Here is a 144,179-nt window from a genome sequence, read left to right as displayed (position 1 = left end):
AAGGGCTTCTTGGTGAAAGCTAGACAGAGAATGGAATACAAAGACAAACACACAAGTGATACAAGGTAGTTATCTGAAGAACGAAAGTATATATATATATATATATATATATATATATATGTATATACTTATATATATGTATGTATAATTATTTATATTTACATATCACATATATAAAATCATATACATGATACTATTTCAGTATCTTCTTCTAGGCCCTCATTCTTGCCTTTTGTACAAGGAAAGAGATCCCTGATTCAGCCCAGGAAATAGTTGGTACACAACTAGAAGGTATCACAAGGCGATGTCTGCTTAAAAAATGCTCCCATTTCAAATCTTATATACGAGACAATACTGGAGTTTTTAGCGTAAAAGTAAGAAGAACATATTTTAAATATAAATGAGTTACATGAATCATAGCAACTTCCGTTGTTGTTTCTGCCTCTGTGTCTTAAGATAAGTTTTCAATGTCTTTTACTCAATGAACTTCATCCCCATGGTGGTAAGTGGGGGTAGTATTTTCCTTCTCAGTTTGTCATGATCAGACCTTTTGAGAAAGGAGTCTCAGATACAATCCTAGCCCCAACCATAGAGGAACTAATTCCATTTCTCTATGACAATTAAAATATAGTTTTCAAGACAGTAGAATTATGACATCCTCTCTCTGCTGGTTTGCAATAGGAAAAGTTCAATATGTACATGGGTAGTGAGTAGTTATAGTTTTCAATTCATGTGAACTACATCATTGTTTCTTTTTGTGCACAGTTGTGAATGTATGTGAGTGCACCTATGTCTCTGTGTTTGTGTTGTCTATTTCTCTTCATTCTTCTTTGTTTTAGAGATTGAATCTTGATTTACTTTTTTTATGCTACAAGATATTTAATGATTATTGCATTGTATTGTGTGTGTGAGGGAGGGGTGGTAAGAGAGGAAGAACTGAAGTTCATCAAGGTGACTTAATGTTATTAGATTTACCTAAAGATTTCTAATGTTGTAATTATCTCACTAATTGTTGTGTCCAAATCATTGCATAGCCAACAACAGCTTTTATAAATTCTATTATATGAAAGAAATGGATAAATTGAGCAAAGAAAATGAAAATGCAGTAGAGAATGCATGCTCTATTAACTGATTACAAGTTTATTAAAATTTTAAGTGCAGCAAAAATTTCAAGTCATTAAGGCAACAAACCTATCTACAATAGCAGCTTTTGACATATATGCTGCAAAATCCTAATACTGACATACATGTTCTTTCAGAATTGCATATCACCATTTGATTACTTCTAAGAGCAAGTAATAATAAAAAAAATTGAACATATTCTTCACTCTCCTAGTGAGGACTGTTAAAGTTGTTCTTATCAGGCCTTAGACTTCTAGTCTAATTTGTGCATTAGCTCAGTATGTCTTTAATACAATAAGTAATCTGTTGTTTTAAAGGTAATAGGAAGAAATATGGTCAATGTTGTGCTCTAAGAGCAGCATCTCTTCAAGTAAAGCAATAGATAGAAATATATTTGGTTTTACATTGTGCTATTATTTCTATGTAACCAATGAAATGCCATACATAGGATAGAAATATTTAAAAGGGTTCGTTTCAACAGATATTAACATATATTTTAAACAACTGCCATGCTGTATACAATACGGTAGATATCATGTTCACTACAGAAAGTGGTGACAATCATGAGAAGTGATAAATAAGATAAAATATAGCTCTATTCCTTAAGAGGTACAATTACTAAGAATTAAACTCATATATGATGCACCAGGATATGAGCCATTGCTCATATCAAAGGAATAGCAGGAAAATTCAAGGTCCCAGTGACCCTAGTGTGTGGAATTGAAAGATATACATTTGTGGAGAGGTTTACCTCTTAAAAACTAAGAGCAGCCAATCATCTATGGATGGGGAGAGTGATAGGGCAGAAATATGGATTTCAAAGCCATTACAAGTTCAAACAAAAGTAGATAGAAACAACCATAGAATGCATGTAGAGATGAGGGAGAATTAAATGGCCACATGCCTTAATTTAGAAAGTGTGTATTTGATGGTGGTTGAATAGAGAATATCACTTAGGAGTAAATGATGTCATGAAGCACACCAAGAGAGAAAGGCTTAAAGATAATTAGAAGAATAACAACCAGACTATGTACAGTTAACAGACAGGAGCAGCCCTGCTCTTTTTTTTTTTTTTTTTCCCATTGCTCTGGCCTTATGGCTCCATTTCAAAGCATTAGTGGGTTGGAGTCTTCCCCCCCCCATGCGTTCATTTGTTGCATTATTACCCATTTCCATTTATTTTATTTATTTTTTATCTTTATTAACTTGAGTATTTCTTATTTACATTTTGATTGTTAATCTGCTTCCCGGTTTCCTGGCCAACATCCCCCTAACCCCTACCCCTCCCCTTGTATATAGGCTTCCCCTCCCCATCTTCCCCCGATTACCACCCTCCCCCCAACAATCACGTTCACTGTGGGTTCAGTCTTAGCAGGACCAAGGGCTTCCCATTCCACTGGTGCTCTTACTAGGCTATTCATTGCTACCTATGAGGTTGGAGCCCAGGGTCAGTCCATGTATAGTCTTTGGGTAGTGGCTTAGTCCCTGGAAGCTCTGGTTGGTTGGCATTGTTGTTCGTATGGGGTCTCAAGCCTCTTCAAGCTCTTCTAGTCCTTTCTCTGATTCCTTCAACGGGGGTCCCGTTCTCAGTTCAGTGGTTTGAGCAGCCCTGCTCTTAATGCTTCTGAACAACACAGCTTACTCAAGAAAAATGCCTGTGTCCTCCAAGCACCTTCCTCCTTGAAGTTCAAGTTTCTACCACCTTTTCCCTTTGGATCTCTATTCGCACCTTAAACCTGATATGCTACTCAGCACAGTGAAGATTTTAGCATCTATGAAGTACTTAGTAGCAACTGGTGGAGGGGTTTTTGATTATGTTTAAATCCTTTTAATAACAACAATGCAATATTGTGAACTAATTACCACCACTGCTCCCTGGGATGATGTAACGTTTACTTTCTGCAAATTTTTCAGGGCAGCTACATAGCTATATGACAGGTCAGATTTATATCTAGGGAGTGCCCATGCATTTTGTTACTCTTTATTTTTGCTAGGTATAACAGTTCAAAATTATGCACGTTGTAATCTGTGGTAGCAATAACCTAAACACGGACCTCAACGCTAGGGAGATACTACTGCACAACATTATCTTACGATCACCATCACGGAGCTTGATGGTTAAGAACACTTGTGGATCTTGCAGATGATTTGAGTTCCGCTGCCAGCACTTGCATCAGATGACTCATAGCCAACTCTAACTCCAGCCTCCAGGGGATCCGATGCCCTCTCCTGGCCTCCTCTGATAGGTGAATCCACAGGTGAACTCTGGAGTGACCTGCAGACTAGGCAGATGAGGGGCTGTTTGTAAAGGCTCACGGTGTAGCAGATGGACTAGTGTAGGGAGCATGTTTATAGATGGAGTGGTGGATGCGTTTGTAGGGTAAGGGACATATATGAGAACATGTATGTTCCACTAAGTTTTGTGAGGAACATAAAACTGCTGGTTTTAATGAAAAGAAAATGTTTAGAACAAACAAAAACACGTGTGCACTTATTTCCTCCTAAAAGTGGATTTTTTTTTCACTCATAATAGTAGCAAAATAAACTTTGTGAAAGTCAACATTTCCTTGATGGCAGAAAGTTCAGAATCAGTGTTTTCATTGGCAATGGTTTTCTATAAGTAACATGTCCTATGGTAGAATGTCCATGCTGCCTGCTTTTCTCTCAGAAATCATATCCATACCTTTGCTCACAGAGGGATCTGTTTTGTCCGTTGATCTAAGAACAAGCCTGTTGTAGAAAATATTTACTCTCAATCCAGGGTTTCTACCCTACTTTTGACCATTTAGTTCCCGGATAAAAGATACACATAACCTTTATATTTATAATAAACCTTAATCGGAACAAGAATTGGGCAGATATTGATTTCTACGCTTATGTCTATTTCACAGCCAATAATCCCATTATGTAATTTGCCATGTTTAGTCTGGGCTGTTTTTAACTCCAATTAGCCAACTGTTATGGGCATTATTTTAAAGGCTTACCTCATGAAGGCTTCTCCACTCTCTACCTTTCCTCCTCCTTGTGCTTTTCCTCAGATCCAAGTCCAGTAACCCTAAATCCTACCTATGTCATTTCTCCTCAGCTATTAGCTGTCAGCATCTTTATTCACCAATCAGAAATAACTTGGGGGCAAGATCACATAGTGTCATTTAGGTCTAAGTGGGGTTTCTGGGAGCAACCAGTATTTAGCATAGAATAACAACAAACAAACAAACAAACAAACAAAAAACAAAAAACAAAAAAAACCCAAAAACAAAAACCAAAAAAGCAAACCTCAACATAAGCCTGTAACTTACAATCAGGCTAAATAAATAAATAAGCAAATAAAAACCCCATTAAGTCCATAGTGTTTTGTGGAAAATGGAACAGGGGGGCATCAATCTGGATCAAAGCTGATCAGACTATTTAGGCTGGGGGTCTCACCTCTGTGGGCATCTGCTAACAAGAACCTAACAATCCTACCTCTTCCGTGCTGATTACTTTCATATCACATAGCATCCAACATTAAATAGGGAAGTGTTGCAGTATAATTAAAACTGCACGACCGGTTGCCACTAGTTCCCACTGCGCGTGGATCCATGCACTTTAGCTGTTTCCCTGTCAGCCATTTTCACACACTGTCCCCTTGGCAGGTTGTTACCATGCCTGACATGCACATCATGTCCCACAGGCCATGCTAGCATGGCCCCACACCAAGCTAGCCCCAAGAACTCTATAGCTAGCACGGCTTCCTGTCATGGACGCTACTCACACTCCCAACAACCCCGTTAAGTCACGACTCAACAAACCGTAGCCCAACAACCAGATTTATATGTTAAATACTCAATGTACAATACAACCACGCAATTAACTTACCACCAATTGATAAGTATATAAACTGCCCACCTACATAAGGTAAATTTGCCTATAGAAATCCATCCCTTAAGAAATATTCATAACAAGCTGTATCTATTTAGAAATGCATGGCGAGGATTGTTTATATCTGCCTCCATGTTGCTCCTCCCTTTCCGTTCTTCCCTCTCCTTCTAAAAACCCCTGTTCCTGCTTCCCTTCCTTTTGTCCAATGACTGGCCTCATTTTATCTTGTGTCTGCCTTCACCTTCATAATGACATCAACCTACAGGGAAGTTTTGGTTGGGTGCAAGTATCTGCAGCTGTCTCAGCTGATTATTGGGACTCTTAGAGGAAAGCTATGCTAGGCTCCTGTCTGTGAAAATGCCATAGCATCAGCAATAGTGTCAGGCCTTTGAGCCTCCCCTTGAGATGGATCCCAAGTTGGGCCAGTCACTGGACCACCGTTCCCTCAGTCTCTTCTCCATTTTTGTCCCTGCAGTTCTTCTAGACAGGATGAATTCTGAGTAAGAGTTTTTGACTGTGGGAATGGCAATGCCATCCCTCTATTTGATGTCCTGTCTTCACCTGGGAGGTAGTTTCTACAAGTTCCCTCTCCCTACTGTTGGGCATTTCTTCTAAGGTCCCTCTCTTTGAGTCCTGAGGGTCTCTCACTTCCCAGGTCTCTGGTATATTCTAGAGGGTCCCCGTATGGTTGCACATTTCCATTTATTCTACTGGCCCTCAGGGCTTCTCTCCTGTTTCCACCTCCCAATACCTGATAATGTTCCCCCTTTCCTCTCCTCCTCTCCTTTCCTACCCCAGATCCTCCCTCCCTCTGCCTCTTGTGATGGCTTTCTTTCCTTTTCTAAGTCAGATTGAAGCATCCTTACTTGGGCCCTCAGCTTGTTAACCTTCTTGAGTTCTGTGGATTATATTGAGTATTCTGTACTGTGTGTGTGTGTGTGTGTGTGTGTGTGTGTGTGTGTGTGTGTGTGTGTGTGCGTGCGTGTGTGTGTGTGGCTACTATTCATTTATTAGTGAGTACATACCATATATGTCCTTTTGAGTCCGAGTTACCTCACTCAGCATGATATTTTCTACTTCCATCCATTTGCCTGCAAACTCATGATGTCCTCATTCTTAATAGCTGACTAGTATTCTATTGTGTAAATAAACCACATTTTTCTGTATCCACATTCTTCCATTGTGGGTCATCTGGATTGGTTCCAGCTTCTGGCTATCACAGATAAGGCCTCTATGAACATAGTGAAGCACGTTTCCTGTCATATGGTGGGGAATCTTTTGGGTATATGTCCAGGAGTGGTATAGCTGTGTCTTCAGGTAGATCTATCTCCAATTTTCTGAGGAACCTCCAGATTGATTTCCAGAATGGTTGGATCAGTTTGCAATACCACCGGCAATGGAAGAGTGTTTCTTTTTCTCCACATATTCACCAACATCATGCACTGTCACATGAGTTTTTGATCTTAGCCATTCTGATTAGGTATAAGGTGAAATCTCAGGGTCATTTTGATTTGCATTTCCCTGATCACTAAGGACTTTGAACATTTTTTTTAAATGCTTCTTGGTCATTCGAGATTCCTCGGTTGTGACTTCTCTGTTTAACACTGTTAGCATTCAGTCTAAGCTCTACTCCACAGTTACTAGGTATTCCAGACACAATAAAAGGGGCTGCTTACCCCCTTCTCGCTTTCTTGCTCTTTTGTTCTCTTTTGCTCTCTTGCTCTTGCCCTCTTCATTCTTTGTCCCTTCTTTCCTCACTCCTGTACCCCCCTCTCTCTCCACATACTCATGACCAGCCTCTATTCTTCTACTCTCTTCTACTTCCCTCCTCTCTCCCTCCCCCCCCTGCCTTTTTCTGCCCATACTACCCTCTTTAACCCCTTCTCCATGTTGTGAATAAACTCTATTGTATACTATACTATCATGTGGCTGGTGAAGTGATGCCTCAACATGGGCCCGTGGAAGCACCCCTTTCCTCCATACCTCACCATACCTCCATAGAAAATATTCTCCCTCTCTTTATATTTTTAAAAGCACATCAGGTACCGTACCCCATTTTTTGATTGGGTTGTTTGGTTTTTTGGAGGTTAGCTTCTTGAGTTCTTTATATATTTTGTATATTCATCTTCTATTGAATGTGGGGCTAGTGAGGAACTTTTCTCAATATACAGGTTACCGATTCATCCCATTGACTATATCTTTTGCCTTACAGAAGCTGTTCAGTCTCATGAGGTCCCATTTATCAATTCTTGATCTTAAAGCCAGAGCCATTGGAATTCTGTTTAGCCCGCCCTGCTTTCTGTGCCAATGAGTTCAAGACTCTTCCCCACTTTCTCTTCTATTAGATTCACTGTATATGGTTTTATGTTGAGATCCTTGATCTACTTGCACTTGAGCTTTGTACAAGGAGATAAGAATGGATCTATTAGTGGGGCATCCTCTTGGAGATTGAGGAGGAGGAATGGGATGAGGAGCTGTTGGAGGGTGGACCAGGAGAGGGACAATGATTGGAAAATGAAAAGATTAAAGATAATTAAAAAAAACAAATGAAGAAGACAGCAGATCAGTTTCAGGGCAACAGCAACCATCAGCACATGTCAAGTTGGTGGGGATCAATTGCCTGGTGGTGCTCCAGGGGCATAAACTAGGTCACCCCTCCCTCTATGCAGCTATGCTAGACCTGGCATATAAATATGGTGAAACCTAGGCAGAGACTGGGAGAAAGATGCATGTGTGGTTCTGAGCTCTAATTTGTGCTGATATTGTACTCACTTTGAGCACAAATTCAGTATTTGTTGTTTTCATAGGATAGACAGGATGACCGATGGAGACAGGGTAGACTCCAGAATATTTCCTAGGAGACAGGATGGATGGCTTCCTGAGTGTGTTCTCAGCTTGAGAGCATTGTTCTAACATAGCCCATGATCTCCACCTCTCAGTACCACTCTGTGAAGAGCTCACCTCCCTTTGTTTGCCTCAGGAGATGCATATTAATTCTGTTTTCTCCTGGTTGAGAAAAGGAGAAGAGGAAGTCAGGACTGTGTTCTCCTGTCAGAACCACTGGAGGAGACATCAGCATGAGGTGGAAACATTAGAACAAAGGAGTTGTTAAATAAGTTCTCTAAAAGCTGAAGGTCAGAGGAGTAAAAGCTTCAAGAAAACAGTTTATTCACAAAATTAATGAATTGAAGGTGTGCATGCATGTGTGTAAATTTCCAGTAAAATAACCTCAAATAGAAGAAAGACTAGCCAAAGTACATATTTTATTTTTATGACAAGAACACAGAAGCAGTAATTGGTTTTAAAGGAGGAGCAGAAACTTTTAATTTAGAATTTCAGGTAATATTAAGGCCTGTTTCCTGTTGTTAAAACGTATCACTGACAAGGCTGCTTACAACAGATCAAACCTATCATCTCACAGAATTTGGGGTTCAAATTTAGGAATAGATCTCAGAAAGTTAAAAAAATAAAGATTTGGGCAAGGTTACATACATTATGAAAGATCTCAAAAAAAAAAATCCAATTGGCATCCTCACCTTTTCTAGCTGGTAGAAACTATAAGCATACTGGGATTCCTGGCTTCATCTTTAAAATTAGCACAGGCTGCCCTAGTTTTTCCCAAGATGCACCATGCTAACACTAGCTTCCTGCCTCTCATTTGAACATTTAAAAGACCCTTGTGATTATAAGTCTCCCAAAAGGACTCCCTGGGATAGTCCAGGTTTATCTCTTAATAATAAGATCTGCCTTGAAAAAGGATACTCATTCCAGGGTATCCTCTATTCTTTTGGCCTTGTAAAATAGCATAATATTTTGGGGGGATTCAGATACTGACATCTTGTATGAGGTCATTATTTTTTATCACAAGTTCAAAAACAAAGGAAGGAAAGAACAAAACAGTAGAAATATGAACCATGTGCATTGGGTCTTAAGGTTGTATGTAAATCTTTCTTGTTCTGTCCATTGATGTTAATAGTGCATAACAATGTAAAACCCTAAGATCACTACTGAATTTCCAAGTCAAAAATCTTTGTGGTTATTGTAATGTTATCTTAATTTGGGATAGTGACTTTCATAGAAAAAGTTTGAATGCTTTTATTAACACATTACACTTTAGTGCAAGTTGATTTTATGAGCACATTTTAGTCTCATCTTGTTTTTTTTTTTTTTTTTTTTTTTTTTTTTGAGGCTAACAGAGATCCTTTATAGGAGACAAAGCTTTATCTGCTGCTGGGTAGGGAGAAGACAGAAGGGCAGCCAGGGACTTTCCATGTCTGGGACATTCAGGGACCTCTCTGGTTCCCATGGTCAGACGATGGGTTCAAAATTTGACTGATTTCTTCTGGTCCTCACAGTTTTCTATTTCTTATAGCTCAGCACTAAATAAAATGATATTTTGATGTTGAAAATGCTGGGTTACATTATTTATTTATGTCTGCTTGTTACATCCGAAGGGCCTGTAGCAACTTACAATGAAAAGCTGAATATAATAAGATCAAGAATAATTCTATAATAAAAGTCAAATGACTCAAACTCTGTGTATCAGCTTTATTGGTCGAAAGGGAGTCTGAGTAAGTTCGTATATTACGCAGCTGTCAGGCAGATTGTATGGCAGAACGTGTGTAGAATCCCTGCAAAATCCACAGTCCTTGTTTCTATATTTTCAGGTAAAAGATGAAGAGTCAACAAATTCTGTAACAAAACTCTGAGCAGAGCTTACCGCACAGAAAACTCTCCCAAGAGTCCTAAGGTTGAAAGGAAGCAAGACATTGATGGCAGATGAAGCTGATACTGTAAGGTAGTGAATCTGAAGAAGAGATAGGCATTTTTTCTGACTGGATCCTATTCCAAGGATTTTTTTTAAAAAAAAAATTGTTACCTACCATAAATTTTAAATAATTTTATAAAATATTGCCTTCTATTTAAAAGAACAAAACTTGTTAATTTTAAAACTCAAAACCTAATGCAATCTAATCTAGAATAGTTAGCTAATATTTTACAGCTAGCCACATCAATGACTAAAAATGTTCTATAAAATTGACTTTAGTATGTGTAGTAGAAAAAATTACGAGTAAACAAAATAGAGCCTGTTAATAAGTTTTCCTCCCCTAAACATTGACCACAGTTTAACTCCTCAAAACTGAGGGTATAGTTTAACTGTCTATCTGTTTACATGTATAACTCAGGTATAGTGTCCAGAGAAGCCAGAAGAGTACACCAGGTCCCCTGGAACTGAAGTTATAACCAATTGGGAGTCATTATGTGGTTGCTAGGAACCAAACCCAGTTTCTATGAAAGAGCGGCAAGAGTTCTTAAGCACTGGAGCATCTCTCCAACTTAGTGTTCATTTCAATAAGTAGACAGAAGTAGCTTCGGTGAACTAAAGTTCAACAATTGGTATTGAGTAAGTGCTTGATATCTAGGTCAAGGTTTATATCTATATTTGACATAATAACAAAATCATGTCAAAACATGTTGAATGAATTATTAATAAATCCCAGGGGTATGGTTTGCTACTTGTCCTAATGGTTATATTCCCGAATGAAACACACACAGCCTTTATATTGTAATATGCCTTATGTTGTACAATAGCTGAGTCCCGGCCTAACTTCCATGCTGTTAATCTACTTTCCATTGATAATCCCCAGTTATTACTTACTAAATTCTATATTCTATCTTGGCTGCTAAAAACACAGTTGAGCAGCCCTCTAAGCTGTGTTCTCCTGACTCCTTCACATGGCAGCTATGCCTCTCTGTCCTCCACTCTTCTCAGACATGGCATTTATTCTTTTCTCCACTGTCTTCCTCCATGGTGGATCCCTCCTTCTCCAGGCTCCCAGTCCTAAGCATGGAAAATCCTAAAATCCTGCCTTTCTCTGTACTCCCAAGGTATTGACTTTTGTCATCTTTATTTACTCATCAGAATGAACTGGGGGCAGGCTCCTAGAAACTACCTGCAGAATGTCTCTTGAAAGCAGTGTTTTAGGGAACATAATTAGCATTTGTAATACAAGCGGCTACAAAAACTTACAGACATAAAATTTGCTCTCTATCATATGTTCATGTAGTTGCTTAACCAATCCTCGGCCTCTTTCTTAAATACCTGACATTGTATTGTAGATCTCTTCTCTCTCTCTCTCTCTCTCTCTCTCTCTCTCTCTCTCTCTCTCTCTCTCTCTCTTCTTTTTCTTGCAGGGATGAGGGAAGGGATAGCAGATTTCTGGATGGGAAACCAGGAAAGGGGTAACATTTGAAATGCAAATTTATAAATCCAATAAAAGAAAACAATAGAAAAAAAGAATTATTTTTGCTATTGTGGATTTTCTCTATTTTGCTTTTCCAGATGAATTTGAGAATGACTTCCTTGCTTTGGTTGCCACCATCTTATTATTTGTCTACATCTGGGTGCCCTGGACAACATACAGCCGTAGAAGCATGTGCTACAGTGGTTGCTTTTTATTCCTAACCCCTTAATATTCATCCATGTGAGAGTATGTGCCAACATCACTGTGCTTTTAAGGTGACACAATGTGTATGTCCATCCATCAAATATACATGGGCCACATTCACTTTTAGATTGTGAACACAAGAGCACAGATCTAAGAGCTTGTGTTCAGTTCTTTTAGGCATGTATCTGGAAGAGGGATTATTAGATTTGATGGTACGTCTACTGCATTTTGACTCCATGTTCCCATAAATGATTTCAGGTTCTTTGTGGTGGTCATCCTAAGCGACCATTATAAAGAGTGACTTCAGTTCAACAACATAAAAACAAATCACTGACTTGCCTGTTCATTGTACTAAAGACAAATTTCACAACAGAATTAGACAAGAAAATAAAACAAGGACAAACAAATAAACAACAACAAAATAGAAGGGGAAAAAACCCAAGAGAAGGCACAGGAACCAGATGCATATTTGTTCCCACACTCAGGAATTTCATAAAAGCACAAAAGTGGAAGCTGTAATATATACTTAAAAGATCTGATGCAGACCTATGCAGGTTATGTACATGTATTTATCATCTCTGCATATGTTGGTTGGCCATTTAGGTATGTTCTTTGAAAAATAGCTATTTAAGTATTTCATCCAATTTTTAAAAATATTTTCCTTTTATTGAAAATAAATTGTGTTCTCACTTGATATACCCTGATGAGGATTTCTCTTCCCTTTAGTCCTTCCAATTCCTCCTCACATCCCCTTCCATCCAGATACAAACACTTTCTTACATTAGAATACAAACAGGCTGCTAAGAGACAATAATATAATATAAGTTAAAAGAAAAACTTTCACAACAGAATTAGACAAGAAAATAAAACAAGAACAAACAAATAAACAACAACAAAATAGAAGGGGAAAAAACCCAAGAGAAGGCACAGGAACCAGATGCATATTTATTCCCATACTCAGGAATTTCATAAAACCACAAAAGTGGAAGCTATAATATATATTTAAAATATCTGGTGCAGACCTATGCAGATTATGTACATGTTACTTCAGTCTCTGTGAGTTCATATGAGCTTTACTCAAGTTTATTTGAATGCCTTGTTTTCTTTGTGTCTTCCATCCCATTTAACTTATATACACTCTGCCTTGTCTTTGATACAATTCCTGAGACCTGAATCAAGGGATTTGATAGAGACATCCATGTACAATTGAGTATTAAAAGGTCTTTCACTTTCTGCATAATGTCAGGCTGTGGGTCTTTGTATTTCCTATCTGCTGTGGGAGGATAGTTCTCTTGTCTTTGTCTAATTTTTAAAGAACTTGCTTTTTTGTGTTGTGTGACAATCGTAGTCACTCTTTGTTGTTTAGTTATTTACAAATATATGACATGCAAATGTTTTCTCCTGTTCTGTATGTTGCCTGCTTTTGATTTTATGTAATTAAATTAGCTTTTTTTTTTTTTATTTTGTTGCTACCAAATGTAGTTTATGTATACTGTGGAGTGGTAGAAATATGACCTAACTAGATCAAGATAACTGAAAAAAGCAGGAAAAAACTGAACACAAGAAATTTCTGATGCAAAATGTCAGAAACTCTTGTGAAGTTTTAAATCATTATAAAGTATAGATTATAAACTATTTCTAGTAAAATAAGGTACATTCTATATTTCACTAAACAAAATACATACCATTACATGATTCACGTAACTGTACACAATAGATTTATTGTTTTTAAAGTAAATCAAACATTTTTGCCTTTACAAGTGTGTTACAAGTATATACTACCAAGCATTTAAATTATAAGATACATTTGGATAGTAAAATCCAATATTTTGTATGTTTCTATATTGCTTTTATGAGGCTCTTTAAAAAACTAAAACTTTCTCTTAAAGGGAACTATTTCCTATTCATTATCACAGAAGTGGGTTTCTTCCTACATTACTGTTTATATTTTTCTTATTTGCTTTATGTTTATATTTTATAATAACATAAACATTCTTTACACTTGAGATACTGAACTCATTGAAATTTTTCTTTTTGCATTCCTTTTTTCATCTGCTCAGTCATTGTCTTTGAAGTACTTATTGTGGATACCATGAAATAACAGATATCTTTCCTGACCTTCTACTTTTGTGCCCTGCCCCCCAAGCCAAAAAGTGTTCAGAGAAATACATAAATAAGGGAGAAAACATCAGAGAAGGGAGGTTTCTATGAAGAAAATTATATCAGAATATCATCCAGGCCCAGGGAAGTTGTCTGTTGTTGGTGATTGCACCTATGTGATACCTAAAGCTGGGTGTAGGCCTGTGGGTTTAAGAAAAAACAAACAGACTCAGGTTATTCGTGTTAAGAAAAGAGAATGCCAGGGGTGGGGAATATGTTCAGGGCGAGAGCGCGTGCCAAGGGAGGGCAAAGGCCGGGGGTCGGGCCCAAGAAATGAAAAAAAAAAAAAAAAAAGAAAAGAGAATGCCAAATCTTTTACTTGATTCACTGAATATATACCCCAAGTTCACCAGGTGGAAAATTCCAGGAAGCACAGTGAAAAAACCGGCTTATGCCCTTAGGAACAAAGAAAGAGGAACAAAAGACAGGAATCAATTATCTCCTGGGTGGTACACTTCAGGGCCAGGGTGTTTCTTTGTTAGGAACAAAAGGCTTCCACATGCATTAGCAAGGTTTCAGCAGGAGTCAAACACTGGTCCCAGGAGAGTCCCGACAAGTCCACTTTTTTAATTTTTTTATTAAGCAGCGCCTGTCTTAGGACACTTTGGGTGCCAACCTCTTGCCCATCTCTAGGAATCTCTGCCAGTCTTAGAGCCTCTGTCTTAGGTAAGGGTTGGATCCCAAAGAGTTGCATGTCTTTGGCTAACTACTCGTAGACTGAACTAGAGTCGGGTAGAGGGATTGTCTCCTGCCAAGGAAAGCAACACCTGCTTAGTTGCTGCCCTGGACTGGGTGTGCTGTTTGTGCATGTGATAAGAAGCACAAGGCCACCCGAGGGCCATACCACTGAGGGCCATAACACCGAGGGCCATCATCAAGCTGTCCTGAAAGAGCATTGAATGTTGATTTAAATTTAGAATTCCCAGTGTCAGCAACTTCTCCTGAAATTTTATCCACTGTGCTTACCTTAACATCAGGTTGGGGGAGGGCAATCCCAGACACTGCAGACACAGTGGCTACAGCAGCAATGGCTGGTACATTAGCAGTCAAGATGCCAAAGTCTTTCCCATGACGGTTCAGGATCAGTCAACCTTCTCCAGAATGACTGGCAGGCAATGGGACCATGCCTGAGATCCACACAACCAGGGCAGAGTTCCCTGGTCCTCAGTAGATTCATGCAGATAGCATTCTTGAGAAGCTACACACTGCAAAATGGCAACACCAGGTAGGGTGGTGACGGGGATGGGCAGGGGTAAGGGCTGGAGTCTGGCCTTCTCTTCCAGCATGCAGTGATGCAAGGAGGGTTGGAATGCAGGCTGTGGTGGGATGGGACATGCAGCAGTGGTGATAATGACCACAGCAATGCCAAAATCATCTACATGACGACACAAGGTGATGGGGAATCCTCCATCTTCATCCAAGGGCACAGGAATGACTCCAGGGACCTGAACCACAAGAGCTGAATCTTTAAGTTCCAAACAAGGTCAGCAAACAGGACAACTGCTTTTCCTGTGGTCTTATTGGTGGTGATCACCACTGGCCAAATTGTGCTTCTTATTCCCACTGGCATCAGGAAGCATTCACGAAGCTTCAATAGGTCTCAATCCATACCAGATTCTGTGGTGACAGGACATGTACAACACTCAGGAACCCAAATGGATGCTTCAGCATCTCTAGAAAGAACACAAGCAGAAACCCTAACCCTAACACAGGGTCAGGTCCTTTCCATAATCCTAAGGTCAAATCTTTCCAAGGGACCAGCACTTCCTTACATCTTATTCCTTTCCAATGTCTATCTGCTGCTGAACAATTATTCTTATCAACTAACAAAAAATTTAAAATATAGATAATAAAGGAAAGTTTAGCAGGTGGGGAATTCTGGTCCCCTGTTTTTGTTTTTTCAAGATAATTCTTAAGTGTTAGATGAGCTCTTCCTACCATGGCTTATCCTTGAGGATTATAAGGAATGCCAGTAGTATGTACAATGTCATAATCCTCACAAAATTTCTAAAAGGTCCACTAGTATACGCAGGACCATTATCAGTTTTTAATTGTTGTAGGACTCCCATAAAGGCAAAGGCCTGTAAACAGTGACTTTTAACATCTTTAATTTTCTCTCCATTATGAACAGAGGCAAAGAGTAAGCCAGAATATGTATCCATAAATACATGGACAGACCGTAATTTCCCAAAGGAAGGAATATGGTAACATCCATTTGCCAAATATCATTAGGCTGTAACCCTCTTGGATTAACTCCTAAATTGAGAGAGACAATAAACGGGGCACACTGGGGACATTGAGTGACTATTTGGGCTGCTTATTCTTTAGTTACTCCATTGTGAAACCTCAAATAATTAGCATTAAGATGAAATTTTCTATGCATCTGTAAAGCTTAATCATAGGCAGTACTACTGATTAACGTATAATAACATGGAGACTGAGTATTAAGAATCAGCCAACTCATTGCCTTGTGCTAAGGGGCCAGGAAACATGGAACATCCTCTTATATGACCCACAAAAATAGGTTCCCAATGCTACCATAGCAAAGCCTGTACTTGTAATAAGCAGGCACAAATGAATGAAACAGGAGCAACAAAGGCAGTGGTCTCAAGGAGTGAAATAATCTGAGATACATACACACTATCAGTGTATATGTTACAAGGTTCAACAGGAAACATAACCAAAGCTAATTGTAACGCTTTCAATTCTGTTAGCTGTGCAGAACAATTAGGAATTTTTATTACCCCTACCCTCCCTCCAGACCCTACTGCAGCAGATCCATTGAAGGAACCATCAGTAAATACTAAATGAGCTTTTTGTAAAGGGGAGCTAACAATAATTGGTGGAAAAATTACTGCATGCATTTTTAAAAATTGACAAATCTTATAATCAGGCTAATAGTTATCAAATTGACTAACAACTGTGCACATTAAAATAGCCCACTCTGTAAGCCCCTGGGCTAAATGTTGTAGTTGCTCCTTGGTATAGGAAGTAATAATAAGATCTGATTCTTTGCCAAAGGTCTGTAAACTGATTCTTTGAAAATTTAACAGTAATTGAGCAACGGTCTGAGGATAAGCCATCACTATTTTTGCAGGTGAAGCTTGTAAATAAACCCAAATTAAAGGTCCATCTTGCCAAAAAAGCCCAGTAGGAGAATGGGCAGACACAAAAATTGAAAAATGAAAGAGCCTTAGAATAATCAATATAATTAAGGTGAGACTCTTCCAAAGCCTGCTGTACTAAATTTAAGCACACATCAGCTTCTGGAGTTAATTGTCTAGATGAATTTGGAGAGGAATCACCTTTTAAAACATTAAATAATGGCTTCAACTGTCCCACTGTTAATTTTAACGTTGGTCAAAGTCAATTTATATCCCCTAATAATTTTTGAAAGTCACTTAAGGTCTTTAGTGTATCTAATCTAATTTTAAGTTTTTGTGGGCAAATTCCTTTTTGTAATAATTCATGTCTTAAATATTGGCATGGGAAGTTCTTTTGGACTTTCTCAGGGGCAATCACTAACCCTGAAGCACCCAATTCTTCTCGAAAGTCAGCATATGCTGTCACCAATTCCTTTTCATCTGGAGCCACCATCAAAATGTCATCCATGAAACGGATAATGTATATCTGTGGATATTTCTGCATCAAAGACTTTAGTGCAGAGGCTATATACACCTGACACATAGTAAGACTATTGGCCATCACCTGAGGCAACACCACCTACTGATAGCGAAGAGAAGTCTCTTGAAAATTTATGGAAGGAATGCTAAAGGCAAATCTCTCAGTCTTTAGGATCTAGTGGGATAGTAAAGAAACAATCCTTTAAGTCAATAACTATCATATGCCAATTTTTTGGTATAGCTACAGGAGAAGGGATAGATATTTTCCCTTAAATTTTGTAATAATCTCCACTTTCCAGATTTTTTCTTAATCACAAAAATGGGTGTATTCCAAGGGGGAAGTGGACGGAACAAAATGACCAGCTTGTAATTGTTCCTTTGCTAATTGATGAGCTGCCTCCAACTTTTCCTTGGACTGGGGCCACTGTGGAATCCATACCAGATCATTTGACTTCCAGGTGATGGGCAAAGGTTTAGGGTAAGGAGGCTTACTAACAGTGATCCTTAGGATAAATTTCCCAAGCCTGCTTTATCATGAAAATGTTTAATTATTTTTTAGCTCTTCACTTATACTGCAAGGTTTGTCTTGTAAATTTTTGCCCAATCTTCTCCCTGGGAAGAAGCCTTGTTTCCTCATCACATTTTGTACAGGCTGAGTTGTCAGCACGACCCACCCCCCTCCGGTATCATTGAGCACATCTCGTCCCCACAAGTTGATAATTATTTGCTCTAAAACAAAAGGCTGAAACCATCCCTCATGTCCTTTCGCATCTCTCCATTTAAGAATCTTGCTGCTTTTTTGAGGAGCTGTAGCTGTCTCCACTTCTTGTAGGGTGGAGTAAGATACCTCTAAGGGTCGGGCCTTTGGCCAGAAGGCTTTAGCTATTACAGTTGTATCAGATCCATTATCTAGGAGCCCGTGTAGGGGTTTTCTTTCAACTCATAGAGTGAATGTGGGATGTTTCTCTAAAGAGGACGCTCAAAATGCTCTAGACCTAGTGGACTCGAAACCCTGATTTCCACAGGCAGATTTAAACACAGGATTGTTAGTATAAAACTGGGCAAAAGAACCAATTGAGCTATCCTATCCCCTTGAGGAATAACTACAAATCCTTTTTCTACAGAAACCATAATTTTAATTTCTCGAGTAAATTCAGAGTCTATAACTCCTGGGAAAATTCCATCAAGGCATGGCTGAGGCCTAGTAAAAGGTCTATACTCTCAGAGAGCAGGGGCCCATATATCCCAGCACCAAGTGCCTGGGGGGCCCGTTTGAGGTGTTAACTCTCTGATGGAGGAGCAGATGTCCCATCCTGTGCTTCCTGGGGTACCTCTGACAAGGTCTTTGACATGAATGGATTGGTTTGAGGGACAAACTGTATTGGGGTAGGTTCTACCATAGAAGTTTTCATAGCTCCATACACTCTGGTTTGGGGTCCCCAGAGCAGGCACTGTCTCCCATTTCCCAGAAGGTGTAAAGGACATCCCTTGTCATCTTGCTTAGATCTGCACTCATTTCCCCAAAGATAGCCTTTACAACACTGAGGGCACAATCCAGGGTCTCCTGTCTTTTTTTTCTGAGGGCACTCTCTTTTAAAATGTCCAAGTTGTCCACAACCAAAACATGTCTTGGTCCCTCCATTTCCCTTCTGCATGGCCCCAACTAAAACTTGTCCTATCACATAATTTCCCATCTATTTCTTTGCACAATTAAACTGTTATTCTTATGAGGTATAATAGCTTCCTTGTACCATTTATTAGAATTTTCATATGTCAGTTGTTTCACTATGGGCACAATGGTATCAACATCTCCAAACAGCTTCCTAGTCAATTGTAATAATCTATCCATAAATTCCTGTAAAGGTTCCAAGGGTCCTTGTATCACCTTGGATAATTGTTCTCCAGCTGCCTTATTAGGCAGGGCCTTCCAAGCTCTAACTGGCGCTGAGTAGATTTGAGCATAAATAGCAGATCATATTGAATTTGGGCTACAAGGGCCACATATTGTCCAGCTCTGAAAGATCCTAGCTTGAGTCTCAGGATGGCGCGCCCCAGGAAACACCGATCCCGGACGGGCCCCCAAATGAAAGATCCCACGCAGAGAGAGACCCTTACTCAAGTCTCGGGAAATCTCGGACCCCAGACACAGAGAGACCATTTTGGATGTAATAAGCAAAGGCAAGGTTTATTACGGAGATCTATTATGGGGATCTCTGGGCCGACACGTACCCCACGCAGGAGACAGAGTTGTCGACCCCGAAACTCAAAAGTCAGGGGTTTATATAGGGAAGGCTAGGGGGTTTGGAGCGGTTACACACAATTGGCTAATTTCTGGCGTGGCTATAAGTGTTTGGCTCATTCAAACATGGCAGTGAGATTAAAGCACAGCAGAAGAGTATTTGCTGACTGGGGTGTTCAGGATTTTAGAAGCTAGGGGTGTATCAGGATTTGAAGGACATCTGGTTAAGGTGTGACTCTGAGTAAGCTGGGGGAGGTGCCCTTCTGCATCTTTATGGCCTGTCAGTCCTGGCTGCAGGGCGGGCCCCGCCCTGCCTGGACAGTGTTTAGTCCTGAGTCTGGATTTTGAAACGTATTCTTTTAATTTTATATTTTTAAACCTTAAATCTGTATAATTTTTCTTCCAGCTCTTGTCAGCATTTCTTGATTTCTTTCAGGGAATCAATCCTGCTTGTGCATTAAGTCTAGCTAGTTGTGCACATTTTTCTTGATATTCTCTCCTCCATAATAGATAATCTCCCCCACTCAATACTGCCCTATATAATTGTTGCCAATCTCCAGGAGTCAGATTGGACACAACAAAGGGCTCAAAAATGGCAGAAGTAAAGGGAGCAAGGGAACATAAGCAGAGACTGCTTCTTTCAGGATTTTCAACTCCTTAAAACTCAGAGGAACATGCTGTCTGATAGATTGACCTGCATTGCTGGGGTCCAGGACCTCAACAGCAACAGGATATGCCACACCCTATCCAGCAGGAGGCTCAAGAAAAATTACCCCTGTCCTTGGAGCCTTGTCTTCGTAACACCATGCCAAAGAAGGATAGGGTTCATAGGCGGGAGGAGCAGTAGCTCCCTCTCCTTAAAAGAAGGGATTTTCACTAGGAGGACGAGATTCTGACTTTTTAGTAATCCTGCACTTATTAATCTTCCTCTTAGGCACCTCTATTTCTTCTTCTGATGTCTCTCCTTCATTCTCCCCTGAGCTTGAATCTCCATCTGAATCAGAGGTTTGTAAAGACCTACATGAGGCATCATCCTGTGCCATTCCAAATGGTCTTTCTATCTCTGACATTTGTCCGTTTATATTAGCAATAGAGAGCATCCTTGACCAATCTCCACAAAGAGAGCGTGGCAACAGGAATGCTCCCAAGGCCATCTTCTGCAGTGTTCTTTGCAAATCTCTCTTAGCCTGTTCCCAATCAGGAATATTAAGTCCTCCTGAATGAACAAGCCAGGGTCTAGTCTTTTCTAAGGTTTTAATAACCTTTTCTAGCTGTTTTTACCTTTACCCCCATTTCCTGCTGTTTGAGTAAAGCATCTATCTGATCTGTTAGCTGTAAAGTAGAACTCACAATTCCCATGGATTGAAAATTTCACTTTTCTCTCTTTACTTACTCCCTTCTTCAATGGCTGACTTCCAGGGACGACCCCATCAGAAAATTACTCACTGTCATGATCTCAGTGGAACCTCCACTTGTTAGTGCCTGCACCAACTTGGTACCTAAAGCCAGGCTGTGGCCTGAGGGGTTTAAGAAAAAACGCACAGACTGGGGTCGTTCATGTTTAGAAAAGAGAATGCCAAATCTTTTACTTGATTCACTGAATATATATCCCAAGTTCACTGGGTGGAAATTTTCAGGAAGCACAGTGGAAAAACCAGCTTAACCCCTCAGGAACAAAGAAAGAGTAACAAAAGACAGGAACTGATTATTGCCCCAGACTTGTCACTTCAGGGAGGGTGCTCCTTTGTTAGGAACAAAAGGCTTCCATATGCATTAGCAAGACTTCAGCAGAGGTCAAACACTGCCGGGCCCCAGGAGGGTCAAACAGTTTGACTCCTCCAAAACCACCATTCCTGTTACTAATATTAGCAACCAGAAAATTATTGGGGTGCTTTATTTCAGAGAAAGTGTTCCTTTTCATCAGTGGCTCTTTTTATATCCTCAATAATTCTTTGCTTCTTTATTTCATTAGCAGTTTCCAGTGCTAACTCTTTTGGATTCAGTAATTTCAAACTATGTGAAAATCCTTAGCACCCGAATTAATAATGGTAATGCTTGCTTTTGTATGTGGTGCAACTGTTTAAGATCCTGACCAAACTTCATAATTTTTCTTCAAATTTCTTTATGACTCCACTGTGGCAAAATGAAGTCAAGCTGTCTGGTTCTGCTACAAGTTCTGGGCTGTTACTATCACTAGACATCAGACTTTTTAAAAATGTTTTCAAGGACACAGGTGTGTGGATGACACCTCTGCACTCCAGAAACATGAAATGACACTTGCCAGATATACGGACAGTGCCTCAGCTGATTGCACTGGTCTAACATTCTTTGTTTGTTTCAAACATTGTGTATTTTTGCCTTGGAGGAAAGTATCACCATGGGATGGGACAATTTATTTCCTACAGAGTAGATTCCTTATTTTTGATTCTTTATTCTTGCTGATTGATGTCACGAGACATCTAGTTTCCAAATAAATTTCATTGTCTTTTTGTTTTTAATGAGATTTCATGAACCATTTACTTTCTTTTCTTTTTTCTTTATTTCTGTCTCTTTGTTTCCTTCTTCTTCTTCTTCTTCTTTTTTTTTTTCAAATTTTAAGTACAGTTATGAACAGGAGAATTTAAAAGCTACAAAATAGAAAGCATTTATGAAATATATATTTTCATTGTGTAAATGAAAAAGAAATTTCCTGATTAAAAGTAAAAATCTCCAGGAAGTGAAAGATCCCCCCAGAGCGGGAAGACCCTCACTCAAGTCTCGGGATGACTTGACCCCCCAAAAACTCACATAAGACTGTCCTTGCTGTAATTTACACGAGGTTTATTGATAAGAACCAGTGCACTGGGGTCGAGACTCGTATCCCATGCAGGGGCAGAGGAGTTTGACCACGAGTAGCTAGGAGAAGAGGTATTTAAAGCTACAGATTTGGCATTCTTATGATATGAATGACCTGAATATGTGTGTTTTTTAATCCCGCAGGCTTATGCCCCAATCTCTGGTGCCAACAAAATTCAATACAACTGAAACCAATCAAATACAAACAAAAACAAATCCAAACTAGAAAAAAATCAAACCAAACCACGCCAGAAAACAAGCCAAATCAAGTCAGACTATAGTAGCTCCCAGTCTCCTAGGGATAGGCTTATTCTTTACAACTTACAGGCTATATTCTGGCCTAGCTCAGAGCCAGTAGACTGGAGTCCTAAGCCCCAGACTCCTTTCTTCCACAGAAATTAAAAGAGAGAGGTGGTTCCAACCCCTCCCCCCCTTTTTTGGTTGTTGTTGTTTTGTTTTGTTTTGTTTTTTGTTTTTGTTTTTGTTTTCCTTTTTTGAGCCTCTTAGATTGATTTTCAGGAAAACTTACCCATCTGAGTTTGCTGCTCTGAGGTGTCAGATATAGAACATAGTTGATGGGAAAGTCAATGGCTTATTAGTGTACTCTCCCACCTATTCCTGCCTCAGCGCTAGCATTTCCCTAGGTTGGTCACTTAGCCTCCACAGGACCAAGGAACTCCCCTCCCAGTGATGTCCGATAAAGCACTCCTCTGCTACATATCCAGCTGAAGCCATGGATCCCCTGATATGTACTCTTCAGTTAGTGGTTTAGTCTCTGGGAGCTTTGGGGGGGGGTGTGTTCTGCTTGGTTGATATTGTTGATATGAGGTTGCAAAACTCTTCAGTTCCTAGAGTCCTTGCCTTAACTTTTCCATTGGGGTCCCAGTGCTTGCTTAGTCCTGTTTGGCTGTATACATCTGCATCTGTATTCGTCAGGCTCTGGCAGAGCCTTTCAGGGGATAGGCTCTTGTCAGTAAGCACTTCTTGGCATCAGCAATAGTGTTGGGTTTGGTGTCTGCAGATGGGATGGATCCTGAGGTGGAACAGTCTCTGGATGTCCTTAACTTCAGTCTCTGCTCCACTCTTTGTCCCTGCATTTCCTTTTGACAGGAGGAATTCTGATTTAATATTTTTGAGAAGGGAGGGTGGCCTCATCCCTCAATAGGAGGTTATGCCTATCTACTGGATGTGGACTTCACAGGTTCTATATCCCCTTTGTAGTGTATTTCAGCTAATGTCCTTCCTGTTGGGTCCTGGGAACCTCTTGGGTCCCTGGCATCTGGGAATTTCTAGTGGCTATTCCTAGTTCCCCCTCCCCAACTGCTCCATACATCTTTTCAAAATCCTGACCCTCTGTACTTCTCCCCTATCTCCTCCCATATCTGAATTCCCCCTTCCTCTCTTCTTCTCTCCCACCCACTGCCTCTCTTCTTCTACCTCCTGGAGATTATTTTCTTCCCACTTCTTAGTAGGACTGTAGCGTCCACACTTTGGTGTGATCGTCTTTCTTCTTGGGTTTCATGTGGTCTGTGAACTGTATCATGGGTATTTAGAGCTACATTTTTGGCTAATATCCACTTATCAGTAAGTATATATCATGTATGTTCTTTTGTGACTTGGTTACCTCACTCAAGATGATATTTTCATGTTCCATCTATTTGCCCGTGAATTTCATAAAGTCATTGCTTTTAATATCCGGGTAGTGCTCCATTGTGTAAAGGTACCATATTTTCTTTATTCATTCTTCTGTTGAGGGACATCTGAGCTATTTCCAGCTTCTGGCTATTGTAAATAAAGCTGCTATGAACATAGTGGAGCATGTGTCCTTATTATATGTTAGAGCATCTTTTGGTTATATTCCCAGGAGTGATATAGCTGGGTCAATGACAATGACAATAGGATAAAACAGCAATCCATAGATTAGAAAAAGTTCTTTAGCAACTACTACATCTAGTAGAGGGCTAACTTCCAAAGTATGCAAAGAACTCAAAAAGTTAGCTTCCAGAGAATCAAATAACCCTAAATAAAAATGAGGTACAAAGATAAACAGAGAATTCTCAACTGAGGAATCCAAAATGGCTGAGAAGCAGTTAAAAAAATGTTCAACATCTTTAGTCATCAGGGAAATGTAAATCATAACAAGCCCTTTAAAATCCCTTTTGTTATTAGCAAGAGTTTCTTTTGGTCCTAATCACCCAGGCCACTCTTAGCTGCTTTTCTTGTGTTCCTGGTCACCAACACTCTAATTTTGAATGCTCCCTCCAAGACTCACTTTGAAATTGCATTAGAGTGAGGACTGAACCTTTGAATGGATATCAAGTCATTTGTACTTGAGGTTCATAAATAGATTGACTTTGATATTCATGTATATTTTTGAGTGTGAAATACAGATGAGCATGTCAGGATTGAAACTCAGGAGCAGAAAACAATTGTCTTTCCCTTTTTCCTGACCTGTAGTTGGTTGGTGAAGGCTAGACTGAAGTGTTGTATAGATTTCTTCCTGAGGCTCTGGTATAAGAGCACACAGCCAGCATCAAAAATTACCACTACCCTGTCATCCATGTTAGTTCTGTAATTAGAGACCTAACTTATACAGGAATGATCCAAGGAGTTGAATAGATAGAAACAGCTGAACATCCATGGAACACTTATGAAACATGTGCTTGGCTATACGATGACCTCTAACTGACTAGTTCTCTCTAAACTTGAGGGTCACATACTTTATTCTGTAACAAGCAGCATACTTTCTGGGCTCGGTATATCACTTTGACTGAATGTGCCAGTCATGTTTCCAGTGCTCATGAGGTTAAAAGAACTTGTGAAAAGAATAAAGTTATTGCTTCTCTGTTTGAGAACAGTCCAGAAGAAATAACCAAGGAAGAAACATTTATGCAGAGATTGTAGGACCCAGAGAGATTCAGATAAGTATGAAGAGAAAGACTTACCAGGCTGATGGGAAAGTAAGGAGTGGTAACAGGAACAGGAGTAAACTTGAAATGTTAGAGTTGTAAGATGTGTAGTTGCAGGGAAGATAGTGGGAGAAAATGAGTATGCATGGGTACAGAGGGCTTGGGTAAACTGGGCTCATGAAGGATCTCTGCTGGCATAAAGCTGGAAGAAGTTAAGCTGGGAGGTGACTAAGTAATTTGTTCTAAAACCATGGGCATGATCTGAATGTAATTGGAGTCTATATGTATAATGTGGATAAAGAAAAGAAGATCAAACTATCAGATTCCTTGTGGATATAATTAATTGTCTAACAAAGCTATCGTCAGAAGAGAGAGTAATAAGTAGAGATAGGAAGAAGTTTCCTTTGAGTTGAAACATTCCCTCTGGGAGGGAGGAAGGATGCTTATGAGGCCCAGGATGTGAACAAAATTCACATATCCTGGAAAGCTAAAACTTTCAAGAATTACTACATCCCATTCTTGTGCTAAGAAATTTGATTTCTTAAAAAAAATCTAGTTGTGCTATGTGAAAGTGTTTTTGTTGTAATCCCAGTTATAGGATATGGGGCTGCTTCAGATTGTTCACAGTTGCTAACTATGATTTGTCTCATGATCTAGGATAGGTGTGATTTGTAGTAGTTGCAGATAGTTTACATTTGGAATTCTGGGAACTCTTGAGTGGGTATAAATGCAAGAGACCTGAGAGGGCTATGGTAACTGCTGCTCCCTCTGCTGCTACCCTTACTACTGCTGCTGGTCCTTTATACTGCCTTTCTCTGATGCTGCTGTTTCCTGCTTTCAATTTACTGCCTTGGCTATTGCTGGATTGCTGGATTGCTGGATTGTTGGATTGCTGGATTGCTGGATTGCTGGTTTCTGGCTTGCTGGCTTGTTGGCTTGCTGGTTTGCTGGCTTGCTGGTTGCTGGTTGCTGATTGTTGCTAGATTGCTGTTGGCTGTTTGCTGGATGGCTGGATGGCTGGTTACTGGTTGGAGATATTCTAATGACAATTATTGGACTTGTTCCTAGGAAATCGACACCACTAATCAGCAGGAATTATTCTAAAGAGATCTATGCCCCCTTTCCTCTCTAATCTTCTTTCTCCCCTGCCTAGTATTGGGGGGCAGTTGGACGAGATTATGGTAGAATAAGGGCAGAGAAGGATGTCAATATAAAAACCCAATAAAGTAGCCAAAAACTGTGTCTACATATCCCCATTGCTACATAAGTAGGCAGCATCTAGAAAAGGAAAAGATGACCAGCTGGGATGCAGAGAACAGATTCTTGGACTGGAGGGGGCTGCCTTCAAGTTGGGCAGAGAGCTGTAGTCTGGAAGCTTTTGTGAGTCTTCAGTTCATGTAAGGTGGGCTTTGCAATGAGACAATTGCATACAATTCCTCTCTCCTCCTGTTAGTAAGCCAAATAACATTCATTGGCTTATTAAGTTGGAATGTGGCACAATTGTTACTTTATCCTGGGTTCCCTTTCTGGGATGAATTGAGACTCCCCACAAAAAGTCTGTCTCTTAGCTTCTGGAAATGGTTGGCAGAGGCAGGTACCCAGAGAATCTCTTCGGGGGTGAACGGTAGTCAGGAATGTGAGCTTTTATGATTTTGGTGTACATGATGCTAAGCATGGACTGTGTACTCTTTAAAAAGAGTAGCTTTAAAAAGCTTACCCCACTCCCAAGTTCATAGATTTACTCTTTCAATTTTCTCTTAGAAGGTAAGATATTTTACCAGGATATTAGCACTTTTCATGAGGAAATTAATAATCTTTCTTATTAGATCTTTATGTTCTATAGACACAAATTAAACTTTTTCAAATTCTAGGCAGAAGTTCCTGGTTTTCATAGGCTAATTTGCTATGAATTGCATGTTAAACGTTTTGTAAAATGAATAAATAATGACAAAAACAACCTGCGCAGAGAGGGTATTCTGGCAAAACTTTGATTTTTTTTGTGGCCTTTTTTGTTTCTGTAATCTGTCAGCCACCAGACGCAGCCTACATGGGGACTCTTATTTGTTCATTTTCTCTTTTACTGCTTTACAGGACTTTGATCAAGGTATTTAAACTATGGTCTTTTCCCTTGGCTTTTTGTAGACTATTTTGTATTTCTAAGAGTGCTTATCCTTTTGACTAGCTTGTTATGGCCTGGCCTGGCCTAATAATGGTGAAATTTAAATATTTATAGAGACATTTTCCAAACAATCCTAATGCCTTTACCTTCAATAGCTTCTCCACAGATCTCATTTCTATAGTCTGGTATCCAACCAATTGTTTACTAAAACTCTGATTTGTTTTAATAACTTTCTGTATTCTGCTTTGTCTACAAGGGAAAAAAATCTGATCCTACCAATGCATCAGTTAGCTCACTACCACATCAGACTATCCCCCTACTCTGGTCTACCTGACACAGTACACAGAGCTTGTTCTTACTCACCTGTGTTTTTTGCTAACCACACCATGCAGCCCACATCACTGCACTTACACCTGTTTCATTTCTCTGCTTCTCCTCATTGACACCCAACCTGGTTTGCTTAAAGATTGCTGTGTAAGTGTACCCCTGGAACTACCTCACAATTGCCACTTACAGCTCCCTGCATCATTAATCTTGTTTCTACATTCCTTCAACAACAAATCCAAAAAAACAAAAAAAATCTCTAACCAAACAATCAGTTCCTATTAAAGAATTACCAGCTACTGTCCACAGAGGAGCCTAATGTGAAAGTTTACCAAGTAGACTCCAATGGTTAAAATCAGCTACACCCCAAAATTTATGACAGCAGAGATCTGATTCCCATATTCCCCTTTCACCATCGGCTTCCCCATCTCCTCATTTCTTCTTCTCTTTATGATAAGAAAAAGGGATATATGTTGGCATCAGAGACCGGCTTTATGGTCGCTGGTCACCTCCAAATCCAGCAATGATGTCACCCCTAAATGACAACTGCCATACATTCCCAGCATTCACTTCACATGCCCATTGCCTTACCTGTGCATAGTAGTGCATCCGAATAAATCACTACCCAAATAAAAGGCAGAGACTCCAACCTCTTGCCCTTTCTTCTTCATCACCCCTCTTCCTCTTCTTTTCTCTGCTTCCCCCCAAATAAACACTCTTTTTGTGGACCTGTGCTGGTCTAGTGTGATCTGTCCAGATATGAGCTGCTTTCTAACACAAAAATGATATAATATATATTATATATATATATGAACAAAAGAAAATTTCATTGTATGTGTATGTATATATGTCATATATATATATATAATGAAAATTTTTGTTCCTGATTTATTTTATTGTGTTCATTTTCCCACATAATTTATCTAAATTTTTCCTTTTCAGAGTTATTGTATTTCAGTGTGTAAATGAAACATTTATCCTTATTGATTTTTAATATTGTATTTTTAATATTAATATTCATTTTTAATATTTTATTATATTTACTGATTTAGTATGTGGGTGTATGAATGCCTTAGTAGACATGTTGAAATCAGAGGAAATCTTACAGAATTTGTTTCTCACTTTTAATCATGTGAGTCCCAGGGATCCAACTCAGGTGGCCATGTAAGGCAGCGCTTGCTTTAAGTTCTGAGCCATCTTACCAGTGTCATGAACACCACACAATCATTTTTGATTGACAAAGATATAATTCCAGAGCAAACGTAAAACACGCACATACACACACACACACACACACACACACACACACACACACACAACTCTGTTGCTCCTGAATTCCTAGATCATAGGATATTTTAATATTCAATGTTCATATAAACCAACAGTTTCTTTTTTAAAATTTAAAATTTACATTTGTTTGTAATATTTGTTTATTTATTTAGTTGTATGTATATGCATTGATGGCTCCCATGGCTCATGTGGAAGTCTGAGGAAATTTGGCATAGTAGGGTCTCTCCTTCCTACTGATAATTGAACTCAGGTAATCAGTCTTTAAGGTAATCATGTATGTCTGTTGAATCAGTTTGCTGACCTATTTGTAGCAGTCTACATATTCACACAAGAAATAACTTTTTGAGTTTTCTCATTTTAATCATTTAGAAATGCTTAGATATGTATTCATTTGGGCTTTGACTTATAAAGTCTTAATTAAAATGACTTCAGCACCTTTTATATGTACATATACACTGGGTTGAAAATGTTAAGGACTTGTAACACTTTATCTCATATTTTTGTAAATTAGTTTATGTTTTTATTCATGTCAGGAAACCCTTATCTGCCAATATGTTGACCCTAATTACCTTCATTTACATTGCCAGGTTCTCTTTTATTTTTTTTGTATTAATTCTGCTTTTTGCAATGTCAGTGATTCTTAACTTTCATAAAATTCAAACTAAGTTATTGATTTCCTTTAATGATGTTCATTATTTTCATCACATTTAAAATATAATTAGCCTTTTTATCTTCTGACTACATTTGATATTATATTATTTTATCTGCCATTATATCTAGAAGTACTTGAAGTACTTTGTGTGTGTACCTGTGTGTGTGTGTGTGTGTGTGTGTGTGTGTGTGTATGTGTGTACATGTATGTTTATTCATGGGGTTCTGTGAAGGGGTGTCCTACAGCAACTTGATTCAAGCTAAAGTCATATGAAAGGAGGAAACCTAAAGAAAATGCTTCCATAAGATCCAGCTGAAGGCCATGTTCCTCAAAAATCAACTAAGCTGGTCTCATTGGGGATCACAGAGACTAAAGTAATAGTCACAGAATGTGTATGTGTCTGAGCTAAGTTCTTTGTATATATTATGATTGTATAGTTTGTGATTCTTATGGAATTCCTAACAGTGGGAGCAGTTGCTCGCTGATGTTTTTGCCTGCTGTTGGGATCCTTTTCCTCCTACTAGTTTACCTCCTCCAGCCTTGATATTGCTGTGCACTTTTCTGAAGATAAATGGAGAATGAATGGGTCTGGGAGAGAGGGCTGGTGGTGTATTGAGAGGAGTAGATAAGGAGAAACTGTGGCTGTATGTGTAACACACCACCACCACCACCACCACCACGACCACCATCACTACCACTACCACCACCACCACCACCAACAAAAACAACCAGCAAAGACCCAGGTGTAGGTCACTTTCTTCATTAGTGATCGTCCCTGGGCAGGTGGTCTGAGGTGCTATATGAAAGCACACCGAGCAAGCCCCAAGGAGTAAGCTAGTAAGAATCCTCTGTGTCAGCCTCTGCTTCCTGTTAGGTTTCTGTCCTGAATTCCCATGGAAATAAACACTGATTTGGAAGTGTAAGTTAATTAAATGCTTTCCTCTCCAACTTGATTTTTGTCATCACAGCAATATAAACTGTATGCACCGCTGTGTGTGTGTTCATTATTTTGAAGGCAAGAGAGTAGTCAAATTTGGATGTCTTTTCTCAGCTTCCAACAACTTTCTTTTCTGAACCAGCATTTCTCGTTTTGCCCAGAGCTAACCAAATAGGCTAATATGGTGAGTTTAGATCAATTAGTTTGTGCGATGGTTTATATATGCTTGGCCCAGTGAGTTACACTATTAGTAGGTGTGACCTTGTTGGAGTAGGTGTGCACGTGGACCCTAAGACACTTGTCCTAGCTGTCTGCAGGCCAGTCTTCTCCTAGCAGCCTGAAGATGAAGATGTAGAACTCTCAGCTACTCCTGCACCACGCCTGCCTTCACTTCATCAAGCTCTCTGCCCACCTCCTCCATTTACTTAGGTTTTTATAAAGATTTACTTATATGTTTATGTGTATGTAGGTGTTTCTGTATTTGTATTGTCTCTGGAGGTAAGAAGAGGGCTGTTAATTCCCTAGAACTGGAGTTATAGGTGATCGTGTGATAACCAGTGTAATTGTTGGGGACTATAAAAAATAGTCATAATGTCATATTCAGAGAAATCATCAGACTGTATATGTCACTTTTCCTCGGACCACAAGGTCAGCACATTTGTTACTTCTTTGTCACTATAATTAACTAAGGGAAGCAACTTAGAGGAGGAAGTGTTTATTGTGGTTTTAGGAAACAGTGTATCATGGCACCAGAGGTTCTGTCTGCTGTAGATAAGGAAGCAAGGTTTCAGGACAGCACCAGCAAGGACAGTCTTCAAGGACTGCCTCTGTGGTCTAACTCCCCATATTAGAATTTACCCACATCTTTTTCCAAGCTTCCATACACAGTGCCACTGTCTGAGGACCAAGTGAGCCATAAGGGATAGTTTATATCCAAACATCAGCGCTGAAGGACCTTGACTGAGATGTGTGTCCCTGCTTCTTTTCCTGCTATAGAAACAAAGAAAACTAAACAGGGTTCAGTGAGCTTTATATTCCTACTTTATGTCTCTTCCTGGACTAATAAGCTATTATAATACTTGTCAAACATATTCTATTCTTTTGAGTACTTTAATATAAAATCAAGAGTTATATAGAAGAGGAACATCTTAAGGTATTTTGCCTATGAGTATAGCTACAAAGAACTTAAATGTACCATAGATGAAAAAACGTAACATTTAATACTCATTATCTGGTAGAATTGTTCTAATCATGAGAATTATCCATAGGAGTAATACATATATTCCACTAACTTATATATGATAATTGAAATACAGTGACATAGGAAGGAATCAATTAAATAGATATAGAAAGCTTTAGATGGGATAGAATGATGGGCTTAAGTCACTTTCCAAGCAGTTATTGGTGTTATTTAATAACTACTATAGTAATAGTGTTGGATCTATGATCTCAGCTACCAACATCATAGAAGTTCTAGATGTTGGTCTAGAAGTTCAAATCAGAATCTGAAACAATACAAGCTGAGCATTCCTAGCCTGTGCAGTGTTGAAATTCAGACTACAGGCACAGTGTGCCTATTGAAAATAGAAGAAAGAGAAAGAAAATAGGAATAGTAGAGAGACTCCCAACAAGTAAGTAATATAATGAAGAATCACTTTATAAAATAACTATAATTTTTACATGTTCACATAGATCAGAAATGGCAGAAGGCAAAAAGGTCAGAAAAAAATTGTCTAAGTAACAGCAACCAATTGATAATACACAAAGAGACTTATTTAAAATTAGATTTAAAAGAACTTGATGAAGAAAGTTGTAAGGCTTTTTAAAAGGTTATTCAGGAAGACATAAATATTTATCAATACTATCATACTTATAGTGAGTGACTGCATGAAATAGTTTAATTCACATTATACTATTAACATGTTACAATTCCAGTAGATATTTTCTTTTTTCCTTTTTCTTTTCTTTTTTCTTTTCTTTTTGTTAGAATGTCTGACAAACTAAATCTAGAATATATTAAGTGTGGTAGAAATTCCACAGAAATAGACATGATAAGTTTTACTTAAAAATGATTATTCATCACGTCCATGTGTGTGTGTGTGTGTGTGTGTGTGTGTGTGTGTTGTGTGTATCTTTATGAAGGTGCTTTCAAGGCTAGAAGAGATTGGCTAGAGTAGGAGTTACAGGGAACTCCTAAAATAACCTATGTTGGTGCCAGGAATATAACTTTGGTACTTCAATAAATAAAATACTCTTAACCAATGAGTAATCTTTCTAGCCCCAAATAAATCTTCATTAAAAAAAAAAAAAAACAGCTAGAACCACATGCTACTCATCCCAGAAAATCAGAGATAAAAAAGAAATATATCAAGGGAAAAACATCCCCCCCAAATCATCTAGAAAAGATAACTGAGAAATTGGCATTTAAAGCTGTAATAACTCCAAACCTCGAGGGCTAGTGGCAGTGTGAGAACACAATCAACAGGCAATAAGACTAGAAGAATCCCAGCTCAAAGACCCAGAAAATATTTTCAATAAATTGTAAAAGAAACATTTCTAAGCTAAAAGAGTTCCCTTATAAAGGTACAAAACACTTGCAGACCACCAAATAGACTGAACCAGAAAAGAGAGTTTCCCTCCCATGGTAAACAAAACAATAAATATACAATACATTAGCATATAGAAGAATGCAATACATTCATTTCTATCACCCTGCACAAAACTCAAGTCAAAGACCTCAACATAAAGCCAGACACAATGAAACAGATACAGTGGGGAATAACCTTGAATGAATTGGCATGGGAGACAGTTCCTGAATGGATCTCTATAATGCAGGAACTAAGATAAATGATAAATAAATGGAGCCTCGTGAAATTGAAAAGATTCTGTAAGACAAAGGACATCATCAATAGGACAATCTGGTAACCTACAGAATGGAAAAAGATCTTCACTAACTGCACATCCAACAGAGGATTAACTTCCAAAATATAAAGAACTCAAGAAACTAGACATGAAAAAAACCAATATTCCAATTTAAAAATTGGGTACAGATTTAAACAGAAAATCCTCATTAAAGGAAACTTAAGTGGCCAAGAGGCAGTTAAAGAAATATTCAGCATCCTTAACTATCAGAAAAACACCACTCCTGAAGATTCTGAGATTCCATATTGCACCTGTCACAATGTATAAGTTCAAAAATCCAGGTGACAGGTTATGCTGGAGAGAATGTGGAACAAGCAGAACAGCTCTTGATTGCTGGTGGGTGTGCAAACTTTTACAGCCTATTTGTAAATCAATATTGTGGCTTCTCAGAAAATTGGAAACTGTTCTACCTCAAGACCCAGCTATACCATTCCTGGGCATACATTCAAAGGATACTCAAATTTATCCCAAGGATGCTTGTCAACTATGTTCATTACAGCTTTATTCATAATAGCCAGAAACTGAAGCAACCTAGAAGTCTCTCAACTGAAAAATGAATAAATAGTATGTCCTGCTTTGAAACAATTGGAGTACTACTCAGCTGGTAAAAAAGTTGATATCATAGAATTTGCAGGCAAATAATTGGATGAACTTAGAAAAAAAAATCCCAAATGGTGTAACCAGACCCAGAATAATCAACATGGTATACATTCACTTATAAGTTGATATTAGCTATAAAGAATAAGATAACTATGTTGTAATCCACAAACCCAGAGAAGCTACGTAACAAGGAGGACTCAAGGCAGGGAGTCATGAATCTTCCTAGAAAGAGGAAATAGAATAGACATTGAGGGTAAACAGTGTAGAGGGTAGGGGGGGTTGGAGGTAAAGAGTACTAGAAGAGATAACTGGAATTGGGAGAATCTTGAGGGTGAGGTAGAAATCCAGAACTCCCTGGACTCTACAGGGGTGACCCTAGCTAAGAATCCTAGCAATGAAGGATATGGATCATGAACTCTTTGCTGTAATCCAGCAAGACTTTAAAAGAAGGTGTTAGAACGCTAACACAGATACAAAACTTTCAACCTACAAATTGTCCTGTCTACAAGATGTGTTGGAGTAAAGATAGTACAGAAATTGTTGGAGTAGCCACCCAATGACTGATCCACTTTGAGCATGCTATGAGAGGGAGTATACCCCGGACAATGCTTTGGGGGCCAGGGCTCCTGGGCTTCAGAGCCAAAATGACTAGCAAAAGAAAGTGGTTCCTAATATTATTCTATACTCATAGACTGGTGCCTTGCCCGATTGTCCTCAGAGAGGCTTTATCCAGCAATTAATGGAAACAGGTGCAGACCTAGAGCCAACCCTTAGGTGTAGCTCAGGAAAACATGCCAAAGAGGTTGAGGAAGAATTATTGAAGCCAGAAGGGTCAAGGGGGACACAAGATAACCCTAAGTATAACCTAGGTTCACAAAGGCCCATAGGAACTGAAACAAGAAACATGAGCCTTCATGGGACTGACATAGGCCCTCGGCAAAAATGTTACAGTTGTCTTTCCGTGGGTCCCATAGTAGTGGGGGTACCTTTTATCACTTTGGGAACCTTTTTCCTCATACTGGATTGCCTTTTCCAGCCTTCATACAAGGGGAGGTGCCTAGACCTACTGAAACAATATACCATGTTTGGTTGATATCCAAGTGTGACTTGTCCATTTTTTAAGAAAAATGGAGAGAGAATTCGATGTGGAAGGCAAAGGGGATGAAGGGGTGTCTTGGAAGAGAGGAGGGAGGAAAAACTCAGTTGGAATGTAAAACATATGCTTTTTGTTTTGTTTTGTTTTGTTTTGGGGGGAGGGCTTTTGTTAGATCAAAGTCATAAAAACATGTCCCAAAATGTTGTGGATGCAAACAGCCCAGAGACATCTATCTTCTTCATAAGCATCAGTTTTTAAAATTTTGATGTGAAGCTGGTATTTGAAAATCACTCTGCCATTCTTCCTCGGCTGTGGTGCCCTGTGCTTCTGGAGGTTAAAGCATAGTGAAGAGAAAGTTCTGATGTCTAGCTTACTGGTAGGGTTTGGCCAGTTTTGTTTTTGTTTTGTTTGTAGGGCATGGTCTTGTCTTGCTTTTGTTTTGTTTTCTTTATACCTGTGAGGTAGTTGAAAATGCCAAGCGGCTTTAAAATGGATGGTTTCAACACCCAGGATATACCCCTTCCCCACAAGAGCTTCAGGAGCCATGTTCTCTCAGCACGACTTATTTACTTTTAGTGTGCCTTTGCCTTTGGGTAGGTGGCTATCTGTAATTGTGGGTGACAGTGCATTTAGCTTCAAAATTAGGCATCCTTATATTATCTCATGCTTTGATTATAAAGGGGGAACAAAGAAAATGTCTAGAAGATGAAACTCCATGGGTGCTCATTGACGAGAAGGGTATTCAATATTAAGGTGAGCAAAGCCATAAATTGTAGGCATGGCAAATAATCTGATGATTCCACTTCTGAGTGTTTACCTAAAGAACTCTAAGCCAGAGCACCACAGACAAACATGCATATCCTTGTTTGGTGTAGCACTATGCAAAAGAGCTAAGACATTTGGTCTAGACAACCATAATCTGATAAATAGACAGAGAAAATGCAGTGCATATATATATAATGGAGATTTATCTACTCATGAGGATGAAAAAGAAAATCGAATCATTTGCTGGAAAATGAATGTTTTGCGGTAATCTTTCTGGAATAAACATTAGGATATCAATGAAAGTTGAAGAAAGATGCAACTGGAGAAACAAATCCAGGGTAGCTCGAGAAAGGTCTTGATGTTGGTTCCAGTTTGTATTCTCATTATATATTTAAAAACAACCACACAGGGAGAGGGGGCAGCTAGCAAGAAAAATTTTACAGAAGCATATGTGGCAATCAGCAGGTTTTTAAGTACAACAAGTCATTATTTCAACTTTTTCTCCATGTTGTTCTGTTCCAGGTAGCAAGTGAAGCCATGCTTGGCAACCAGACAGTATAAGAAGTACATATATATATATATATATATATATATATATATATATATGTTATTTTATAATGTTAAATATAAAAGACAAACATTGTTAAAGATGGAGTTCATGTGGAAAAAGTATCAGACACAACTTTTATCTTTATTTATTGTGTTAAACATACCAGTCTGCTTCAGAATTTCCTAAGAATAGACTTTTGTTAGGACGTCGGAAGACTGCATGCTCCTGGGTCACCTTGGGTCTAGCTGTAAATAATGTCCACATGAAACATAGAATAGGAAATACAATTGAAACCCCAGATGGAAGATCGTGTTGTGGGATGGGCTTGCAATTTATTCTGATTGCCTGCCTTGTCTCTAAGGGTCTGTGGTCAGTAGTTTTGGATAGTTTTTCTTCATGTGCTTACTATCTAGAAGCTGAAATACCCAGGGAAAGAGAACACTTTGGTGCAATCTCTGAGAGCTCAGTATACCTCAACCACCTGCCAGGGAATTTTGAAGCCTCTGAATTTTGTGCTCCAAAATATATATGTAGTTTCCCCGATGTCCTTCATCTTCACCATTTCAACTGTTAAGTAGATTAGACATGCACGCCTTTAACAGACAGAGTTATCACTCAAGGCCACACATCCAAAGCAGAGTGAATCTGGGCTGCACTGGAATAGCGTGGATTTGATGCTTTTGTTTTTTCCTGGCTTGTTTGTTTGTTTGTTTTAAGGAGATAAATCTAGTGGTTAGTGACATGTTACTTTCAAGAGGTGACTGGAATTTTCTTCTTAAATATATTTGTATTTCTTAGTTTTAGGCAATTCTTTAGAAATGCGTGGCTCCATTGTTTGTGGTCTGGGTGCTCTTGTACTTCCCTTGAATTGTTCTGCGAAAACCCCACACCTCAGTGTAATATTATCAGGAAGTGAGAGTTTGGGGGCACCAGCTACACAGTGTAAGCACAGTCCTCCTGATTAGTGAGTTGTAAAAAAGGTCTTGGAGATACTTGCTGCCCATTCTGCACTTAGAGTGAGGAAAAAACATCTGTATGTAGTGAGGTGGGTCCTCACCAGATGCTAAGTAAACACATTACATCATGATCTTAGACTTCCCAGCCTCCAGATCTATTGAAAACAAACATGTGTGGTTTAGTTGACTCTCAAGTGTGGTCCTTAATTATATCTCACCCAATATGGTCAAGAGAGACTGACAGCCATAGTCTTAGTTCATGGAAAATATTCTGTGGTATTATAATTCCTATTTGTTTACATGGAACATTCACATATCTTTGTGCCTTTTGTTATTACTGTGCTTTTCTGACTCTCAATATGACAAGAACTCAGTTTTAGGAACTATTGGGTTTGTCAAATATTGGCTAATGAGTAAGAAATTAAAATCTCTATGTTAAGGTATTAAGCAGTGTTCATTTTCAACACATGGATTTAAACAGAAGTAGCATGTGGAAATTACCTGAGTGCTCAGTGGGGTTTGTTCTCATATTTTTCTCCGTTTATAATTACATTGGGACACAGTATATTTTAATAATAATTTTTAAAGTCATTTCAAAGATATAAAAGAATACAATAGCAGAGACAGGTCATGGAATGGCATTAATTTCAGCTTTCTTTTCGATAGAATGTAATTGTTTCCAGGTTTAATCACAGTTGTTCTTCTGTAAAAGGAAACATTTCCAAACATAAAAGTTCCTTGATCCCAGTGTTTGGCAGCCTGGTGTGGGGAAAACAAAGGTGATAATTGGAAACGAGAGTTGTCATATTTTTAAAGTTAAAAAAAGAAGCCTCTAAGAACCACCCATGGCACATTCATGAATACTGTAAGGTTATCCTTTCCTCCCTGTTGAGTCTGTTGCTCTTTTTCCCACCGAACAGGTGTGAGGCCATGTTTTACCAGTGGAAGCCTGGGTGATTCATTAATTTCTTCTCACCTCATGTGAGAGCTTCCTCTCACGCCTGAGGTGCTTACAACCTGACACTGAGAACTCACCTACGGCCAGTAAAATCGTCTCAGAATTACAGGACGGGGTATGTAAAGACATTTTTCCTAGTGGGATAAGTGGCCTTCAACATATCTGCCATTAAATGGAGCAGGAAGAATTTCAAAATTACAGGATTTATATCAAAACCATATTCAATCTGAGTCCCGGGTCCATCTCTTCTTGGATGTGTTATATTGGAAACATTACTTAAGTGCTATACCAGCTTTTTGATACAGGAAATATAATTAATGTTACCTGTTTTTCAGAATGGTTGTGAGAATAAAGAATTCGGATGTATACAATATGCTGTGCATATGAAGATCCAGATTTAAAACATTAAGCCATTTAGATTATTCATAGTCCCTTCTGCCTCTCCATTAAGTGCCAGGAATTCTGAGCTCTGGATGGTCCATTACTGTGAGATGCTAACATCATTTAGTTCCCATGAGGAGATAGCTTCAAGACAAAAGGAAGTATATCCAGGATAAAAGCCAGGTTTTGGAACAATATATTTGGTCTTTTATTCTTTTTCTTTTCTTGTCTTTTGAAGGAACTAATTTTATGTAGATATAATTTACATAGAAGTTGTGCAAGTTGTGTAGAGCTCAGTGGATTTTTATATTTGTTTGTATCTGTGCAGTCACACCTGGGCAAGAGGTAAAATGACATCAGCACCCTGGAGATATCCTTTGTCCCAGTTTACCAGCAGCATCATTTACTCCACTTAGGGATAATAATTTAATAATTACCTTACTTTCTATAAACACAAATAATTTTGTCTGTTATTGAAAATCATGCAAATATCTTCTACCACAAAGCATGTAATATTTTATCTCTAATTCCTTTTGCTCAACTTAATGTAACTTACAAAGTGACTTAATAGAAGACTTTAGGTCTTGAATAAATATGGTTATTATTCTAATGGGTAAATATGATTAAATTAAATGTAGAGAGCTGGGCCATACCCTATGCCTCATTATGAAGATAATGTAAGGCTAATGACTTTTTATGAGTCAAGTTAAACTAGGATTTTCATTATGCCCTACATATCAAAGTGTGTGAATTTTCCTTCATTCTTCTTTACCCAGAAGGTAAAGTTTCTCAAAGAAAGCATAGGTTAAAAGGATGTAATAAATTTATGCTGGAAAATCTCAAGGGTAGGGTACAGAATCTGTCTCACATTTCTGTGCAAGTAAAAAAACCTGGATGCAAATTTTTGTCTCAATAAGAGGCCGATTGCTGAAAATCAAGAAAATTTTAACAAACCTGGGCCTTTATGATATCCTATAATAAGAAAGCTGGACACATGGAGTTTCCAAGTTTGGATAATTTAGTGCATCACTGACATTAAAAATCACTTGGACAGTTTGATCACTTTACATGAAAATTTCAGCAAACTGCATTTTTAGTCTCTGGTGGCCTAACATATGCCACCCATATTCCCCTCCAAGAAAGGTCCTGATGCCCAGTTCAAAGATGGGTGTTGGCAGAAGTTTCTTGTTTACCTTGGGTACAGATAACTACCTTAATCTGTGACCTTCTGTCAAAGCTGGTAAATCTGTGGCATTTCAACTATGAATCACTTTCTATTGATGGCTCTGCACCAGGGTAACCTTATGGGTGGGCTGGCTTTGAGGAACCCCATTCTCCTTCATTTATTCCTCTGATTACTGCTTCTTATCATATTGTTTCATGGATAATGGTCTCGATTCACATTGCTCCTCACTCCATTCTTCATTTCTGACTCTAGTCTTACCTTGCCATACCATCTCAAGTTGGGATGCTTCAAATAACTGAATTTTCTGTTCTGATTCTGCATCACATAAACATATGGAATATATCTTTGCTGTGTCCTATCATACGAAGAATTGAAAGCATAACAAAAATCTATTCTGAAAAGCATGGAACAGACATACTATTTTTATTGGTTTCATGTAATAGAAATATGAGTGACTTTTTCTTTTCTTTTTTCATTGGGTATTTTTATTTACATTTCAAATGTTATTCCTTTTCCCAGTTTCCTGTCCATAAGCCCCAAATCACATCCCACCCCCTTCCTCTAGGAGGGTATTCCCCCTCCCCAACCACTCCCCCCTTCCAGCCCTGACATTCCCCTACACTAGGAGGTCCGGCCTTGGCAGCAGCAAGGGCTTTTCTTCCCTTTGGTGCCCAAAAAGGCCCTCCTCTGCTACATATGCAGCTGGAGCTATGGGTCAGTCCATTTATAATCTTTGGATAGTGGTTTAGTCCCTGGGAGCTCTGGTTGGTTGGTTGGTATTGTTGTTCTCATGGAGTTGCAAGCCCCTTCAGTTCCTTCAATACTTTTTCTAATTCTTCTAATGAGGACCCCGTTCTCAGTTCAATGGTTTGCTGCTAGCATTCACCTTGGTATTAGTCAGGCTCTGACTGAGTCTCTCAGGAGACAGCTGTATCAGGCTCCTGTCAGCATGTACTTCTTGGCTTCATCAATATTGTCTACATTTGGTGGTTGTATATATATATATGGGATGGATTCCCAGGTGGAGTAGGCTCTGAATTACAATTCCTTTGGTCTCTGCTCCAAACTTTGTCTCCATATCTCCTCCTATGAATATTTTTCCCCCTTTTAAGAAGGACTGAAACATTTGCACTTTGGTTGTCCTTCTTAAGTGTGGGACCATCTTGGGTCCCCTACAGTGTTTGACCCCTGCTTAATCCTTGCTGATGCTTGTAGAAGCCTTTTGTTCCTAACCAATGAATGCCCTGGCCCTGAAGTGATACATCTGGGTGGTACACCTGGTCAATAATTGGTTCCTATCTTTTGTTCCTCTTTTCTTTGTTCCTGAGGGCTTAAGCTGCTTTTCCAACTGTGCTTCTGGAATTTTCCACCTGGTGAACGTTGGGTATATATTCGGTGAATAAAGCAAAAGATTTGGCATTCTCGTGACAGGAATGACCTAGTATGTGTTTTTTCTTAACCCTTGCAGGCCTATGCCCAGCTGTCGGTACTGTGTTGGTGCAGGCACCGACACTTAAGCTTCATGAGGTCTGTGTATTGTACCTTGGGTAATTCCAGTTTTGGGCTAATATACACTTATCAGTGAGTGCATGCCAAGTGTGTTTTTGTGTGATTGGGTTACCTCATTCAGGATGACATTTTCTAGTTCCATCCATTTGCCTACGAGTTTCATGAAGTCATTGTTTTTGATAGCCGAGTAGTACTCCATTGTGTAGGACTTTAGAATAATAATTATTCTAATGGGTAAATACAATTAAATTCAATGTAGAGAGCTGGGCCATACCCTATGCCTCATTATGAAGATAATGTACCACATTTTCTTTATCCATTCCTTTATTGAAGGGCATCTGGGTTCTTCCCTCCTTCTGGCTATTATAAATAAGGCTGTTACGTTCATAGTGCAGCATGTGTCCTTGTTATATGTTGAAGCACCATTTGGGTATTTGCCCAGGAGTGCTATAGCTGAGTCCTCTGTTAGTGCTATTTCCAACTTTCTGAGGAATCTCCAGACTGATTTCTAGAGTGGTTGTACCACCCTGCAATCCCACCAAAAATAGAGTTTTTCTCTTTCTCCCCATCCTTATCTGCATCTGTTGTCACCTGAGTTTTTAATCTTAGCCATTCTGACTGGTGTGAGGTGGAATCTCAGGGTTGTTTTGATTTGTATTTCCCTGATAACTAAGGATGTTGAACATTTTGTTAGGTACTTCTCAGCCATTCCATATTCCTCATCTGAAAAATCTTTGTTTAGCTCTGTAGCCCATTTTTAATAAGGTTATTTGACTCTCTGGAGCCTAACTTCTTGAGTTCTTTGTATATATTAGCTATTAGTCCTCTATCAGATGTAGGATTGGTAAAGGTCTTTTTCCAATCTGTTGGCTGCTGTTTTGTCCTAATGACAGTATCCTTTGCCTTACATAAGCATTGCAATTTTATGAGGTCCCATTTTTTGATTCTTGATCTTAGAGCAAAACCCATTGGTGTTCTGTACTACAAATTTTACCCAGTGCCTATTTCTTCAAGGCTCGTTCCCAGTTTTTCTTCTATTAATTTGAATATATCTGATTTTATGTGGTGGACCTTAACCTTTGTACAAGTTGATAAGAATGGATCGATTTGCATTCTTCTACATCCTGACCTCCAGTTGAACTGAAAGATCCCCGTTTGACATCAGTACAGACATCTCTTAAGAGTGAAAAATTTTAAGTTGGCCTCTGCTTAGCCACTAGACGTTAGACAATAGACCAGAATGTGCAGAAAGTATATTTCCTCTCCAGGAAGTCGGCCGACCACAAGAATAGATGGTATAGATTGTGCAGTTCTCGGAGCTGCAGGGTGGGAAACATCTGCCAAGTCAGATACTTTTAGTGATAAAATATCTGTGATCTTGTTTTACCTCTTGCTTGTATTGCCTATATAAACTGTGTGTTTCTGCTGTTTGGGGCTCTTCACATCCCTCCTGTGCGAGGACCATGTTGAGCCCCAGTGCACTGGTATCTCGAATAAACCTCTTACTTTTGCATCGAGATGTGAGTCCCGTATGTTCATGGGGTGGCGTGTATCCTCAGGATTGGAGCGAGGGTCTCCTCTATCTGAGGGTCTTTCAGAACCAGCACCATCTGTTGAAAATATTATCTTTTTTTCCACTGGATGGTTTTAGCTCCTTTGTCAAAGACCAAGTGATCATGGATGTGTGGGTAAATTTCAGACTCTTCAATTCTGTTCCATTGATCAACCTGTCTGTCTGTGTGCCAATACCATACAGTTTTTAATACTTCTGTTATATAATATAGCTTGAGGTCAGGGATGGTGATTACCCCAGATGATCTTTTGTTGTTCAGGATAGTTTTCTTTTCTCTATCCTGTTTTTTGTTTTTTTTTTTTTTTTTACGCGCTTGTGTGTGTGTGTGTGTGTGTGTGTGTGTGTGTGTGTGTGTGTGTGTGTGTTTCCTGATGAATTTGCAGATGCTCTTTCTAACTCTCTGAAGAATTGAGTTGGAATTTTGATGGTGATTGCATTGAATCTGTAGATTGCTTTTGGCAAAATGGCAATTTTTACTACATTAATCCCGCCAATCCATGAGCATGGGAGTCCTTTCCATCTTCTGAGATCTTCTTCAATTTCTTTTTTCTTGTTGTACAGATCTTTTACTTGCTTGGTTAGAGTCACACTGAGGTATTGTATGTTATTTGTGACTATTGTGAAGGGTGTCGTTTCTCTTATTTCTTTCTCAGTCTGTTTATCTTTTGAGTAGAGGAAGGCTACTGATTCTTTTGAGTTAATTTTTCAGTCACTTTCCTGAAGTTGTTTTTCAGGCTTAGTAGTTCTCTGGTCGAAGTTTTGGGGTCACTTCAGTATACTATCATGTCATCTGCAAATAGTGATATTTTGAATTCTGCCTTTCCAAATTATATCCTTTTGACCTCCTTTTGCTGTCTGATTGCACTGGCTAGGAATTCAAGTACTGTATTGAATAAGTAGGGAGAGAGTGGGGAGCCTTGGCTAGTCTCTGGTTTTAGTGGGATTGCTTTTCTTTCCATTTAGTTTGGTGTTGGCTACTGGTTTGCTGTATATGGCTTTTACTATGTTTAGGTATGGCCCTTGAATTCCTGTTCTTTCCAGAACTTTTAACAGGAAGGGGTGTTGAATTTTGTCAAATAGTTTCTCAGCATCTAACTTTATGATCATGTTTTTTTTTTCCTTTGAGTTTGTTTACATAGTGGATTACATTGACAGATTTCCGTATATTGTATATTGAATAATCCCTGCATCCCTGGGATAAAGCTTACTTGATCATGATAGATGATTATTTGATTGAGTTCTTGGACTCGGTTTCCAAGAATTTTATTTAGTATTTTTGCATTGATATACTTAAGGGAAATTGGTCTGAAGTCCTCTTTCTTTCTTGGGTCTTTATGCGGTTTATGCATAAGTGTAATTGTGGCTTCATAGAAGAATGGGGTAGTTTTCCTTCTGTTCTATGTTTGGAATAGTTTGTACAGTATTGGTATTAGGTCTTCTAGGAAGGTCTGATAGAATTCTTCACTAAACCCATCTGGTCCTGGGCTTTTTTATTTGTTGGGAGACTTTTAATAACTGCTTCTATTTCCTTAGGAGTTATGGGACTGCTAAGATGGTTTATCTGATCCTGATTTAACTTTGGTATCTGGTATCTGTGTACAAAATTGTTAATTTCATCCAGATTTTTCAGTTTTGTTGAGTATAGGTTTTTGTAGTAGGATCTGATGATTTTTTGAATTTCCTCAGGTTCTGTTGTTAAATCTCCCATTTCATTTCTGATTTTCTTAATTTGGGTAGATTCTCTGTGCCCTCTGTTAGTCAGCTAAGGATTTATCTATATTTTTGATTTTCTCAAAGAACCAGCTCCTGGTTTTGTTGACTCTTTGTACAGTTCTTTTTGTTTCTACTTGGTCGATTTCATCCCTGAGTTTGACTACTTCCTGCCCTCTACTCCTCTAGGGTATATTTTCTTCTTTTTGTTCTAGCACTTTTAGCTGTGCTGTAAAACTGCTAATGTATGCTCTCTCCTGTTTCTTTGTGGAGGTACTCAGAGTTATGATTTTTCCCTCTTAGTGGTGCTTTCATTGTGTCCCATAAATTTGGGTATGTTGTATTTTCATTGTCATTAAATTCTACAAAGTCTTTAATTTCTCTCTTTATCTCTTCCTTGACTAAGTTATCATTGAGTAGAGCATTGTTCAACTTCCATGTGTATGTGGGCTTTCTGTTATTATTGTTATTATTATTACCTTAGTCTGTGGTAATCTGATAGGATGAATGGGATTATTTCAATCTTCTTGTATCAGTTATGGCCTATTTTGTGATCAATCATATGTTCAATTTTGGAGAAGGAATCAAAAGTAGCTGAGAATAAGGTATACTCTTTTATTTTAGGATGAAATGTTTTATAAATATCTGTTAAATCCACTTGGTTCATAACTTGTTAGTTTCTCTCTGTCTCTGTTTAGTTTCTGTTTCCATGATCTTTCCATTGATAAGAGTGTGGTGTTGAAATATTCCACTATTATTGTGTGAGGTGCAATGTGTGAGTTGAGCTTTACTAAGGTTTCTTTTATGAATGTAGATGCCCTTGCATTTGGAGCATAGATATTCAGTATTCATAGTTCATCTTGGTGGATTGTTCCTTTGTTGAATATGAAATGTCCTTCCTTATCTTTTTTGATGACCTTTTGTTGAAAGTCGATTTAATTTGATATTAAAATGACTATTCCAGCTGGTTTCTTGAGATCATTTGCTTAGAAAATTGTTTTGCAGCCTTTTACTCTGAGGTAGTGTCTGTCTTTGTCACTAAGATATGTTTCCTGTATGCATCAAAATGCTGGGTCCTCTTTAAGTGTCCAGTCTTTTAGTCTATCTCTTTTTATTGTGGAATTGAGTCCATTGATGTTAAGAGATATTAGGGAATAATGATTGATGTTTCCTGTTATTTTTGTTGTTAGAGGTGGAATTATGTTTGTCTGTCTCTCTTCTTTTGGGTTTGCTCCCAGGAGATTGCTTTCTTGGTTTTCCTAGGGTGTAGTTTCCTTCCTTGTGTTGGAGTTTTCCATCTATTATCCTTTATGGGGTTGGGTTTGTGGAAAAATACTGTGTGTATTTGGTTTTGTCATGGAGTATCTTGGTTTCTCCATCTATGTTATTTGAGAATTTTGCTGGATATAGCAGGCTGGGCTGGCATTTGTGTTCTCTTAGGGTCTGTCCTCTAAGAGAACATCTAAGGAAGATGTTCTCTTAGAGGAAGACATCTAAGGAAGTCCTCTAAGGAAGACATCTGCCCATGATCTTCCTTGTTTCGTAGTCTCTGGTGAGAAGTCTGGTGTCATTCTAATAGATCTACCTTTATATGCTTCTTGACCCTTTTCCCTTACTGTCTTTAGCATTCTTTCTTTCTTTTGTTCATTTGGTTTTTCTATGATGGTTGTGTCAATAGTTTCTATGGTATCTTCTGCCCCTGAGATTCTCTCTTCTATCTCTTGTATTCTGTTGGTGATGCTTGCATCTATGATTCTTGGTCCCTTTTCTAGGTTTTCTATCTCCAGGGTTGTCTCCCTTTGTGATTTCTTTATTTTCTTTATTTATTTTTGTATTTACTTTTTTTTAAATCCTGGATGGTTTTGTTCAATTCCTTCTTCTGTTTGGTTGTGTTTTTCTGTAATTCTTGTTTGTTTTTGTTTTTTTGTTTTGTTTTGTTTTGTTTTGTTTTCTGGAGCTGAGGACTGAACCCAAGGCCTTTCACTTGCTAGGCAAGCACTCTACCAGTGAGCTAAATCCCCAACCTCTGTAATTCTTTAAGGCATTTTTGTGTTTCCCTTTTAAGGTCTTCTTCTTATTTACCTGTGTTGGCCTGTATTTCTTTAAGGGAGTTATATATGTCCATCTTAAAGTCCTCTATCATCAGAATGAGAAGTGATTTTAAATCCAAGTCTTGTTTTTCCGGTGTGTTTGGATATCTAGTATTTTGTTTGGCGAGAGAACTGGGCTCCGATGATGCCAAGTAGTTTTGACTTCTGTTGCTTTTGTTCTTGAGATTGCCTCTCGCCATAAGATTGTCTCTGGTGAAGAAACAGGAAAGAGCATATGTCAGCAGCTTGACAGCACACCTAAAAGCTCTAGAACAAAAAGAAGCAAATACACCCAGGAGGAGTAGAAGGCAGGAAATAATCAAACTCAGAGCCGAAATCAACCAAGTAGAAACAAAAAAAGGACCATAGAAAGAATCAACAGAACCAAAAGTTGGTTCTTTGAGAAAATCAACAAGATAGATAAACCCTTAGCCAGACTAACGAGAGGACACAGAGAGTGTGTCCAAATTAACAAAATCAGAAATGAAAAGGGAGACATAACTACAGATTCAGAGGAAATTCAAAAATCATCAGATCTTACTATAAAAGCCTATATTCAACAAAACTTGAAAATCTGCAGGAAATGGACAATTTCTAGACAGATACCAGGTACCAAAAGTTAAATCAGGAACAGATAAACCAGTTAAACAACCCCATAACTCCTAAGGAAATAGAAGCAGTCATTAAAGGTCTCCCCAACCAAAAAGAGCCCAGGTCCAGACGGGTTTAGTGCAGAATTCTATCAGACCTTCATAGAAGACCTCGTACCAATATTATCCAAACTATTCCACAAAATTGAAACAGATGGAGCACTACCAATTCCTTCTATGAAGCCACAATTACTCTTATACCTAAACCACACAAAGACCCAACAAAGAAAGAGAACTTCAGACCAATTTCCCTTATGAATATCGATGCAAAAATACTCAATAAAATTCTGGCAAACCGAATCCAAGAGCACATCAAAACAATCATCCACCATGATCAAGTAGGCTTCATCCCAGGCATGCAGGGATGGTTTAATATCTGGAAAACCATCAACGTGATCCATTATATAAACAAACTGAAAGAACAAAACCACATGATCATTTCATTAGATGCTGAGAAAGCATTTGACAAAATTCAACACCCCTTCATGATAAAAGTCCTGGAAAGAATAGGAATTCAAGGCCCATACCTAAACATAGTAAAAGCCATATACAGCAAACCAGTTGCTAACATTAAACTAAATGGAGAGAAACTTGAAGCAATCCCACTAAAATCAGGGACTGACAAGGCTGCCCACTCTCTCCTACTTATTCAATATAGTTCTTGAAGTTCTAGCCAGAGCAATCAGACAACAAAAGGAGGTCAAGGGATACAGATCGGAAAAGAAGAAGTCAAAAATATCACTATTTGCAGATGATATGATAGTATATTTAAGTGATCCCAAAAGTTCCACCAGAGAACTACTAAAGCTGATAAACAACTTCAGCAAAGTGGCTGGGTATAAAATTAACTCAAATAAATCAGTAGCCTTCCTCTACAAAAAGAGAAAAACAAGCGAGAAAGGAATTAGGAAACGACACCTTCATAATAGATCCAAATAATATAAAGTACCTCGGTGTGACTTTAACCAAGCAAGGGAAAGATCTGTACAATAAGAACTTCAAGACTCTGAAGAAAGAAATTGAAGAAGATCTCAGAAGATGGAAAGATCTCCCATGCTCATGGATTGGCAGGATTAATATAGTAAAAATGGCCATTCTGCCAAAAGCGATCTACAGATTCAATGCAATCCCCATCAAAATACCAATCCAATTCTTCAAAGAGTTAGACAGAACAATTTGCAAATTCATCTGGAATAATAAAAAACCCAGGATAGCTAAAACTATCCTCAACAATAAAAGGACTTCAGGGGGAATCACTATCCCAGAACTCAAGCAGTATTACAGAGCAATAGTGATAAAAACTGCATGGTATTGGTACAGAGACAGACAGATAGACCAATGGAACAGAATTGAAGACCCAGAAATGAACCCACACACCTATGGGCACTTGATTTTTGACAAAGGAGCCAAAACCATCCAATGGAAAAAAGATAGCATTTTCAGCAAATGGTGCTGGTTCAACTGGAGGTCAACATGTAGAAGAATGCAGATCGATCCATGCTTATCACCCTGTACAAAGCTTAAGTCCAAGTGGATCAAGGACCTCCACATCAAACCAGATACACTCAAACTAATAGAAGAAAACTAGGGAAGCATTTGGAACACATGGGCACTGGAAAAATTTCCTGAACAAAACACCAATGGCTTATGCTCTAAGATCAAGAATCGACAAATGGGATCTCATAAAACTGCAAAGCTTCTGTAAGGCAAAGGACACTGTGGTTAGGACAAAACGGCAACCAACAGATTGGGAAAAGATCTTTACCAATCCAACAACAGATAGAGGCCTTATATCCAAAATATACAAAGAACTCAAAAAGTTAGACCGCAGGGAAACAAATAACCCTATTAAAAAATGGGGTTCAGAGCTAAACAAAGAATTCACAGCTGAGGAATGTCGAATGGCTGAGAAACACCTAAAGAAATGTTCAACATCTTTAGTCATAAGGGAAATGCAAATCAAAACAACACTGAGATTTCACCTCACACCAGTGAGAATGGCTAAGATCAAAAACTCAGGTGACAGCAAATGCTGGCGAGGATGTGGAGAAAGAGGAACACTCCTCCATTGTTGGTGGGATTGCAGACTGGTACAACCATTCTGGAAATCAGTCTGGAGGTTCCTCAGAAAATTGGACATTGAACTGCCTGAGGATCCAGCTATACCTCTCCTGGGCATATACCCAAAAGATGCCCCAACATATAAAAAAGACACGTGCTCCACTATGTTCATCGAAGCCTTATTTATAATAGCCAGAAGCTGGAAAGAACCCAGATGCCCTTCAACAGAGGAATGGATACAGAAAATGTGGTACATCTACACAATGGAATATTATTCAGCTATCAAAAACAATGACTTTGTGAAATTCGTAGGCAAATGGTTAGAACTGGAAAATATCATCCTGAGTGAGCTAACCCAATCACAGAAAGACATACATGGTATGTACTCATTGATAAGTGGCTATTAGCCCAAATGCTTGAATTACCCTAGATGCCTAGAACAAATGAAACTCAAGATGGATGATCAAAATGTGAATGCAGATCGCTCCTGAGAGACACAGCCAGAATACAGCAAATACAGAGGCATATGCCAGCAGGAAACCACTGAACTGAGAACAGGACCCCTGTTGAAGGAATCAGAGAAAGAACTGGAAGAGCTTGAAGGAGCTTGAGACCCCATATGTACAGCAATGCCAACCAAACAGAGCTTCCAGGGACTAAGCCACTACCTAAAGACTATACATGGACTGACCCTGGACTCTGACCTCATAGGTAGCAATGAATATCCTAGTAAGAGCACCAGTGGAAGGGGAAGCCCTGAGTCCTGCTAAGACTGAACCCTGAGTGAACTAGACTGTTGGGGGGAGGGCAGCAATGGGGGGGGGTTGGGAGGGGAACACCCATAAGGAAGGGGGGGGGGGGGGGGATGTTTGCCCAGAAACCGGGAAAGGGAATAACACTCGAAATGTATATAAGAAATACTCAAGTTAATAATAATAAAAAATAAAAAAAAAAAAACAAAGATTGTCTCTGGTGTTAGCTTGCCTTGCTGTCTCTGACAGTGGTTTGCTCCTCCTGTAAGCCTGTGTGTCAGCACTTCTGTAGACTTGTTTTCTCATAGCTGGGGATCTTGGTACAGAGAGCTGTGGGACCAGTTGAGCTCTGGGCACAGGCAGAAACTGGAAGGTTCCTTTTCCAGTCTGTTCCTGGGTTTGTGTGTCCTGAGGCCTGCTGGAGGCTCACAAGGAGAAGAGTTTGTCTTACCTCTGCTCTCGGGTGTGTCAGTGCTCCTTGTGACTGTCTTTCTGCTCTGGAGGAAGGCAGAAACTGGAAGGGAATGAGTGACACTTTTATTTTATTTTTATGTTTTTTGTTGAGTTTTCAATTTAATTTTAACCTTTCTGCTTTCCCTTTCAAATTCACGCCCCCTCTTCATGTTATTTTATACATATATGTATTTATAAAGACATATATATTGCTAACTATATATACCATGTTGAGTCCATGTAATATTAATTGTATGGATGTTTTCAGTGCTGGGACAATGGACAACCAACTCCTGTTCTCTTCTCTGGTTAGGACTACTCCCTATCTCAGCTTTACTCAGTTCCCTGTTATTCTTTGTGTAGGATTGAGGCCTTCTTGTCTTTTCTCCATCAAGCTTGCTATTTCCATTAGGGTAATCCTTGATTGTATGTGTGTGTGTGTGCGTGTGTGTGTGTGTATTCTTCAATTTTCATTAATAAACAGGGACCAATACAGAAAATCACAACCAGTGAAAATGCGGAGTTATGAATCTCAAGGGATAAATCTATGACATGTGCCCACACCTAGAACATTGCAAAATAGGAGGTAGAAAGGTTGGATGAGCCATAGGATTAGGGAGCTTGGTATAAGAATATGTTTCCTAGGATCATCAGAAGTTACACCTATAGCATCTCACTAGCATAACTGCTCAAATATGGATGTCATTATTATGGATGACACCGAACAATCAAGAATTTCCCTCTGGGTCTTCAATATGGATTCATTATAAGAGCATGGCTGTAGTAAGACGCATTTGGGTACTGGAGATGTTAGAAGAGTGAGGACCAGAGCAGATTGAAGAAGGAAGTACAATGTAGGCTTGACTTGATGTGATTTTATTTTTTATAAAAGTTCATTAAAGACATTATTTAAGAAGCATACGTTCTATAAAACAACTAAAATATTTTATGTCTGTTGATATGTATCTAAGACAAATAGATGAGCGAAACTGACTAAAATTTACATGCAGCTAGCTACTATTGCTCTTCTTTTTAGCAGGTGATAATGTGTACTTTGATGTCAGTATGTGGGAGTGATATATATCAGTACTGACTTATGAAAGCACCATTCTTCATGAATTTTAAACTCTAAGCACTCTTGAGTCTAAAATATTAGTGACATACTTAACAGTATTTTATTTAGAGGGCAGGAACTGATACCACAGTCAAAACACAGAATGTTTTCTCACAGATGATGCCATCTGGTTTTGATAACTGCTTTTGCTTGCTTATGAGATTAACACTTACAGAAACTAAAATGAACAGTTCTTGCATATCCACAAAGTGTTTTGAAACTGCCGTCCACATCCATTTCCAAGACCTTTTAATCAATGCAAGGCTTTATGGTTCTTTTAAAATCTTTATCTGAAGTTTATGGAGGGAAGAATGTACAAACTGTTTAAGAATCCCTCTACAGCAGAAATGGAGTGCATCTGTGTAAGGGGAGGTTCTGATACTGAGGTCCAGTTCCCTAATTGGTTCTTGATTTGTCAAGAGCTAATTGCTGAATCACAGGTAAAGGTAGGACTTCCAGGTCTCAAGAGGAAAAGGAGACGCAGGAAAAGAGAAGAGGCTTTTTCTTTTTTGGTATTTATTTATTTATTTATTTATTTATTTATTTATTTATTTATTTATTTATTTATACACACCAGATTTAATTCCCCTCCCAGTCCACTCCCCTGAGGGTTCCACATCCCATACCTCCTCCCCACTGCCCCTCACTCCTCCTACTCCTACCCCTGTCTCCACAAGGATGTTCCCACTCCACCCACCCCACCAGACCTCTAAACTTCCTCATGCCTCCAGTTTTCCAAAAGTTAGGTGCATCTTCTCCGACTGAACCCAGACCTGGGAGTCCTCTTCTGTATATGTTTTGGAGGCCTCATCTCAGTTGGTGTGTGCTGCTAGGAGATCTCGGGGGTCCAGGTTAATTGAGACTGCTCCTCCTCCTCCAGGGTTGTCCTCCTCCTTAGCTTCCTCCATCTTTACCCTAATTTAACCGGACAGGTCAGCAGCTTCTGCTCCTTGGTTGGGTGCACATACCTGCATCTGACCCAGCTGCTTGTGGGCCTTTTGGAGAGCAGTCATGGTAGATCCCTTTTTGTGAATGCCCCACAGCTTCAGTAATGGTGACAGGTCCTGGGGCCTCCCCCTTGAGCTGGAACCCACTTTGGGCCTGTCACTGGACCTTCTTGGCCTCAGGTTCTTCTTCATTTCCATCCCTGCATTTTTTTTTCAGACAGGAAGAATTATGGGTCAGAGCTTTGACTGTGGGATAACAATCCCATCCTTCACTTGATACCTTGTTTTTCTGATGGAGGCGAATTCAATAAGTTCCCACTCCCCACTGTAGGGCCTTTCACCTAGAGCTCCCCCATTTGGGTCCTGAGAGTCTCTCACTCCCCAGGTTTCTGTTATGTTCTAGAGGATCTCCCTAACCTCCTTCTTCCCAAAGTCGCCTGTTTCTCTTCCTTCTGCTGGCCCTCGGGGCTTCAATCCTTTTTCCCCCACCCAATACCAAATCATGTTTCCCTCCCACCCCTTCCCCCATCCCCTTTCCGTCCTCTCTTCCTTCCTCCCTCCCCCTTGTGGTTGCTTTCTTCTCCCTCCCAAGTAGAACTGAGGTGTCCCGACTTAGGCCTTTCAGCTTATTGGCCTTTTTGAGTTCTGTGGACTATATCTTGGGTATCTGTACTTTTTTTTTTTTGTTTTTTGGCTAATATCCATTTATTAATGAGAACATATCATGCATGTCCTTTTGGGTCTGTGTTACCTCACTCAGGATGACATTTTCTAGTTCCATCTATTTGCATGCAAAACTCAGGATGTCCTGGTTCTTAACAGCAGATTCAAAAGGAAGCTGGTTAGAGCTGATTGATCCAGGAGCTAAGCTGGGTGGAACAAAAGGGAGCCCCGAGGGGGCAGAGTGCAGGTGGTGATCTTAAGCAAAGGCAAAGTGTGTTTTTAAAACTGCGAGCAACAGATGGAGCGCCCAGCAATTGTGCCTAGTGGGCAAGTTGTAAAGCAACAGTCTGTTTGTCTTGTTAGAGGATTCAAAGTCTTGGGTGGTAAGTCTCCCCAGGAGCAGAAACAGAGAGAGGCCGGGTTGGGGCTGGTGGTGGAGAATCCTGGAGCTAAGCAGAATGGAACAGAAGGAAGCCAGGGGCTGGTATTCCAGCAGCTCCCAGGCAAAGGCTGTAAGAGCTTTTTATGACTACACAGAACAAATCTGACTTCTGGGAGAGCAGAGACCTTAATTTCTCTATTTGTTTGGTAAATTGATAATCACTATGAGTCAGTCACACTGTCAGCCACATTGACTATTCAGATAACCGAAGTGAATGAGTCTGAGTACACATGTACATGTGCCCACACATACCCGCACAGTGTTAGAGAGGTCAACTGCCTTTTCTATATGGAAATGCTAGTTTGAGCATGGGATAATAAAAAAGACTGGGCATTTGTATGCATCTCTAAAAGAAAACAATAACAAAATCTGTTGTTTGTTATTTTTACTGTGTGTGTATGTTTAATATACAGAAAAATGCTGTACCCACAGGTTAAATAGCCGTGTTTAGCCCATTGATGCAAACTGGAAATTCTGATTGCCAAATTAAGTCAGCCATCAGTGTATCCAGATTCTGATTTCTCATGAAGACTGTTGGGCAGCAGCTGAGTGATCCAGCCCCTGCTATCCCATCTCAGTTGTTCTGTAAGTGGGTTAGTGCGGCTATAAGCTGCAGCTACTCGGTGGGTTGGAAACGCCCAGATATTGTTTCTCTCCCTGTGTTTCATTTTAATTCATCTTTAATGGGGACATCTGAACTTCACCTCCTTTTTGTGTTGCATTTATTTTGATATTTTTACAGATAAATAAAAAGCAGCTTTAAAATTACTCAAACATTTCTCATTTGCGAATATTACTAAGCGCTTTTATTAGTGTAAAATAAGTACTATAGTTATATTTAGAAGCTTTGTCTGAGACAGCATTCCAAGAAAATTGATTTAATAAGTATATCTGTGAGTGTGTGTGTGCATGTGTGTTTTCATGTGCATGGTTACCACACACACACATACACATACACACACAGAGACACACATACACATATGCATATATATATATATATATATATATATATATATATATATACACACACATGACTTCTTACTAGTTATTCCCATATGACCCCTATCAACCTCCCTCTTTCCCTCAAGTCTTTTCTCCACATCCATGCAATTCTGGTTTATATCATTATTTGCTGAGTTTAAAAGTACTGCCATACTTTAGCACTGTCAATTGGATCCCAATGAGCTCTCCAGTGGGTTCAAAATTTCCACTGCCCCTAGAATCTACCAGTAGCCATTAGTTCAACCAATGGTTCAATAGGATTCATCCCCTCCCAAATACATGACTGCTTGTTGACAGGCCTAGTGATGGGGCCATTGTGGGTGATTGCAGCTGCTGTGAGGCATTTAAAACGGCTATGTAATGCATGAAGACAGGATTTTGAATCTTTTTTGTTTTCTGGTTTCTGTATTGTATCTGTTTCTTCAGCTGTGATGTTTCCTAATCCTTAGAGCAAGCCATATGAATTGTCTATTTAGTGCTTACTTAAGCAATTTTTAGGAGATTGATGACTTATGTTCCTGAGAATGACTAAGTTTCTGCTTGGAAATCCTTTTTAAATTTAAATTTTTATTTTTAAATTGAGATGTAAAACTCTTAAAACTTTTCAAGTGAATGAAAACAGGTAAAAATTCCTTTAAAGATTCAAATCATACTAGCAACCAAGAAAATGTTTTGAAAGCAAAAGGAACAAAAAGAAAATGCCTCTTCCTCAACTTCATACAACAAAATACAGTCGAATGGTATAGAAAAGCACAAAGGACAAAAATAAGAAAATTGGATGACAGGAAAGCTATACCCAAGAACTTTCAACAGTATGATTGGCTAAACAAAGTCAGCATAACAATACTACCAGTTGATATGCTGGCAAGGACAGGAGATGTCCACTTGGTCCCCTCGCTTGTTAAGAGCCACAGGTCAGTGCCTGCTGAAAGAGAGAATCAGGTTCCTTTAGGGGAAAGCTTTCACATAGCTTGTTATGTCATAACAGGGTTAACCTTGGACAACACACACACACACACACACACACACACACACAGAGAAAGAGAGAGAGAGAGAGAGAGAGAGAGAGAGAGAGTCAGTCTTAAAAAAAAACCTTATCAGTCACATGTACAATGAAAGTGTCCACACTTCTGATAGAGAAGATTGGAATGTATTTGTACTGTGATAGTGCTTTCCAGAGATGACAATAAAGATGTGAGAAGAGCATCAGGAAGAGGTAACAAGTAACCCTAAATGTAAAAGATGAATGCCTCCATTCTCCATTTGTTCTTTGCCTTCCATCTGATTAAAGATATTACTGATGTCACCTTCACTACAATGTGATTGTGTCTCACGTATTGATTTATATAAAAATTGAAATAGTTTTTGTAGAACATGATCCGTATCTTTCTAAAGCAGTTCCAACCAGCATTCTAGTCTAGATCTGTACCAAACAGCAGAGTATAAAATGCTCATTAGACTGCTGCTCATAATGACCCCAAATGAGCAATTAGCACCATCAGTACAGTAGGTTAACAATTATGTACATTTACAAATAATAGCAAGATCTACAAGGTTACTTCTCACCAAACTAGGTTAGACCAACAAGGTCCCATCCCAACTTCCCTGTCCTGACCCTGTGTGTATAAATAAGTACTTCATTGAATAGCCTGCTGCCATATGCAGAATTTTTAATAAATTCTATTGCATATTTTAAGCTAAAAATCTATTCCACAACATATGTTATGGTTATAGTTCCCTGTCCTGACCCTGTGTGTATAACTACTTCATTGAATAGCCTGCTGCCATATGCAGAATTTTTAATAAATTCTATTGCATATTTTAAGCTAAATAATCTATTCTACAACATATGTTATGGTTATAGTTCATGTAAAGTTTTAAAAGAGAAACAAAGCCTTTCTCTGATATCAAGAAGTCATTGGGGAAGGAATGGGCAGCAGGGTGTAAAGAGGTATAAGGGCACTTCTGGGTGTTGTTCAAACCTTTGGTGCATGCTAATTTCTTTGCTGTTAAAAAGGAGGTGTCAAGTGGCCCCTTTCTTTTGACATGTTGTGCTTTAATATAAGATTAATTATAAATATGCATATCAAATATGCACAGAAGATAGGTAAGTAGGCTTGTATTTTATTGGGATCTATGCTTTTTTCTATGTCTGAAAGGATTCTCAATTTAAAAGGATATTAAAGCAAAACTCTTAACAGATATGCTCTTGAAAGCAATGTGCCTTAAGGGATTTAGAAAATTTTATCCTCAAAGGCAATTATCAACTGATTTATTTAACAAGTTAGCTCAAAGTTATTTAATATCAGCAGTTTCATTGTTCACTGGGCATGGTTTTACATGTTGTATGTTCAGCTGTATCTCATAGATTATAACTTTAAGGACAATCTTGAGCTACATGGGGAAACTTAGTATTGGCTTTTACTTACCAAAAGTCTTTTAAGAATCTACCACTTTTTTCCAGCTCCGAAAAAAAGAAAAAAGAAAAAAAAAAGAGAAAAAAAAAGAATCTACCACTTTTTTTATTGCAAATATAACCTTGTACACAGATATGTATAGTTATATCTGTAACCTTTCCTTGATATAATGATAGACTTTGTAGAGATATGTCTCCTGTGCCGGTGGGATATGTCAAGCTCTGAATCATAGAGTCAATACTCCTTAATTAATTCCATGCTTCTTTCACAGATGGATATTAACAAACTATAAATTCAAAAGTGGTCATGTCAGGTCATTAGAGTATGATAATAATTTTTAACATCAAAGGCTTTGTCACATTGTAGTGTGTTTACACTTTGTGGATATAACAAAGTACCTGTGATGGGTAACTTCTAACCAACAGAAGCAGTTCTAGAAGCCGAAAGTCAGCTTCAGGAGGGGGTCTCTGCCAGTTGACAACAGCCAACTTCTCGTAGTGTCCTAATCAAACAAAGAGAGCTATGCTCTCTGAAAGCTCCTCCTTTTCATGCTGTCTCATGGGTAGGTAGAATTTCACTATATAGATTTGGAAATGATCATATTTAGTTCATATAAAAATCACATATGTACCCACGTATTCTACTAACTTTTTTTTTTTTTTTTTTTTTTTTTGAGCTGAGGACCGAACCCAGGGTCTTGAGCTTGCTAGGCAAGCGCTCTACCACTGAGCTAAATCCCCAACCCCTAACTTGTTTTTCTAATGTGCAATGAATTCAACTGACATATATAAGTATCTAATTATAAAAATTTCAATAATGGGTATAATTTTATAATTACATTCTTCTTGTGACTGAACAGAACTCCACAGTGAATTAATTAATTAATTAATCCATGTTGAGCACCTAGGTTGATTTTCTACCTTAAGGAAAAGCTTAAAAAAGATCACAGCATACTTCAAAATACTTTAGAAATCTAAAGGAGTGAAACTGAAAGAAATGTTAATAGAGCCCGTATTAATTAAATTAAGAGCAAACCAAACTGCAGAAAAGGCAGACAAAGCTTCTAGTTGGGCTGGTGGCCTGTCAGCACCTTGACCCACATAGTGGGGACGTAGGTGGGGCTGTTATATAGCAATGGTGCTTATCTACCTTTTTATGGACTCCAAAAGTCACAATTGTTCCTTAATCTGGGAAATCTGATGAACTACAAGGTTTCGTTTCTTTGATACAATTTACCCCATGCATGTGTCCCTATAGTCTCAATTCACCCTGCTAAAATTATAAAATGACACTTTTATATCCCTGGGAATAATGTATTAGTTTATACTGCATGACTGCTGCTGGTGATACCAGTCCCATGTTTGTCCAGATATAGAGCTGTCACCTGTTCTCAAAGTGGAGTAAAATCTACTTGTAAAACGGAAAATCTCAGAGCAAACCACAGTTTGGAACATGAGGGCTGTATAATATGGAATAACAACTCAGGGCAGAGTCACATCTAAACACAATTTATTGCAAGGAGTAGTCTTTCACTTTTTGCAAGAAAGGCTTCCTTGATCTCTCACCCAGGATCTGGCTCTGCTCATCATTGTAGATACAGGATTTCTCTGGGAAGGTTGAATAGAATCACTCAGCAATGTAGCCCCTGTTCCTTCTCAAAGGGCTGCTTGCCATGGAGCCTCAGTTGCCTTTGTCCTGTGGTCTGCTGCCCTCAGGTTTCTGTTGTTCCCCTTTCTGTTTCCACAGTGCACTCAAGCACAAGAGTGATCAGAGTTTCTGTTTCTCAGGGATCCCAGGAGTGATCAGAGTTGCTGTGGAACTGACTAGTTATGGACTTTTGAAATGTGTCTTCCTTTTTTGTTTTTCTAAAACGAACCATGGGAACAGACAGGGTCTGAAGCTTCTCTCTGGGAGTCTTCACTCAGAATCTCTGTTTATACTTTCAGTTTAATTAGAGAAATTTTAGAAATGCTGATTACATTCTTTATGCTTGACAGAAGGATAGGTAAACTGCTTTACCAAATCCACATTATTTGTGGTCATAACAAAGTCTATAGCTGTAGTCAGCTTGTAAATCAATCCGAAGATCATATTATATTGCTTTGAAACACTACTGGCTTCAAATAAAACTATAATTTGGTGATCCTTGCTAGTAAATATACTAGAAGCTAGTTGAGGGAATGGGAGGTATTGTGGATTACAGCAACAAAGGAAATAATCTATGTGTGTGCTCGTCCTGCTTGAGTCATTGTACTAGATTCAGTTCACTGATACTCTAAAGAAAAAACAATAAAACTTTAAATTATAAAGAAAACTTCTAACTCATTTTGTGTACTTCAAGATAAGATCACAATATGTAAATGAGTTTACCTGTTGCATGGTAGAGAATATGTTCTACTTTATAAGAAATGACACTTCTTTTTCCAGGACATAGAGATTTCAAAATGATATAAAACCGCCCTGTTCAGTTAAGGGAAGGATGGGATATCTAAATGAATTATACTGTTTGGCTTCATGTTATCTATGCATTGCTTTATTATTAATGTCCCAATGTAGCTGACAGTGTTTAGTCTAACTAGATGTAGTGGGTTATTGTAGGCAATTTTTATTTGAGATTATTATTATTTTCAGTGTCAGCAATAATGTATTGAACCACTGGGGTGTGTTCCTAAAAATCTCTTGCAAGAGAGACAAATATCACAGCAGTGTAGCTGCATCTGGTCCTCATGCTTAGGATAGATACACCTAGGAACTTTGTTCATAATAATGGCTCTATTTTTACAGACAGCAGAGAAAAATAGTCCATACTAGTGTCCCATTAAATTCTCTATCAGCCTTGCATGACTTAGATGGAGGGATATAATTGCTAAGAAGTGTCAAGGATGCTTTCGTCTGAGCAAGACATTTCCACACCCTTTTGTTGCTTACATCCCTGACCATTTGGAGCAGGGGTAAGAAGGCACTGGGTCAACGACACAGACTCCAGGAGGTCGGCAAAGGTCAAAAGCAGACTCACTTATTACAAGAACTGGGCAAACATTTATCCACCCTTCTCAGTATCTCATCGGCTCTCAAGTAACTAGATACAACACTCTCTTTTTCTCAATGGCTTGCTCCAGCTCCTGATCCAGCATTAGTAGTCTCTAGATATGTTAGCAGATTCTAGGTTGGCTCATGGAAGAAGGATCAACAGCACATATACCAGCATTGTGGCTGGGCCTGCTTGGCTAAGTTCCTTTTACACCCTTTATTCTAATTGGGTGAGAAAAAAAGGGATGGCTTGGAAAGCTTTGCATAAGAGGTGCAGTGTCACAGTGGTCAACAACTCTCTCTGAAGACAGAGAAAAGTGGGAAAAAATCGATTATCTTACTATCTATCATCTAGTTATTTATCTAAAAGCTATCAGTTTATTTATTATCAACCTATCTATCTATCACAATTATATTATTATATAGGCATTTTCTTGATATTTTGTGGGCAAGGTATTTATAATAAGAAACATGTTTATCTGCCCATAAAGGATGCGAGCAACTTTATCATAAAGTAGATACACCCTGAGTCCTGAACATCAAAGAGATCTGGAGTACAGACCTTGGCAGAAAGTTCTTCATGGATTCTTGGAACCATTGAGAAATGTTACTTCCTGATGTCTTGTCTCTGGAGAAAGACTTACTAATAACTGCATAGCAGCAATAAGGAGAGTCCTGAAGATTTGAGTTTTAAATTCTGCCTTTTCCCCCTTTATCTGTGAAACTGCTCAAATTTGAAAGGGTAGAGATCCCTCATTACTTTGCAAAGTCCATTGGTTATTCAGAACCCAATGAACATGCACCTGCCCTCTCTTAGGGAGTCCACTATGAGCTTCAATTCTGGGCTGGTGGTAATTGGGTAATGCTTATTTTATTGCTCCCAGCTTCTATTTCTCCTCTCCATGGGTTCTATTTTATTCCATAATCACTTTTCTCAATAGCCACCTCTTGGAAATAATAGACACTTTTTTTTTTTTTTTTTTTCGAGCTGCGGACCAACAGGGCCTTGCACTTGCTAGGCAAGCGCCTACCACTGAGCTAAATCCCCAACCCCTGACACTTCTTGATGTTGTGAAGTACATTGTTATTTATTTTGTTTCAGGGTCTAATGACCGTCTTAGAACCTAGGATGGTGTTGGAGTCTAGGGCAGAATCCAGTTGATTTTCTGAATAGCAAATCTGAAAAACACCAAATGCAGAAAGAACAGTCTCAGGAACAGATGATTCTAGAACTTCCAAGCAGCAAGTCATATTTACTGCTTTGAGATGAGTGTTTTAAAAGTAAGAGTAGACACAGAAGTACTGAGGAATACTGAGAGCAAAAAGTCAGTCTTCCCCAGCAATGAGCCTCTGATTAATTATTCAACATTAAATAGTTGGCTCTAAAGAATACATACAAGTAACACTAAATGGACTGAGCAGGTTGTCCTTACATATTTAGGAACACACACATACATACACAAACAATAACAATTACAAAAAAGAAAACATGATTCCTACAGGGAGCAAGAATGTCATGGAAAAGATTAGAAGGAAGAAAGGAGAGAAAGGCTTATTTTACAATGATGTAATGCTTAATTACAGAGTTAGAATAATATATATATGTAATAAACACAGTGAAATGTTAAACAATAATAGCAGTAGGAATCCACATAATGGTAACTAATGAACTCTACGAGAGAAGGATCACAAAACAAAAGAATTTCAAAGCAAGTTTATGTTACAAATTCCAACACTGCAAATCAGTGACAAGGATAAGAGAAATAGAAGTATCTGTGATTATGGAAATGTTTTATTTTCTATGTTGTCTAATAATTTAACCACACGTTTGTAGCTATTAAACATGTCATTTGTATGTCTTATGACTACGTTTGTCAGAGGTCTAGGATATTTGTTCATTTTTTTGCTTGGGATTGCTTGTTTTGATTTTTGATTTTGGCTTTAGAAGTTCTTGTTTGTTTTTATGTTTTGAGAAACATGCTATCCAGATTGTTGACCTGAAACTTAGTATGTAGCCCAGGCTTGCCTTTAACTCATAATCCTCTGGACATTGCCTTATTGGTATTTGAGATTACAGACTAGTATGACTTTGTCCCACTCTAGGAACTGGGGTTTTAATTTTACAGAATGTTAGCTGATTTAAATGTAATTATAAATGACAGTGCCTAATAACTCCTATGTCAGACAAAGAAGTTCTACTACTCCCCTCTACATGAAGAAAAGTTTGCCATGGAAGAAAAATGCATAGCAATGCTATGTGACATAATATTAAAATAGCATATATAAATTATAAGAATTCAGGGAAAGAAATATCTAGAAAAATAAATGTATTCTAAAACGACATTGATACCCTACTTTATCTTTAAATAACATTATTTTTGACACAGTATTTTCAATTAAAAATTGTAGCAATGAATATATAAATATGACTATGACAACACTAAAACCCTTTAGATTTTTAGCACTGAAAATTTTTAGGAAGTTTTGTCTATTTACTGAGAGCCTAATTTTAGAAATGCATTTATTAAGAAATAATTTACATATTATAGTTTGATTATTTTAATAGATAGCTCAATACCTGTGGAATAGTTACAGAGTTGTGACGTTTATTATAACCTAATTTTAGATCATTCAAAAAAATAAACTTTATACATCTTACTAGTAACCTTCTGTTCCCTTTCTTCTCTCTGGAGATATGTCCATTTAGATGTTTCTCGGTGTTTTGTTTTTTCTCTCTAGAGCTCTTTGCCATTGGCCTGCCTTTCAGGTGCTTCTTGGGTTTTCTGAGGCTTCAGACACAGGAGCATTTTGTCTTCTTAGATCAGTCTGGGAGGCTTCTTGTCTTCTCTTCCCATAGCTTACTCTTTTGTAGGGAAATCAGGGCAGTTCGGATTCTTTGCCTGTGTCACAGTGTATGCTGAGTTTCCAGCAGGTCAGATTCCCTTCTTTGTCACACGTGTCTAGACATTTGTGAATACTAGGTCCAGAGAATCTGGCTAGACATGTATCAACTGGGGACAATCTTTTCTCACCTCTACCTTCTTCTGTCCTATATTGTGGCCACTGTGGAAATCTGAAATGCCTTGCCTCTGAAGCAGTAACGCTCAATTCTCTAGAAATAATAAATCTTGTTTCTCACATGCACTATTTCAAACTTCTATCATTCTTATACATAAAGTAGTGTTAGGCAAAGCCAAATACTTATATGGAAAGTCCTCCTAGAAGAGTGGCATGTCCTTGTCAAGAAAATAACAAGTTAGAAAAATTAAGCTTGTAGTTGAATGCTAACCAAAGTATTTGTCCTATTATCCACTCTTTGATGTTGCATTAATGGTCAGTGGTTATACTAATAAATGTTAGAGTTGAAGTCAATTGAGTCAGGTGTGTTACGAGCAATGGAGACAATTACTGCTCATTTACACTAATGATAGTATGGAGTGGAGAGAAGGGGGAGATAAGGAGTTTTGGATTTTTTATAAATCAGTTTAGGAAGGCATCATAAAAGTTTCCTGCAGATCCATCTTTGTAGACTGGAAAAACATTTTTTGCCACATGGAGATATTTCTAAGCTAGAATTTTTTCAGGCATTTGGTACATTAACTGTTCACTTTTTACCCATGATTCTTTGCATTGTTGTTGTTGTTGTTTTTTTATTATTATTATTAGCTTATTTGTTTTGCTTTGCTTCTGCCTTTGGCCCTGGTGTGTAGATGTATGTGGTCAGCATCCAAATATGAATAGCTGAGGAGAACTGTAGGTCAAAACTTGGGACCACTCCAGGCTTGGTCTTTGGAAGTAGGAGATAAGCACCCATACTTCAGGAGAGGTGCTCATTTTTCTGTTCCAGAAACGGAACACATCCCAAACTCATGCTTCGTCAGTGTGATTGCATTTTTCATTCTCTTCATTTTCTTATCACTCTAACTGTAAAAAGCATGCAAATTCACTAAAGAAAAATCTATTATTCTTCTATGGACATATTCTTAAGAAAACAAGAGTTCTAACTAACTCAGGTTCTTTGAGCCACTTAGTTTTCCTTCATCCTACAAAGGTCTCCTGTGTGACTGGGAACAAGTGGGAGTGATAATCTTGGGTTTCTCATGGAGGGGAACACAGATACAGTGTCCCAGACTGTAAGATCATTTGCTGCTAACCTGAGCAGAAGAGAGTTCTAGAAACTTCCACAGTATCTGGGGTGGTAAAACAATGTACTGCCCATGGCTCTGTTACATACAGCCTTTAGCTTTAGATTCTGATATGTATGGAGTTATGTTTGTTTTCATGCTTTAAATTCTTAATAAGCCACTCACCTCAGGTAGAATAGAGAACCTCTTACCATTAACCCAAGTTCTGGTGACTCATACATCCCATACTATCCACTACAGGGATAATGAAACTTTATCATTCTAATAGTAATTTGCAGAGTTAAGTATGCAGTCTTCATGAGGAGTGATCAGAGCATGGCATTTATGAAGTAAGCAAGAAGGTGCTGATTCAGAGGTAGCCTAGTTGAAGACACAGGCTGTGTCAGAGAGAGAAAAAGTATAAGTTTGGAGCTAAAGGATAAGGAGGGTTCTTCCATATAGAAGATAGGAAACAAAGGAGAAGGAATAGAGTTACTGAAATTTCTCTGTGGAAAAAGGCACACACACTCACACACACACACACACACACACACACACACACACACACACACAAACAAAACTCAAGGCTTTCTATTTTCTCCTACATATCTCTTTTAGACCTTGAAATATAGACCTTAAAATGCAAGAGCCTCTTTGGGTTTTTATTTTCTTTTATGCTTTTGTGTGAAATGATGTATGTGTGCTGCCAAATAGAGTTTGTGCTCCAAATTTCCTAAACCATTAATCTTCAGGTGTTTTCCACATTTTCCATCCGAGTGACTACAGTAGAACCACTGACCCTTCAAAAGGTTGCTAAGCCAGAGAGAAGACAGGGGAAGACTCCATACTGAGTATTTATAGAAACCTAAAATCACTCAGGGTAATTACTAGGGAAATTAGTAGGGTGAGTGTGGATTGAATGCCCATCACTTATTACTTTAGAATCAAAACAGCGTTAATCTATGGGTAATGGGTAGAGATGGCTTTTTAGAATTAAATCTTGTGCCACTGATGCACACCTCTGGCACCAGAGCCTGTCTGAATGCTGCATCACTGCAATTATGGCTTCATTCCTGAAACTCAGCTTCTATTGTGCTATGCCCTCCAGATGAATTCTCTCCAGGACTCAGCTCCAGTAACAGACTGCCTCATAGACTTTTCTTTATTTGCATTCCCTTTTGGATATGATTAAAGCTTCCTACTCCTTGTAGCACCCATTTGTTTCAGCAGCAGAGAAAGAGCTTGCTCTGTTCGACTAAGTAAGTGTAGTCTGACTTTCCAAGTGGGTTGTCCCCTGTATGTTCCATTACTGAAGGAGCACTTGCAGGTGAACAGTAGCTCTTGAACAGATATCAGCAACAGTTCTCTCTCTAAGTGATAAAAAGCAGCTGTCCTTGAATAGGGCTGAGTATTTGTCCAAATACCACTTTCATTAATTGTCTTTGTAAATGCTGAGGAGATCTGCTATAGATCTACCTTTCGGATTAAGACATGGGGTGCAGAGGGAACAAACACAACTAGAGTTAGTAGACAGCAGCAGGGCCTGTGTTGCCAACCATTAAATACTTGGTCTATCCCTGTAACTTTACATAAATGCCAGTCTTTATTGCTCACAGACCCCACACAAGACTATCATTTATCTTACATTTTTGGTAGGAGGACTCAGATTAACTGTGAAGTAGAAGCCACATAGGACACACAGGAGGCTATTGGCCAAGATACGCTTCAATTGTTCATGCCTCTAATCTCAAAATCCTGGGTTCTAGCCAGTATGGTGACAAGTCGTGGTCCAGGATGAATTCCCAGCTCGACTTTTCATTCCTTGAGTAAGGAATGAAGCTAATCGCTGCTCATGGCTTTAATAGGTACCTGTAATTCCTACTTCTTACTTCTCCCCTGAGTTACACTTAAGGATTCTCAGGATCAGCCCATGTTTTCTTAACAGGCTTCGTGAGAAATACTTTAAGGTCTCCAACCTGGGTTCATTTCTATTGGGTAAGTGCTTTGAGGGCAGCACTAGAGACTGCACGCCCTTGAATCTCCAGCACTTAGAGCCGCACCTTTAAAGTAGCTTCTTAGAATCATTTGTTGGATGAAATGTTGAAAGCATACATTTTTTTTCCCTGAGGAAGAACATTTTGTTCTTAGAAATCTCTTCTAGACTGGTTTCCCAATATAGGATGCAGCATAGTATAACTGGAGAAAATGTTCTAACAATCTTGTCTTTCCAAAAGCCATAATCATGGTGATATTAGCATTGAATTTTTCTAGTCAACTGATAACATTTGGAGGCAGACAAAGTGGGGTTCACAGAGTAGGATCATTCTTTGGTAGGTATATGACTATGGACAAACCTTCAATATTCATTTAACCTCAATTTTCTTTTCTGTAAATATACATAATACTATAAATCAAGCAAAAAATGGCATTGTGAAAAGTAAGAAAGACCTGCTCATAAATATTACGGTCTTCTGTCATTTGTTCAGCTGAAGTAGCCATCATCTTTCTCTTGTTCTCATTATTCACTTATAAGAAACTACAAGCACTGGGCCAGGAAAGTGCTAATGGCGTGAGGTTACCATGATAAGTGGCTCGCCTAACCTGAGTGGTCAGAATCAACCCTCATTAAGGTGAAATTTCCATCTGTTTCCTTAGCAGAGAACAGTTTCAAATATAAGTCAATGACACTTACTGATTTTAGAGTTATTTGAGCCCCCAGAGCAATGGAAAGAGCCCTTACTGAGAGTGATCCTCTAGTTAGAAAGATGTTCAAAAGGACAGAACTTACTCTGAAATTTATTTTGATAGTTAAGGTTTGTAAATATGTCTGTATTTTAGAAGCCAGATGAAGGAGGAGGACAAGGAGAAGGAGAAGGAAAGGAGGAGGAAGGGAGGAGGAGGAGGAGGAGGAGGAGGAGGAGGAGGAGGAGGAGGAGGAAAATAGAAAAAGTTCTCTCCTATTCATGCTAATATTTTTGCAGGCTCCATTCTCTTGGTTACAGTCACCACCTTAGAACGCTGTGTTATTTTGTTCCACTGAACAGGTAGACATGATGTTCTGTGGTGCTGAGGATGTTTTCTTCCTCTGAGGTCCAAACGCCTGCACAGTTCCTGGTATGCACTACACGCCTAGTAAGATGGGTTAGAGGAGTTAATAAAAGAGCTCATCACAAGACTGGTGGTGGAAAAACTGCAGTGACAGATGATCTGTCTTTATTGGTAGCAGTAACTTCATTATTCAAGAATAATTTATATCGAAGAAGAAGAGTGACTACATCAGCAACTCTTCTTATAAAGGCATAAAACCCGAAAGGATGCTGATAAAGTCTAAGCAGGTTTCTGTTACTTTAAGTTTTAAATATTATTTTTAGTAATGGTTTTTAAACCTTCTAACTTTTCTTGTAACCTACTACCAAGCAGAGGTAGTAGAAAAGAAAGGATATGGGGAAGTGGACCTATTTAAAAAAGCTTTTTTTTTTTGAAGTAGTTCTCATCTGTATTGTCTGAAAATCAGTAGTTTAGTTTACAGGTTAGCAGGCAACTTCAGACTGATCCACTGGCAAACACTTTAAAGATATATCAGTAGGCTAGTTCTGTAGAGTCAGGTTAGCAACAGTGGTGACACAACCTAGTAGAGACAGGAGGGCCAGAGCCTAGGCTTTAGTCAGCAGGAGGGACCAACAGGAACACCAGAAGTTTTTGGCTTTGTTTCTCTCAGGGAAGCAGAGATCAACTGATAGACCTACAAGTGTTGTATAGGTAGCTGTACAAACAAATCAAGCCCTGTCCCTGTCATTCCATGGAGTCCTATTTATACCCTCTAAACATCATGTGTCTTCTTTGCGTCATGTCTCAGCACGAGCCTTTTCTCAGCATGGGTCTTGTCTCAGTACATGCATGTAATCATCCTGAGTCCTTGGAAGAGGCAACAAATTGCAGTGTGTCACCAGAAGTTTTTGGTGTATTTCTTCCTATGGTGTCTCAACAAATGTAGTTCCATTACACAATGTAAGATGACGAATATATGTGTGTCATTAGCAAAGAATCTTTCATCACGTGTCTTTTGATCTGTTTGTTTTAGTAGAACATCCTCGATCCTGTGTAGGCTTTAGTGAAATGTTTTTTTTAATGGTGTCTCAGCCTTTTATGCCATTGTACACTTTAACAAAGTGTTCTTTATGTTTTTGATGCAGCAAAACACCATCCAACCAACATTTTAAGAATTCTTACATTTTTACTTCAGGTTTCCTTGCCATACCTAATGAGCATGATAGCCAAATTAATACCCTGTCATTGAATATATCATTGCCCCAAATTATATTTAGAAGCATCATGGTTTCTTTGATGTCTTACACTTTTTCTTCAGTCCTTAGTTATTTCTTTTTTAATTTTAAAAATGTTTTTCTTGGCTATATTATGTATTTTGTATTGGGATCTGCTTGTTCAGTTCAGTGGTTAGCTGTAAACATCCTCATCTGTATAAGCAGATCTCTTGCAAAGCCTCTCAGGAGACACCCATATGTGGCTCCTGTCAGCAAGCACTTCTTGGTATTAGCAATAGTGACTGGGTTTGGTGGCTGCACATGGGAGGGAATTCCCAGGTGGGGCAGTTTCTGGATACATTTTCTTCAGTTTCTGTTCCAATATTTGTCCCTGTATTTCCTTCTATGAGTGTTTTTTTTTCTCCCCTCTAAGGACAAAAGCATCACAGTTTGGTTTTCCTTCTTCTTGAGCTTCATATGATCTGTGAATTTTTCCTTAGGTATTCCGATCTTTTGGGCTATTATCTACTTATCAGTGAATGCATATCATGTGTGTTCTTTTGTGACTGGGCTACCTCACTCAGGATGATATTTTCTAGCTCCATACATTTGTCTATGAATTTCATGAAGTCATTGTTTTTAATAGCTGAGTACTGCTCTGCTGTGTAATATACCGCATTTTTCTGTATCCATTCCTCTATTGAAGGGCATCTGGGTTGTTTCCAGCTTTTGGCTGTTGTAAACAAGGTTGCTATGAACATAGGGGAGCATGTGTCCTTCTTATATGTCAAGGCATAATTTGGGTGTATGCCTAGGAGTGGTATAGCTGGGTCCTCAGGTAGTACTATGTATAGTTTTCTGAGGAACAGCCAGACTGGAGGAGTGTCCCTATTTCTCCACATCCTTGCCAACATCTACTGTCATCTGAGTTTTTTTTATCTTAGCCACTCTGACTGGTGTAATGTGATATCTCAGGGTTGTTTTGATTGCATTTTCCTAATGACAAAAGATGTTGAACATTTCTTTTGATATTTCTCAGTCATTCTATATTCCTGAGTTGAGAATTTTTTTAAACTCTGTAGCCCATTTTTTTTCTCCCATTTTTATTAAATTGGGCATTTCCTATTTACATTTCAAATGTTATCCCCTTTCCCAGTTTCCTGTCCATCAGCCCCCTAACCCCTCCCCTTCTCCTTCTATATGGGTGTTCCCCTCCGCATCCACCCCCTCCCCATTACTGCCCCCCAACAAGCCCCTACACTGGGGGTCCAACCTTGGCAGAACCAAGGGCTTCCCTTTCCACTGGTGCCCCAACAAGTCTATTCACTGTGTAGCCCATTTTTTAATAGGATATTTGATGCTCTGAAGTCTAACTTCTTGAGTTCTTTGTGTATATTAGATATTATCCATCTATAGGATGTAGGATTGATAAAGACCTTTTCTCAATGTGTTGATTGCTGTTTTGTCCTATTGACAGTGTCCTTTGCCTTACAACTTTGCAATTTTATTAGGTCCCATTTATTGATGCTTGATCTTAGAGAATAAGCAATTGGTGCTGTGCTCGGGAAATTTTCCCCCTGTGTCTATATGTTCCAGGTTCTTCCCCATTTTCTCTTCCAATGGCTTTAGTATATCTGGATTTATATGGAGGTCTTTGATCCATTTGGACATGTGATTTGTACAGGCCCATAAGAATGGATCAATTTGTGTTCTTCTACATACTGACCTCTAGTTGAAGCAGCACAATTTGTTGAAAAAGCTATCCTTTTTCCATTGGATAGTTTTAGCTCCTTTGTCAAAGATCAAGTGACCATAGGTGTTTATTCCTAGGTCTTCAGTTCTATTCCATTGATCTACCTGTCCATCTCTGTTCCAATACCATGCAGTTTTTAACCACAATTGCTCTGCAGTACAGCTTGTGGTCAGGGATGGTCATACCCTCAGAAGTTCTTTTATTGTTGAGAATAGTTTTCAATATCCTGGACTTTTTCTTTACCAAATGAATTTGCAAATTGCACTTTCTACTTCTATGAAGAATTGAGTTGGAATTTTGATGGGAAATACATTGAATCTGTCAGATTACAATATTAATCCTGCCAATCCATGAGCATGGGAGATCCTTCCACTTTCTGAGGTCTTCTTCAATTTATTTTTTCAGAGATTTGAAGATCTTGCCATACAGATCTTTCATTTGCTTAGTTACAGTAACCCCAATGTATTTTATATTATTTGGGACTATTATGATGGGTATCATTTCCCTAATTTCTTTTACATCCTGGTTATTTTTTGAGTAGAGGAAGGGTACTAATTTGTTTGAATTAATTTTATGTGCAGTCACTTTGCTGAAGTTGTTTATCAGGATTAGGATTCCTCGGGTGGAGTTTTGGGGTCACTTAATTGTACTATTTTATCTTCTGCAAATACTGATATTTTGATTTCTTCTTTTCTAATTTGTAGCCCTTCGACTTCATTTTGTTTTCTACTTGCTCTGGCTAGGACTTCAAGTACTATATTGAATAGGTAGGGAGAGAGTGGGCAGCCTTGTCTCATCCCTGATTTTAGTAGGATTGCTTCAAGTTTCTTTTCATTTTGTTTGATGTTGGCTACTGGTTTACTGTATACTGATTTTACTATGTTTAGGTGTGGTCCTTGAATTCCTGATATTTCTAAGACTTTTTATCATGGAGGTGTGTTGAAGTTTGTCAAATGCTTTCTCAGAATCTAATGAAAAGCTCATGTCTTTTTTTTTTTTGTTTGTTTGTTTATGTAGAAGATTATGTTGATGGGTTTCTTTATATTTAACCGTCCTTGCATTCCTTGGATGAATCCTACTTGATAACTATGAGTGATAGTTTTGATGTGTTCTTGATTTCATTTGTGAGAATTTTATTGAGTACTATTGAGTCAATATTCATGTGAGAAATTGGTCTGAAGTTCTCTTTCTTTGTAGGGTCTTTGTGTGGTCTAGGTATAACTGTGTCTTCAAAGAATGAATTGGATAGTGTTCCTTCTGTTTCTAGTATGTGGAATAGTTTGAAGAGTTTTGGTATTAGGTATTCTTTGCAGGTCTCCTAGAATTCTGCACTAAACCCACCTGGTCCTGGGCTCTTTTTGGTTGTGAGACTTTAAATGACTGCTTCTATTTCTTTAGGGGTTATGTGACTGTTTAGATGGTTTATCTGATCTTGATTTAACTTTGGTACATGGTATCTGTCTAGAAAATTGTCCATTTCATCCTGATTTTTCAGTTTTGTTGAGTATAGGCTTTTGTAGTAGGATCTGATAATTTTTTTGAATTTCCTCAGTTTCTGTTGTTATGTCTCCCTTTTCATTTCTGATTTTGTTTATTTGGATACTCTTTCTGTGCCCTCTTCTTATCCTGGCTAAGAGTTTTTCTATCTTGTTGATTTTTTCAAAGAACCAGTTCCTTGTTTTGTTGATTCTTTCTATACTTCTTTTTGTTTCTACTTGTTTGATTTCAGCCCTGAGTTTGATTAATTCCTGTTGTTTACTCATTTTGGATGGTTTTTCTTCATTTTGTTCTAGAGCTTTGACATGTAGTATCAAGCTGTTAGCATATGGTCTCTCCAATTTCTTTTCAGAGGCACTCAGAACTATGAGTTTATGTCTTAACACTGTTTTCATTGTAACCCATAATTTTGGGTATGTTGTACCATCATTTTCAATAAATTCTAAAATGTCTTTAATTTCTTTCTTTATTTATTCCTTGACCAAGTTGTCATTAAGTAGGTCATTGTTCAGCTTCTGTGTGTATGTGGGCATCCTGTTATTTTTGTTATTATTGAAGACCAGCTCTAGTCCATGGTGACCTGTTTGAATGCATGGAATTATTTCTGTCTCCTTGTATCAAATGAGGCCTGGTTTGTGACTAATTATGTAGTCAATTTTTTAGAAGGTACCATGAGGAAAAGTTACATTTGTTTTAGGATGAAATGTTCTATAGATGTCTGTTAAATCCATTTCGTCACTACCTCTTTTAGTTTTACTGTGTGTGTCTGTTTAGTTTGTTTCTATTGATGGGATTGGGGTGTTGAAGTGTCCCGCTATTATTGTGTGTGGTACAATATATGCTTTGAGCTTTAGTAAAGTTCCTTTTATTAATGTAAGTGCCCTTTCATATGGAGCATAGATATTCAGAATTGAGAGTTTATCTTGGTAAGTTTGTTCTTTGATGAGTATGAAGTATCCTTCCTTATCTTTTTAGATAACTTTTGGTTGAAAGTCAATTTCATTCGAGGTTAGAATGGCTACTTCAGCTTGTTTCTTTGGACCATTTGCTTGGAATTTTCCCTTATCTTGGTAAGTTTGTTCTTTGATGAGTATGAAGTATCCTTCCTTATCTTTTTAGATAACTTTTGGTTGAAAGTCAATTTCATTCGAGGTTAGAATGGCTACTTCAGCTTGTTTCTTTGGACCATTTGCTTGGAATTTTCCCTAGCTTTTCACTCTCAAATAGTGTCTGTCTTGGTCTTTGTGGTGCATTTCTTGTATGCAGCAAGATGCTGGGTCTTGTTTACATATCCAATCTATTGGTGTATTTTTTTTAAATTGGGGAATTGAGTCCATTAATTTTAAGTGATATTAAGGAATAATGACTGTTTACTGTTATTTTTGCTGTTAGTGGTGGACTTATGTTTGTGACGCTATCTTCTTTTTATTACTGTCTTGCTTTCCCTATGGTGTAGTTTCTTTTTCTGTGTTGGAGTTTTCCATCTATTATCTTTTGTAGAACTGAATTTGTTGAAAGATATTGTGTAAATTTGGTTTTGTCATGGCATATCTTGGTTTCATCATTTATGATAATCGAGAGTTTTGCTGGCTATAGTAGCCTGGGCTGGCATTTGTGTTCTCTTAGTGTCTGTATCAAAGATCTTCTCCCTTTCCTAGTCTCTGTTGAGAAGTTTGGTGTCATTCTGATTGGTCTGCCTTTATATGTTAATTGACATTTTTCCCTTACTGCTTTTAATATTCTTTCTTTGTTTTGTGCAATTGGTGTTTTGACTATTATGTGACAAGAGGAAATTCTTTCATGGTCCAGTCTATTTTGAGTTCTGTAGGTTTCTTATATGTTTATGGGCATCACTCTCTTTAGATTAGTGAAGTTTTCTTCTAGAGTTTTGTTGAGGATATTTACTGGCCCTTTAAGTTGGGAATCTTTGTTTTCTTCTATACCAATTATTCTTAGGTTTGTTCTTCTCATTGTGTCCTGGATTTTCTGGATATTTTGGTTTAGGACCTTTTTGTCTTTTACATTTTCTTTGACTATTGTGTTAATGTGTTCTACGGTATCTTCTGCCCCTGTGATTCTGTCTTCAATCTCTTGTATTCTGTTGGTAATTCTTGCATCTATGTCTCCTGATGTCTTTCCTAGATTTTCTACCTCCAGTGTTGTCTCCCTTTGTGATTTCTTTATTATTTCTATTTCCATTGTTAAACCCTGGAGGGTTTTGTTCAGTTCCTGCACCTGTTTGGGTGTGTTTTCCTGCAATTCTTTAAGGGATTTTTGTTTTTCCTCTTTTAGGGTTTTTACTTGTTTACTTGTGTTCGCCTGCATTTCTTAAAGGGAGTTATTTATGTCCTTCTTAAAGTTCTCTATCATCCTCATGAGATGTGATTTTAAATCCAAACCTTGTTTTTCCAGTGTGTTGGGATATCCAGTATTTGATGTGGTAGAACTGGGTTCTGGTGATGCAAAGTTGTCTTGGTTTTTGTTGCTTAATTTCTTGTGCTTGCGTATTGCCATCTGGTTATCTCTGAGCTTAATTGATCTTCCTGTCTGTAACTGAAGCTTGTCCCTCCTGTGGGCCTGTGAACCTGTGATCTTATAAGTGAAAGCAGTCCTAGGAGACCAGCTCTTTCGGGGCAAGTTTTAGGTGCAAGAGCTGTGGGACAGCCCCAGCTCTGGCCACAGTCAGATGGAGTCATGAGAGAGGGTTCATGTCCTAGGCCACCCTGTGTCTCCTGTGCCACATGTGCTCCCATGTTTCTGTCCTTGAACAGTCAATGGAGAGAAAGTAGAGGTCTTACTCTTAAAATATAATTTTATATAACTGAATGCTATTCATATTTTATTGTGCAAAAAGTTTCTATCTTACTAAAATCCAAATTTGACTCCACTGATCTAGTGTGGGACCTAAAGTTGTACATTTTATATAAGTTCCAGATGCTATGAATCTTAGAGTCTCATAGAACCCAATTCTGAATTACGCACTTTGCATTTGTCTGCCCATCTCAGGCTGTTTATTTGCAGAATACAGGTCGGGCTGCTCTTGTGCCTACATGTCCATCACAACCAGAAGCACAACAGTGTGATTCCAGAAAAATAATCTTTTAGGAAGTCTGTAAGTCAATTTTCTTTGATTTGAAAACAACCCTAGAGCTAGGGCAACCTTCAACATGTTCTACTTTTAATAGTAGATTTTATATCTTACCAAAAGCTATTCTATGTTCACAGTTTAGCCATATCTGTGTAATTATTTGTCACAGAGCATATTCTTTATGGGAATAGCATTGTTGGAAAACCATAAAAACTTAAGAATTCCTGTCAGACCCCACACAGTCAATACAGTCCCAATGAAGTCAGATACATTCTCATGATGTTTTCTCATGAATCAAGATGACTGCTATATAAACAAGAATGACAGTCATAAAGAGAATTGTTAAGTCAAGTTTGAGTGTATGTGCATTCATAATATAGTTTGCTTGGGATTTTTGTTTCAATAAATCCCTACTTATCAGCTAAGTAGTCCAATCAAGCTTTTGGTGAGTCTGATGACTTAAAATACTCATGTATTTTAAATGTTAACAATTTATAACCATGCCCTTGATTTTTTTAAGTGAAATGTATTCTATAGTGACTTTTCTACCTTTATCCCAACACTTCACTTTGTGTTATCCTTACCTTTCCAGACATAATGTATCACTACTTTGAACCTTTGGCCACTGGAGAATGTGTTGATTATTTTATGAATAATGTTAAAGTACAATGCCAAGGCTTCACTAGTTCTCAACATAGTGTGTGGTATAATACACTGAAAAAAAATTAGTTAGCACTTACAGAGAATAAAACCAAAAACCAAAAACCCAGGAATCTGCGCTGCATGTAAACATGACTTTGCTAGGATACCTGGGGACAGTATGGTGCTCCATTAGCCCTTTCATTGTCTTCTTCCAAAATGACTTTTAAAAAAGGCTACATTGTTGAGTTTACCTAGATAGACAATTATATCCTTACAACCCCAAAATATGCAGACCTTTAACATCTTTTAAATCCCAAAGAACTCAACTCAAGAACTATGGATAGGAAAATATAGCTTGGGCTAACACCTATTAGGATCTACAAGAATTCTGAAGAAGCTAAGAGAGAGAAATAGTGGCACCCACCTCCCCCTTCAGCATGCTGGTTTTGACTCTGGAATTGTTTGAAGGAAACAAGCAATGTACTGAGAAGTACAGAGAGAAACATACAACATATTAAAATGGCAGATGGCAACAGAGGATTATTTCTCTTGGGTACTACAAATCACCATGTCCTTAGCTTTCTAAAGAGGAAGCGACCAAGTCATTACAAGGCTGGTTTTCAATAACGGACAGGTGGAGTTTATTTTTCTGGACACACTGACAGTTACTAATGTAATTCCTACTAAGGTAGCAAGACAGACAAGCCTAGGTTCTGTGCAAAAACTTTCCATTCTATATATTTCCTTGACCTCCAAAGTGGTTATGCATAACATACTATACTTAGTAGGTGAACATCTTTCCGGACATCTCTCTCTCCTCTCTCTCTCTCTCTCTCTCTCTCTCTCTCTCTCTCTCTCTCTCTCTCTCTCTTTCTGTCTGTGTGGGGGGGGGTCGGGGTTTGAGGGATGGGTTAGTATTTATTCCAGGGTGCTTTGTTTCTGTAAGTCTTGAAAATAATCAATAATGTGGAGAACCCAGCTCTAGGCATTCCTTTCTGCTCTCAAATATTTTGACCTACAAGCTCCAAAACCATTTCTATTCACACCCCTTAATTCCAAAGAATATACCCAACTCAGAAAATATTCATCTTCAGAAGGTAGTGAAGTACCAAAAGGGCTTGCATTCTAGTTTGAAGAGGGACCCTGAGGAAGATTGCCTTTTGGACAAGAGAATTATTAAAACAGTTATTAAGACTACAGGTGGACATACAGCATGACAAGAGCACATGGTGGGAGTTCTGAGGAAAGATCAGTGTGCATGACAGTTCCTTTCTAAACATGTTAGCGAAGTGGTAGGTAAAATCAATCCTTGGTTGGACATTACTCTGGTAACCAGTGAGCCATCAGTTGAATGTCATCTGATGATAAACCTGACTCCTGGCTGCCCATTACTTGGGGTTGACAGAGTTGGAGTCAGAATTGTTTTTTTGGCATGCAGATTTGTGGTTCTATCTTAAGTTCCAAGATCAACATCTGAAAGAAATAATTCCATCAACAACTAGAATGTATTCAGAGGTAGACTCTTTCATATTGTGTACTAATCCCAAATGGCCAACAACTTGACATCAGTTGTAAAACTTGCAGCAAAAATACCCAGCAAAGACACTCAAGTTCAGAATATTTCAGAATTCTGAGGTAAAAAATGTTGTTTTATTCTGCTAAATATCAGTGGCATGTAAAAGTGACAGTAGAAAATGATGTTTCAGACCTTCATAGAACAGAACTCAGGGTAGCTCTGGTGCTATGTGCTGATACGTCTGACTGTTTAGCATGTCAGAAATGAGTGCCAAGGTTAGAGCAGATGTCCTCGGAGGCTCATTGTGCTTTTGGTGTGGAACAGTTTCTAAGAGTGGCATCTTAGGTCTTTACTAATGTGATACACCATTACTAAAAGCAACTTGAGGAGAATGTTGATTTTTCTTAAAGGTTACAGTTCATCATGAAGGGAGTCAAGGCAAGAACTCAAAGCAGGAACCTGGAGGCAATAATTGAAGCAGAAAAATTCTGCTTATTTGCTTGTTCTTCAGTCTTGGTGGCATGCCCTGTAGTGAACCAGATCCTCTCACATCAATCATTAACCAAGAGATGTTCCATAAGCCTGTCTACAGGATACTATAATGGTTATTTTCCCAAGCGAGGCTCTTCTTCTCAGAAGACTCTAGCTTGTGTCAAGTTGTAAAGAACTGCAAACCGATTGTTACAATGTTGAATCATGGGAGAAGTCTGTATGGAGGATTCTTACAGATATTCTTTACAAAGGAAAAAGGATAGTGGTTATCTCCACAGTTTGTAACATACTTATTATGAAGAGTTTTACCTCTAAAAGGAAATAGATATTTCTATACTTTAATTTGTATTACAAGCTATCTTTGCCTTATTTTGTTTTATGAATTATAAAATATACATTTTGGAAGGTTATAAATTCATAAAACAAAAATGAATATAATCCAAATATTTCATTGCTAAACTAATAAGTAAGCAAAAGAACTACAATAAAAATACTTAAAACTCAGATTCAAGCAAAAGAAATTCTTCAGAATTACATAAAAAATAAAATTGACATTTTTGCTAAGGCTATCTTAGCTGGAGCATAGTTTAAAAAAACACAAAAAGAATGTAATTCTGGTTTAATTTAGGTTGTATTTATCAAGTCAGCAAAGTTAGTTCTATGTCAATAAAAAAAGAAACTCAAGCTGAGCAAATCATTTTATATTTTGCAAATATCTGGAGGAAATAATAAAAACATATTTAAATGGCACTGTGAGTACTGAGAGTGCTTTTACTTTTATATAAAAATGTGTCATTATATTTCTTGGAGAATAAAAGCGGTCCAAAAGAAACAAACCATTCTGTAATTCATCATTTGTGTCTCTGTTGTTTTCCAATTGAAGAATCCCTCCAAGGCCCACATGTATTAGTTAGAGTTTTACTGCTGTGAACAGACACTATGACCAAGGCAACTCTTTTAAAAAACAACATTTAATTGGAGTTAGCTACAGGTTCAGAAGTTTAGTCCATTATCATTAAAGGAGAAACATGGCAGCATCTGGTAGGCATGGTGCAGGAGAAGCTGAGAGTTCTACATCTTCCTAGCAGAATACTGGCTTCTAGGCAGCTAGGAATAGGGTATTAAAGCTGATATTCACAGTGGACACATCTACTTCAAGAAGGTCACACATCCTAATTATGCCACTCCTTGGGCCAACAATATACAACCATCACACCAAGCAAACCCTATTGAATATATCCACTGTTCTCTAAATCAATACTGGATTCAGCAAGGCTGAAATAGGGTTGACAACTTTTTTCTTGCAATTTTAGATAGTATCCATATAGAGGTTGTGAATGGGCTTTAGGTTTTTTTTTTTTTTTTTTTTTTTTTTTAGCTTAGGACCAAACTCAGGGCCTTGCACTTGCTAGGCAAGTGCTCTACCACTGAACTAAATCCCCAACCGGGCTTTAGGTTCTTAGTATTATGATGAGATAGGAACTGTTATATGCAACTCAAGGGGAGGCAATGGTTTTGACTTCCTGAGAGATGTTGCATGGTCTCTGAATTTATGGCTCTGTTTACTATGTTTCCTTGCAGGAAATAATACATTCAAAGTAATGTTGACAGAAAAATGACCTTGTGAATTAAATTGTCTTTATAGAGTATAGGATTGCAGTAGACACTGAGTAGATGAAAAATCAATTAGCATTTCTACACCAAATGCTTAAAGGTAAAATGAAAGCTGATGTTGACTTTATAGGATATTTTAAGCCACTAAAGAGTTGTGTGTGTGTGTGTGTGTGTGTGTGTGTGTGTGTGTGTGTGTGTGTAATATATGTTTATATGTATATATTATGACTGGCTTAAGATTAAAGGTCTAACACATCTAACGAGGTTCAAATTTCACCTTTCTTATATTCAAAGGTAGAATTGAACAAAGGCTTTTAAGAAAATAGGTGACCCTTGGCCTGTGCCCAGGCTGAAAGCCACTTGCCAGGAGAACTGACACACCTGAGAGCAAAGGTAAGACCAACTCTTCTGCTCTGGGTGATCTACCTGGAGGCTTCAGGACACACAAACCCAGGAGCAGTCTGGGATGGGGGGGACTTTTCTGGTTTCTGCCTGCACCCATAGCTGATCTGCTTCCACAGTTTTCTGTACCCAGATCCAGCTGTAAGAAAACAGGTCTACAGGAGTGCTAACACACAGGCTTACAGTAGAGTCAAGCAACTACCAGAGACAGCAAGACAAGCTAACACCAGAGACAACCTGATGGCTAGAAGCAAGCTCATGAAACTAAGCAAGAGAAACCAAGACTACTTGGCATTATCAGATCCCAGTTCTCTCAACAAAGCAAATACTGGATATCCAAACACACTGGAAAAGCAATATTATATTTAAAATCACACCTTATGATGATGATAGAGGACTTTAAGAAGGATATAAATAATTCCCTTAAAGAAATAAAGGAGAACACAGGTAAACAAGTAGAAGCCCTTAAAGAGGAAAAACAAAAATCCTTTAAAGAATTACAGGAAAACACAAGCAAACTGGTGAATGAATTGAACAAAACCATCAAGGGTTTAAAAATGGAAATAGAAACAATAAGGAAAGGACAAAGGGAGACAACACTGGGGATAGAAAACCTAGGAAGGAGATCAGATCATAGATGTAAGCATCACCAACAGAATGCAATATATAAAACAGAGAATCTCAGGGGCAGAAGACATCATAGAAAACATTGACGCAACCATCTAAGATAATGTAAAATGCAAAAAGCTCCTAGTGCAAAACATCCAGGAAATTCAGGACACTATGAGAAGATAAAAACTAAGGATAATAGGTATAGAAGAGAGTGAAGACTCGCAACTTAAAGGGCCAGTAAATGTCTTCAACAAAATTATAGAAGAAAACTTCACTAATCTAAAGAGAGAAAGATAACCATAAACATACAAGAAGCCTACAGAGCTGCAAATAGATTGGACCAGAAAAAAAAAAAACACCACCACAACAACAACAACAACAACAACAACAAAGAAAGAATATTAAAAGTAATAAGGGAAAAATGTCAAGTAACATATAAAGCTAGACCTACCAGAATTATACCAGAAAATGAGAAAATATGAAAGCCAGAAGATCCTGGGCTGAGGCCATACAGACCTTAAGAGAACACAAATGCCAGCCCAGGCTACTATAGCCAGGAAAACTCTCAATCATCATAGATGGAGAACAAAGGTACTCCTTTGTTGGAAACCAAATTTACACAATATCTTTCAACAAATCCAGCCCTACAAAGAATAATAGGTGGAAAACTCCAATCCAAGGAGGAAAACTACACCCTAGAAAGAGCAAGAAAATAATCTTGCAAAAAACCCAAAAGAACTTAGCCACAAAAACATAATTCTACCTTTAAGAACAAAACTGACAGGAAACAACAGTCATTATTCATTAATATCTCTTAACATAATTGAACCCAAATCTTCAATGAAAAGACACAGACTAACAGACTGAATATGTAAAGAGGATCCAGCATTTTGCTGCAGACAGGAAAAACACTGCAGGGACAAAGACAGACAGTACCTCAGAGTAAAAGGCTGGAGAACAATTTTCCCAGCAAATGGTCCAAAGAAATAAGCTGGAGTAGCCATTCTAATATTGAATAAAATAGACTTTCAACCAAAAGTTACCAAAAAAAAAAAAAAGATAAGAAAGGACATTTCATATTCATCAAAGGAGAGATCAACCAAGATGAATTCTCCCCAAATATCTATGCTCCACATGCAAGGGCACCTACATTCTTAAAAGAAGTCTTACTAAAACTCAAAGCACACATTGTACCTCACACAATAATTGCAGGAGATTTAAACACCCCACTTTCATCAATGGACAGATCAGCGAAACAGAAATTAAACAGAGACATAGAAAGACTAACAGAAGTTATGAAACAAATGGATTTAACATATATTTATAGAACATTCCACCCTAAAACAAAAGGATATGCCTTCTTCTCAGCATCTCATGGTACCTTCTCCAAAATTGCCCATATAATTGGTCACAAATAAGGCCTCAAAAGATACAAGGAGATTGAAATAATCCCATGAATACTATCAGAGCCTCATGGACTAACGTTGGTCTTTAATAAGAACAAAATGACAGAAAGTCCACCTGTACATGGAAGAACAAGTCCACGTATATATGCAAGCTGAACAATGGTCTACTCAACGATTACTTGTTCAAGGAAGAAATAAAAAAAAAGAAATTAAAGACTTTTTAAAATTTAATGAAAATGAAGACCCAACATACCCAAACTTATGGGACACAATGAAAGAAGTGCTAAGGGGAAAACTCATACCTGAATGCCTCCAAAAAGAATGTGGAGAGAGCATAAACTAGCAGCTTAACAACACATTTAAAATCTCCAGAACAAAAAGAAGCAAATACACCCAAGAGGAGTAGAGGGGCTGAAATCAACCAAGTAGAAACAAAAAGAACTATGCAAAGAGTGAACAAAACTAGAGGCTCATTCTTTGAGAAAATCAACAATATAGATAAACCCTTAGCCAGCCTAACCAGAGGGCACAGAGACAGTATCCAAGTTTAACAAAATTTTAACAAAAGTAGAAACAAGAAGGGAGACATAATAGAATCTGACGAAACTGAAAATATCATCAGATCCTATTATAGAAGCCTATATTTAAGAAAACTGGAAAATCTGGAGGATGTGGACTATTTTCTAGACAAATATCAGGAACTAAAGTTAAATCAGGATCATGGGTAAACAATCTAAACAATCCCATAACTCCTAAAGAAATAGAAGCAGTTATTAAGAGTCTCCGAATCAAAAAGAGCCCAGGACCAGATGGCTTTAGTGCAGAATTCTAGCAGACCTTCAAAGAAGACCTAATACCAATACTCTTCAAACTATTCTACACACTACACACAGACAGAACACTATCCAATTCATTATTTGAAGCCACAGTTATGCTTATACTTAAACCACACAAAGACCCTACAAAAAAAGAGAACTTCAGACCAATTTCCCACATGAATATCAACTCGAAAATGCTCAATAAAATTCTCGCAAACCAAATCCAAGAACACATCAAAATGATCATCCATCATGATCAAGTAGGCTTAATCCCAGGGATGCAAGGATGGTTCAATATAAGGAAATCCATCAATTAATCCACTATATAAACAAACTCAAAGAAAAAAACCACATCATTTCATTAGATGCTGAGAAATCATTTGACAGAATTCACCATTCCCTTCATGATAAAAGACCTGGAAAGATCAGGAATTTCAGGCCCATACGTAATCATAGTAAAAGCAATATAAAGTAAACCAGTAGTCAACATTAAACTAAATGGAGAGAAACTGGAAGCAATCTCACTAAAATCAGGGACTAGACAAGGCTGCCCAGTCTTCCCCTACTTATTCAATATAGTACTGGAAGTCCCAGCCAGATCAATCAAACAACAAAAGGAGGTTAAAGGTATACAAATTGGAAAGGAAGAATGCAAAATATAGTATTTGCAGATGATATGATAATATACATAAATGACCCCAAAAGTTCCACCAGAGAACTACTAAGCCTGATAAACAACTTCAGCAAAGTGGCTGGGTACACAATTAACTCAAACAAATCAGTAGCCTTCCACTACTCAAAGGATAAACAGGTTGAGAAAGAAATTAGGGAAATGACACCCTTCACAATACTCCCAAATAATATAAAATGTCTTGTGAAATTTACACAAGGAAGTGAAAGGTCTGTCTGACAAGGACTTCAAGTCTCTGAAGAAATTCGAAGGTTTCAGAGAAGGAAAGACCTCCCACGCTCATGGACTGGCAGCAATAATAGTGTAAAAAATGGTCATTTTGCCAAAAGCAATCTACGGATTCAATGCAATCCCCAACAAAATTCCAACTCACTTCTTCATAGAATTAGAAAGAGCAATTTTCAAATTCATTTGGAATAGCAAAAACAAACAAACAAACAAACAAACAAACAAAAAACAAAAACCCAGGAGATCCAAAACTATCCTCAACAAGAAAAGAACTTCTTGGGGAACCACCATCCCTGACTTCAAACAGTATTACAGAGCAATAGTGATAAAAACTGTATGGTATTGGTACAGAGAAAGGCAGGTAGATCAGTGGAATAGAATTGAAGGACCAGAAATGAACCCACACACCTATGGTCACTTGATCTTTGACAAAGGATCTGAATACTCTGTAATACAGTTTGAAGTCAGGGATGGTGGTTCCCCAAGAAGTTCTTTTATTGTTGAGGATAGTTTTGGATCTCTTGGGTTTTTTGTTTGTTTGTTTGTTTTTGCTATTCCAAATGAATTTGCAAAGGAGCTAAAACTATCTAGTGAAAAGAAAGACAGCATTTTCAACAAATAGTGCTGATTCAACTGGAGGTCAGCATTTAGAAGAATACAAATTTATCCATTGTTACCACCTTTTACAAAACTCAAGTTGAAGTGGATCAAGGACCTCCACATTAAACCAGATGCACTCAAACTAACAGTAGAAAAAGTGGAGAAGAGTCTGGATCACATGGGCACTGGGGAAAATTTCCTGAACAAAACACTAATGATTTATTCTCTAAGAACAAGAATTGATAAATGGGACCTTATAAAACTGCAAAGCTTTGGTAAGGCAAAGGACACTGTAATGAGGACAAAATGGAAACCAACAGATTTGGAAAAGATCTTTACCAATCCTATGTCTGATAGAGGGCTAGTATCCAAAATATACAAGGAACTGAAGAAGTTAGACTCCAGAGATCTAAATAACCCTATTACAAAATGGAGTACAGATCTGAACAAAGAATTCTCAGCTGAGCAATATCAAATGGCTGAGAAGTATCTAAAGAAATGTTCAACATTCTTAGTCAGCAGGGAAATGCAAATCAAAACAATTCTGAGATTCCTCCTCACACCAGTCAGAATGGATAAGATCAAAAACTCGGGTGACAAGAGATGCTGGCGAGGATTTGGAGAAAGAGGAACACTCCTCCTTGTTTGTGGGTTTGCAAACTGGTACAACCACTTTGGAAATCAGTTTGGAGGTTCCTCAGAAAATTGGACATTGTACTACCTGAGGACCCAGCTATGCCTCTCCTGGGCATATAGCCAAAAAATGCTCCACCATACAACACTATGTTCATAGCAGCCTTATTTATAATAGCCAGAAGCTGGGAAGACCCCAGATGCCCTTCAACAGAGGAATGGATAGTGAAAACCTAGTACATCTACACAATGGATAACTACTCAGCTATCAAATCAATAACTTCGTGAAATTCATAGGCAACAGAATGGAACTAGACAATACCATTCTGAGTGCGGTAATACAATCATACAAAAACACACATAGTATGCCTTTACTGATAAGTGGATATTAACCCAAAACCTTAAATCACCCAAGATACTATCCACAAACTACATGAAGCTCAAGAAGAAGGGCAACCAAAGTGAGAATGCTGCACTCTTTCTTAAAAGGGGGAACAAAAATATTATAGGAAGGCATGTGGAGGCAAAGTTTGGTGTAGAGATTGAAGGAACAATCATTGAGAGCCTGTCCCACATGGGTGTACAGCCCAAATATACATAGCCACCAAAGCTCGATAAAATTGATGAAGCTAAGAAGTACATGCTGACAGAAGCCTGATATAGCTGTCTCTTCAGAGGCATAGTCAGAGCATGTCAAATACAGAGGCGAATGCTACCAGCAAACCATTGAACTGAGAACTGAATTCCCGTTGGAGGAATTAGAGAAAGGATTGAAAGAGCTGAATGGCTTACAACTCCATGAGAACAACAATGCCAACCAACCAGAACTCCCAGGGACTAAACCCCTATCCAAACACTATATATAGAGTAACCCATGGCTCCAGCTTCATATGTAGCAGAGGGTGGCCTTTTTTTGGCACCAATGGAAGGAGAAGTCCTTGGTCCTGCCAAGTCTGGACCCCCAAGTGTAGGAGAATGTCAGGGGGCCCACAGGACAGGGAGTTGTTGGAGAGGGGAACACCCATATAGAAGAAGGGGAGGAGGATGTGCTAGGGGGCTTATGTTCAGGGAACCAGGAAAGGGAATAACATTTGAAATGTAAATAAAAAATATCTAAGAAAAAAAAAGAACAAAAGAAAAATAGCTCCAAGCGGTAACTGGCCTTTTGGCTACAATATTGGGTTCTTTTTCCTACTACACTTCTCTCTCCTTTTAACCCTCCAACACTAGTTAGGAGAAAAAGAAGTGGGGCTGGGGATTTAGCTCAGCGGTAGAGCACTTACCTAGGAAGCGCAAGGCCCGGGGTTCGGTCCCCAGCTCCGAAAAAAAAAAACAAAAAAAAAAAAAAAAAAAAAAAAGAAGAAGAAGTTTGAGGGGAAAGGAAGTATCTGTATCTTAGGCTACTTCTTGCTAATTAGGGGCCTCAAGGTCCTTGGGTCAAGTCTGATCTTCATCAGTTCTGTTGGGACAAGTCTGATCTTCTACACCATACATCTCCAGCAAGCAGTCAGCAAAACCAGCAACAACAACAGCAACAGCAACAGCAAAGAGCAACAGCAACAGCAACAGCAACAGCAACAGCAACAGCAACAGCAAACAGCAAACAGCAACAGCAACAGCAAACAGCAAACAGCAAACAGCAACAGCAACAGCAAACAGCAACAGCAACAGCAAACAGCAAACAGCAACAGCAACAGCAAACAGCAAACAGCAAACAGCAAACAGCAATAGCAGAATCAGGGCCAGCAGATTGAGGAGGAGAAGCATCTGCTGCCTCTGGCATTTATATACCATCTGAAAAGTCCCCAGAATTTCAAACAAAATTATTTCCTACAGGCAAGAACCACACCCCTGTAAATCATACAAGGGAAATCATAGTTCGTTGCTGTGGACAATCTGAAGCAATACCATATTCCACACCCGGAATTAAAAAAAAAAAAAACACATTCACATAGCATTTCTATGTTTTTAAAGAAACCAAAATTCTCACTACACCAAGTTGTGCCAGCCCCTTTTGGGTCAACTTTCGTATAAGCTAGAGTCGTCTGAGAGGAGGAAACCTCAATTAACAAAATGAGTCCATAAGATCAGGCTAAAATAGGTTAGCCTGTATGGCATTATCTTAATTAGTGATTGAGGAGATATGGCCCAGTCTATTGTGGGTCAGGACACTCCTAGGGGCAGCTCTCTCTGGAGTCTATAAAGAGGCAGGCTGGCAAGCTAGTCAACAAGCATTTCTACATTTTTTCCCCGCATCAGCTCCTGCTTTATCTGAGTTCCTGCTCTAACTGCTTTCAATGTCATTACATGGAAGTATAGCGTAAGTGAAATAACTCCCCTTTTCCCCAAAGTTGCTTTTGATTACGGGGTTTCATCACATCAATATTAACTCTAAATAGACACAAACTAGACCCATCCTGAAAAAAAAAAGGAGACACTGGTTTGATCAGATTTGAATGGACCTGTGTCTCCTGCTTGCCCTGCCTATTCTAATGGAAGTTTAGTGTGTGGTTCCCCAAAAGAGCCTTTGCTAGTCTCTCCAGAATAGGTGCCAGTTATTTTCCAGCTGTAGATGACTTCGTTAATGACCTACACTCAGTGGCAGCCTAGGGTGTCAGGAATGTTTTCCTCAGTACTTTATTCTGGTGCAAGAATATCTCAGTGCCTTGCGATGAGGCCTCTATTTTCTGGACAAAGAATAGGAAAGAGGTAGAGAAATGAATGCTACGTTTTCTGTTTGTAATATATGCCTAGGTTACATGACTCACTTTATTCTTTCCACAGTCCCATTAAATAAGCAGGGATTCCTGACAATTTTTACCTTGAATCATGGTTCAAAGACCTACCTAGGTCAGTGAGAAATTTAAGTATTTTATTAATTGCTAAGGATTAAGAGCCCTCCATTTTTGAAGTATATTTTAACCATTTTTATTTCTTCTATTGAGAACTTTCTGCTTAGATCCCTAGCCCATTTTTCAATTAAGAAATTATTTTCCTTGACATTTAAAGAATGTATACTCTGAATATTAATCATATCTATATATGTATATCCACCTACTTATCTACCTACATATCTATATAAATACATACATATCTATATAAATACATACGTAAGTATATGGATGTGTGTGTGCACATGTGTGTGCAGCAAAGATTCTCTTTCATTTGGTGGGTTTCTTCTTCCCACAAATGATTGTTTCTTAAGATATACAGAAGCTTTTTTGTTTTATGAAATCACATCTCTCAGTTTTTAGCTTAATTCCTAGACAAATGGAGTCCTGTTTAGAAAGTCCTCTCCTTCAATTCAATCTTTAAGTGTACTTTTCAAGACTAGCCGCTTTAGCATTTTAAGTTTCACATTGCAGTCTTTGTTCTACCTGGAGCCCCTTTCTGTGCAGGGCTCAGTGAAAGACACTGTCCTAATTTCATCCTTCTCTGTGTGGACACCCATTTTCCCAGCACTCTCTGTGGAAAATGAGCTTTTCTTCTGTACATTTCACCCAAGTATGATCCCTGTTAACTGCAGCAATTTCAGGAAGTCCATCAGGTGCAGTGTAATAACAGCTGTCAAGTTGGACTTGAGGTCCACTACTCAATAGGAATAAAATCATGACCGGGACTAGAAATCTAGGTAATTTTCCAGAACTAGTGATGTCATGAATCTTAGAAGAAAAAAAAATATCACTGCCATTTTGCTAGATTAGCACAGTTTCTTACCACATTCTAAATCTTGTCCTATACCACACACAAGTCTAGCTACCACCTCTCATAAAAGAAATCTTCCCTTTACAGAAAATCAGACCATGATGAAAAACACAGCTGGAAATAATGCAGAAATCAATGTATCTTGGGGAGTGTAGCCCCAGTGGGTACATCTATGTCATCATATCTCTTGCATGAGGAACTATCAGGGAAAAGGGAAAATGTATAAGCACCAGAATAGCAGGATTCCTTCTGGGAGACAGTCCCTCAGAGAAATGGCTGTATCAACAAGATCTGAACATCGGAAGTATCGACAGGCATGCTAATGTGGAAGGGAAACAATCACATGTGGTAACACCCTATGACGGGAAACTATGGGCCACTACTGAGAGTGGAAAAGTTAGACTATCCCAGGAATGAGACCCTACTTTGCTGTCACATACAAAGTAGTACTCTCTAATGTATTAATATATTTTTGTGTAAATATACATATATATATAATATTTAAGGAAAAATGAGACTTTCAATTTGAAAGTGGGGCTCACGGGTCATGGAATGATTTGGATGGAGGAAAGCAGAGATAGAAGTAGTATAAGAATTTAACATTCATTATAAAAGAAATAGAAGCAAGAATGCAAAGTACCCTTCTTCATCCACGGTGCCCCTGCAAGGCATCTTACCTAAGGCTGCTTTCTTAACAAGCATCTTATGTGAGTTTTAGGACAGTGCTAGTCAGTACTCCTCATAAAATATAATCACTCCAAGAGGGCAAGGAGAACAGTTGTGGCCATAGCCTATAATCTGCTATTTGCAACCCCATAGGAAGAACAATATCAACCAACCAGCCCCCCAGCTCCAAGCTCCCAGGGACTAAGCCATCAACCAATGAGTAAACATGGAGGGACCCATGACTCCAGCTGCATATGTAGTAGAGGATGGCATTGTGTAGCATCAATAGGAGGAGAAACCCTTGGTCCTGTGAAGGTTTATTTCCCCAGGTAGGGGAATGCCAAGGTGTTGAGGTGGAGTAGGTGGATGGAAATGGGAGCATCTTCAGGGAAGAGGTAGGGGAAGGAGGAGGGGGGAGTGGGAGGGGAAAGAGGATAACATTTGAAATGTAAATACATAAAATATCCAATAAAAATACCAATGTAGCCTTAAAAAAGACAGCTTGTGAGCTGAAAATGCAAGGGCTGTGACTGCATAGTTGTCCTGTGGGACCTGAAACCTTTCAAATGCTCATTACCTCAGCCATCCTGTCCTAAGGCCCAGGTTATTTATTGCTCAGCACAGATAAATCCCATGGTAATCAATGATTTGGATGCTTACTTAAGAGAATGGAGTTCTGTTTAAGAAGACTGATGCAGATAAAATTCCACCATGGTTTGTACTTAGTTAAGTTTATTATGAAATTACTTTTTAAATAATATTTATTTTATGTATACAAGTATACTGTAGCTGACTTTGACACACCAGAAGAGAGCATCAGATTCCATTACACATGGTTGTAAGCCACCATGTGGTTGCTGGGAATTGAACTCAGGACCCCTGGAAGAGCAGTCAGTGCTCTTAACCGTTGAGCCATCTCTTGAGCCCATGAAATTACTTTTTGCATAGCATAATTGTTGTCTAATAGTAGCAGTGAGATATCTAGTGTTTTCCTATGTACTTGACAGGTAATATGTCAGATAACATTTTTTTCTTTTTCTTTAAATAAGTTATTAATGTTTTCATATGTGAATGGGTAGGTACACATGTGGGGTCATATTTATGTTTGTGCAAATGGAGATCGGAAGCCTACCTCATGTGTCATCTTCATGAACTCCAGCTACCTCCTTTGAAGCAGATGTTCTGGCTGCTTTGGAGTTTACCAACCAGACTGGCTTACCAGCATACCCAGGTGTGCTGCCTCTTCCCCTCCAGTACAGGAACTCAATGTGCACACTAATGTGCCGTTTAGGAGAGATTCCTTTTGGGGTAGAACTCTGGTCATTGCACTTGCAGGACAAATGCTTTGACAGATAGTCAACCTAACTTGAACCCCATCAAAAGATATTAAGTTCAAAATTGTGTGACTTCATGTTTTCCTTTGTGTTATATGTCACTTGGTAAGCAAGCATAGGCCAATTCAACAAGGCCCATTGTAATGAAGGGTCTCGCTGTGCAGAATATGTATCATGAAGAATACATGAGGAGGGCTCTTTGGGAACTTTGAGGCTGGAGGAACTTGATACTGCGCCTAGTAGTTTCATGACCTAAAAATTATATTCTGAAGGCTTTTCATCAACCAGGTGACCTTGATTTCCAAGATTAGTGCCAGTGTATAAGGACATGATAAATATGCATTTGTATTTAGGTGTAAGGTCCAAATGATAGATTTTCATATGGAGACATAAGTCTTCATTACTCATTGTCTCTCATCCTTGGAACAACCCTGTAGCACTCATTAACTACTTTGTCCCCCATCCAGAATTGTGAGCTACCATCACCTAAAATTTAGGTGAGCAAACTTTTCTACACAATGGATCCTAAATGTGTTCCAGGCACTTAACCTACATGTTAGGTCTGCAATTTAGCAGAAACAAAGTGAGTGAAGCATGTCACTAAATGTTTCTTTTGAAATAGGTTATTAAATGGAAAATGGAGAATGGAGATAGCAGAACTTAACTGTTAAGGAAGACAGCATAGTTCTTTCCCAGAAATAATTCATTTAAAGATAGTAACACTTGAAGACTCTCTATTGGCTAAACAACCAGCTAACAACTTTTTATTATTCGGACTTAAGAAAAACTAATGACTCATGGAAAGGTGTGTCTGCTTTTCTTACTGCTTACACTTCAACACAATTCAATGTTTTTTTAAATGTACTCTAATGTTTTATTCAAAGGAATATCCTCAAGTTCTCCAAATAGTATCTGTAACAGTAGTATTTGAATGAATGATTGAATAAATGAATGATTCCTGGAAACTAATAAAACTCACCTTGTTAAGTATAAATCAATTCATCAGATAGGCACCTCATTATTTGCTAATAGTTCTTTTAGCACTATTTAAATAATTTGTGTGCATTTTAAGTCATTTTTTTACAAATTTCTTTTTTTTTAATTTTTTTAATTAGATATATATCTTTACTTACATTTCAAATGGTATTCCCTTTCCTGGTTTCCTATCCATAAGCCTCTATCCCCACCCCTTCCCAATATGGGTGTATTCCCCCTCCCTGACATTCCACTGTACTGGAGGTCCACCTTGGCAGGACCAAGTGCTTCCTCTTCCACCGGTGCCCCAACAAGGCTATTCTCTGCTACATATGCAGTTGGAGCCCTGGGTCAGTCCATGTATAGTCTTTCAGTAGTGGTTTAGTCCCTGGAAGCTCTGGTTGGTTGGCATTGTTGTTCTTATGGGGTTGTAAGCTCCTTCAGCTCTTTCAATCCTTCCTCTAATTCCCCCAATGGGCGTCCTGTTCTCAGTTCAGTGGTGGAAGAGGGGCCCTCTATGGGAGACTTATGTGCTGCTCTTTATGGTGATGGCTTCCCCCTACAGCAGTCCTTGATGAGGGAAATAGTCCTAGCTTTTCAAAACTGTTTTCTTCATGGTGGATACAAATGCATAAGTCTTACTCATGGTGAACCATAGAGTAAATATGTTTTGCAGAAAGGAAAGGAATTCTCATTGGTTAAACACTTGGAATGTATCTAGACACCTCATTAGCCTTGAGAGCTCTAGGGTCTATTCTACACACCCATTGTCAGAGTCCTTTTAGTTGGTTATCTTAGTCCTATGCTCCAGGACAAGAACCTGGTTGGGAGTTGCTTCAAACTCCTGCTGTTCTCAATTATGAGATTTATCAGAGCTCTAAACTTGCTACAACCTTACTAGGTCTTCTGCCTGCTAGCATGGTCCACTGCCCCACAGGGTTCTTCAGGATCTCTTTAAACTTACACAAAATATAATACCACAGGGTTTAAGAATACTGCTTAGGGAGAATACATGCTATGCTTTTGATTAAACCTATTGGAAAATTCACACTGGAGGGCTCAGTACATACAACACCAATTATGATGCATTATGGACACTGTGTTTATAGAGTGGATCTATTACAATCCTCCTAAGATTAATTTGCATGCACATATGTGAATGCATGACTGTGAATACACGAGAATGCATGAGAGGCAGGTCTAAGATGGATATGAATTTAGTTTCCCTGTTGTATGCCTCTCAACTACACACAGAGAAGATAAGAAGAATGGAATGCAAATTGCCTAGGCTCTGAAGCTTGGCAGCTAGCTGTCCAAGGACTTTAGACTCAGTTCAGTACTTGCTGAGCCCCTGTCTTTGTGACACTTCTTTTCCTTTCCAAGTCTTAGTTTAGATACACATGAAATGGGAATGAGACCATCTAAGTTGGTATACTAAAATGAGATTATGTGCTGTAAGGATTTAATCGGTAGTTGGTACTTAATAACCATAAAATTAATGGAAGCATGCATTAGCTATTTAAATTTAAATCTTATTAAGTACCACTATCTGATCAATAGTGTTTGCTGACTTAAACAAGGAATTAAAAAGTAAATATGATCGATTTTAGCCACATAAAACTGATGTACCCCACTGAAGCAATGCATTCTAAATTGCTTGTTTGATGAGCACTAATGATTGGAACCAGTCCTTACTGGTTCAGCACTGACACCACACAAATATTTTTTATGGTCACCTGGCCATAGAAGGACAGTCTCAAAAATACTTTCTAGAAGTTCTCATTTTCCATATTTATTTATAGAAATCCACAATTACAAGTGGTCTGGGTAAGAGAGGGGAACACACAAGAGTGCATGTCAATGGCTGGACACAGAGGAGATGGGACATCTGCTTCTTCCAAATCAGAACTAAATTAAAGTGACAACTTGGCAGAGTTAGGTGATGGCAAATGTTAGTGGGTAGGGTCTCCCTAGGAGTATTTACAAATATGAAATGTTTTTATTTATAAGCTGAACCCATTTTTGATGATAATAAAAGCATATAGTCACATGACACTTAAAAGAAGTAGTTGATGCGCTATTCCAGGTGCTCAGACAAACTCAGGATCATTGCTATACAGAATGGTCAGCATATTTTATGATTCCATTTTGTGTCAGTCCATCAAGAAACAAATGCTGCTGTAACTTCTTCCACATTATATTTATGTCTTAGAAGCAGCGCTGTAGAAAAGTTGCACATGTGTGGGCTTCCTGAAAATGCTTTGTATGTTTCAATTGTGAAGAAAAATCTTACTGCTCAATACTAATGTCTCAGGGCTGGAGAGATGGATTAGTGATTTAAAGCATTTCCTGCTCTTCCAGAAGCCCTGAGTTCAATTCCCAGCAACTTCATGGTCACTCCCACAGCCATCTATAATGGGATGTGATGCCCTCTTCTGCCACATAGGTGTACATGCAGATAGAATATATATATATATACATATTTTTTCAAAAAAAATGCATCTTTACACTATTAATCATGCTCTGTTGTAGTTGCAGATAGGAGTCTAGCATGGTTTTACTATGAGAGGCTCCACCCAGCAGCTGACTCAGACAGATGCAGACACCCACAGCCAAACAGCTGACAGAGTGTGGGGACTCATGGAAGAACAGGAGGAAGGATTGAGGGTCCTGACGATTATATGAATTCTACAGGAATTCAACAATTCAGCAGAATCAACTAACTGGACCCTCGGAGCTCTCAGGGACTCAAGCCAACACATGGGCTACACCTTATACACACATGTAGCAGAAGTGCTGCTTAGTCTTCATGTGAGTCCTGAATAAGTAGAGCTGGGGCTAGCCCAAGAGCTGTTGCATGATTGTGGGTTATGTTCTTCTATCTGGGATGCTTTGTCTGGCCGCTGGGAGAAGATGATCCTAGCCACACATAGACTTGATGTGTGAGGGTGGGAGTATATCGGGGGGTGGGGCGACACTTGGTCAGAGGACAAGAGGAGGGAGATATGAGGAAGGATTGTGAGAGAGGGTGACCAGGAGAGGGTAGTTAGAAAGACATAAATTGCATAAGTAGTAGTAGTAGTAGCAATAATATTAATAATAATGATAGTAGTAATAATAGTAATAAAAGGAAAAAAGAGTAATTCCTTCATTTCAATTTATTATCACTGTCTTGATTCTGTCTTACAAACATTTAATAATGGAAATAATTTTAATCATTTGTTGTACATAAAATCAGTTCAAAGTTGAATATTTACATAAATTTCTACTTCCCTGTCCCCAAGTCTCACAACTGCTTAATTTTGGCCTCTGCCAAATGGCAGAGTACCAAATAGCTATGATTTTAATATAAACATTAAATTGAGGCTTATCAAACTTTGTAAAAAGCTTAGAAAATGTGTCCCACAAACCTGGTATAATAATGATTATAATAACTAGGGATTCATAATTACATTAAAATATTATTTGGTGAAACAGGAAAATGCTTTCTTGATTCTTTACTTATGCTTTATTCAAAAACTATGCTAAAATCTTCAAGTAAAGTTATTGTTTTAACTTTATTATGTTCTTATATTTTTGCCACTATTCATGAATGATCATATAGAAAGCAAATATTTTTATTAAAACTAAGTGATTTTGTATATTATGACACATATTGCTGAATATTAACTGAAGTTACTTCAAATATTCTGAAGAAATATATATCTTGGACAAGTTCCCTAAAGGGAATTTTAGAAAAAAGGAAGACAAGTAGAGGACAAATAATGATTGGCATAAATGAACAATAATAAAGATACTTTCCTGTGCCAAGACAAGATCTGTGTAAAAGAAATGTGAAAAAATGAATTGAGTGAGGAGGGTAGAGCATGGTAATAAAAATGCATATAGATGCTGTTTCATTACTGAGGAAGATAGATGATACAATATGATAATGTCCTTTACAGGATCTTATTTTCCAAGGCTTTTGTGTATTCCCGGATACTGTTCAACACTCAGAATGAGGCCATATGTTTCATACATCCCCTGTGATTCTTTTATGACAAAAGCTTCTTCTGATGCTTCTACAGTGGTAAGTTACATATTGCCAGTAGAATGATTTTCTACACTATCAATGCTTTGCATAATTTATAAAGTGTTATTTTGGAGGACAATTTGGGTATCTAAATGAACTTATTTCCCAGGGAATGTATTATTTAAATATTGCCATTATCAAAATTACAGAATCATAGAATATTAAAATGTAAAGAGCCCTTAGGGGAAACTGTTCTCTAAAGCAACTTAAAAAATAATTGATTAACACTTATTAATGTGATAAAAGCTCCAAAACAGAATACCTAAACAAGTTTTAGTGAAATGAAAATGGAAGTGGGACTTTAGATAGCATTTACTGCTAAAGCAGAGCTCATCTCTACCTATAATCAGTTCAGTAGTAGATATTATCTAAAGTAAGTCTTGTACTGTTGAAGAACATGTTTTAAGTCGTTTCTATGCATGTTTAAGATGATCTTCATCAAAATGAAACAATTAAATTCCTGTTTATACTATCCCTTTCAGTTTTTTTTGCCAGTAACACCATTACCACCGTCACCACCACCACCACCACCAACACCACCACCACCACCACCACCACCAAACCACCACCACCACGACCACCACCACCACTCTGATTCCCTGCCCAGACATTTGCTGCCAACAACTTTATTACCAGTTAGAGACAATTAGGGGCAGGGTATTTTACATGCAGATGTTTGAATTCCTGTGTAATATGAACCCAATTAACCTAATACAAGCAATAAGACAAATCCAGAATGCATTTGTTTTTCTTTACCTTTTCACTTCACTTTTACATAAAGTCCATGATGGGTATGCTTCTCAAAAGAATTAAGAAATTAAGATTCAAAAAAGCTAAATGATTTATGCAAGGTTACTTACAAATGATATATCCTAGATTGATAAAAATCTTTTGTTATGAATATTTCCAGACACAGAGAACCAGAAAGGATAAGCAATTGGATACTTTACCTGAATCAATGGATTTTGTTCAATATCAACACTGAGCATGTCTGTCTTTTCTCATCCTTCACGATACATACACTTTTTTCACTTTGTTCTGTATCTTTTATAGACTGCACTTTGCTTAGTTTTGGTGACTCCAAGAATTGCTATACTTCCTATGCTCTGCACTTGCTTGAATTACTGATTATTATAAGGGATGCCATGATATTTGATAGAATAAAAACTAAACTGTCTTTCCGGGAGCAAATAGCAAATAGACAGAAGTTTTGTATTGAGTTTGGGAATTAGATCCAATTTTGTCCCTGTAAGTGGCTCCCTTGTCAGTATATCTAATGTTAGAGATATATTTCTTGCAGGCATCAGTCATCTCTCAGTAGACAAAAATTTGTAAGAAGAAAGAAAACAAAAGAAAAAAACAAGCCCAAACAATAAAAACAAAAGAACTATGTCTCTGTGTGAGATGAGATGTTACCAACCAGATGGACCAGTAGGTAAAGATTCTTTAATGATATTATGTTAACCTGAGTGTGACTCTAAGTATAGGCATTGTAGAAGCAAAGAACTGATGTGCACTATGTGTCCTCTGACCTTCACACATGTGCCAGGTCATTCACATTCCTACACACAGCCCTCCACTCAAATAAATAAAAAAATAACTTTTAAGTATTTGTGATTATTATATTTACAATGTAATTTTCCTGCCAAATGTGCTCCCTTGCTATGCCTTCCATGGTAAAGCTCCTTCTTCCCTCTCAGTGGACTGCCTCAACTATCCTGCTCACTGAAGGTCAGCTCATGAACTTTTATCTGTATGTTAGCACCTCAGTGTTCAATTATAATTTCTCTCATTATCAGATAAATATTCCTCAAGACAGTTTCCTTAGAAAACTTTTTATTTTACTTTCTTGATCAAACATAAATAGACTGAGTTATCTTTTAGGCCATGAAGTCACCATGGTTATTACTACCCTTAGCCTAGAATACATGCATGAAGAGATACTGCATTTGTCTTACTCTTCATATTTAACACAGCACTCATAGGGGTGAAGCATACAGATTTTGAGTATCCATGTTCTTTAACAAACTTTTTGACATAGTTCACTTTCAATCCTCCCTGCCTTCTAATTCTCATTCTATCTCTCTCTGTCTCTGTCTCCCTTCCCACCCCATTCTCCTCCCCACCCCACTTCCTTCCCCCCCTTCTTGTGTGTGTGTGTGTGTGTGCGCATGCGTGTGTGAGTGAGTGTGTGATAAAACATTCTGGGGAGAAGTAAGTTTCTATCAAACATCTGACCTAATGTTGAATGTGCTTGTTTTGCTTGACATCAACTTCACAGAGCATAGAATTTTTTGAAAAGTGTCTCCATTGAGTAATTCTTCATCAGAATGATTTGTGAATATTTCTGTGAGGGATTATTTTGATTATTTTAATTGATGTAGAAGGAAACATTCAACTCTTTGTGGTGCTGTGCTGTATAGGAAGCTAGCTGAGCATGAACTAAGGAGAGACAATGAGTCAGCTAACAATGTTTGTCTAAATTTGTGCCCTGAAGTTCACAGCCTGAATCCACTCAGTGATGAACTGCTATCTGGATGTGCATTCCAAAGTCTTTCCTTCCCACATGGTTTTGGTCATGGTGTTTGTCACATCAAGAAAAGAAAGTAGAGCAACACTGTATAATTTCACTGAAACTTCACCCTGGTCCTGTAATGTGAGCATAATCAATTTAAGTATTTGATACCTTTGAAATAACACCATTCTTTATATTTTGTGCCTCATGACAAGCACATTCTGGCTAAAACTGGATTTAGAAAAGAAACAAATACAAGGAAATAGGAAAGAAGCTCCACAAAATAGTGGGCATAATGTATTCACTTGCTGAGATAATTGTGCTTGGGTCCATGCTTGCTCTGTGCAGTGATCACAATAACCAATGTAGGCCAGGATGACAGCCACATACTGAGCTTCTGTGTTCTTATATAAGTTAAAGAGTGCTGGCATACAACAAAGTCTTTCCCACTAAATTATTATCTTTTGTAATTTAGTTTTATGTTATTTTTAATTGTGTGTATATGCATATAGGAGTGCATATGTACACGTCAGTGCAGGTGTCCATGAAGGCCAGATTGACCCCAGATCCTAGGGAGCTGGAATTACAAGAGAGAGTAGTGAGAGGAATGAGATGGTGCTGGGAAAAGTACACAGTTACTTTGTGAGATCACTATTTGGTTTTAGCTGCTAAGCAATCTCATCAGCCTCTGATTATCTACAGAAATTGCAATGGTTTTCTATGTATAGATACACCTTGGATATTTCTTAGGCTGTTTTATGTGGCTACTCATATCAGATCACACAAATATATACTGGTAGTGATTTCATTTAATAAGCGACAGTAATCAAATAAATGGGTGCGAAAAATCTTCTCATTGGTACCTTCTTAGAGTAGAAAACAGTACATACTTTTTCTAACCAAATTAAACATACCCCCACTATTGCTACAGAGTATGAAGATTGTTCAGGCTGAGCGGTACTAGATAGCAAAACAATCACAAACATCACTCTGTATTTTGCTCTCTAAGTCTCTTCAAACTAATTTGATATTAAAACTAGTGGAGATATTGATCATCCTGATTGTAAGCATTCAGACTGTTACATGCCTGCTATATGTGTTCAGATGCTCCAGAGTGCTTCCAAGTCGCCTACAAACATTGGGAACTTGAAACCCAGTACCTACTTAAGTCACATAAGTATGCATTCAGACTTTTTCTGGAAAGTATGAAAATGTGTGCAGATTTGCCAGCATGATAACTTTGAGCTATTTTCTAGACCTTTGGAAATTCTGAATGAACTATTTTGTATATAATGGAGACTAAATCAATGATTTCAGGGAGACGCCTCTTTGAAAGATGGTGAAATATGAGTGATTCAGGGACAAACACATCTGGAAATTTATACTCCAATATATCTTTAACAATTTAACATTGACCCTTTCTATGTCATAAAATAGTCATGTCCAGTTTTACATTTTGTACTGAAGAAAACTTGTGCTTAAGGAGGACAGTCATTTAGGAAGACACTCACATGTACATAGAAAAACATATGCAAACCCCTAACGCAAAGCTATTTAGTTATCAGTTCCAGATTGAGTAAGTTTTGCCTGCATAGACAACCTATGTTTATTTTATTCATTTCTCTGACAGTAATGGACTCACAGATATCCTGGTAAGAAACACTAATCCAAAGTTTTCATTTCTTCCCCCAAGTGTAGCCCCAACAATGGAGAAGAGTTATCTGCCCATCTCTGGAGGTTCCTCATTAATTATCATTTGCTAATGAATTCTAAAAGAAGTCATCAGAATTGCCATGACTGAAACATCTGTGAATGAGGAAAGAGCTGAGACAGAGGGATACAAAGGTATCCTTTCTTTCCTTCACATGGGGAAATGGGTGTTGTGTTTCACTGTATATTTTGTTTCCATACTATGGAAGTTTAAGAACCCTAGAGACATGCTTTTAACTTGGTCTTTTTGAAATTCTACCGATTTGAAATGCTTTATCTCACTCAGCACATCCCCAATATCACAAGGGGTTAAATAATGACACCTGTGCCACCAGAGTGAGAATATTAGGTGTAGGTCTGTGGGATTGAAAGAAAACACATACACGGGTCACCCGTTTTCAGAGAGGGCCACCAAGGCTTTACTGGGATCTCCTTATATACCCGAGGCAAAAGCCATGGAAAAACAACAAAGCAGGTGAAAATCCCCAACCAGGAAAAACAGGAGAACAGGAAAAATCTGTGTTGTGGATAGTCCCAGGCCCACATCAGGGCTGAGAGTACCTGCCAAGAGTGTAAACTTCTTGCTATAGCAGGCTAAAGGCTCAGCAAGGGAGAAGGGAAATACACCAAGGTAGGGCCCAACAATTCCCTCTCTTTTATTTTTTAAGTAGCACCTGTCTTAGGATCAATCTGGGGTTCCAAAACTCTTTCCCATCTCTGAAAACCCTGCCAGTCCTCAGGGTTTCTAAGTATGGTCCCAGAAGGTTGCCCGTCTTCGGCTAACTACTTGTCGTACAAACTGAGCCTAAAATTTGGGCCAATGGATTATTCCTGGCCAATGAAAACCAAACCTATTTGGTTTTAGCCTGAGACTGGATCTGTTGGTACTTAAAACAGCACAGCAAAAGAGCCCAAGGCAGCTTCTAAGAGCAAGCAATCAAGATAAGCATATAAATCTCCAACAGCCTTGCTGCTATTAAGGGCCTTAAAAGGGGTTACACACAGAATGATAAAAGGTAGAGCAAGATATAACATGGGTTTCCTAGAGGAAGTCCAATTGAGAGCAGTTTGTTGGTTGAGATTAAGAATGGCCAACTGAATCTGAATATTAATGCTATTCTGCACAGTCACTGCCTTGACGATTTCTCCAGACAACATATCCCACAGTCCCAATGACAGCTTCTGATTGAGACATGGCCACACCAGCCATTGCAGCAGCAGTGGCTGAAATGGCAATGGCAGTAATGACTGGTTACAGCAATGCCAAAGTCTCTTTTATGCCTGTAGAGTACTACAGGGAATCAGCCTTCATCCAGAGGTATGGGGATCACACCAAGATCTCGAACAATCAATGCAAAATATTCCTGTTCCCTGCAACTGATCAGTAGACAGGACCTGGAAGAAAAATTGAGAATCTCCTCCCTTGACACTGCCTTAGTCCCAATCCAAACCAAAAAAGAAAAAGAGTGTGCCAACATGTGTGGCACAGATTTTAGAAAATTTTTTACTCTTCTTAATTGGGCAAAAATGTAGGGAGGTTTCAAAAATATCAGATACACTTCAAGAGGCAGTACTTAAAGGTCCAGGCCAGCACCTATGTGCTGGTCTAGGAGGCAGATAACTATCATTTTTAACAAGACTAATGGGGTACAAAATATCTCTCAATCCTATAACACTACCATTGGTAACAATAATGCTTAAATCAGTTATGGAAACATTACTAAAAGGAAACATGAATGAAAAAAGCAACTATTTAATGAGGCTTTTTAAAAATCTTAACAAAACAGACTATCCCTTAAGATGAAAAGTAAGGTTAAGAATTATTCGTTCTACCTTTTTGTGAGCTGCCGCTTTACCTATTGCGTGGTTTGTTGTAATAACGGCAGACCATGCGGTACTATGTATTCCCATTGGCATCAGGATTGGGGGATTTGCCACAATAATGCCTGCACTTGCAAAAGACAAGACCAAATAGGAGAGACAGGAACAACATATGCAGTAGTTTCCAAAGGTAAAATAATATTAAATATATAAACACTATCTGTATAAATATTTCAGGGTTCTTCAGGAGCCTTTAATTCAGCCAACTGTGCTGAGTCAGAATCAAATGTCAATTTCTCCACCTTGCTCTCTGAAAGGACCACAGCATATCCCTTAGAAGTACTATCAGTGAAAACTAATCTAGCTTTACTCAAAGGCTGATATTTTACTGTAGAAGGAGTGATCACAGGATGTAATTTAAAAAAAAACTGACATTTTCAGTATAATGGTTATAAAATTGACTAGTAGTGGAACATGAAAAATATTTTGATACAAATCATCAAAAGTTCTAAACAAATTACTTAACTGTTCTTGATAATAAGGTAAAATAATCATTCTTTGAGCCGGTAGTGTAGTCAAGACAGCTCCCATATCATGAAGAACATCCCTTCCCCATAGATTAACAGGAATATTATCAATGAAAAAGGGTTGGAAATATCCCATATGTCATTCCTCATCTTTCTATTTAAGTATTTTACTACTTTGAGGAGTTGTAGCTGTCCTCACTCCTTGTAAAGTACCTAATGACAAATTATATTTTTAGTTGCTTCTCCTGTTAAAGCTGTTGCAACCAGAAAGTCTGAAAAAGTGTCAATAGTCACAAATAAATCTAGAAATACCAGATTATTGTCTCTAGCTATTACTATTTTGATGATATAAAGAAAGATTGTCTAATTGTTCCGATGCAAGGCCCAAAATCTGTATATAAATCTATTATGACTTTGCCTTCACTAAGAGATTCAGGCAATCCAGTCTGAGTTCTTAAATGGCTTATAAAGGAACAGTACACTTCTTTTAAATCAGTTGTCTTAGCATAAATAGTTGTAAAATTTGAGGGTTAACAGTATCAAAAAGAGGAAAAATTTTAGTCAGTTGCAAACCATAAGCTACACACATTGGCTATCAGTATACGAATTGAAAGCATGATTTTTTTTTTAAAAGATTTTAGGAACAGCAGCTATAGCATGTAATTCAATAATCTGTGTTGAAGCAGGGGGAAGTCAAGAGAATAAACCTGTGATCTAATTACATGTATTGCCTTCTCATTAGATAACCAATTTAATTGCTGTTTGGAATAAGGTATGTTTCATCAAGTTTTTTCTAAAACCCTTCACCAGAGCACAACCATAACTTTGGAAAGCAAAACAACCTCCAACAAACCATCTGTTCTCCAAAATCCAGTCTCTCCAAAACACCAAGTCCATTCCTCATGTTTTAAAGTTTGACTGCCAATTCTGGCATATGAATGAACGATGGTGCAGGCTCTAATAATTCAACAATGAGACATTGCCCTAAATTCTTTTATAGGTCTGGTTTCTGTGATAAGAATTATATTAAAATATTATCCCAATTTAGACCTGTTTCCCTGGGTTGGCTCATGTGACGTGTTGTTTAAAATTTTCCATCCGAATTATCAGTTTTAAGCCAACTTTATGTTACCAATGTTACAAAATTTTAACCATACTCAATAACTTAAAAGCCAGTAACCTATAACAAAGACATGTAGAGCACATTATACATTTAAAACCATTTTAAAAAATGAAGTGGCTACACATATCTTTAATATTTAATCAAACACCATTTTTACTTTTTCTAGCTATAATTTTAAGAGAAGCACCTGCCTCCTGTTGAATCCAATAATCACAAAGATTTTACTAAGAGAACAGCCCTTAGCTCCCTACCATAGAAGCTGAGGAGCTGCTGGTGCCTTTAAGATCGGCTCATGCAGACATTCAGCACCTGGGGAGTTTCTGAAGCTGACCTAGGTTCCTACCTACAGGTGCAGGTCTCCAAAGGCCAATTTAAACTGCTTTTTATTTCATTGTCCCTTTCTTTTCTTTTCTTTTTTTTTTTTGGAGCTGGGGACCGAACACAGGGCCTTGCGCTTGCTAGGCAAGCGCTCTACCACTGAGCTAAATCCCCAACCCCCCTTTGTCCCTTTCTTGAAAGGAGTTTAAAAACCAAAACAAGGGGTGAATCAACTAGCATTTAAAGTTTTACCATTTTTTCTTTTAAATATGAGACACAAAACATTCAAGCAATGAGGAGCAAAATCCAGACATAAACTGACTTACATGGACAGCTTGGTACACCACGGACAGACAATAGACATAGAGGAAAAGAACTAGATGGTGTCCTACCAAAGGGACCCAGATATCCTACACCTAAAGGACCCAGAATCCGAAATAAGCACTTCTCCAATAGGAGCTAGCAAAGAGGCAGGACGTCTCCTGCCCTTCTTCTGTCCCTAGGAGAGCTCTTACAAAGCTTAAACTCATTTTCCTTCTTTCATCAAAGCATCTGTGGAGAGTCTGGGTGGACTGTTTTTCTAAAACTGATTCTCTCTCTTGTCTAAGATGTAAACTGTCTCTAGTCAGGCTCCAAAGACTAAAAGCATCTATGAGAATTGACTTCGCTTCTCCAGATTTTAGCATAACTCTAAAAGAACACATACACAAAAACATTTTGTCATTATTACCTTGTCCCTTTTAACCTGTTTTCAAACCAGAATATTCCAACTGCCATTAGCTATAAAACAAGGTCTGACTTGTTCTATAGTTTTAACGAATCTTGGGCTGACTTTACCTTAATACCAGTACCTTGTTTGAGGAAACTTAAAAGGTGATCTATGACCAATAATGAGGAACTTGTAGTTCCTATGGCTAAGACAAAACTTTTGTAGTGCTACTTACTCTCATTTTTTGTCCTGTGGCCGCCGCTTATCCCCAATATGTTCTGCTTCCTAACTGGCCCGCCTTTTGGAATGATCCTGTCAGGTTGTTCTCTCTTTCCCAATCTCGGTGGAACCTCCACATGACGACACCTGTGCTGCAGTGTGTGAATAGGGGGTGTAGGTCTGTGGGATTGAAAGAAACACATACTCGAGTCATTCGTGTTAAAGAATGCCGTCCAGGCTTTACTGAGATCTCCTTATTTACCCGAGGCAAAAGTCGTAGAAAAACAACAAAGCAGGTGAAAATCTGCAACCAGGAAAACAGGAGAACAGGACAAATCTGTGTCGTGGAAAGTCCCAGCCCCAAAACAGGGGCATAAACAATTTCTTAATAACAACAAGCTGAAAGGCTTGGTGAGGGAGAATGGTGCCATGGAAAGTCCCGGGCCCAAATCAGGGCTGAGAGCAGCTGCCAAGGGTGTAAACAACTTCTTGCTATAGCAGGCTAAAAGGCTCAGCAAGGGGGAAGGGAAACACCCCAAGGTGGGGCTCAACAGTTATAATTAAGTATTTGGTTGATTTTATTGGTTATTGTTTTGTTTGTTAGAAATTATCTGTAGCAATAGACGAGCTTGAATTCATCAAGACCTGAGCTTGTTTCCCTCTTAATTTTGATTTCTGAAAACTGGTATTACCACCACCTCTACTGGCTTGAAAATCATATTTAAAATTATTAAATCTCTCTGTTAGTGAGGATTCCTTGCAGTGGCAATAACTAAAAGCAAGCAAGCAAACAAACAAACAAAAACCACACAGAAAAAAAAAAACACCAAAAAAATCCCAAGTATTGATAACCAAAACCCAACAAAAGCCTCCATCATGCCTTATCTATCCTCATCAATACAGATCTGATCGTTTTCCAATTACATGGAGAGGACTGGATGGTGTTACTATATTATTTCAAAGACCTAAAAATTTTGTAGAAGGTACATGGCAATCCTGTGCTGGTTTTTAAAACTTTTTCAAAGTATCTTATATGGTTTTTACTCAAGTAATTACTTGTTTCATGGCCATAGCTCATCTCAAGAAGCTCAGAGAACAATATTCCCTAAGTGTCTGGAGGAAGATTGCCCTAGCAGGACCAACAGCTTCTCCTTCTATTGGTGCCCAACAAGGTTAACCTCTGCTACATCCTGCTTGTGTTTTCTTGACATCTAACCCTGGCTTGTGGAAAAACACTTGGCTTAGGTTATTATCCTGTTTACTTCCTATATTAGTTGGGTTCTCTCTAGAACAGAACAAAGTCTATATGCTTGTGTATTTGTGTATTGTGTGTCTGTATTCATGCATATGTGTGTCTATCTATGTGAATGTTTTTAATATGTGTGCAGGTCTATGTGTGTTTAAGTGTGTGTTGCACACATCTTGGAGCCACGTATGCTGGTGGAGGCCACTACAAATGAGACTTCAATGTTCTCGGCACTTTGCTGTTCAGCCCAAAAATGGAAAAGCATTCTCTCTCTCTCTCTCTCTCTCTCTCTCTCTCTCTCTCTCTCTCTCTCTCTCTGCAAACTGTACTTGTTGAGACTTGCAGTATAAGGATTTTGGAGATATTTTCATGAGTTTCTGAGAAGGCATATTCTTTTGTGTTGGAGAGAAATGTTCTGTAGATATCTGTTAGGTCCATCTGACTCATAACCTCTATTAGTTTCATTATTTGTCTGTTTAGATTTTGTCTGGATGATTTGTCCATTGGTGCAACTAGGGTGTTGAAGTTGTCTGCTATTAATGTGTAGGGTTTGATGTATGATTTAAGCTTGAGTAATATTTCTTATACAAATATGGGTGCCCTTTCATTTGGGATATAACATAACTGTATATAGCCAGCTTGATATTTATATGTTAATTGGGCAACTACTTTTTTTTTTCATTTTATGGACAAACATTGTTGAAAATGAAAAATTATATTTAATACACACACACATATACACACACACATACACACATATGGATAAACATACACACATACACATACATCTATCTATCTCTCTTTTCTCTATATATATATATATCTACATCTATCTATCTATCTATATCTATATCTATATATATTTAATAGACTGTCTTACATGTTGTGGTCCAGCTACTGTAACAAAGTGATAGCACAATAAAAAGGTAAGGTTTGAGAATCTGGCAGTTTTTCTGTCTACAAGGTTGATTATCTCAGCAGCTGCAGCCTGGCCCTGGATTCTTGGAGGCTTCCCTTAGTGCTGCTGATCTTCAGTCTATGTGGGAATCCTGAAGCCATTGGATTTAATGCTGACATCCACAGACTAAGCACGCACACTTGAAAGAGTGGGAGCAAGTAGGTGAAAAGCAAAGCTTCCTTCTTCCATTTCCTTCTATCAGGGCTACCATAAGAAGCTGTGGTCCAGATTTAGTGTGGATCTTCCTGCTTTAAGTAATTTAATTTGAAAATGTCTTACATTAGTGCCTGGAATTTTATGTTCTCTCTCTTTTATAAAGTGCAAATGTGTATGTCTGTACACATATAAATGTATGTATATATTTGTATGTGCTTATGTGTAAGTACATGTTTGTATATGTTTGTGTATATGTGAGTTGTGTGTATGTGTGCATGTGTATGAGTGTCATCTATGTGTATGTGTCTGTACACATATGTGTTTATGTGTGTGCACTTCATCTGCCATGGTACTGGAGGTCACTACAGATGAAGCTGCCATTTGCACTTAAGCTCAGGCTTAAGTTTTATTTTATGTGACCTAGGACTTGAGTAAATGTCCCATTAATAGAAAAAGAAGAAAGAAGATCTGGGGAAGTTTATTTCTTTTTCCTTTTTCTTTTCTGTTCTTTTTTGTCTTTCAAAGTTGTTTTTTAAACAGCAGTTGTCTGTTACCTCTAGGCACATCATTTTTTCAGCTTTTGGTTCCAGGTAATAGCCCCTGACTTTTGCTGTTGGTGAATGGCTCATTTTACCAAACTTCTGGATGGGGTTAGACAAGGTATGTGACTTTTCCCACTCAGGAATGTGCAGGTGAGCAGTGGATCCAGTCACAAGCTATAACTTCTGTTTAGCCTTCAGTCTGGCAGAGCCCAGTGAAGTGCCCCACTCGAACTCTGCCCTGAGATACCCTAGGTCATCTACAAGCTAAACTTGTAAACCTCTTTTGTGTTGGAGGTAAATATGTATGGACCTCTGAGCCCCACAGAAATGGTTGTGAACTGCACAGGCTCTGGGAAGAGTCTGGACAACGTTTGTACCTTTGGCTTCTTATCATTGAATAGGTTGAGAAACTAGGAATGATGTGCTCAAGGCTACTTTTCCCTCTAGAGTTAAGGACATTGATATTTTGTTCTGCTGAGGGAAAAAAAAACTAGAGAAGAATTGCTGAAAAAGAATACCAGAAAAAAATGGTCAAACCCAGATTACAATCCTCAAGAGATAACACAGGAGGAACTATTGTTACAGAAGCAGGACTTTATAAACATGGGGGAACAAAGTGCAGTGTGCACTGAATTGAATGACACACTCTTCTGGAGAAGAATTTGACCACCTGACTAGTGGTCTGAGAAGGTAAAATCCATGGTCATATACCTCCTGGACATGCTGTGGGTGCACATGATATGTGTTTGTATTGGCCTAAGAACCAATAACAAATAGTGTCTCAAAAATCAGCAGGTCCTCTGGTAATCTCCCATGTCAAAATCTTTCTCCATTCATCCCATTTCTATTTGTTTCTACATCAAAGGTAAAGTTCCCACTAAGAAGTATATGGGTTCAGATACCCAAAGAGGAATGAGCCCACCCTTCTCATATCAAGATACGTGTCTTGCAATCAGTAATTTTAGTACCAAATGCCAGGAAAATTGTTTGTAAACTTTACCCAAGATTGTATCAGAAATAAATACCTTAACAAAACCCCAAGACATCTGGGCAAAAGAGCTTCCAGTGTACAAAACTAAGCTTTTAGTATTGGCTCTATTTACTGCAGACAGCAGGCACTAGGAAGGCCAACTACAAACAGCATATACTGCAGTGTATCCTGGTGAGCATCTTCCTGCAATTGGGAGTTGGAAGCTCAAGAATCCAGAGTTCAAGGATATATGACAGTTATATAATAATTTGAAGGCTAGCTCTGGCCACATAAGAACTCTCTCAAAAGGAAAAACAGGAAAGCATTATATATATATATATATATATATACATATATAATATAATATATATATATATATATAATATATATATATTTCCCTCCACCCACATACTACTTGACCCTGCTATCATATGTCAGAACTTTTATGATGCCAGGTTGCTCTGCCCTTGATTACCGAGGTACCCAGTATTATATAATAGTCCTCCACTGGCTTGTCTTAGAATGCAAATATTGCATTCCTACAGACCAAACACCATAATTTTTTTTTAGCAACTAACAGGTCAAAGACGACCAGAGGACTCTTCTTAGATAGCAGATGGTTAACCCATGTCTGCACAAACTCACAGATTATGGTGGTGATTGACTTAGCTGAGAATGTGGATGAGAAAGTAAGTTTAGAATTGCTCCTAAAACTATCATGAAGTTAAGAACAACCACAGCACATTTCATTTGACCTTGAACATAGTCTGTTTGCAGTTTCCCTTAAATAAGTTGCATGATGTTTCTTGGTTAAGGGCAAAAATTAAAAAGGTAAACATTGCTTAACTCTGGTACATAATCTCTCTCTCTCTCTCTCTCTCTCTCTCTCTCTCTCTGTGTGTGTGTGTGTGGGGGGGTGTGAAAGTGTAAAGAATATACCAGAAAAAGTATTTATTCTTTCCAAATATAAAATAGTAATTTTATTAATATTAAATTTCATTTGATTCTAGTAGGGACTACTTCTATGACAGCAAATTTGCCTACTGATGAACATTTGACTCCTCTAGCAGAAAGTTAAATACCCAGGACAAATAACCTTCCCATTTTAGAAGTTTAGATTATTACAACCTAATAGAAGTAACTTTTAGAGAAAACATAAAGCTTCATACTGTGGTTCACAGTATTTTAATCATTGACACTTAACATTTTTTCCTATTCCCTATTTCAAGTGATTTGCAAACAACTCCACCCCCTTTCACTTGATGTCGCCAAAAGTCTAAGGAGTTTGCTTTTTATTTTAGAGCAAACATTTTACTTTGTTTGCTGAGTCTTGCTTCTTTTGAATTACCAGGAGGTACTCACTCATTTCAAATGCAATGAAATAATGGTAACTCAGCCCTTTCTAGTCTTGTTTTCTATTTATATTCATAGAAATATGTTACATTGCCTTTTGGCCAACAAAAAGTCTTAGCAAGTGGCAGCAATTGGTACCATCATAGTAACTACAACAAGGATGTCAGTGTACCCAGCTCACAGGACCTTTCTTACCAGCTTAAATAGTTTAGATTTTTTAAAATAAGTCAGAGACATAAAAACTTCAGCTTGCAGCCAGGCCTTGTCAATTTCCTATATCACCCCTACCAAAAGCTAAGAAGGTTTTCATGTTTTGGTAATGGGGAATATCACATTTGTTTACACTGGACTCCTTTGCACCTAGGTCCCAAGAACATAGAAAAATGTTTGTTCCTATACAGAAAAAGCTTACATGCATATAAAATGCATGCATTATTAAATAATAGTGATACATTTAAATGACATTTAATTACTTTGAGCCATATATGCTGGCTCATTAGTTTACTACTATTAGTTTACATTTTTTTCTCCTTATCAATTATGTCAAAGGATATAAAAACCAAAATCCAAATATATCAGCATGATATACTTAACAGATTGACCTTTAAGCTCACCAGTAATTTTGGAAAAGGCAGTAGTTTTTCCCCCTTTAGAGGGATTGATATCTTACATTGTGCTCATGTATAAATAGCATACTTGCTCATCTGTGAACGATGCTCAAATTATTTTCAAATCTCCATTATTACACTCAATACTTCAGTGAACATGGAAGCGAAGACTCTGAGTTTAGAAGCTTTGGATATATAACCCTTGGTTAGGTTCCCAGGACCCAGCAGTTCTACATTTTATGCCTTGAGGAACATCCACACTATTTTCTTTCTTTCTTTTTTTTTAAGTGTATTTTTTTCCATATTAATTAAATTGAGTATTTCTTATTTACATTTCAATTGTTATTCCCTTTCCCGGTTTCCATGCCCCTAATGCCTCCCCTTCCCATTCTATGTGGATGTCCCTCTCCCAATCCTCCCCAATTACTGTCCTCCCCCAAGAATTCCATTCATTGGGGGTCCAGCCTTGGCAGGACCAAGGGCTTCCCCTTCCACTGGTGTCCTTATTAGGCTATTTATTGCTACCTATGCAGTTGGAGCCCAGGGTCAGTCCATGTATAGTCTTTGGGTAGTGGCTTAGTCCCTGGAAGCTCTGGTTGGTTGGCATTGTTGTTCATATGGTGTCTCAAGCCCCTTCAGCTCTTTCAGTCCTTTTCTGATTCCTTCAATGGCAGTTCTGTTCTCAGTTCAGTGGTTTGCTGCTAGCATTCGCCTATGTATTTGCGGTACTCTGGTTGTGTCTCTCAGGAGACATCTACATCTGGTTCCTGTCAGCCTGCACTTCTTTGCTTCATCCATCTTATCTAGTTTGGTGGCTGTATATGTGTATGGACCACATGTGGGGCAGGCTCTGAATGGGTGTCCCTTCAGTCTCTGTTCTAAACTTTGCCTCACTATCCCCTCCCAAGGGTATTCTTGTTCCCCTTTGAAAGAAGGAGTGAAGCATTTGCATTTTGGTCATCCTTCTTGAGTTTCATGTGTTCTGTGCATCTAGGGTAATTCAAGCAATTGGGCTAATAGCCACTTATCAATGAGTGTATACCATATGTGTTTTTCTATGATTGGCTTACCTCACTCAGGATGATATTTTCCAGTTCCATCCATTTGGCTATTTCATAAAGTCATTGTTTTTGATAGCTGAGTAGTATTCCATTGTGTAGATGTACCACATTTTCTGTATCCATTCCTCTGTTGAAGGGCATCTGGGTTCTTTCCAGCTTCTTACTATTATAAATAAGGCTGCTATGAACATAGTGGAGCATGTGTCTTTGTTATATGTTGGAGCATCTTTTGGGTATATGCCCAAGAGAAGTATAGCTCGGTCCTCAGGTAGTGCAATGTCCAATTTTTCTGAGGAACCTCCAGACTGATTCTCAGAATGTTCGTACAAGTCTGCAATCCCACCAAAAATGGAGGAGTGTTCCTCTTTCCCCACATCTTCGCCAGCATCTGCTGTCACTGGATTTTTTATCTAAACCATTCTGACTGGTGTGAGGTGGAATCTCAGGGTTGTTTTAATTTGCATTTCCCTTATGACTAATTTCCCTTATGACTAACGATGTTGAAATTTTCTTTAGGTGCTTCTCAGCCATTCAGCATTCCTCAGCTGTGAATTCTTTGTTTAGCTCTGAACCCCATTTTTTTCCAGAGCTGAAGACCGAACACAGGGCCTTGTGCTTGCTAGGCAAGCACTCTACCACTGTGCTAAATCCCCAACCCCTGAACCCCATTTTTAATAGGGTTATTTGTCTCCCTGCAGTCTAACTTCATGAGTCCTTTGTATATTTTGGACATAAGCCCTCTATCAGTTGTAGGATTTGTAAAGATCTTTTCCCAATCTGTTGGTTGCTGTTTTGTCCTAACAACAGTGTCCTTTGCCTTACAGAAGGTGTTTTGTTCAGGAAATTTTCTCCAGTGCCCATGTGTTCAAGATTCTTCCCCACTTTTTCTTCTATTAGTTTGAGTGTGTCTGGTTTGATGTGGAGGTCCTTGATCCACTTGGACTTCAGCTTTGTACAGGGTGATAAAAATGGATCGATCTGCATTCTTCTACATGCTGACCTCCAGTAGAAGCAGCACCATTTGCTGAAAAAGCTATCTTTTTTTCTATTGGATGGTTTTGGCTCCTTTGTCAAACATCAAGTGAGCATAGGTGTGTGGGTTTATTTCTGGGTCATCAATTCTATTCCACTTGTTCATATGCCTGTCTCTGTACCAATACCATACAGTTTTTATCACTATTGCTCTGTAATACTGCTTGAGTTCACGGATAGTGATTCCCCCCAGAAGTCCTTTTATTGTTGAGGATAGTTTTAGCTATCCTGTTTTTTTGTTATTCCAGATGAATTTGCAAATTGTTCTGTCTAACTCTGTGAAGAATTGGGTTGGAATTTTGATGGGGATTGCATTGAATCTGTAGATCACTTTTGATAAAATGGCCATTTTTACTATATAAACCCTGCCAATCCATGAGCATGGGAGATCTTTCCATCTTATGAGAACTTCATCAACTTCTTTCTTCAGAGGCTTGACGTTCTTATCATACAGATCTTTTACTTGCTTGGTTAAAGTCACACCAAGGTATTTTATATTATTTCGGACTATTATGAAGGGTGTCTTTTCCCTTATTTCTTTCTCAGCTTGTTTCCCTTTTGCGTAGAGGAAGGCAAAATGCTGACTATGTCCTCATCACATATCCAGTTTGTTAATCTGTGTCTTTTTATTGGGGAATTGAGTCCATTGATATTTAGAGATATTAAAGCATAGTGATTGTTGTTTTCCGTTATCCTCATATTTGGAGGTGATATTATGTTTGTGTTCTTGTCTTCTCTTTGTTTTGTTGCAAAACGATTAGTTTCTTGCTTTTTCTAGGGTATAGCTTGCCTCCTTGTGTTGGGCTTTACCATTTATTATCCTTTATATGGCTGGATTTGCAGAAAGATACTGTGTAAATTAGATTTTGTCATGGAATATCTTGGTTTCTCCACCTATGTAAATTGAGAGTTTTGCTGGATACGGTAACCTGGGCTGGCATTTGTTTTCTCTCGGGGTCTGTATGACATCTGTCCAGGATCTTCTGAATTTCATAGTCTTTGGTGAGAAGTCTGGTGTAATTCTGATAGGTCTACCTTTATATGTTACTTGACCTTTGTCCTTTACAGCTTTTAATATTCTTTCTTTGTTTTGTGCATTTGGTGTTTTGACTATTATGTGATGGGAGGAGTTTCTTTTCTGGTCCAATCTATTTGGAGTTCTGTAGGCTTCTTGTATATTTATGGGCATCTCTTTCTTTAGGTTAGGGAAGTTTTCTTCTATGATTTTGTTGAAGATATTTACTGGTTCTTTGAGTTGGGAGTCTTCACACTTTTCTATACCTATTATCCTTAGGTTTGATCTTCTCATTGTGTCCTGGATTTCCTGTATGTTTTGGACCAGTAGCTTTTTCCATTTTCCATTATCTTTGACAATCGTGTCGATGATTTCTATGGAATCTTCTGCTCCAGAGACTCTCTCTTCTATCTCTTGTATTCTGTTGGTGATGCTTGTATCTATGGCTCCTTGTCTCTTCCTTTGGTTTTCTATATCCAGGGTTGTCTCCCTTTGTGGTTCCTTTACTGTTTCTATTTCCATTTTCATTTCCTTCACCCATTTGATTGTGTTTTCCTGTAATTCTTTCAGGGATTTTTGTGTTTCCTATCTAAGGGCTTCTACTTGTTTACTTGTGTTTTCCTGCATTTCTCTAAGGGAGTTTTTATGTCTTTCTTAAAGTACTCCATCGCCATGGTCAAATGTGATTTTAAATCTAGATCTTGCTTTTCTGGTGTGTTTGGATATTCAGTGTTTGCTTTGTTGGGAGAATTGGGCTCCGATGATGCCATGAACTCTTGGTTTCTGTTGCTTGGGTTCCTGTGCTCACCTCTCACCATCAGGTTGTCTCTGGTGTTACTTTGTTCTGCTATTTCTGGCAGTGTCTCGACCGTCCTATAGGTCTGTGTATCAGGAGTGCTGTAGACCTGTTTTTCCTGTTTTCTTTCAGCCAGTTATGGGAACAGAGTGTTCTGCTTTCAGACATGTAGTCGTTTCTTTCTACTGGTGTGTGTTGTGAGTCCACCAGGCAGGTCACTTGGAGCAGAAAAGTTGGTCTTTTTTCAGCTCTCCTTGATAGTAGCAACTAGAAGGGCCTGCCTATCCTTCTCAGGGATCCCTGTGCACAGGGTGCGGAGCTCAGATGGTGCTAGTCGCTTTCCTCTAGAGTCAGAAATGTGGGTAGAGAGTAGTCTCCTCTGGTTTCCCAGGTGTGTCTGCCCCTCTGAAGGTCTAGCTCTCCCTCCCACAGAATTTGGGTGCAGTGACCTGTTGACCGGGTCCCTTCAGATCCGGGTACAGCGTGGACCACAGGGCTCCTGCAGCTTGAGTGCCCCTATCTTCCTGTTCCCAGAGATCTTGTACAGTTTCCTCTTGGGCCAGGGATGTGGGCAAAGGTGGGCAGAAGTGGCGGTCGCTCCTGTCTTGCAGTCTCAGGAGTGCCCACATGTCTGGGCGATGAGCTCTCTCTCCCTCAGGGTTTGGAATCAGGGAGCTGTGGGCTGGAATCAGTGAGGTTCAGGTATCCCACGGTATTTTCTATTATTGCTGCTCATCTTTTCTTTGTGAGAGTTCTCTTTTCCTTTAAATGCTTGCCAATGCTGTACAATCATGCAGCTTTCTGATAATAGCCCTCCTGACAAATTTGATAAAGTATCTCACTGTGGTTTTAATTTTCCATTCCCTGTAGATAAGTGATGGTGAACTTTTCCCCAAATGCCTGTCGGGTATCTCTCTATCTTCTCTGGGAAAATATTTTTCAAGTCCTTTGCTCCTTTTACAAATTGGGTTATTGACTTTGCTGCTATTTGGTTTTTGAATTGAGTGCTTCCTTGTGTGTAATGTATATTATTAGCCCCCATCAGTTTTATAGTTTTAAGATACTTTTGCTCATTCCTAGGCTTTTGTTTTGTTTTGTTTTGTTTAGGGGGAGGGAATTGGCTAGGCAGAAATGTCTTTGTTCAAAAAAGTTTTCCCTTGGATTTTTCTTGCTTGTGTCACTTGTACTTTAAACTTACATTAATGAACAAACTGATGAAAGCCTATGTCAGGAAATATTATTTCATATTTTCCTAGAGGTTTTCTGTGATTTCAGATATTGTATTTAAGCATTCAATCCATTTCCAATTGATTTGGGGTTATGTAAGACAAAATCTGATTTCATTCTTTTCCATGTTAATATGCAGCTTTTATAATAACACTTCCTGAAAAATAAAACAAAATCACAAAACTAAAAAGAACTATCCTTTCTCTACAGGCATTCTTGATATCTTTGTTTAATATAAATTGTCTTTGAACTTAATATCAATTTATTGAGTTTACTTCTGGTCCATAGATCAGTGTCTGGTTCATGCCATGCCATATTGATTTGAACAATATCATTTATTAATATCTTTTAAAAGTATGCACATGTAAGTTTTAAAGTTTCTCCTTCTTCTACATGATTATATTGGTATGTGAACTTCAAAGAAGGCAAATTAACAAAAACATATCAAAAAAGTCACTGTCCAAGAATATGTGATTTCTGTCAAATAATATTTGCATTCATATTAATATATTCTGGAGGTCCAACATAAAACAAGGTAATTATAGTACATGATGTGTTATTTACTTAAAATTTGTTTTGAAGTTAGAATGTATTTTCTAATCCACCAATCCTTAATATATACTAGATGAAATAATATGTACACTATTTAGCCTGATTGTGATAATTAAATTGCAAGGCATTCATCTATGGAAAATTGTACTTTATACCTTGTAAATGTATATGTTTTTGCCATTCACCCCTAGATAAAAATGGATAATACAGAATAAGCTGCACATAGTAAATGAATAGCTTCACATAGAAAACTGTCACTGAAGGATCGGCAAATGAACCTGACACTGAGAAAAGGTGTGACTGTATCTGGACTTTAAAGCAAAACCAAGGGTGGAATTACTTGACAGATAAGTTCTAAGACTTTCATGCAACCATATACTGTTTTAATATTGTGTTATGTCAAAGATTAATCAATTGGCATAAATAGCTTAGGAAACATTTAGGGTTGAGGTTGTTCACCATCCCTTTGAGAGCCTGTTAGTTGTTGGTCCATCCCCTACATTGGACCAACTTCTGCAGGAAGTTGTTCAAGATGCATGCCAATATCATTCCAGTAGGTGCTAAACCTTCCAGTTTTGGTGGAGCAGGCCTGAGACCCTGGATTGGTAATAGAAAGGAAATTGCTGCTTGCAACTCATTCACTGAAGAAAATGTTTCTTGGACCTTCTCCTGAGCCCTCACTGCTCCCCTTGGAGCTATAATTGAGACTGACTACAAAGGCATTGCTTTGTCCTTGAAAGCCAAGATTAAAAAAAATAAGCCAGAGCACTTGGACCATGTTTTCATTTTCTGATTTCATTTTATAACTTAGGCATTCCATCCATTCTATCAACCATAGTCTGTAATGGAAATTACAAAGAACAATTCCTGCAACATGTTTACCTAGAGGCACAGTGTCGGTCTGGTAGTTGGACCTGTGAAATACAAATGCAATATGTCAGTTGGGTCATGAAAACAGGATACTAATGCTGATGAGAAATAAGAATGCAAGCTATACAACCACCACCTCATGCATCATGAAAGAAGGAAATTGTTAATAGAGCGAAAGTCGTTAATCCCATCTGTGCCTTGTCAGTGCTTCAGGGCACTGACTTTCTATAATAACAGGTTATTAAAAAACATAACCATATTATTCTGTCATCTGAATAATACATTATGAAGTATAAAAGTGGCCTGTAAATAAACTACTGATTTGAATTAATAATTTATTATTTATGATCATCAAATCCATTACTGTATTTTCTTGTTTCTACTACTTCTTTCAGAGACGTAGGTTTTTCTTTCCCCTTTGCTCTATTCTCAGCAGCCCCATTTCTTTTCTTCTTCCTTTGTAGAATAGATTTCTTGTTATTTAAAACAAGAAGATTTGTCCATCTTATATTTATAAAATTCATAGTGACAGATGACAAAAATTCCATCTTAAAAAATTACTCTGGTCATGGAAAAAATGATTTGCAGAACAGAGAAGGCTATGGCCATAAAGAAAACCATGAAAAAGGTATTTGATGTGATTCCTAATGAAGCACATTTTTTTTCAGAATTCCATTCTAACTGGACAGTGGTTTGCTGACAAGTTCATTCTTTCCCATTCTAAACAAGCTCAAGACCTGCTGACACTCAGGAGAAATGAAGAAAGGGAGAGGAGAAAGGAGGAGAAGAGGATCTTCTGTGGTAGCAGGTAGTACAGGATCTCCAGGGATACTTAGTTCCTGCCTTCCCCTGTGGGCCTTGGTTTGATAGCTCAATGCATTTTCAGGTCACATACTCAAATATCCATTCTTTTCTTTTTAAAACATTTCTTTGAGATTATAATTTTCTTCCTATAAATCCTCCCATATATCCCTCCCTAGTCCTTCAAATTTATAGTTTCTTAGTTTTATTAATATCAATTACTAAATTTCATGTGTATATTTTTCCTAAATGCAACCAGTTCAGTCTATATACTGCTTCCTCTATATATGCTTTCAAGGTTGAAAATATGTCACTGGACAACCAATTGGAATGGTCTTCCTAAGGAAGAACCCCTCTCTAGTTCCCAGCTTCCCTGAGTTACCTATACTTCTCTGTGTAGGATTTAGCCACCAGAACATTTCCTAGTCCTTTCAAGCATGCCTATTGATGTTCTTGTTCAGATCACATTTAGTTAGTCATGCGTGAGAGACTTTATTGGTGTAGCTTCAGACATTACTAGGAGACATATATCAGAGCAAACGCTTTGATCCTCTGGCTCTAATAATCTCTCTGCTACCTCTTTTGCAATGCTCCCTGAGCCTTAGGATATATATATAGACTGACAACGCTGCATTTGGATTTGCTGTAGTTTTCTGTAATAGTGTCCGTTTGTTGCAAAGAGAACTTTTCTTGATGATGGGTGAAGACTACATTTATTTGTGGGTATAAGAACAAAAGTGTATAGATTCTTGTCAGGGATTATGTTAGTTTAATCTATTAGTTGTTCTAGATTCTCTTTCAAGAACTATGACTTCAATAGCAGGAAGTACTTAGCTAGGTTTCCATACTAAGCATGGTCTCCCTCTTGTTGAGCATGTCTTAAGTCCAATTAGAGAGCTCTTTATTACTACCAAAGTATGCATGACACTACTAGACTGCTCAGTGTTATTGTGCCATGCTGGTTGTAGAAACAAAGAACAGAGTCTCCTGGGTTGAAACTGACCTGAAAGCCCCCTCCTTGAGAACAAACTTTCCTAGTACCAGAAGGTACCATGCAAGCTTCTGAAGGAGAGAGAAAACCAATAGTTCTATTCACTTATGATTGATTCCCTTGAAGCCTTCCATTCTTATCAGTAGAGACAGGCTTTTCTCTGGTATTTTGTAAATACTTCATTTTATCTAAGGCTGTTTCTCGTTCTGACAGAGCAGTAATTCCTACTAAAAGGACCTGAGGCAAACTCAATTTGACTTTTTTTTTTTTTTAAAAAAAAATATGGTATGTGCATAACTTTGCAAGTCAGAGCTAAGTTCTTTTAAATCTGAATTGATTTTTGTAAAAACTTAGAGATGCTAACTATGTTATAAATAGCACCATTTAGAGAGTGGATGAAATCTGACCCATGTGTAGAGTACATTATGATTCATTGTTATAGGTGATACTTCAAGAAAGCCCTCAGAAGATGGACCCACTACTTAAATTATCTTTGATAAGAAACTAACAAATGGGAAACTCATGCAATGTACTTTGCATTACTTCTGAGGGAGTTATTAGAAATTAAAACTAAATTTAATTGATTCAGTTAAAATAAGATAACTTAGGAACCATCAGATAACTGTCATATCAGGAACAATTTGAACAAAGAAGAAGAAAGGAAGGAAAGAAGGAAGGAAGGAAGGAAAAAACAATGAAAGAAAGAACCTTCTTGATAGTATTGATTTTTCTTTTTTAATTAATTAATTAATTAATTAATCAATTACTCAATTTTTACGTTTCAGATTTTATTCCCTTCCCACTCTACCCCTGACTGTTCCTCTATTCAACATTCCATATCTCCTTCCTACCCCCATCTACACAAGGAAGTCCTCACCAGACCCACACCACCAGACCTGTAAACTTTCTGGGGTATCTAGTCTCTTGAGTGTTAAGGTGCATTTTCTCTGATTGAACCCAGACCCTGGAGTCTTCTGCAGTATATATGTTGGGGGCCTCATCTCAGCTGATGTATGCTGCCTGGTTGGTGATCCAGTGTCTGAGAGATCTCAGGGGCCTAGAGTAATTGAGACTTTTGGTCCTTCTACAGGGTTGCCCTCCTCATCTTCCTCCAGCTTGTCCCTAATTCAACCAGAGGGGTCAGCAGCTTCTGTTCATTGGTTGGGTGCACATATCTACATCTGCCTCTTTCAGCTTCTTGTTGTGTCTTTTGGAGGGCAATCAGGATAGGTCTCTTTTTGTGAATGCACCATAGCCATCAGTAATGGTGTCAGATCTTAGGGTCTCCCCTTGAGATGGATCCTATCTTGAACCTGTCACTGGACCTTATTTTCCTCAGGCTCTTCTCCATTTCCATCCCTGAATTTCTTTCAGAAGAGTTATGGGTCAGAGTTTTGACTGTGGGATAGCAACCCCTTCCCTCACTTGATACCCTGTCTTCCTGCTGGAGGTGGGTTCAAGAAGTTCCCTCTCCCCTCTGTATGGCATTTCATCCAGGGTCCCCAGGTTTGAGTCATGAGTTTCTCTCACTTCCCAGGTCTCTGATATATTCTAGAGCATCCTCCCAAACTCCTTAGTCTGGAGGTCTCCTGTTTCCGTTTACCTGCTGGCCCTCAGAGCTTTAGTCCTTTTCCCCCACCCAATACCAGATCATGTTCCCCTCTCCCACCACTTCCATCCCTTTTCCACCTCTGTTCCTCCCTCCCTCGTCAGTTGTGGTTGCTTTCTTCTCCCTCCCAAATGAGACAGAGGTGTTCTCACTTGGGCCCTTCAGCTTGTTGAATATTTTGAGTTCTATGTTCTGTATTCTGTATTTTTTTTGGCTATATACTGTGAATGTCCTTTTGGGTCTGAGTTACCTCACTCAGGATGATATTTTCTAGTTCTATCCATTTGCTTTCAAGACTCAGATGTTCTCGTTCTTAATAGCTAGGTAGTATTTCATTGTATAAATGACCCACATTTTCTTTATCCATTCTTCTGTCATGGGACATCTGAGTTGTTTCCAACTTCTGGCTATCACCAGCAAGGCCACTATGAACATAGTGGGACATGTGCTCCTGTGGCATGGAGGGGCATTATTTGGGTATATTCCTAAGAGTGGTATTTCTGAGTCTTTAGGTAGGTCTCTTTCCAATTTTCTGAGGAACCTCCAAATTGATTTTCAGTTGTACCAGTTTGCAATTCCACCAGCAATGGAGGAGTGTTCCTCTTTCTCCCCATCCTTGCCAGCATGTGTTGTTACCTGAGTTTTTGATTTTAGCCATTCTGACTGGTGTAAGGTGGAATCTCAGGGTCATTTTGATTTGCATTTCTCTGATCACTAAGGACTTTGAACATTTCTTTAGTTGCTTCTCAGCCATTCGAGATTCCACTGTTGTGAATTCTCAGTTTAGTTCTATACCCCATTTTTGATTGAGTTGTTTGGTTTTTTGGTGGTTAGTTTTTTGAGTTCTTTATGTATTTTGGATATTAACCCTCTGTTGGATGTGGGATTAGTGAAGATTTTTTTCCCAATCTGCAGAATGCCAACTTGTCTTATTGACTATGTCCTTTGCCTTACAGAACTTTTCCAGTTTCATGAGCTCCCATTTATCAATTCTTGACCTTCGAATGTGAGCCATTGGAGTTCTGTTTAGAAAAATTTCCCCTGTGCCAATGAGTCCAAGGCTCTTTCCCACTTTTACTTCTATTAGATTCAGTGTATCTGTTATTATGTTGAGGACCTTGATGCACTTGTACTTGAGCTTTGTGCATGGTGACAAATATGGGTCTATTTTCATTTTCCTACATACAGATAGCCAGTTTAGACCAGCAACATTTGTTGAAGAATCTTTCTTTTTTTTTCCCATTGTATGTTTTTGGCTTCTTTGTCAAAGATCAAATGTGAATAAGTGTGTTTTATTTCTAGGTCTTCAATTCTATTCCATTGTTCAACCTGTCTGTTTTTATCACTACTGCTTTGTAGTAGAGCTTGAGGTCAGGGATGGTGATTCCCCTAGCTGTTCTTTTTTGTTAAGAATTGTTTTTGCTAATCTGGGTTTTTTGCCTTTCCAGATGTAGTTGAGAATTGCTATTTCCATTTCTTTTAAGAATTGTGTTGGGATTTTGATAGAGATTGCATTGAATCTGCAGATTGCCTTTAGAAGGATAGCCATTTTTACTATGTTAATTCTGCCAGTACATGAGCATGAGAGATCTCTTCATTTTCTGAGATCTTTAATTTCTTTCTTGAGAGTCTTGAAGTTCTTATCATACGTATCTTTTACTTGTTTGGTTAGAATTACCCCAAGATATTTTATATTATCTATGGCTATTGTGAAGGGAGTTGTTTCCTTAATTTTTTTTCTCAGCCTGTTTATCATTTGTATTAAGGAAGGCTACTGATTTTTTTGAGTTAATTTTTTTAAAAATATTTTATTAGATATATTTCTTTACTTGCATTTCAAAGGTAATTCCCCTCTCTGATTTCCTGTGCATAAACCCCCATTCCCCCCCTTCCCCTCCCCCTCCCCCATACGGGTATTCCCCCTATACATCGCCCTTATTGCCCCCCTTATTCCCCTGTACTGGGGGTCCAACCTTGGCAGAACCAAAGGATTACCCTTCCACTGGCACCTCAACAAGGCTATTCTCTGCTACATATTCAGTCGGAGCCCGTGGTCAGGCCATGTATAGTCTTTCCGTAGTGGTTTAGTTGCTGGAAGGTCTGGTTGGTTGGCATTGTTGTTTTTATGGGGTTGCAAGCTCCTTCAACTCTTTCAATACTTCCTCTAATTCCTCCCAAGGGGGTTGTATTCTCAGTTCAGTGGTTTCCTGCTAGCATTGATTTCTGTATTGGACATGCTCTGGATGTGTCTCTCAGGAGAGATCTAGATCCAGTCTCGTTCCGTATACATTCTTTTAGCTTCATCAATCTTACCTAGTTTTGGTGGCTGAATATATATGGGCCACATGTGGGACAGGCTCTGAATGGCCATTCCTTGATTCGCTGCTCTAAACTTTGCTTCCATATCCCCTCCTATGAATATTTCCCCCCTTTTAAGAAGGAGTGGGACCATCTGCATTTTGGTTATCCTTTTCTTGAGCTTCCTGTGGTCTGTAGATTGCATCTTGGGTAATTTGAGATTTTTGGCTAATATCCACTTATCTATGAGTGCATACCAAGTGTGTTTTTCTGTGATTGAGTTACCTCACTCAGGATGATATTTTCTAGTTCATTCCATTTGCCTATGAATTTCATGAAGTCATTGTTTTTGATAGCTGAGTAGTACTCCATTGTGTAGATGTACCAAATTTTTTGAATCTATTCCTCTGTTGAAGGGCATCTGGGTTCTTTCCAGCTTCTGGCTATTATAAATAAGGCTGCTATGAGCATAGTGGAGCATGTGTCTTTGTTGTATGTTGGGACATATTTTGGGTATATGCCCAAAAGTGGTATAGCTGGATCCTCAGGTAGTGTAATGTCCAATTTTCTGAGCAAACTCCAGACTGATTTCCAGAGTGGTTGGACCAGTTTGAAATCCCATGAACAATGGAGGAGTGTTCTTCTTTCTCTACATTCTTGCCAGCATCTGCTGTTACCTGAATTTTTTATCTTAGCCATTTTGACTTGTGTGAGGTGGAATCTCAGGGTTGTTTTGATTTGCATTTCCCTGATGACTAAGGATTTTGAACATTTCTTTAGGTGCTTTTTGGCCATTTGATAATCCTCAGCTGAAAATGTTTTATTTAGCTCTGTACCCCATTTTTAATAGGGTGATTAGTCTCTCTGAAGTCTAACTTCTTTAGTTCTTTGTATATTTTGGATATTAACCCTCTATCAGAGGTAGAATTTGTAAAGATCTTTTCCCAATCTGTTGGTTGGTGTTTTGTCCTAATGACAGTGTCTTTTGCTTTAAAAAAACTTTTGCAGTATTATGAGGCCCTATTTGTCGATTCTTGATCTTAGAGCATAAGCCACTGGTGTTTTCTTCAGGAAATTTTCCCCAGTGCCCATGTGATCGAGACTCTTCCCCCTTTTTCCTCTATCCAGTTTGATATTGAGGTCCTTGATCCACTTGGACTTAATCTTTGTATATGGTGATAAGAATGAATCAATTTGTATTCTTCTACATGCTGACCTCTACTTTAACCAGCATCATTTGTTGAAAATGATATCCTTCTTCCATTGGATGGTTTTAGATCCTTTTTCAAAGATCAAGTGACTGTAGGTGTGTGGGTTCATTTCTGGGTCTTCAATTCTGTTCCACTGATCTGTCTGTCTGTCTCTGTACCAATACCATACAGTTTTTATGACTATTGCTCTGTAATACTGCGTGAACTCAGGGATGGTGATTCCCCCAGAAGTTCTTTTATTGTTGAGGATAGTTTTAGCTATCCTGGGTTTTTTCTTATTGCAAATGAATTTGCAAATTGCTCTTTCTATCTCTATAAAGAATTGAGTAGGAATTTTGATGGGGATTGCATTGAATCTGTAGATTGCTTTTGGCAAAGTGGCCATTTTTACTATATTAATCCTGCCAATCCATGAGCATGGAAAATCTTTCCATCTTCTGAAATCTTCATCAACTTCTTTCTTCTGAGTTTTGAAGTTCTTGTCAGACAGATTTTTCACTTGCTTGGTGAAAGTCACACCAAGATATTTTACGTTATATGGGCCTATTGTGAAACGTGTCATTTCCTTAATTTCTTTCTCAGCCTGTTTATCCTTTGAGTAGAGGTAGACTACTGATTTGTTTGAGTTAATTTTGTACCCTGACACTTTACTGAAGTTGTTTATCAGGTTACATAGTTTTCTGGTGGATCTTTTGGGGATGCTCAATTACACTCTCATAGCATCTGCAAATAATGATATTTTCATTTCTTCCTTTCCAATTTGTATCCCTTTGACCTCCTTTTGCTGTCTGATTGCTCTGGCTAGGACTTTGAGGACTATTCTGAATAAGTAGGGAGAGAGTGGACAGCGTTGTCTAATCCCTAAGTTTAATTGGATTGCTTCAAGTTTCTCTCCATTTAGTTTGATACTAGCTACTTGTTTGCTGTGTATTTCTTTCACTATGTTTAGGTATGGGCCTTGAATTCCTGTCCTTTCCAGGACTTTTATCATGAAGGGGTGTTGAATTTTGTCAAATGCTTTCTCTGCATTTAATGGAATGACCATGTGGTTCTTTTCTATGAGTTTGTTTATATAGTGGATTACATTGATGGATTTTTGCATATTAAACCATCCTTGCATCCCTGGGATGGAATTAATTTTTATATTTGGTCACTTTGCTGAAGTTGACTATCAGTTGGAGAAGTTTTCCATTAGAATTTTTGGGTCATATATCTAAACCATCATATCATCTACAAATAATGATATCTTTATTTCTTCTTTGTCAATTTGTATCCTCTTGATTTCTGTTTGTTGTCTTACTATTCTAGCTAGCTAGCACTTCAAGTACTATGTTAAATAGATATAGGGAGAGTGGGTATCCTTGTCTTGTCTCCAATTTTCATGGGATTTTATGATTTCTGTCAATTTTCCTTTTAGAAATTCAGTTACCAGCTCTGTGTGTCACAACCATCTTGCTAGAATGCTGGAGACCAATCATGTTGAAGCTGCTCTGTTACCTGTCATTTTCTTTTACTTCAGGAAGGGAAAGCATTGATACAATTTTCTCTCTATTGTTAATTTTCAATATTTCATTTTAGGCACAAATAATTGCTTGGGCATAATATGTCTTCTGGACTTCTAGGCTATGTAAAATCTTTAGCTGTCATAAAAATCACAAACATGCTTAGAGCACTAATTACAAGTGTCCCATCTCATGGCCTTTAGACTTTCAGTCATGAAAGTTAAGTGCATATGACTAGTCCGTGGGGAAAATTGATGTAAATTGACCTTTAAAAGTAGTTTTACACTATATCTCTTCAAGCTATAATCCTTTCTCCATTTTAACAGAACAGGTATAATACTTATTAATATTCCAAGGTTTTATGCATATTTTACCCACCAGTGAAAGTTCTACCATTAAGTTGTTTGGCGGCTTGGGAAGAAGTATCTGCTGAACTGATATTCTTAACAAAAACAGCTCTCTCACACAAATTCATTATTGGGAAGAAATGATTAGGTACTGGGCTCAGGGGGACCTGGGCAATGAGTTATATGTAATTAAGCAAAAATACTTGTCTAGTGGCATAGCTTACTTCAAAAGGCCTGTAAGGCATGCTGTTGAAGTAAATAGTATTCTAATTTGCAGAGAATATACACACAAGTCTGTCACTGATATTAATGGGTATTGCTTCTGACAGAATCTGATGCACAGCTCCAAGTCATTGGAGAAAGATGTGCACAAATGTCACACAGAACACATTTGTTCCCATTTCCTTTTCTTTATTTACTTATTTTTCAGTCAAAGAATCAAGAGAACAAATATAGATAATTTTCGCTTATCTTTTACATTTTTGTTACATAATTAAAAATATTTTTAGGGGAAGGGGCATGTGCACCACATCTTTAATATGAAGATCAAAGGGAACTTGGCAGGTATCACTTTTGTCTTTCAAGTACACTTCTGACTTATTCTTTGTTTTCCTTTAACATATTCTAAAGTATTCTTTATTTCTTTTTTTTTTAAAAAACAAGTTCTATATTATTCTTTACTCTTTGTTACAAATTTTAATTTGGAGACCAATGCAAGAAACATGTGTAGTCATGGAATTTCTAAGTACAAAGTAGTAGAAGATTTTTCAAGTGACTATCTTTGTTCTAGATTCATGGGGTGATTATACATACTATACACAACGTGTTTATCATCTTAAAGCATAGCCTGGGAAGTCTTTGTTGGTTTTCAAGAGTCGTTGAAGCAACAGGAAGGTTCGAGTTGTAAATGGAATCCTCTTTTCAAGTAAGGCAAAACCAGTACCAGATTGGGTTATGGTGATGAAGCTACAGCAAGACAGCTTCTGAGATCCGGCCTAGCTCATGACACACACTTGGATTTATCTTTATGTGCATTTGTAACTTTTATTGTGGCTGTGACAAAATACCTGGCAAAAAGAAGCTTAGGCAAAGAAGGTTTGACTTGAGTTCCTAGTTTGAGAGAGGACAGTCCACCATGGCCTTGAAAGAATGGCAAATTTGTGGATGCAATCGGTCACATCTGGGAGCCATCATAATGGGTTTTCCCTCCTCAATTGAAGCTCTCTGGCAACATTCTCACAGACATACCCAGAAATGTTTCCTAGATGATCTCAAAGCCAGCTAACACAGAAGATTAACCAGTATACTGTATCTCATTAAACAGACTTTGAAGTGCAGTCATGTCCAGAACACCAATTTAATAGAAAAACAGAGTGTTAAAAATCTCTTGTTTTAGAATCTCTGGGTAACAGCTATGAAAAACAATGACTTCATGAAATTCATAGGCAAATGGAATGAACTAGAAAATATCATCCTGAGTGAGGTAACTCAATCACAGAAAAACACACTTGGTATGCACTCATAGATAAGTGGATATTAGTCAAAAAGCTCAAATTACCCAAGATGCAATCCACAGACCACAGGAAGCTCAAGAAGAAGGATGACCAAAATGCAGATGCTCCCACTCCTTCTTAAAAGGGAAAAAATATCCATAGGAGGAGGGGATATGGAAGCAATATTTAGAGCAGCAACTCAAGGAACGGCCATTCAGAGCTTGACCCACATGTGACATATATATATATATATATATATATATATATATATATATATCCATCAAAACTAGATAAGGTTGGTGAAGCTAAAAATTGCATGCTGAAAGGGACCAGATATAGATCTCTCCTGAGATACACATCCAGAGCATGTCCAATACAGAGGTTAATGTTAGCAGCAAACAACTGAACTGAGAACAAGACCCCCTTGGGGGGAATTAGAGCAAGTATTGAAAGATTTGAAGGAGCTTGCAACCCCATAAGAACAACAATGCCAACCAACCAGAGCTTCCAGGGACTAAACCACTACTGAATGGACTGACCCAGGGCTCCAACTGCATATGTAACAGAGAATAACCTTGTTGGGGCACCAGTGGAAGGCCCTTGGTCCTGCCAGGTTGGACCCGCAGTGCACAGGAATATGGGGGGCAGTAAGGAGGGGCAGAGGAGAGGATGGGGGCTTATGAACAGGAAACCGGGAAGGGGAATAACACTTGAAATGTAGCTAAAGAAATATATCTAATAAAAATTAAAAAAAAGAATCTCTGAGTATGACATAATTGGAGGTGGCATATCCTTGGACAAAAGTTCTCAGGGGACAGTCTTGAACCTTTGGTTCACTTAAGAATTACAGTGAGGAGATTGGAGAAATGGAATGGAGAAAATAATGTGAGTTTCAATGGCTTCTCATGTTATCACAGAATTATAATTTCCAATGTCTTATGTACACCTCATCTATGTTTTTAATATAAATGGCAACACCTCAGACCATTCTCTCTGCACTTGATGAAAACTAGAACAGACAGCTATGACCAGCTGTTCACATCTGGCAAAATGACACATTATTTTATTTCAAAGATAGATTTCCCTTATCTTCCACTGCTTTGCACACTGCTGCCATTTGATGAGACAGTTGTGTGAGAGACCCAGTGTTAAGTCCATTACTCCTGAAGCTTTAGATTCACAGAGCAAATAAATTAAGCTTTCTACTATTTTACATTCTTCCCAAGGCAGACCTTTGCACACCTGGAAGGGAATCACACAGGCTGTGGCTCCCTAACTGGATTGTTTCCCATTAGCCTGATTCCCAGAATAATAACAACAGGTTCATTAGCATAACAGTGCTAGTATTTAAGAAGTGATTAAAGCCAGGCCCTTTGTCAACTGTGACTGAAGATGGCTTCTAACTACAGAATTCACAGTAAAGTATATATATACAGAATTAAGCACCCAGACTCAGCCCTGTCAGAAAGGAAATAGTCAGCTAGAAAACAAAGTAATTCATGCCAAATGACCAATGAATTGTTTAAACAGAGGCAGGCACTGAAACAGATAAAAGAGCGTGCTGCAGAACAAATGGATCTTAAACATTCTTCAGACCAGTTCTCAAAGGAGAGGGAAAGAGTGTGGTAAATACTAATGAAATGATTAGACTGTGATCAGTAAATCTTAGAGTAATCAGAAAGTACTCTCTCCCCTTTCATGTTCAGGTGGGAAAACGCTTCCCACCATGACGGGTACTTACCTCTCTTAGCCCACCAGCAGTTCTAAGAATATTGGATGACATTTCAATTGAATGGCTATGACTATATCCAGGATCTAGCAGTATGCGACATGAAGAGTCTGAGGTTCTGCTTACCCAACACATTTCCTTTGCCTTTCATTCGTGTTATTGTTCTCTTCTTAATATTGATGGTCCTACATGTAGCCTTGCAGGACACAGGAGGGTGGTTGTCAAATGAATTCAGCCTTGTGGTAATTCTTCTCTTGGATGATAATATTGAAACTCTCCCTATGCCTGAAGAAAGTAAATTTGTGCAAATTCTGGAAGGAGACAGAATTTCACCTTCCACTATAAGAATTGAAAAAGAAATGAAAAGGTGTTATTCTTTGGTGCCCCTGCATCAAAAGCCCTCTACACAAATCTCATTTAAAGTTTATTTGAGAAAGAACTAGCAGAAAATGTAAAGGGAGTTCAGAATAGGATTTCTTATAGATTTTTGATTTGTGAATACTTCTGGTCTGAGAAAATTTTATATAATCCCAGATATATAAGTATATAGCATAGGTATACAAATCAATCAAGTAGGGACAATAAATTACAAATCAATGTATTTCAACACACATGCACACATATATTTGCCATTTATTAAAGATTAATTAAATTTGCATAATAAATAGATTGCTATTCATTTTTATAGAATTATACCCCTGGATGAATAGTTGATGCAGGACAAACCATCTCTAATGTTTCTCTGTGTTGATTGACATAGCAACTTGATGATCATCACTGTGGAGACTCTCACTTCAGATCATCACATAGCATAGAGTGGCAGAAGGATGTTTTGTGCCCTTTCAGGAATTATGAAAAAATGTTTCCTTCTCCCAAACCAAAATTCATTTAATTTCCTTTAACAAAAAACAAGTCTGCAAGTCACATGGCACTTTTTAAAATCAGACACTAAGACCCAAAGATAAAATGCATTGACTCTTACATCCTGAAAAATGACAATAAGAAAATATTTTAGCCCTTTTCTGTAACTAGCACAGTATATTTCTATAAGAGAAGACACTTTTATACATAGAATAAAAACCCCGCATTTCAAACACATATGCAAATGCCAGCAGCAAACCAGGGGACCCCCGTTGAAGGAATCAGAGAAAGGACAGGAAGAGCTTGAAGGGGCTTGAGACCCCATAAGAACAACAATGCCAAGCAACCAGAGCTTCCAGGGACTAAGCCACTACCCAAAGACTATACATGGACTGACCTTGTGTTCCAACTGCATAGGTAGCAGTGAATAGCCTAGTAAGGGCACCAGTGGAAGGGGAAGCCCTTGATCCTGCCAAGGCTGGACCCTCAGTGAACGGGTTTCTTGAGGGGAGGGTGGTAATAGGGGAAGGTTTGGGAGGGGAACACCCATATAGAAGCAGAAGGGGAGGGGTTAGGGGGAATGTTGGCCTGGAAACCAGGAAAGGGAATAACATTTGAAATGTAAATAAGAAACACCCAATTTAATAAAGATTGGGAAAAAAACCCTGCATTTCATAGTATACTGAGACATGCTAGCCTGACTCCATGACAGGCTTCAAATTGGCAGTTTAGGAGCCAAGGACTAAATTTCTGTTTTCAAGAACTGGGAAAGTCCAGAAAGTCCAGCTCCTGCCACCTGGCCTGAGATAAGGGAAATGAGTCAGATGCCGTTTCCAGACTTCTTCAGCAACAATTTCCAGACTTCCTCAACAATAGTTTCCAGGCCCCAATGCCCTAGCAATGGTTCTGGAATGTTCCTAGAGATAGAGCCAACAGATTAAGATAGAGGTCACCTACTGCTCCCTATGATTCTCCTAATGTGCTTCAAATCAGGCCTGCAAGCTCAATGGGGCATCTCAACTTTGCAAGATGGTAGACCCCAGCATGCTTGATTTCGGCAGAATAAAACACTCTTTGCTTTTGCATACTATTTGAGTCCAAGGTATCATTCTTCTGCAAATCACGGGCACCTATAATCCAATACTTTTAGCAGAGGTTTAAAACAGGTTTGGTAGTATTTCGGCATGATGACATGCATCAGTGTAAAATATATGGTGTGTTCAGAGCCAAGACCACAGAGATGTCATGTGACACATAGCCACTGCAGCAAATACCTCCCATTAAATACCTGCTGAAGTTTGAATTAAATTTTTGTTGTTGTTGTTGTTGTTGCTCAACATTCACAAATCTTTTACTTTGCCAAGGTTTTGTGATTCCACCACACTCAGTTACCCAGGATAGGTTCATGACCTACAGCTAAAGAAGTTATGTTCACACCAGTGGTAGGATTTCATTCCAGATCTGCATAAAAAGACAGGAAGATTGCAATAAGTTGAGAACAACATGATCCAAATGCTGACTTTCAAGCCTTCTAGGGCTACACAGAAAAACTCTGACCCAATATACGGAGGCACACATGCACACAAGCAGGGACACGTATGCCAAGATGCATGTATGTAGAGAAGGAGAGAATCGGAGGGGGTATGATCTGAAGAGCAATTTTCAGCATTTTGTTTTAGAAATGCAATGTGTCCCTGGCATCCTACCACGTGGCTATAGCATTAAAACCACTACTTTAGCCCCACTAACATAGTACGTGTCACTTTTACACCAAATATTATAAGAACTTTCCACAACAATAGTTTGAATTTCGTTATTCTAGGGTGCAATCTTCAGGTTTATTCCTTGGGAATCATTGAAGAGCTTGGAAACACAAAATTCGGGGATCCTCTTAAGGGCACTGAACCTGAACCACTTGGAGAATTACAGCAACTATGTTTTTACAAGCTCAGGAGTGGTTCCATTGTTCTCCTAAATTTAGGAATCATAGTCTCTGGCAGCAATTTTCAAACATTACCCTTGTATCAAATGTTTTAGAGGCATTGTTAAATTGTATCTCCATAACTTCTGCTAGCCTGGGTGGGAGTCAAGAATGTGCTTATCTAAGGCCTAAAGGAGATGTTGACATTCTATTTTGGAGGTCTATCTCTAGACTGATCTTTCCAGTGCTGGTCCTGGTGATCTTGTACAGCATCCCAACTGCCTATTTATTGTCTAGCAATAACATCCTAAAGTTGCTTAACTCTACATGAGTTTGCCTATAATTTTACCAGTGTTCTCTTGCTTTTCATTCATTTTGTTTCTTCATATAGTTTTCTATTCCTGGCAGTTACATGAACACATGGTTTGCAAAGTCGGAGTTGACAGATATCAAGAAAAACGGCAGCCTATGTTTCCCCCCTGATATGTTTCTTGTTTTTTTGTGGCATCCATGTTTTGCTTTTCCACTTGGTATTTTGGTCCATACCACTCAAGGAAATTACCAGCATTTCTTCATCTGCTAGTTCCAACAATATTGCCTCTCTGCTGTGGAGATGAAGAATGAGCTGAGTTTCATGGTTCTGCTCTACAGCACAGCGAAGATACTTCCTGTTTCTAGAGCGTCCCAATGTATTGATATCCTATTTTATGTAAGTAAATAGCAGTTGTTTGTGACTAAGAAAATGTTATTCAGATATGTTATAGGAAGTAACCAGTTTTCCCTTGACCAGTCTTTCTTATATAGACTCATAGGAGCCCAACTTGCTTTGCCCAGGTTCTGAGCACTTACTTCGAAACTCCGGCTCATTTGTGTCAAATTTGTCTTAACTGGACCTCACCTGGAGTAATTCTTAAACTTTTCTTTTCTTGGAGCAGACATTTCTGTAATATTGTCTCTAGTTCAGAATGGTCTCTTCTTTGTACCAACATACCCTATATTCCTGGGCTCTGCTTCATGGACGTTTGGCACTTAGCTTTGTTTCTATTTGTGTTAAAGTTCTTGTTTCCTATATATCTCTTTCTTTTTTGAATCATCATTTATTTTTGAAATATATTCAAAGGATGAGCATTTCTTGGAGAATTATTGATTATCCAATAACTCCTTTAGTTCCCTGCCAATTTGTGAACTTGCTCCATGCAGAAATAGTTTTCTTGGAGCACTTCAGTTATTTATTTATTTATTTATTTATTTATTTATTTATTTATTGTTCATGTGAATCTTGTTTGAGCTGTTCTGATTCTGATCCTTGCATGCCAGCATTATTTCTTTATTCTAACATGTGCCATAGTTTGGTAAAGTAAGTGGGAGATTTTTACTTATTTTCAAATTTATTTTTCATTGTTGGAACTGGACTCCCCATCTCTTGGTTGCTAGTGGGTTTTTCCCCCAATGGTATCTGTTGCAAAAAGAAATTTCTTTAATAGAAGGTGAGGACTACACTTACCTCTAGAGACAAGAAAAAATAGATTTATAAAAGTCCATATTGCCTTCCATAGCGGCTGAGCTAGCTTGTAATCCCAGCAGTTTTGTTTAAGAGTTCCCATTTGTCCACTATCATCTTCTTTGCTCTCTCTCTCTCTCTCTCTCTCTCTCTCTCTCTCTCTCTCTCTCTCTCTGTGTCTGTGTGTGTCTGTGTGTCTCTTCCTTTTTAATGACTGCCATGATGACTGTGGTATCGGTGAATGGTATAAAATAATGGATTTCATTGTAACGTTTTCATATATTTGTATTCTATATGATCAAGTTTACTCCATTACTTGCATTGTTCCCTCCCCACCTGCACTTGCCTCCTTTCTTCTCAAATAGTCAAAAGAAAACTTTCAATGAGAATTTCCATATTATCAAGTCAAGGTTTACTGAGGCAATTTTTTTTGCTACTTTCCTTTATCTATTTGTAAAATCTCTTCTCAGAACTTCTATTTATCGACATATCTCCCTAATTTTATTTTAATACATTATTTTTCATCTCTTTTTTCTTCCTCTGATGAACTATTTTTACATTTCAATTTAAAGTTATATTCTCCTTGTAGGAAATATTTCCCAGAACTTGCTAATTTTTGCTATTTTAAAACTTATTTTAGGGGTTGGGGATTTAGCTCGGTGGTAGAGCGCTTGCCTAGGAAGTGCAAGGCCCTGGGTTCGATCCCCAGCTCCGAAAAAAAGAACCAAAAAAAAAAAAAACTTATTTTAATGTTTTCCTTATATGTCAAAGGTTTTCTGAGCTGTGTGCTGAGTCATTCGTCTGTTTGTCTAGCTGAGGTAGATAGTCCTGTGGGCGTGCGCCTTTTATTAGATCTGGACTTCTCAAGCTGAAGTATTTGGGAATACTATACCTCAGCACCTTTAGATCTCCGCTCTAAGTCAATTGCATTCCCAGAGGAAACAGCTTTCATTTTCCTGCCTAGAAGTCCTCCGATTGAATACTAATTTGCTAGGTCCTAGTGGCTGTCTCAGTATTCAGTTTATGAATTTTAAGGTAATCTTGCTTTTCTCTTCCCCAACTGTCTCTAATGTTGCTTAAGGTAGAGACCTTACAAGTTTCCCTCTGTGGAAAAGAAACCTTCTAGCTTCCGTGGTACAGGAGAAATTGTCGGAGGTTATCGGAGGGACCAAAGGCTCCCTGCCACTTAGCTCCACTTTTCAGTTTGCGCCCATATTCAGGAATGGGTTTTGTCAGCTGCTTAACCGTTTGAGAGATCTGTAGCATGAGCTCTTTTGCTTGCCGGTCTCCTGTTTGCAGGCTCACTATGGTGCTTTACTTGGGTCTCTCTGTAAGCCCGGGAAGTGTGTGGATCCCAGCTGGGGCGGCATGCATTCTTCTTGGCTTTTTGTTATTGGTCTTTCTTTTTTTTAGCCTGATAAGATTTTCTTGTTTTTCTGTGTTTACCCTCTTTCTGTTTTAGAATGTTTCTGATGGGATTAGAGGTAAAGGAATTTGTTCAGGCAAATATGTTCCATCCGTGATCTTCAAGTGATGAACTTGCTATTTTCTAAGTTTTATGATTGGTACTCCCTGTCAGAGAACCAGTTCTCAACCACTCGCACGTTTCACTGCTTAAATCAGCTGGAGCTTATTGTCATGGTTGGCAGGAAAAATGGTTAAATGCAGATTCTTCGTACTTATAAATAAGCCCCATTATTTTACATATGTAATATATTCATTGTAAACTGCAATAGCTTACATGTTGCTTGCTCTGCAGAGTTAATTAATTCTGTTTATTAAAGTTAACTGTTAAAGTCTTTCAAGAAACAGTTTATAGGAGTGTTTTAATGTCATTTTTTTGTGCGTGATAAAATAAACTGACACAAAAGCAACTTAGGTGACAAAACGGCTTATTTAAGATTAAAATTCCAGGGGGTTGGGGATTTAGCTCAGTGGTAGAGTGCTTGCCTAGCAGACACAAGGCCCTGGGTTTGGTCCCCAGCTCTGAAAAAAAAAAAAAAAAAAGATTAAAATTCCAGGATATAGTGCATCGTTGTGAGGAAATCAAAGAAGGAATTTGAAGTTCATGGCTTTAATCATTCACCCCCCAACCACCGGGCATGAATTTCAAACACAGACTGCAGACAAATACACACACACACACATACACACACACACACACAGAGAGAGAGAGAGAGAGAGAGAGAGAGAGAGAGAGAGTTAGAAAAAGAAATTAATTCATGTTCACATGTTTGCTTATTTTTAACTTGATTTGTTTATTTAAATAAGGATGAATTATTTTTATTTTATGTATATGAGTGTTTTGCATGAATGTATATAAGTGTATCATGTGCACGTAGTACCTACAGAAGACTTTGGTTATCCTTGAATTAGAATTACAGAAACATTCAACATCCTTAGTCATCAGGAAAATGCTGAAAGTCCACTTCACACCAATCAGAATGACTAAGATCAAAAACTCAGGTGAAAAAAGATGCTGGTGAGGATGTGGAGAAAAAGAAACACTCCTCCATTGTTGGTGGGATTGCAAGCTGGTACAACCGCTCTGGAAATCAGTGTGGACGTTCCTCAGAAAATGGGACATAGTACTACCTGAGGACCCAGCTATACCATTCCTGGACATGTATTCAAAAGATGAGCCTACATATAACAGGGACACATGTTCCTCTATGTTCATAGCAGCCATATTTATAATAGCCAGAAGCTGGAAAAGAACCCAGATACCACTTCAACAGAGGAATGGATACAGAAAGTGTGGTACATTTACACAATGGAGTATTTCTCAGCTATTTAAAACAACTTCATGAAATTCATAGGCAAATGGATGGAACTAGGAAATATCATCCTGAGTGAGATAACCAAATCACAAAAAACTCACATGGTATGCACTCACTGATAAGTGAATATTAGCTTAAAAGATTACCCTAGATACAATCCACAGGCCACATGAAGCTCAAGGAGAAGGATGACCAAAATGCGGATGCTTCAGCCTTCTTAGAAGGGGAAACACAAATATTCACAGGAGGAGATATGGAGACAAAGTTTGGAGCAGAGACTGAAGGAATGGCCATTCAGAGCCTGCCCCACCTGGGGATCCAGCCCATATCAAACCAGACACACCAAACCCAATAGAAGAAAAACTAGGGAAGCTCTGTGCCAAACATGTGCATGCTGATAGGTGCCTGATCAAGAATAGGGATCTCATAAACCAGAGCATGACAAATGCAAAGGAGGCCAATGGTCACACAAAACGGCAACCAACAGAACTGGGAGAACAGGATCCTAAATGAAGAGTTAGAGAAAATATTGAACTCAAAAAGGAGCTGAAGGGGTTGAGCAACCCCATAAGAACACAGCTGAGGAATGCGCAACCAACCAAAGAAATGTTCAACATCCCAGGGACTCAAAACACCATCCAAAGAATGGCTACATCAAAAACAGAGACCAAATGCTCCAACTGCATATGTCCATTGAGAATGGCCTTGTTCAGCATCAGAAAATGGGAGGAGGATCCAGCTATACCTTGGTCTTGCCAAGGCTAGGTGCCCCAGTGTAGCGGAATGTCAGGGTGGGGAGGTGGGAAGGAGTGGGTGGGTTGAGGAACACCCTCATAGAATGAGGGAGAGGGGAAATGAGGTAGGGGGTTTCTGGATGAGAAACCGGGAAAGGGGATAACATTTGAAATGTAAATAGAAAAATAGCCAATAAAAATAAAGAATTACAGGAAAATGTAAGCTTCCATGTGAGTTTTGGGAACTGAACTTGGGTCATTTGCAAAAGCATCAGGTGTTTATGCCCTGCCTATGGAATGGTGCCACCTACAATTGCACTGCTTCAATGTATGTGGACACATGCACATAATGTCCTAATAGGGAATTTAACAGCTTCTGATATAAGTGTGAGAATATAGAATTGCATAACCTTCCATTCTTGGACACGTTGAAGGTCTTAAGTCTCTAATTAAGCTTTTTGAAAGGGAAAGTAAATTACTAGGTAAGAAAAGAAGCATCCATTTTTAAATTTCTTCCAGAAGAATGTATTAGTTCAGAATCTTTAAGTAGTAGCTCACAAAAATTAGACTTATACTCATTTGAGTAAAACAAGAAACTTTATGAATAGATCTAAGTAGAAAGTCGATATGCAATGTTGGCCTCAAGAGAAGGGATTCACTGATGTCGTGTTAACTTTTCTCTATCTCTGAAATCTATTTATTTTTATTTTTTAGGATTAATGACATTCTTCTTAGTAGCAATTCCCATTTTTCGTTGTCCAACATAAAAGGAAGATGAACTCTGACCCAAAGGGCTTATCAAAGCACTTCTGCTCCCAGTGGGCCCTGGCAATACACATGCCTATCAAAGCAGCATTTACTCTCCTGAAGGATGCCTCATGTTCTGATTGTATAAGAGCCAGGTCTCAGTCTGTCTCCATGGGAGAAGCATGATCCGTTCTACTTAAAATGTATATGAATTAGGGAGAGAAAGTTTATTTCATGAGAAATGAACTTTTTAATCAAATAGGAAAATGGGTCCATAACAAATAAAAAATTAGAGGAAAATGTAAATTTGTGGTTTTGGGAACTGAACTTGGGTCCTTTCAAAAAGCATTGTTTATGCCTCAGCCATGAATCTTTTACTTCACCTGTTCAATGTTCCAGGACGATTTGTCATAAATATTCAACAGCTTCATATCATCAGCTCCACTCATTTCTTGGACCTGGTTTTCATTTTCTAATTAAGCTCTACCAAAGGGTGATTCATTATAAAAAAGAAGCATCCATTTTAAATTTCTTCCTGAAATTGTTCCTTTAAGTAGTATAAAAAATCTTAAACTCTTTGAAAATTCAAGAAATCATACTGTAAAGATCTAAGTAGAAGTTATATGCAAATGTTGGTTTACAGGTGAGTAAAAATCTCTGAAACCCAATTTTTATGTTTTTAGAAATGACATTCTTCTTAGTAACTTGAGAGTCTAAAAAAAAAGATGAACTGAAGAGCTTGAAGGGGCTTCTGACCCCATATGTACAACAATGCCTAAGCAAAGCAGAGCTTCCAGGGACCTCAAGTTCTATTGTAAAGACTATACATGGACTGACCCATGGACTCTGACCTCATAGGTAGTTTAATGAATATCCCTTTTTAATAAGAATGGGTCCACCAAATAGTGGAAGGGAAGCCCTTTCCTTTGTTATTTCCAAGTTGAACCCCCAGTCATGAACTTTTCTGTCACCTGGGGGAGGGCAAATGGGGGTTAGGGTGGGGCAGAGGAATTTTCACCCCCACTAAGGAAGGGGGAGGAAGGGATGTTTAGTCCGGAAACCATCTTTAAAGGGAATCAACTCTTGTGCAATGTACATAAAAGAAATACCCAAGTGATAAAAAAAAAAAAAAAGAAAAGAACTGTTCTTCTTTTCCATTTTAACATTCTAGAATGCAGTTGTAAAGCCAAGTACATGGATGCTTTCCTCTTGCTACCGCTGAGCTACTGTAGAGCGCCAGGCTTGAGGCTGTTCTTGGCCATTAGCTGGTTCCGTCTGCAGGGACCCTCATTTTATCACAGCTCTCAGTTTTTACTCCCACGTTATCTTACCCATGGCTGGGTATTTGTGTTCCAAGCTCAACACAGAATCCTGTAGAGTTTCGCTGTCTGGGTGATTTTCATAGATATTTAAGCCTTTCTCTTGCTTGAATGAAACTTCTATGAGTCTTCTCTGAATTTTCACAGGGAACATGGTCAAAGAGTCAATGTAGCACATGAACATGAGTAACGATTATCAAATCTTACTTCTAACATTGAAAGTCCAACTGTTCCTTCTGTTTACTAGAACAGTAATAGTCACCTGGATGAGATTTCCTAAGAAGCTAATGCATGTGAGATAAACAGTGCTTCTAATCCTGTTTAGTCTGTAAAATAAATGGGAAAGAATGTTCCCGCTATTATTGTGTAATTTTTTTTAGTATCTACATGCTGTGTTTTAGAAACAAAATGTCAACTTGCCAAATGAGAATGGCCTCTGGACTTGTGGTAAGCTGCATTCCCCCTCTCTGTTGCCTTCTCAGCCATGCCCAACTATGCTTGCTGGTAAAATCTTTATGTCTTTCCAAGAAGTCACTTAATCATCTCTTTTTCATGAGTAAATGTTTTCTCCCATTGCTGTCTTCTTTAAAAAACATTGCTTCCTCTCCCTACATTGTAGTAATTCTAAGAATTCTAAGGACAATATGATCAGATGTTTGAGATAATAAAATAATAGTAGACTTGCTGTCCTCATTCCTTCTTCCCAGTGTCTTAGGAGATGGATGGGTGATGCTGCTGTTTTTCCCCGTTGTATAAATGGAGAATGCTATGCCCAGAGCAAAGCAGTAACTTTCCAAGTAGTCCCTGCTGCCTGATTGACATCTGAAGGCACTATACTGTGTTATACACTATCATCCTGTAAGCTCCTTGAAAAGTACATTTAGTTCTTCCTAGAACCAGCTTTGCTCCTCAGTGCTTAAATCCTAGCCTTATTTCTCAATTTTAAAGTAATTTGCTTCCCTTAGGAACTATTAGTTATGTCAGAGGCACGATTTTACACATTTTAAAGACTTTTGTCTTTAAAGATGTTGCCTGTGACATTATGAATCCATTGATAATTCTTAGTTGAATTTTTAACAATATGGTTCACAAAATTACAATTCCTTGATTGTCCTCTTTCAGTGCTATTTATTCATTGTCAATTTAACTATGTGAAAGGGGATTTTTATATTTATTTATAACAGTGGTAATTTTATTTCAATAGTTTTTCATTTGCTACAATATTTACATGATTCTCATATTTCTCTATATTTGCTCAACAGCCCTTAAAGCAGGATTTGGGTAATTTAGACAAGCCCACTTGATATTTTGATCCCTTTTTAATCATTTACTCCCATTCCAGAAAGTTCCTCTATATAATGATGAACCGATACTGTGGGGCAAGTGGACTGCCACCAGGCAGAACTGGTAAGGTTGAGCAGGTTCAAAACTCAGGGAATTCTTAGAATTGAGAAAGGCAGGCACGGAACTGGTTCTCTGATAAGCTCTACTTGTCCTGGAATATACAACTATGACACTACACTGAGAGGAACATGACAATTAATCACATAGCATAAAAACCTGGAGTTCTCCATATTAATGAAATGCAGGTCTGGAGTGTTCAGCCAACGAGCTTCCTTTCCTGCAAAAAGTAATCCCTGGTTCACCCTGAGTAAGATGTATGCATTCACATCTACCATTAAATAAAGCAGTTTGCACAAGCAAGGGCTGTCTCTTTCATCAAGGATCACCAAGAGGGGAGGCCTTTTTAGTAAAGAGCTCGACTAAATGTCTTGGAGAAGGCTTTCTATCTTCAAGCTCCTCCATACTCTCAGCATTCACTCAGAACCAAACTATTTACATACATTCTGTTTCATGTACTCTATAGTAAAAGCACTTCCAGAACCTCCTTAGCATGCATTTATAATATAGTCTCAAAATCAGATATGTCAACTTTCCTGCTCTGACTTGTATGTCATATAAGTCTTCTACTCACCCACTACAGCCCTTTATCTGCCAGACAGAAGAGTATTAAACTGGAGCTAATCACATGTTCAGAAGGACTAGGGACAGCCTCCACATGCTGCCTACGTATCCATTACTCCTCTCTTGCTCCATTTTACTTGAACGTTCTTCTATGACATGCCAGAGGAGCTTTGTTTTGTGATGACGGCCATGATTAAAATGCTGATGGGAAAAGACATTCTTATAAACCCAGATCTACATGTGGGTCCTAGCCAGAGTGAGTAAAACAGTCTTGCCCCATCCCCCCATCCCCACTTTGTTGTCACCAGCACTATTGTTCTCAGCCTTCTAACTTTTATTTTAAAAACAGTTATGTCAGGGTCTATCCCTACCTTTCTCCAGGTAGGTGAAAATGTATCTGAGGACTGAAGTGTTACCAGCCATCATTTCATTCCATTTGGTCCCTGTCTTCCTATAAATGCCCTGTGTTTAAAACAGCATAGTTACAGAAGATAGATCACCAAAACCTATTTCTGGAGAATGACATCCCTGACATCTGGGACTGGGAAATTTCTTTTGGAGGCAGCCTGCTATCTGCTCTAGAGTGAGTAGTAGCTTGGCCTTTACACACTGCCTGCGCATGCCATTCCCTTTTCAAAGTTCTGACAACCAAAAAGAAATTTTAATTAGTGCCAGCTGAGATGCAATAACAAAACCACCCACATCAGGTATGCCAGCTTGGAAAGAGAGGCTCATGGATCAAGGGACATTTATACCATACACAAATATCTGCCAAGATACTCAACCTTTCTGGTCCTGATTCCTTTCAAAACTTATAGGCCGATCCTCTCACCAGTACAGATGCCGAGGGATGTACCACCCATCTCTTGCTGTATCTTTCACGGCTCCGCATCTTAGTAACAAACAGGAGTTCAGTCTAGACAACTGCCAATTCGCTTTGACATTTAGTTTTTAACCATATCAATGGTCATTTCCTAGTCCTAGCTTCCTCACTTTTAGGTAAATCTCCAACTTGCCTCAGCATAGTCACAAAGATATGACACTTATGAGCGCTTCTACACATTGATTTAGCATTCTCTATGACATTTTTCACCAGGAAAGTTAAGGTGTAAGTCTTTTCTGAACCTGTTACCTATTCCCTCTGCCCATATATTGGTTAAAAGTAAAAATTCTCAAGGGATGTTTGTACAGACAGAATATTGTCTGTCTAGGTGTAGTGATGCCAGCATGCAAGGTTTGCAAGAGGCCAAGTGAGGTTAAGAGACTTTTAACTTCAAGACCTCAAAACAACCTTGGACAACAAAGTGATTCTGTGTCTCTTGCCCTATGTCTCCAAAAGGCACAAGGACTTTTCAACACAGCATTTGGATCTGGCAATAATCATTGACTATGAAACCTTAACATACTGCATTTTTCACAAGTATTTGTTTTTATTCTAACAACCCATTCTCTTAGGTTTCTGGTGAACATTGACCTTTTATTAATTCTATTTATTAGCCACATACACAACTGTGGTAATTAGTGTTCTCCTATTGTGAAGAGACACCATGATCAAGGCAACACTTTTAATTGGAGCTCACTTACAGTCTTGGAGTGTTATGATCAACATGTCAGGTCTTGACAGGTGTAATATTGTTGCGGCAGCTGAGAGTATTCTATGCTAATCTTCAGGCACTAGGGAGGGAGAAGTTTCACAGGCTTTTGGAATCTCAAATCTACATATAATACCACATTTCCTCCAGTAAATCCATACCTACTCCAACAAGGCCATACCACCTAATCATTCAAAAATTGTTCCACTCTCTGGTGACTAAGCATTTACATACATGAGCTGATGGGGCTATTGTCATTCAAAACACCACAGCATCCATATCTCATATTTCTATCTATCTAGGCACCTGTTATTGTCTTCATCTACTTACTATTTGATGTCTAGCATTAAGTGCTCTCTGAATGAAAGAAAGAACAGTATAAGAGTGAACCACTGATATTGATATTATGAGAATCAAAATTCTTTCTTGTGTTTCCATTGTAAGAAAACTTCACTAAATTCATTAATCAACCAAAACCAGACAACTTATAAAGTGAAGGAAAGTATTTTATCAACTATACATTAAGGAATTAAGATCCAACATAAATAAATAATTCAAATGATTTAACAAGAAGAACATAATGAACTTATTTCCTCCCTAGATCTGTGAATTTTAACTAGGAAATAATACCATAAAAAAGAGTTTATATTCAATTCCCATTTTGCCTATTTCTCTCTTTCTTCCTACCTGACTCTTTGGCAACCTGGACTATGGTTTTCTATCTTCATAGTTTAACCTTTTTCAGGTTGTAGCAGGGTGAAAACAGCAAGCCCTGAAGGCTTTTCTTGTGGCTTCTTTTAGTTAGCATGATAGATAACATTTATCCACTTTCTGCGACTTCATAGCTTGATGGCATAGGCTTTTTAATCATCTCACCTCCCAAGGAACATTTTGTTCAACCCTCAAATGCAGGCAGGAGTTTCATCATTGAGGGAAGATTTTCCATACACCCTATGCTGGCTTGAACTTCTCATTTCTCTCACTTCTACTTCCTGAGTGATGTGATCACAAATGTGTGATATCATGGCCACCAACATTTGGCCTTATGAATGAAGCTGCCACTAATGCCATGTGCAGGCTTCTCAGTGAGTATAAATTTTCTAACCACAAGGACCACAATTTCCTGACCACGGTTTAGTTGTAGAAATTGCCGAACTGTCTTCCAACATGGCCAAGCCTAGGGACAACTTCCTTCTCTTCTCAGTCTTTGCTGTAAGGAATCACCAAGATCGAGGATTTTACTTAGTTTAGTGACTGTACAGTGTCTTTTTCAGTGTTTTGCTCATTGTTAATGTTGGTTCTGTTTATCTTATTCCATGTACTCTAAGGAACATTAAGGTTTCACTTTGAGATGTGTACTTGAAGTGCTGTGCCTGCAGCACATAGACGCATACCTGCTAACAAGTAGGCATTATTCTCAGTTCAGTGCTAGGATGAAGAATGCACAAAGTCAACTTCCTTCTCAAACCTGAGATTGTTTCACAGTGAAAGAATTCACACTAAAGAAGAAGTCATCTTTCCCTTTTCTTTTTGAGTGTCATGGCTGTTTAGCATGGAAGATTGAAGAGCTCATGTGATAGAGTTGAAAATATTGGTTAAGAAGAGATGAATTATTCCACCTGAATATAGTGGCACCCTGAATATAATGTGTGAAATATGCAATACTGATATGCACTCATACATAGGTGGACATTTGAAATTTTAGTTCTGTTATATTTTTAAAATGTTTTGAATATAATATTTTATTTTTGCTTAATATGATGCTTCCTGTCTGCATCCATTATTTTCCAGGAAACATACCTTTATTTTTTATAAGTGGATAAAACTCCATATTGTTTCCATATGTAAATGTGTATTCACATATGTGAATTCATGCACATATGTGTATTCATGCACATGTATACTTACACACACACACACACACACACACACACACACACATTTTCTTTATCCACTCACTCACTTATTGTGGA

The sequence above is a fragment of the Rattus rattus genome, chromosome 12 (genome assembly GCF_011064425.1).
Source record: "Rattus rattus isolate New Zealand chromosome 12, Rrattus_CSIRO_v1, whole genome shotgun sequence".
NCBI lineage: Eukaryota > Metazoa > Chordata > Mammalia > Rodentia > Muridae > Rattus > Rattus rattus.
This window is presented reverse-complemented; position numbering follows the sequence as displayed.